Source organism: Herpailurus yagouaroundi, unplaced genomic scaffold, assembly GCF_014898765.1.
Source record: "Herpailurus yagouaroundi ecotype Mexico unplaced genomic scaffold, PumYag 180, whole genome shotgun sequence".
NCBI lineage: Eukaryota > Metazoa > Chordata > Mammalia > Carnivora > Felidae > Herpailurus > Herpailurus yagouaroundi.
The window spans coordinates 23,004,101-23,148,279 of NW_024412411.1; the positions used below are offsets into that span (position 1 = coordinate 23,004,101).

The 144,179-nt window shown below is 41.2% G+C and overlaps 1 protein-coding gene and 3 long non-coding RNA genes across 8 annotated transcripts; 2 read left to right on the plus strand and 2 right to left on the minus strand.

Annotated features, from left to right (window-relative positions):
• Positions 1–3,916: 3,916 nt before the first annotated feature.
• Positions 3,917–77,207, minus strand: SESN3 (sestrin 3). The gene is made up of 10 exons (XM_040489677.1): positions 76,867–77,207; positions 32,975–33,040; positions 29,947–30,144; positions 28,311–28,493; positions 24,183–24,419; positions 23,517–23,691; positions 16,938–17,056; positions 15,918–16,108; positions 13,125–13,269; positions 3,917–11,789 (listed from the first exon to the last, which is right to left on the minus strand). The coding sequence occupies exons 1-10, from the start codon at positions 76,942–76,944 to the stop codon at positions 11,703–11,705; spliced, it is 1,479 nt and encodes a 492-aa protein (XP_040345611.1). The 5' UTR covers positions 76,945–77,207; the 3' UTR covers positions 3,917–11,702.
• LOC121039447 (uncharacterized) lies at positions 50,054–61,140 on the plus strand. The gene is made up of 3 exons (XR_005794801.1): positions 50,054–50,064; positions 50,657–50,662; positions 60,997–61,140. It is a non-coding gene; the product is annotated as an uncharacterized LOC121039447 (long non-coding RNA).
• A 140-nt stretch (positions 77,208–77,347) lies between the features above and the next one.
• LOC121039449 (uncharacterized) lies at positions 77,348–95,246 on the plus strand. Of its 5 annotated transcripts, none has more exons than XR_005794804.1 (3): positions 77,348–77,678; positions 80,071–80,208; positions 95,045–95,246. It is a non-coding gene; the product is annotated as an uncharacterized LOC121039449 (long non-coding RNA). The 5 variants fall into 5 exon arrangements; XR_005794806.1 differs by lacking the exon at positions 77,348–77,678 and adding an exon at positions 77,695–78,289 and having other exon boundaries at positions 80,067–80,208; XR_005794802.1 differs by lacking the exon at positions 77,348–77,678 and adding an exon at positions 77,697–78,289.
• Positions 78,087–78,624, minus strand: LOC121039450 (uncharacterized). Its single transcript, XR_005794807.1, has 2 exons — positions 78,504–78,624; positions 78,087–78,316 (listed from the first exon to the last, which is right to left on the minus strand). It is a non-coding gene; the product is annotated as an uncharacterized LOC121039450 (long non-coding RNA).
• Positions 95,247–144,179: the final 48,933 nt, after the last annotated feature.

Here is a 144,179-nt window from a genome sequence, read left to right on the forward strand (position 1 = left end):
CCACGAGGCCCCGAAATTCTAGTCAGGCTCTGGTTGTCAAGGAGATGCTGCGGTTGGTTCCAAAGCGGGACATGTCCATTCCTGCGCTCAAGACCTATTGAAAATGGCTTTCATCCATTTTCATCCATGAATAAGTACACGTATTTTAGCCTAACCCTTAAGACCCTGCACAGTCTGAGCAAATTACACTTTCCAAATTCATCTTTTTTTTTTTTTTCAACGTTTATTTATTTTTGGGACAGAGACAGAGCATGAATGGGGGAGGAGCAGAGAGAGAGGGAGACACAGAATCGGAAACAGGCTCCAGGCTCTGAGCCATCAGCCCAGAGCCCGACGCGGGGCTCGAACTCACGGAGCGCGAGATCGTGACCTGGCTGAAGTCGGACGCTTAACCGACTGCGCCACCCAGGCGCCCCTCCAAATTCATCTTCTAATGCAAAGTGCCACACCCATGGCCCGAGGATGGCGCTCGGGGGCTTGCTCCCTCTGGCTTCTCTACCTAAATGTGCCCTTCTGCAGTCTGCAAATCCAAATTGTAGCAATTCTACAAGCGCCCGTTAGACCTTCACTCAGAACACCAAGCAGGATGTGATACTTTCCTCTTTATTTGGCGTAGAAGAAACAGAAGAGGAACTCAAGCTAGACAAACCTGAGGGTGGTTCTACCATCCACCTGTTTGACCTTAGACAAGTCACTTCATTTTGCTCAGCCTATTTTTTTTAAAAAACTCTTTAAACTGGAGGAAATACCCACTTGCAGATTATAATAAAATGTCTTCAAAGTTCCTAACACTGAGAGAAGGTTCTTGGTAAATGATAGCTATTTTTATGACCCCGGGCTACAAACGATTACTTTATTCTTTTCTATGTTGTTTGATGTCGCTATATTACCTTATTCCTACCCATACTTCCCTTTTTTTTTTTTTTCAACATTTATTTATTTTTGGGACAGAGACAGAGCATGAACGGGGGAGGGGCAGAGAGAGAGGGAGACACAGAATCCGAAACAGGCTCCAGGCTCTGAGCCATCAGCCCAGAGCCCGACGCGGGGCTCGAACTCACGGACCGCGAGATCGTGACCTGGCTGAAGTCGGACGCTTAACCGACTGCGCCACCCAGGCGCCCCATACTTCCCCTTTCTTAAGGACAGGGGCTATGTCCTTCTTAATACAGTGATCTGCAGTTTCCAGTTGAGGAAACAGAGAAACCACAGCATTAAGTTACTTGTTCAAGGCCAGATAGCTAGCAATGGTGGCACTGAGATTTGAATTTATTCTAGGATGTGTTTTCTAAACTCCTATCTCGCACTGCCTTGTCAATGTGCTGGTCAGTACTGGTTATACATGCCTCGTGCAAAGGTGATTGGCTCTGGCATCCTGCCACGAGCACTCACTAGGAGCATCCCCAGGGCCAGAAGCCAGAAGGCAGCTGTCCACGGCCCATCGAACATTCTCCCCCATCGAACCTGGCCAGTGCCTCCAACCTGGCCAGAGGCCTACAACTGGCCTCAGCAGCAAGGCGGGAGGGAGTTAGCAAGAAGCCACTGTGACTGTGCAATGGTGTACAAGAGATGTGCACTAATGCATCTGACCAAGTGAAGGAGAGAATTAATGGGTGGTGGAAAGTTGTGTGACCAGGGCCGTTTTCCGAAATTCCCCCTTGAAACGAAGATGACGGATTTGTTAATGTTTTTTTTAGGAGCAGGCTGATGCCAAACAGGGAGCATGAAGAAGTCTAGCCTCAACTTCCTTTGAAAGAGTTCTATGGAAAGGTTTGGCTCACCTGTGTTTTGACACAGGTCAAGGATGTGAGATTAGGGAGAAGAGACATTTTCTGCCACTGACTTCTCTTCTCCATCCATAGTGAGAAAGTTAGGTGCATTAGAAACTATGACTTTGAATTGGTAACTTCCACCAAATAGTAGAGTGCTCCTAAGAATAAAAATGCAATACATTAAAAAAAATTTTTTTAATTTATTTATTTAGAGAGAGTGAGCAGGGGAGGGGCAGAGAGAGAGGGGGAGAAAGAACCCCAAGCAGGCTCCACACTGTCAGCGTGAAACCTGATGTGGGGCTTGAACTCATGAACCGTGATATCATGACCTGAGCCGAAACCAAGAGTCTGGACGCTTGACCAGCTGAGCCGCCCAGGCACCCCGGAAATGCAATACATTCTTAAATTTTCCTGAGTCTTCTTTAGGATCAGGCTTGTTCTCTTGGGAAAAATTTGTAGCTTTTAAATTTACAGCTACTGATTTGATATAATTGGTCTGGGAACCTTTCCCCTGGGGACTGTCTTTTAAATAGAAGTGCCCCTACAGGACTGGAAGAAAAAACAAACAAAAAAACCCCTATTTTTTAAAACTCAAAAAAGTTACAAGTTGCCCAGAGAGGAAAATTCTCTAACTTCTTGTTTGGAGCATGGACTAGCCTTTCATTTTTTAGTAAAATATCATGCTGATGGTACTTACATCATCAAGTAAGAAGCATAGGCTGAATAAAGGTGGGGAAGTTTAGTATAAAAAGTGATATTAGAAAGACGACTTCAGGTCCTCAGTGTGACTCTTCTAGGTGCCAACTCTTAGGCAGACAAAGCTCTCTAAGGCTCAACTTCCTCGTCTGCACAATGGACACAGTGGCTCTTTTCAAAGTTACCATGAGACATAAATGAGATCGTGTATGTGACACGACCAAGCATACACGTCAACATCGACTTCTATTTCACTTTAAAAAATGGTTCAGGGTTGTTAACAAATTCTCAGGGAACCAGTGTTCAAAAGGGGGATTTTGAGTTGAGGGAGGCCGTGGGGAAGGGCCAGGCTGCTGGCTGAGTTGGCCGGATGTGCCCTCCCCTAATTCTCCCCCGGACGTTGCATATTATTGAAAGAGACAGACTCTCATCAGCAAGGAGGTGGTTTCTGCCGATCCTCCCTTACAGCTGGACAGGCGGCACGAAGGGAAAGCTCTCGCCTTTGATAGGAATTCTTATGTAATCAGCATAAATCAAAATTAGGACTTGGCTTAGAAAACCCTACATGAAAGACTTTACACATCCTCTGTAGCTTTCCGAAAGCCTAGCTTACATTTCTACTTGGGACTTTACCATCACTTCCCATTACACATTATAACCTCCCTTTCCCCATCTGTTCTTACCTGTTTCAATTAGCCACAACACTGCTTTCAGGCTTTCTCATTTAGCTGCTCAAACTCACCACTGTATGTATATTTCCAATACATGGCTACATTTTACCTAATTCTCAAATAACCACGTCAAGGAGGTATTACTCCCCTCAGACTGTGGTGTGGAAATCATGGATCACAGAGATTAAATTACTTCTAGGGTCACAAAGCTTAACACTGGAATACAAAGAGAAAGTTTCGAAGCCAGGCTCTGACCCCAGGTTCAATGCTCCATTCCCATTCTACATTACTGTTTTGGCTCACAAGAGACAATGGTGAAATTAATTTGCCTCTTGCTGTGATCACAACTGACATTTTATGCTTTTGGGGGGGCGGGCACAGAGGGGAGGGCAGAGGATCTGAAGCGGGCTCCGCACTGACAGCAATGAGCATGACGGGGCTTGAACTCATGAACCGGGAGATCATGAGCTGAGCGGAAATCAGACGCTCAACTGAATGAGCCACCCAGGTGCCCCTCACAAATGACATTTAAGAAGGTAACAGGATTTATATATTTTGCACAACTTAACACTATTGCAATATTCCACTAATACAATATATAGTGATAATTTAATAAGAACTGTCACCAGAAATCTTTGGGTCAGGAATTCTGGGAAAAAATGACTTACTGTGGTGATGTCTTTCCGAATGCATGTCTCAATAATTGAGCAGAAACGAACCTACGTAAGAATGCTACTCCAGTAAAAATGTAAATACATAAAAGCAAATAATCAGGGATCAGTTTTGCCAATTTTATTGAACCAATAAAATTCCTACTAATAACAATGAAATAAATTTCTGCAAGTATAAATGTGATACAGTTTAACAAAACCCATTGTTCTGTACCTATAAATAGATTTTCAAAATGTCATAAAAAGTGCAGTTATGAATTGTTAACATGTTAATACACAGTTCCTTTATTTCAAATGTGTTTGTCTTGACTCACTAACAGTTCCTTCTGCATCTGTTCAAATAATATTACCCATCCCTCCAAAAAAAAAAAAAAAAGCCATTAAAGCACTAGAATATTACACATAAACTGATCCATTCAGGTCAGCTTTAGTCAGAATTGTAAAATCAGCAACATAGGAAAAATAAAACCTACTTATACATACAAAAAAACTTTCATGGGTTCTACAATCTCCTTAACTGCTGACTCTGTGGAGGGCATAATAGTTGAAAAGGCTTATATGGTTAACTACCTTAGACTACTACATCTAGAGCAGGGTCTGGTTTGCCAGAACAAGTTTAAAGTGGCTGTTTATCAAGTTTGCTATCTTCAGAATTGAAACTATAAATATAAGACCGCCATTGGACGCTGAAAACTGCGTGAATCCTAAATTGCATCAATGATCTATTTGATAAAAGCTTATTCTAATTGAAAACCTTATATAGTAAGAGACTGATATATATAGCAGTCTTAAAGATCACGTCATCTGCCTCACATTAGTCCCAAGTCACGTGCTTCGTAAAAAAAAAAAAAAATTACAGTAACAAAGCACAGGACTACAAAGGCAAAACATCACAGCTTCTGATTACACTGAATAAAAAGTACCAAGGAACGCAAAAGATAATTCTGTATTAATACTGATGAATTAAAGAACTATAATAGACGTTTCACAGCATGCTACATATATCGCTCACAACTTAAGGATAAAATGATGTCTAAAATTGAAAGTCAAGAAGTTGGCAATCTGATTTCATGTGCAATTCAGCTACAAAGTCTTAATATATACATTCATTATGTAGCTGCCCTGCAGAATCAGGATTTAAAAAAAAAAAAAAGATTTCAAGTTCAAATCCTATTTCATAAGCTAAAGGATACATCCAGTTCTTCCATGACCAGGAAAGTTATTTTCAGGTTCGAAGGAGCTAATCCAAGAAGCAAGGCCATGTTCCGAGTTGACCTGACAAGGTTCTTTTTTACCTTGCTCAAACTGTGCATGTGGATGGGACTATTCTATTAGCATGGAGATGATGCCGAACTGGCTTGATTTGCTTCCTGTGTCTGTCTTATTTTGAGTTGAAAAGAGTACATATGAAGAGAAAGAGGAAGGGAAAAATCGTATTTTCTTTCCAGAGAAGATATGCGGATGCAAAGGAAATATGTGCACGAGATAGAGAGTTTGGATCGCTTGCCTTGATGAACACGGGTACCGGTGAACTCTTACCTTTCATTTTAGAGAACCAGTGAAATTCAGAAAGGAGAAAATAGTCTCTCAATGTTACAAAGGAAACGACTTGGCTACCCAACTGATAGGTTTCCTTCATCCTACCTTTGGGTCCTTCCTTCTAAGATTTGGAAGTCGGTGGAAAATGTGTAAAGACTGCTTAAGAAAGATATCTGCTAAATGTCATGGTGCATACACTTAGCTAATCAGAATTCATGAACAATACTTTAGCATTACATACCAGAGATTCTGTCCCTTTGATAATCTTTCTGTGGAAATTATACATTCATTTCTAAGAGGTTAAGCTGAGGGGTGCAAGAAAATAGACTGTTTTAGCAAAATTTATACACCAAAAATTATATTTATCGTACTTAGCCTCACTAATGTTTGATGTTGTCCTATAAGCTAGAGGTAAAACGGGGTGTTTGTTCTAAAGGCTATTTTATAGTATGCATATCGTTACCTCAAAGATTTCCACAAGCACTGAAAAAAATCAGATATTCCTTCTTCCCCCACCCCTGTATTTTTCCTTTGTTAGTTCTGTACTTCATGGTGGTGCAGCCAGAATTAATTTAAGCTAGAATGACCCCCTCACGACATACGATTTTGCGAGAACCATCCCTTCGGTCTCCATTATTAAGTGTCACTTCTCAATGAGGCATCGATTCACTCCTGGGAACCTTAAAGGCATCTACGAGACTCTGCCGTCAGGTTGGGTTGTTCACGAATGGAACGTAAAGCATTCAAATGCCACCACAGATTGTATTAATCTACACTTCCAAACAGGGTGCTTCACCACCGGGTCAGCCAGCCATCTGTAGATGAACATGCCCCGTGTTAGAAACCGGACAGAGTCGTCAGCCATGAACAGGGTGCACACTGGCTGGAGAGGAAGAACTGTGTTGTTGCTTCTTCTGTGCATTGTTCCTTAAGGACAGTCTGGATACACCCGAACTGCAGCCAGCCAGGGGAATAAAGACTACAAAGTCAGTGCATTCCCTTCTCACCCCATAGTACTTTTCTCCCCCGTGGAGAACACAAGGTAGGAATGGGGGCTAGAAGCCTAGTCTAATCCAGGAAAGCTTGTTCAAGAACCCTCATGTACCCAATTGTGTGGTATTTTATCTATGTTATATATCAAATGGGCTTCTGCGATCCAATGGGACCACCTCAACACTCTTTATCATACGTCCTTCTCTTAGAAGCGTGTTTCAAGGCCCAAGTAACGACACCCATGGATATGCCAGAAATTGCCTGTTTCCCCGAGGGGTTACACATCAGTCTGGATTGCTAGAGAATTGTTCATTTACATTCAAATAACTTGGACTAACACCAGTATTTATTACCTAATATAGATCCAGGTTAGGGTGGTAACTCAATCAATCACTTTACAGTCCTGCTAAATGCTAAATTCTGCATGGTAGAAATAGTTCCATTTCTGTATCGTGTATAAATATAAAGACTTCTACTTTGATAGAAGGCAAAAATCTTCTAAGATTTATTAAAATATGGAAGTAGCATTACTGAACAACAGAGAGTGAATCCATGAAAAGGTTGGATACTCTGAATTTATAGGCTCTTTGGGGATGAGGTAGAGGCAGCCGGGAAAGGGTATTCGAGTATGGGATGGACAGGATTACACTCGGTGCTGCATAATATCTGCTAGGGTGTCTATGGAGAAGGTTAGCCGACATGTCGCTGGATGACTGGGGGGATGTAGAGGAGCGGGGACAAAGTCCTATTCTTAACGAGTGGAGAAAAAGGAACTCAGAAAAGTAAATGCTGGTGACTATCAGCAGGTGGCTGGTGATGTTTGGTTTGGATTGTGAAGAGGCCTTCAGACCAAGATGGGCTGAGGGAAGGGGAAGATGGCGAGCATGTAGAGGTTGAGGCACTTGGGGGAAGAAAGCAGGCAGGAAAGGGGGGACTGAATGCAGATAGGAACTCCCACGTGGGAATGTTCCTTAATATCAGGCGCACGATGCTGAGGATGGCCACACTCGAACGTGCCACGCGTTCACTGAAAACCTTCTCCTTCCTCACAGGGCTCTGCCTCCACCTCTAGGATCCGTTTCACCCCAGCGATGTTTGTTCTACTTCTCACCTGAGCAGACACTACTAACTAAGCCAAATCAGCGTGGACGTAGGCTCCACACACAGGGGGGCGTTGCAGTTCTGTGGACTGAGAGGGATACATTCATGTTACAGTACTGCTCTGAGGAAAGACGACGCCATTTGATTCTCTGTCTCCGGAGGGATACGATAGGGAAACAGATTAAAATGACGGCCACCGAGAATAGGTTCTGATTATACAAATTAGGTGACTTAACACTCGATCCGAACTGTGGGGCCCCGTGTCTTTCAGGGTGCTGTTGCATTATACTACTAAGAAAATTTCATATACTATTTATACAACGTTACTGTTGCATACTTTTTACTCCATGCAAGACCGTCTATTTGCATAAAAGAAGAAAAAGTCCATTAGGTAAAGAGAAGAGTTTAAGGTCTTGCTTTCCAGAGGGATGATTTAGAATTGTCTTCAAAACACAACACAAAACGAAAACCTCATTTTACTATCACAGTGCAAATCATTCTTATAACATGCACTGAAATTAATTTTTGTCCCCGATGAACCGGATTTACGAGTTTAAAAGAATCTTACCTTCACACATGCATGCACTCTGCACTAAAGTGGTGAACTACTTTTAAGTATAGATCTTTGATTGTTTGCTGATCATTTTATTTTGCTGCGGCCTAAGAATCTAGGATTTTGGATTAAAAAAAAAACAAAACTCTGTAAGGTGGAAAAGGAAAAAGCTGCTGTAGAATAATGTGATTTAGTTTTTAGAAGAATTTAAAATCCTTAGGGGACTTCCTAACAATTAAAATAGGGGCTCTGGTTCAAATATGATTTTAATATAAAGCTTCCACTGAGTTTTCTGTTTGAAAACAGCCCTGTGTTGCTCTGCCATTGTTTGGGTTTAAAGCCATAACTAAAGGCCAAGGCCACGGCCCAGATTCCACATTAGCCATCTTTTATTGTAAAAGTACCCCGGATGGGACAAAGATTCTTCCTGAGACTGAGACAGCATACTTGGTTCAAAAAGGTAAAGAAGGTAATGAGTGGTCTCATCTCAGCAAGCCTCATTTCCTCTGATTATCAAGGATCCATCTGAGGAGACGGAAGCTGAAGGATCCAGGGGGCCAGCTGCCTGGCCAACCCCACAGTCAAGGGATCGGTTTACAGATCAGATTGACGTTCAGGTGGGAGAGTCTTTATTTAGGTATTTCCTAAGGTGATCTGAGAAATTAAGAATTACAAGGGAAGCCGGGAAGTAAATAGACATCAACCAGGCAGATTATCAGTGGCTTGTTAGACTAATTTCAACGTAATAAGCAACGAAGTTAGAGAATTCACAGTCACATGTGCTGTTTTTCCAAGTACACTTGCACATTTAAGTTTGGCACAATGTGAGCCCCAAGGTGGAGGTTAGCGTATCGTATAATCATATCGTTACACTAATTGAACCAGATATCTCTTTGAAAAATATCACATTTTAATATAAAAAGCTATACTATAAATTACTACATAGTAAATTCAATACTCTGAAAAAATACCACCCTGGAAAACCGCATCAGAATTTCAAGTCTGCTTTAGAGAAAGTTCACAGCAACCTTGCTGTAAAATGGTACTCATGTTGTGCGTGCTGCGTCTCGGTAGGTGCGCCAGCACCTTCGGAAGTCAATTTTTCTAGGCTGGTTCACTGAGGTTCATAAATACATTGTTTTGTTTTTGTTTATAGTTCCAAGTCAATTTACGTTCCTGATTACTGATGAGTAGAGCAATGCTGAGCTAAAAAGAAACTCTGCTAGAAAAGAGATCTAGTAAAGGCACTAATATTTCCAAAACCCAAACTCCAACTACTTCCATTTCTGGGGTAAAAAAAAAAAAAAAAAAAAAAAAAAAAGACAAAAACTAAGTGGCCATTTTCGTTACTTACACCTTGTTTCCCCTTTTGGTCTAAAGCTCATAATGGTTTTTCTGTGACAATTTCTCCTTCTTTTCCATTTTATAAAGATCCTTTTTTATCCTGTAATACAGGTCACCTGCACAATGATACAGGGTTATTAACTGAAAGGATCGTAGTTAAAAAACAAAACAAAATAAAAAACCGTCAAGAATAAAAGATATCCTCAACTCGAAAGTTCTAAGGTTAGGGAAGTCAAATATGCATTGATGTTATCATCCGTGTTTTATCATCTTCCTAAATACTTTCCTTGCAGGTAACAGACATTTCTACATGATGTGATGCCGAATGAAGTCAACATATGGCATATGCAATAAACAGAAGAGATCTGGCATGAATTCTCTGAATGATATCTTTAAATAAACCACCCTGTCTTAAAAAATATTAGTAATTTTTTCCTCACGTGGAAGATTTCAAATGAGATCCCGGAATCTAAAAATGCAGAACCACCTGGCGTTAGTAGGTTTACAGTCATCCTTCTATTTTCTTATCTGGGACAAACTCTAAAAGAAAGCAACCTAATGTATTGTACCAGAAAAGGATAGTGAACGGAAGGGGAAAATGACTTAACAAAACCCAAGATTCTTTCATGAGAGAAAAAGTCCTATACAACAAATAAGTCAGTCTTCGATGAAATCTTTGTGGGAACTCTAATGGAGAATTTTGACTCTATTATTTACCATGAGAAAACGGAGTTGTTTTTAAAAAATTAGCAGATTTGTGAAAATTCAAGTCACCCTTAGTTAACCAAAAAGCATTTAAGCAGTGTGGTCGTGTCCTACTGGATAGTTGTAAGCATCTCTTAGGCACTTCACTGGTTCATTAACACAATACAAATTAAAGCTAGAAACACATAATGTTGTGCTCTGTAAGGATAGTCTAATCAGGCAACACAAACCGATGCAAAAATGTGACTTTTTGGATGCTTCTTCCTCCCCTAAGACTCGATAGCTTTTTTAAACCAGTTGTCCAAAGAGATTTTTTTTTTTTTCTGGGGAAGGGGGTGCTTTGGCATTAGGAAAACAATATTGTTCAACCCCAGTAAGGCAAAAGCCTTGTGCAATAAAGAAATTTGAACAAAATTTCTTTACGGCTCTGTTTACAAGGACACTTCTGCAATGACATAATGGGGGGAAAGTTCAGCTGAGTATTTTTTTCCCGACATATTGCACTTTTTTTTGTTGTTGTTGTTGCTGTTCAATCACATTAATGCATAGAAACACAATTGTCACCTCTGAATATTCAACTCCTCAGCCTATTAGAAGAAAAATCATGGGAAAGAAGTTCTAAAAGCTACCAGGAAAAAATACAAGTATATTAACCTTCCTCTGCTTACTGCGATATAGAAAACGCTATGAGAAAAGAAAAACGTGCAAAGAAACTTTTTTGGTCAGTCTTGTGTGGGTACAGGCTTGCGTGTGCCAACTGAATGAGTGGTGAGCAGCTCTGTGAGCGCTGATGACTTACATGACTGAGGAGGACTGTTAGTGATAGAAAGGATTGTGCATAATTCTGCTTTTAATATATACATCTGATATGGAAAACGGAAAGTTCTGTTTCAGAAGAGAAAGAAAAGAGCTGAATTTGGCATTTCAGTAGCATGCTATAGAATTCATCATGATTAATTTCACATTAAATTATGGACAATGGCTGTATCACATTTCACGTTATCGCCAATAGCAGTAAAAAAAAAAAAAAAAAAAAACCCAAAAAACAAAAACAAACAAACAAACAAAAACCACAAACAGTGCCTGACAAATAATCTCCTGGGGACACAGATATGTGTCCTGTGAGCAGCTTAGTTCAACAGCGCATGCTTCTCCTCCACCAGATTTAGGACACAACGTTAAAAGTTTAGAATGGCCAGAAGAGGTCATTCTTTGCTGAATTCTAGTATCTGAAAAACAATCACTTGAGCAGATTGTAAGCGCTTTTCCTTATTCCAAAAAAAAAAAAAAAAAAATAATAATAATAAAAAAAAAAGAAAGAAGGAAATAAAAGGATACACATACATACAAACCCAAAAGCGCTGAAGTTAAGCATTAATAAACCAGGTTCGTGATTTATGATCAGTATCCAAAACTCCAACTATAAAACAATGCAAAGTAGTGCTCCTCAGTATTATTTTTGCAATTGTTAGTAATGTTAAGCATCAAGAAAAATAAAACACATCATTGCACATTACAGCCGCCAAAGAGAACGGCTAAACTTTGACACTAGAGAATTGAATAACTTTTGATGCCCATCACAAACAGCTTCTGATGTATGTTCTTGTGTGAAAAGGTCTTTACACACATACGACGTTTTTGCTGGGTGATGCTTCATTCAGGTCAAATGCCGAGTTATGGCACGAAGGGCATAAAGAAGTTCAGCTTGCATCCGTGCTTCCATTAAGAGCAAATTTACGTGAACCTAGAAACGACAACGTTAGCAACTTAGTGACCATTACAAACAACTGGAAAAACGTCCTTTTTTTTTTTTTTTTTTTTTTTAACAGACATTCACAAGGGTTTGTCCTGTGTACACAGACCCACGTACAAACACACATGCCTCGGCATATCTACGCGTGTAAATGATGGAACGCTCGTAACAAAACTGTGTCTATAAAAGACAAAGGGATCTTGTGAGTGGCAAAAATGACCCCTAAAAGTCTTGAAAGTACCAAGCATTATGTCAGAATGTACACAATGTGTATAAAGCCAATCAATCTTTTGGATTACGAAATCACATTATTTTTCAATTTTTCAATAAATTACAACTTTCTCTTCTTCCAGTTGTATGTGGCTAAAAATCAGCTCTACATTTCTCAGAGCCTATGTTCAGTCCTCGGAAAGCTTTTAAGAACATTTCTTCCTGTATACTTGGGAAGGTACGGAAGTGAAAACCTGAAGCTTACGGCAGTTTGCAATTACTGTCTGGTCCTTGTTAGATATGTGTACCTTCGCTGGAGTCTTTCGGATACAAGCCCCTAAGTGTTGGGGGAGACACACATTAGCTGATAGATTAAAATTAATACCAATGCATTTTTCAAAACAGACTACAAAGAAATGTGTTTTGATATTGCATTTATTTTGATAATGTTCTACGGGTTAGGGATAGTCTCTTGACGAATAAAGGGAATTTCTAGATACAACCCAGTAAAGTAATGCAAACATATAAATAGGGCATAAAGATCTGTCAAGAAGAGATGTAGGCAGTAAAATGGGTTATTTATCGTATGTGTGACTGGCCCAAAGACTTCATAAAATCCGTCAGGTATGGAGGCCATAACATTTTCTGTCAAGGCCACAGAGTTAATTAGTGAATATTAGGACCCTAAATGGATTTTCTTACTCTCAAAAGCTGGGAACCTGTGGTGTAAATGGAAGATTCTTGGACTTACAGGTCAAAACGATCTAGGATTTAAGGCCAGTTCTTCTACTACAATGTTGGTAAAGATCCTTAACATTTATTAGATCTTACATAATGATTCCTATGTATTTCATCCAAAGAAATATTCTTTTTTTTTTTTAATTTTTTTTTTTAACGCTTATTTATTATTGAGAGACAGGGCACGAGCATGGGAGGGGCAGAGAGAGAGGGAGACACAGAATCTGAAGCAGGTTCCAGGCTCTGAGCTGGAGCACAGAGAGTCTAACATGGGGCTCGAACTTGTATTAACACTTTCACGTGCAATTTTTCACAGTCCTTCCTAATGATAGTGGACACGTGTCTAAGGCACACAGAACGTGCAGTCATGCAACGCACCTTTTCTGAGTGCTTGAACTGACGCCAGTAACTATCATACATGCGCTTGGTAGTTCTCTCAGGATAGCAGGTCACTGTCTTAATGTAAACCTTCAGGCTTCGTTCAAGTAGTTGATTAACTTCTCCGTAATCATAGTCATCATACCTACGAGCAGGAGGACAACAGTTTTATAATGACAAAATCAAACTTCTGGTTTCTCGATTTGCCTCAAGAGAGGTTTATGGTCTAGCAGTTAAATGCCAACAGCTCATCAACTAACTGTTCTAACAGATATTCACTGAGTGCCTCTTATGTGCCGTGCGCTTTGCGTGTCCTCTTCTAGGTACTGGTGATACACTGATGAACAGACTGAACAAAAAAATCCTTGGTCTCATGGAACTGAAATCCTGTTGGAGAGAAAAGAGGGGAAAAAAAAAAAGACAAGCACATAATATGTCAGGTGGTGCTAACCGCTTCGGAGAGAAAAGGAAATTGGAGCCTGTGGTAGGAGGAGCTGCTGATTTTAGGTAGGGTGGCTGACATCTGAGCAAAGGCTAGGAGGAACAGGGCACATGTAAAGCCCCAAGGCAGGAGCCGGGGTTCCAAGGCGGAGGGAGTTAATCCACTGTGTCAGATGCCGCCGGCTGATCGGATCAGATAGGAGCTGAGCACCGAGCACTGGGAGCAGCCAAGGAGAAGTAGGATGAAGAAAGGATTTTGGTTTTAAAGATCAGAGAAGGAACAGCATTGTTTACATACTAACGGGAACGATCCAATAAACAGGGTAAAGTTGATTTTGCAGGAGAGAGAAGGAAGAATTTTTACTTTTTTTTTTTGTTTTAATGTTTATTTGTTTCTGAGACAGAGAGACAGAGTGTGAGCAGGGGAGCAGAGAGAGAGGGAGACACAGAATCCGAAGCAGGCTCCAGGCTCTGAGCTGTCAGCATAGAGCCCAACATAGGGCTTGAACCCACGAACTGCGAGATCATGACCTGAGCTGAAGTCAGACGTTCAACTGTCTGAGCCACCCAGGCACCCCGAAGTTTTACTTTTAATTACAGTTGACAACCAACTGTATTGGTTATAGGTGTATGACACAGTGATTCAACATTAATGTATTTTACAAAATGCTCACCACAAATGTAGTTACCACCTGCTACCATACAAAGTTATTACCATCTTACTGACTGGATTCCTTGTGCTGAACATTACATCATCATGACTTACTTATTTTATAACTTTAAGTTTTACCTCTTGATTCCCTTCACCAGTTCTGGCCTTCCCTACACACACACACACACACACACACACACACACACACTCGCCCCCCTCCCACCATCAGTTTGTTCTCTTTAACTGTCCGTTTCTGTTTCTTTGCTTTGTTTTTTAGATTCCACATATAAGTGAAATCATATGGTATTTGTCTCTCTCTGACTTATTTCACTTACCATCATACCCTCTAAGTCTATCCCTGTGGTCACAAATGGCAAGATCTGATTATTTTTTATGGCTGAGTAATATTCCATTGTATGTATATACCACATCTCCTTTATCCTAGAATAGGGATCCTAAATGAGAGGAGATGAGATTTTGTGCCCAAGTGCACAGGGGGACAGTTCATCCATAATACGAGGGAGGAGAGAGACAGCAGAGTAAAGGGACACAGAGGCAGACAGGAGGGTAAAGGCAATAGTGGGAGGTTGTGGGATTTCTCTTCTATGTTTTCAGTTCATTTTTAACCTCAAAATATGCTTAGTTAAACATATGTATTCAAAGATTTTTATCTGAGCTTTTTTGGGTAGTATCCAACAGGTAAATATAATCACCATAACATATGTTATTTAGTGTCTTGAATACAGTTTATCATAATTGAATTAAATTGTTAGTATTTATTTTTCTTAATTAGGTAGATATAATGTGTGTGTTTCAAAATGTGATGGTTCTGTGAAAATTTATTGTCTGGACTGGTAAATGAGCAAAGAGCACAGTTATTATTTACCATCACAATAGTGTCTTCTAGGTGGAATGCTTTACTCTTAGATGTTTCAGGAAAATTTCTGTAAATTAAAACTACAGAAGATACTTTGCTCAACAAATTGCAGTCTAATTCCATTCCATAAAGGTTTTCTGATACTATATCAGAAAGGATACAGTAGAGTCAAGTTGAATGTATTCATGACGGCGAATCTTCTCTTTTTGCAAATCTATCTCCATAAACGCCTTCAAAACCCAGCTCAAAAAGGCACATTCTCCCAAAAAAGCTTTCCTGATTAGACCATTCAATCTCATTCGCTCATGTACTCACTGTTCTCTCAATGCCATTTTCTAAAGTTAGAGGCCATTAATTTATATTGACTGATGGTTTCACTTCAGTGTTCTCCTATGATCTTTATGAGGACACAATCTATCCTACTTTTATTTAGACCCTAATTACTATTCTTTTAAAAATAAACAAACAAACCAACATTTATGACAGTGAGCTAAAGGGACATAATAGATGGTTTTTTAACTCCCTGATTCTTACAGGAAGGATTCTTAAAATGAGTCTGAGCCCATCCTATCCCCCGATGATTACTGATTTTTTTCCCTCCTCAATAAATTCTTATTATTGTATTTACAGGTACATGCTAAGATTCCCCACAGTTAAACAAAGAAAAATGTTCTTCTCTAAAATGGAAGGAATTTTTAAAAATCAGAAGTCCACAGGTAATATTCTCTCCCTAGTACTATATAGTGTTGAAGAAGACAGAAGCGAGGCTCAGGCCAGAATTTTCATTTAGAAATGTTCCAAACTGTCTTGACAACGAACATACCTGATTCCAAACATACAGTGAACATAGTTGAATAAAGCTCTGCGCAGCATGGTGGTATCAACGTCCTCGTGGGTGGCCATAGTGTTATAGGTGAGATTGTAGACCATGCGAAACTTCTCATCAAGAAGGTGTCCAATGTCAGAATAAAGTCTGTTCACCAGGGAGAACCCATGATTTTCCCAGGTATAGTCCTAAAAGGAGAAGTTGTATCCAGTTGCAAAATGGTCACTCTCCATTTACACTGTGTATTTTTATTAAATATAATTACTGAAGCAAGTACGTGAACGTATTTCAACTCTAATTCTAAGCTGATAGCTCTACGAAGAACCTTTCACATCGGTCTGTAGATGAGAGTGCCTCCTCAGTGGGGACCACGGTTTGACATGTTGGGATGAACTCTGGCCACCTCCTGTAGTCAGGTAGGATGCAAACGACACCCTTATCTGGAAGAACACCTTCCAGAATGCTGGAATATTCCTACGTGACCAAAGCTGCTCAGTGACACAATCAGCAGATCACGTGGACAAGTGCCAAGGAGTCTGTCTTAATTCAAACTTACACTCTTGTTAGGAGCCATATCGCTATGGTGGCTCCGTTTTGTAGGGGTGGGAGTAGGGTGGTGCTTGAGCCCAGAGCTACCGGTGGGTGGGTGATCTTATTACAAAATGCCATTTTATTATAAATGGAACTTTAATCGCTTGATTTCCTCCCTGCTCCTCTCCAAGAAAAAAAAAAATGGTATGAACATTATACAATTACCATGTAATAATGCAAGTAACTGAACAAGACAGATTCCTTTTGCTTTCTTAGAGGGGGAAACATAGAAATAATAAAATAATAAGCTGTCTACTGGGAGATCAAATTAGACTAGGCTAAAAACAAGGTTACGTAAAAGGATTTACGGACTCTATCAAAATGACCATTAATTTCTTTAGAAGTCAATGGATTTACATTTCAACATTTCACACTTAGAGGACAGTATTTATTCTCTAGTTCCTCTGAACGAAAGGCATCTTCTACCTGAGCTCGGAATGTTGGCAAATGCTCTTCTCCTCGTCTGGCAAAGTCCTCATACCCAAAACCAGGGTCTTCGATGTATCGGGAGACATCAGATGTTATAACCATGTCATCTTCAAAATCTAAGGGCAACAATGAACATTCTAGTATAAAGGAAACTATACAGATCAATGCAACTGTTCCATTTCCCTCCACTTTTTAGCTTTTCCACGGATTTCGGAAGTGACAATATTGACTTTACGGCTTAAGTTTTGAATACAATTTCATTACCAAAACAGAGGCAATCAGCATGCCAGTGTAGTTGTCTGGGCGAAAAAATGACTACACTGAAATATCTAAGCAGCAGTGGCAAAGGATCAATACACTAGTTTTACTAGCGCACATAAATGGAGTATAAAGCTTAAACGTTATTTGAACTCAACGCGGGATGAAGAGGGAAAGAGAGGAGGTGAAGGGAAAAGACCACTTCAGTGGAGCTTAAAGTTAAGGTAGATTTTGTTAAAATTTGATGGTGTTTCATCTGGATGTGTGCGTGGTAAAAATTAGTGCAGTGTAGTTCATGAGTAGCTCACCAGCCGGCATTTATGGAGAGGGCCTCGGAAGAGAACTCAGCAGGGAGGAATGTGGCCTTTTTGGGTACCACTGTTACAATTCTTAGTTGACTTGGGTGCTAAAATAGGAAGATTCAGTTTGGGAAAATTCACTGAGTTTTACACCTAACCTATGTGTGCTTTCCCGTGCATGCGGAGATCAAAAAAAAAGCTTGCATGCATCATAGGAAGTAAACAATGTGTTGATGAGATTGTGATTAAAATATTATAAACGTGGCATTCAGGAAGACAGACTACAAGAATCTTTAAGACAGCTGGCTTCTGCATACTTGATAAGAGTAAAAATTTACCACTGAAAAATTTTATTTCATTTTTTAAAGTTTATTTATTTTGAGACAGAGAGACAGAGAGAGAGAGAGAGAGAAAGAAGCAAGAGAGAATCCCAAGCAAGCTCCACACCATGAGCATGGAGCCTGATGTGGGGCTCGAACTCACAAACCAGGAGATCATGACCTGAGCCGAAGTCAAGAGTTAGATGCCCAACCAACCGAGTGCTACCCAGGAGCCCACCACTGAAAAATTTTAAATGCTCAGTGCATGTTCATTTGGTGTAAAAACAATTCTCTTCTAACTCACTTTTTTTTTAGGTTAGTCTGTCTTCATACTTTTTTCCGATTTCAACCGCTGAGCTACCTTTATTTACTACCTTCTACTCTAGAAAGTGAACATGCTCTTTTCAAAATAAGAGAAAAAATACTCCCTCCATGCAAAGACCAATGTTTTCTTATTAAGTTATTTTAATCAGTATCAAATAAATCTAATACTTAATAAGTAACTAATAAACAAATATTAAATAGCTCCTAAAACAATTTGATGGCATAAAAAAACTAATTCTTAACCAGACAGTCTTGAGAAGCTTAAATAAACAAGGGCAATTATAGTAATGCATCCAGAAGATGTGGTCAATTAGTACTGCCTTCATTATCTTTAATCTCTGTTCTTTTGTGAAAATCCTAGCAATAATTATTCTTTCCTTACAAGCTTTAACCTTTCCTTAGGTCACTGCCATGGCCTAATGGGTGCTTGATAATGTCAGGAGAGATCAAGCATCCAGGCTACCCAACTTTGGAAATATTAAAATTCTTACCTAACTTCTTTATTATACCAAATGAGAAGAGACTGGCATTTGTTGAGGACTTACTATATACAAGGTACTATGCCATGTACTTAGTATCTATTTTTTTTGTTTGTTTGTTTCATTAATGCAAAAAGAAGTACCTCCTTAAGAAAAAAGTAAACTGTCAGTTACACCACTGTCAGTAAGAAATACCATGCGGACGGATTCATTTAGGAGGATGTGGAAAACTTGGAAACCCTGGACTACGTAATCTGATCTGAAGCTTTCAAGTGACTTTCCGTTTTCTAAAACAAAATCTCAGACTTATCCCTCGCCCAACCCACAACCACTGCACTATCTCCTCCTGTTGCACAACTCTCTTCGGGTAAATGGAAACACTTTGAAAATGGCATTTTCGATCCTTTATCTCTTAACATTTACGATTGACGTTAGGCTTTCCTTAAGTCAGTCCATCACAGACTAATCAATAGAAACGAGGCAAAAAATTAAAAATTTGCAGCGATCACTGCAGTGCTAGGAAAACGAGAAGTTTTGTGGGTTGTGAAGTAAAATCAAACCAAGAACAGTGAGTGATAACTAAAGTGTGTAAAACAGTTTCTCTCCTGACGTGATCCTTCCACCCACACTGCACAACCAGTTGGGTTTCATTTGGCAAATACCGATACCAGAGTTGACCATTACACAACTGGTTCATTTGATGGTGATGTTAGTTTTTGTTTTGCTCATACGCATTTTCAAAGTTGTCGTATGCCTTTCAACGTTTTTAAATAAACAATGAGTAACTAAACAAATAAGATAGAATTTATCCTATGAATAATATCCCTTTATTCATTTTAAAATTAGGAGTTAGGATGCCAGGGTGGCTCAGTCAGTTAAGCATCTGACTCTTGACTTCAGCTCAGGTCATGATCTCACGGTTGGTGGGTTCAAGCCCTGCATCAGGCTCTGCATTGACAGTGCGAAGCCCGCTTGGAGTTCTCTCTCTCTCTCTGCATCTCTCCCTCTCTGCCCTTCCCCTACTTGCTCTCTCTCTTTCTCTCTCACTCTCACTCTCAAAATAAATAAACTTAAAACAATAAAAAATTTAAAAAAATAAATACAATTAAGAGTCAATCAAAACCTGTTTGCCGATTTCATCCACGGAAAGAAATGTACAAAGGTCTCTCAAACTACAAATGCTTTTTCTCTAAATTTATTTCGAGAAGTTAAAATTAGTACTCTGATCAACAAATCTAAAACTCCAATTTTAACTCTATCTAAAACAAATATTTCAGTCTAGACTCAAGGGAAACAGTATGTTGCACACAGGCTGGATTCATCTGCCCCTAACAGAACACAGAAAACACTCTATTACAGTAGTGGGATGGCTTTCTAACTTGAGAAACAAAAAAAGAATAAAAGCTAGTTAACTCGGTTACCAAGCTATAGAATACCACCTCTGTAGAACATTTTAAACATTTTCTTCAAAAGGCTTGAAAAGCTATTCTTAGAATCTCCACATGGAATCTGGAATGCTTTATCACACTGGTCAAACCAAGAAATTCATTACAGAAAAAATATAAATTTCTATTTCCATTTTACAACATGGTTAAGGTTATAAAAATGACTCCATAAGCCATTGTACAGAGTCCTTTTGCTGTTACCTTTGTGGGACTAGCAAATGTGGTATTGGGAATGGTTAAGAGTAAACAACAAAATGATTTCTTTCCCTGAATGATTTACAAATGATACAGCCTCTCTTGTCAAAATTAGAACATAATTTCTGGCTAGGATTTAAGACTTGCTAGTAAAAATTCACTGCAGAAGGCAGAAGTCCCTGCTCAAGGGTCCAAGAAGGCAGAGGCTGGGGTCCAGAATGTATCTTCAATATTAAAAACAAACCCGACGAAAAGAAATAAAATATTTTTATCCTTCAAGCTCTAGTGATGTTAGAGAGGCTCTTAAAAGTTAATGTCTAGGGGCGCCTGGGTGGCGCAGTCGGTTAAGCGTCCGACTTCAGCCAGGTCACGATCTCGCGGTCTGGGAGTTCGAGCCCCGCGTCAGGCTCTGGGCTGATGGCTCAGAGCCTGGAGCCTGTTTCTGATTCTGTGTCTCCCTCTCTCTCTGCCCCTCCCCCGTTCATGCTCTATCTCTCTCTGTCCCAAAAATAAATAAACGTTGAAAAAAAAAAAATTTAAAAGTTAATGTCTGGGGGCCCATGGGTGGCTCAGTTGGCTAGGCAACCGACTTCGGCTCAGGTCATGATCTCACAGTTCGTGAGTTTGAGCCCCGCATCGGGCTCTGTGCTGACAGCTCAGAGCCTGGAGCCTACTTCAGATTCTGTGGCTCCCCTCTCTCTACCCCTCCCCTGCTCACGCTCTGTATCTCCCTGTCTCTCAAGAATAAATAAACGTTAAAAAATTTTAAAAAAAGTTAATGTCTGAAAGCAAATAGATATTACTAACCTTAATAAAAATGTTTACATTTTAAAATATTGGTTTACCTAGAAGGTTCACCCTAAGTTTATAATTTTCCTTTGTCCCATGTATTCTCTCTGGATGGTTTTTATAAATAACTCTTTTGATTTTAACTCCCAATTACATGCCTATAACTTCCAAAATTTCATCCTAAGTTTAAAACCCTCTCCTGGGGGCACCTGGGTGGCTCAGTCGGTTAAGCATCTGACTCTTGATTTCTGCTCAGGTCATGATCTCATGGTTTGTGGGTTCAAGCCCTGCCTTGGGCTCTGTGCTGACAGTGGGAGCCTGCTTGGGATTCTCTCTCTATCTCTCCCCCACTTGTGTGCACGCACACGCTCTATCAAAATAAATAAACTTAAAAAATTAAAAAAACAAACACACAAATCAAACCCTTTCCTGACCCTCAGACTATCTGTGAGCCCCTTCCTTCTCAGGTGTGGTTTGCAGACTGGCAGCACTGACATGACTTGGGGGAATTTTAGAAATGTGGCCTCTCAGGTCCTAGCCCAGACTCACTGAATCAAAATCGGCATTTCAACAAGATTCCCCCAGGGACTCACATGCAGTGAAAGTCTGAGAAGCAGTGTACTAGACATCTCCAGACCCCTTAGCTCAAAATGTCCCAAATATGGCAGACTGCATGCTCCTGAAGGTTAGAAAGGTCATCACCGTAAGGCCTCTGTTTACCTACCCGGCTTATGTGATGACATTACCTACATCATCACCTCTGCCCTAACAACACAGAACCACTTGTTCCTGTGCCCGGCATCCTGTTTCCTTACCATCATGCCTTGGCTCAGTTGACTGCCACCAACCCCCTTGCACTCAAGTCTCTTAGAGCCAAATGGCTGGAGGAAGTCTTGTAGGGCCCCTTCTGTGCACGTTCCTCTCCCACCAACAGTGGATTCAGGGCCCTCTTCTAGGCTCCTATACTGTTCACATTCTGCTACACATTGAAATTGTTTCTCTCCCATCAGCACTGGGAGCTCCCAAAGGGTAGGAGTTGTGTCCTATTTAGCCTGAAAGCCTTAGCTCCCACTACAGTGCCAAGACCATCTAGGGAACTCAAGGCATGTTTGTAGAATGGATATTAAGCTAATACCTAAAACACCATGTTTCTTTACTTGGGATTTCCTGCCGCTTAGAAGCTCTGAGAAACTAGAACTTAACATACTCAATTTGGTGGATAAAATCTATCATAAAAAAGATCGTCAGGGGAGATGATAAAAGGGGTTTTTGTTCTTTCTGGCAAAACTTCTGAGAACTACTGGTCAGTGCTATGTTTAACAAGCAAGTTATGTTTAACAAACAAGTTATGGCCAAATCAGTTACCCTTGGAATTTATGAGACTGGGCTTAAGACTAAAAATTTTTTAAATCAATGGAACTCTTATTTTTAAAATGTGATGTAGATTGATGACTTTGAAGGGTTTCGGCTTTCTACCAAGTCGAGGCTATTTTAATAACATTTACTATGTGGTATTCAACATCTTTTTTAGTCCTAACTGAAAAGTCTCCTAATTCAATGTCTCTGAGAGTATTAGAAAAAAAAAGTACATTTTTAAGACTAGAGCAAAGAAGCCTAGCTTTTATTTTTTTTATTTATTTATTTTTTTTTAATTTTTTTTTCAACGTTTATTTATTTTTGGGACAGAGAGAGACAGAGCATGAACGGGGGAGGGGCAGAGAGAGAGGGAGACACAGAACCGGAAACAGGCTCCAGGCTCTGAGCCATCAGCCCAGAGCCCGACGCGGGGCTCGAACTCCCGGACCGCGAGATCGTGACCTGGCTGAAGTCGGACGCTTAACCGACTGCGCCACCCAGGCGCCCCAAGCCTAGCTTTTAATACAGAATGAATTCCTCCTTTTAAAAGAGAATGAATTCCTCCAAATCCCATATAAGAAAATGACCTAAATAATACATTTTTATTAAATTCTGAAGATTTCTCCAAAGAAATCTTGCAAACGCAAGTACAATGTAATTTTAGAACTAATGTGGAAAAGTAACAGTGCGCGAACAATCCTCCCACATGCTCCCCACGCGCACACAAAAAAGGCAGAGATGTATTATAAGAATGTTATCTATTGAAACAGGATTTCACTTATCACTTGAAAACATCACAAAAGTAGAATGAATCAGGTATCTCTTAACTTTCTAAGCAACTGTTCGGCTTTTAATAACATTTTCTGCAGGACAGAGCGCGTCCTGCAAAGCTGCAAGTTCCTGTCAGCTGGACCTGGGGTGCATTGAAAGACGCACGAACCTAACGGGAGAGCACCAGCATTCGGGCAAGGTGGAGGAGGAGGCCTACCTAAGAGGAACATGGTGGTCGCAGAGTCACTTCTACATGTCTATATGAAAAATACCGAAGGTGGTCTGTCAGGGATACAGGAGGTCAAGGGCAAAGACAGTGGGGGCTTGGGCAGAAGCACACCTGAATGAGGAAATGAATGAAAAGTATCTCCAGAGACCACAAAAAGACTTTCTTTCTTCTCCTTCTCAAAGCGAGTGGTCATTTCTTCCTGAGATGCCTCTTCGTCTTCCCTTTCTTCATGAAGCCTTTTCATTCTTTCCATTAAGGCCTCTAGCTCGCTTAGAGAATCTACAATCTGGAGCCAGGAAAGATCAGGTTGGGTGTTATTAAGAATTATTCTAGTACATGTCTCTGTCTCCCAATGTCACCTTATTATGTACAGTGGCACGGGCACAGTTTGGGCGGGTTTTAACTCCAAAGGGAATCAAATGACAGATTTCAGACATTTTCAGAAGTATGATGTTTCTGCTTCAGTTGCAAACACAGAAAATTGATAAGTATAGATGTATTTAATCTAGAATTCTAGCATTTGGTATATATTATAGTTTATTTTAAAAAATGAGGCAGCCTTATGATTTGTAATAATATCTATTTGCTTTAAAAGCCTCTTAAGACAATTCAGAACTTCGTGTACAGGTTGCATTTTTACAGTAAGAAAAACTGTACAAAAATATTTCAAGTATATGATATCCTGTAGAGTCTGACCATGATTTCTTTCTAGATATTTTTAACATTGGGAAATTTAAAGGCAAAATAGTAAAGAAAAACAAAGTTCAGAAAACTGACCCCAAAGTTGCTGCCTGTAAGGGATGCGTTCTCTATGCTGTTGTCATTAGCGAGATCGCAAACACAGAAATTGTTGACTGATATTAGCCTGAATCCGTTGGAGATTTCTGGATCTCTCTCTGGATTGATGCCACTACCAAAAACAAAGCTTGCCAAAGCATGATAATGTGCCAGTAGGACCACAGCATGTACCAGTTCGGGCAGAGACCAATTATTTTCTCCAGTTTTGACAAGTTTCTGAAACGAGAAAAGCAAATCAGAGTAAAAATGAAAATCACAGAATGCTACAAAGCAATTTTGGAAAGCATGAAAAATCCGCCAGTTTTATGTCCATTTATAGTAATCAAACATAAAACTCCCTTTTGAAAATGTTTCACATAATAAAGATATGGTTTTGGCCAAACAATATTGCATTAAACTGTCAAACCTAACAATATAATTCTGTGGCAGATTCTTCTAAATCCCTTATACGCTCAATGGAACTTCTGCTTCCAAAGCACTTTTACATGTTATGTGGTTTTCATAAGATATTTCAGAGAATCAAAGAACACGGAAGCTAGAAGGGACTTTAGAGATGATCTTGCAAAAACCATTCATTTTAAGGTTTTTAGGTAAAGACTTTTACCTTAAAAGTCACACACAAAAATCCAATTCAGTAAGGCAACTTTGTTAGTCGTCTTTTAGATATCTTTCCTGATGGAGAAAGAGCCTATGGCAGATGATAGAAACCATACCTCACCTTTGAATAAGAACTTCAAAAGTTTCAGAGCACTGTTTCGTATGTTATTTTACTTCATCCTCCAGCTGAATGATGGAATCACAAGTGAAGCCATTAAAAACAGTGATGCTTCCATTCCCATTTTCTCCGAGAGCCAGTTCCATCTGGCAATCCACTGGGGATTCTTTCCCATCAGTGTTCGTGCTCTCTTGCTTGGGGTACATGTCTGTGTCCTGCTGCTCCCCACGAACCTAAACTTTTATTTAATTTTGCTCACTTCACAGCCAACCCCCCACCAAAACCTCTTTTGCTTTACTCTCCATTAACCACACACACACACACACACACACTCACACACACATGTTCACTCACACACACACTCACACACATGAAATTTAATATATTACCAAAGGCTCAGGAAAAAGGAAAAATTAATCACAATCTACCATTCTAATATAGTTTTTATGTATTTTATTTTATTTTTATAAGCATAATTATGTCATCAGAGGATACCTCTATTTTGGGGGGCCTCACATTTTGACATGTTCAATTTTCACGAGGCTCCACGGTCTTACTTAACGTTAAGCGTGGGCCATCTATCGCATGGCAGTGGAAATATGGAACTACTTCTCCATCTTCGAATACCCTGTCAGATCCTCAAATTGCTTCTATTTTTTTGTGTACCTGTTATTATAAGTAGCATCTTCATGCTACAGCTGTGTTCATATTCTAGAAACAACTCCTAATAGGATTTTTAGGGCAATTATGATGTGAAGACTTTTGCTACTGCTGCCAAAGAGACTTCCAAAAGGATTGGTAGAATTTACAATGCCTTTGTCAGTCTTCTCCAAGAGTATTAAACCTGAGAGGACAGACAGCCAACACTCATCACCTCGAAATTCGCATCTCACATTCATTTCTGTATCTTTAGTTCATTAGAACCTGCTTTTTGAAGCAAGCTCCAGAAGCTACTTTCACTAAGGGCACATATGACCTCCAACAGGGCAGATCTATTTCTTTTTTAGCACGTGTCCTATTTGGTCTCTGTAGAATTTATGTTTTCCTTAATTCCTCCCTTGAAATTAACCTCCCTTGCCTTCAGCACTTTCACTAATTTGTTCTGCACCCTGTCTACCCTGTGATGCATGTCTCCCCATCTCCCTCCCAGCCCCCTTCTTCTTCTGCTTGCCTCTGAAATGCTCTCTTCTACCCATGATCTCCTTTCCTTGTGCAGTATCTCCCCGGAAGGATCAGCCATTCATTCAACTTGATCTTCGCTTATCTGTAAATAACTGTCTGATTTTATTTCTAATCTATCCTTTATCTTGAGTCACAGACCTGTGTTTCCTCCGGTAACTGGACATCACTAAACGGATGTCACAATCTTCCATTCTCCGGGCTGCGTGTATGCCGTCCTGCTCATGGCACTGCCTCTTGCCCGGTCAGGAAGGTAGAAACCTTACTGATTCTCCTGTCTCACCCAGCCCCTCCACCCTCACATTCTATGAGTCAGCAAGCCCTGCTTTTTCTCATGCAGACTGCTTACATACAGTCTGATCGCTCCTCTTTATCTCTCCAGGGCTTAAAAAAAGTCATCTCTCAAGTGGACTGCGGCAATGGCTTTATGACTGGCTCCCCTGTGTCTAGCCTGTACCATTTGTGATTTGTCTTCTGCACCACCACATACACTCATATTACAACTCAGCTCAAGAACCTTTAATGGTTCATCATTCTTTATCCTAGGGATTCCCTAGGATCAACATCTTTTGATCACATATACCTCTGACAGTGCCAGTTGGAGGGGCCCAACCCCTGAGAGCACGTACATTTACGTATAAATTAAGACATACTAAAAAAAAATACTCATAAAGTACATTTTATATAGTTATAAAAATATACTGTACTACTAATATCGTAAAATATACAAGTAGAGAAACTGATTAAGGAGAGAATACATGTGCACACATGCGTGCATATACATGATTTGCTAACATTTTGAAGAACTGCCTTGTGTACCCCTGAGGTGACATAACATGACTTTGGAGAACACAGCTTTCTAAGGATAGGACATAAATTCTTTAGTACAGTATCTGCCGTGTCATAACAACATGCTCTCAATTCTTCCCATCTCTTACCCCCACCTCACATAACCTGCCCTTGATTCAGTCACCCAAAGCTATTGGCTACTTTCCCAACATAAAATGTTTCCATTGTCTGTCTGGAATACCTTCTGCTACCTGAAAATTCCCACTTACTCTTCAAGACCTCTCTCAAATGTTACCTCTTTCATGCAACTTCCTGGTCCCATTCTTTTTATTCATACCTTCATATACTACGGTGCGGTGATCATCGTCATTACCTCTCTTTCTTTCTTCCCCTAGATTCCAAGCATGGGTAAGGGCAGGGTCTCCCTTTTTAGACCCACCAAACCACAGAGCACCAAGTTATTAACATATGGCATAAAAATAATGATTACTTCTTCTATCTAAGTTACACATTATCAAATCAGAACATAAACTTCAGGACAGCATTATGTTTTCACGTGTTCCCAGAAAGATATTCAAAAGCTACGAGTATAAAGAATAACCAAAGCTCCGCTTGGTTTAACTGGGGAAATAATTAACAAAAATGTAGTCTAATAAGAGTATCAAAAAAACCAAGAACATTTATATACGTTAGAAGCAGAGATTTTAAATACCTAAGACTTCTCTGATAGTAATTTCGATGACAGCTGCTAGGTACTGAAGAGTTACCAAATGTCAAGCACAGTGCCGGGACATTGCATAATGGCCTCACTGAAGCTCTTTTCTGCTACCAAGTGCTCTAGTCAATTGCAACTCTGTTTCTGTTTCTCCTTTAAGCTGGCGGGTCCACGGAGCATTTCAGTGTTCACACCACTTGGCAAATCACTTTGTATTTGCAAAACTGTATCTTGCAAATCTCAAAATTATGAAATGTTAAGAACCAGAAAAGGGTTTAGAACTCATTTAATCCAGGCCCCTCATTTTACAGATGGGGGAACTGAGGCCCACAGAAGTGAATTCACTAAAGGTCACAAACATGTGAGAACCCAGGTATCCTAAACTGCCAGTTTATTTTCTTTGTTCCATCTCCTGCCTGAAAACAGAAATCAACTTTTCTCTTGGCCACTCACTAAAGTACCCATAGAGCTAATTACTGATTACCTAAGGAGGCATATTCATCTGCACCTAAATTACAGACTTTCTACATTTATCTCTTCTACATGCTGATATACTATGTTTAAATTTCTAATATGCAAGTATTTAAAACTAAGTCTTAAGCAAAAACAAAAACAAAAAAACCAACACCAAACAAACAAAAAAACCCAAAACAAAAAAGCTCTTAGTTAGAATCATTAGTAAACCTTCTTACAACCCAGCACTTGGTACCTGAATGTGCTCTTTCGTGATGAGCCAGGGTCGGTGTGCTAGCAGCTTATTTATTTCATTAAGATTCTTCAGTCTTTGTGGTACGTATTCCAAGCCATTCAACCACTCAGCAATCCCTCCTGTCTTTAAAAATTCATCCACATGCATGTTTATTAAGTAAGAACACTGATGTCTAGCTGCAGCCTAAAAGACAAAAAGAGTTCGGTGACAGAACCATCATGGTAAAAGTCTTAGTCTGCTATTTCTAAACAAATCATTTATTTGGCATTTAATAATTTTAACACCAGTAAATTCTTTTCTTACAGATTCCTCTTCCTTCTGAAACTTCTATCACAATACCGCCATAGATTCCTGACTCAATACACGTGGCTGGTATCTGTATAAGCAAACACTTGTCACATGAAGGCAATTCCTTCCTCATCCAGAAGCTGGCACAGATCAACCTAGAATCCACTTTCTAGCTGTGTCAAGAAAATACATGTCCGTTTCATTATGGTAAGTGATATAAACTATATTCTACCTGAGACACAGTAAAAGCTCACTAACTTGTATTCTCCCCACTCAAGAAGGCAGGCTAATTTGGCCGTCTCTCTTACCCCGGCAAGATAACTGTGATTTCAGAATTATCTGTGCACATCAGCCCTACTGAGATAAGACTAAAGCCGGCGGACACTGTTCCTTCCTATGCAGTCAAAACCGCCAACCTGGGAAATCCATGCAAAGCAGACTTTTCACAGCTCTCTTCCCCAGGACTGCCTCTCAGCGAAATATCACTGTTTGCTCGTTCTGTTTTCTGTATCTTGTTTATCTCTTAGTTTGTGATCATTCTAAGTCTGCCTTCGGCCTGACTGTCGGCAACACTGGAAGCTGGAATTACGGTCTCGGGCGTGTTCATCAGTCGACAGAACACAGAACGCTGCCCTTCTCTTGTTTAAAACCGCAGGGAGTGCATAAACAGGATCATCACGTTAAACTAGCCTGCTAACTCCCCAGCTGTTCTCCTACACTCTCAACACATGGCACTTGGGCCATGTCCCTCCTCTTTTTCTCCACTAACAGTCCAACTGTAACACTGTTTCTTTCTATCCTTCTCGCTCCTGCTGCCTACCATCCCGATTTATAGTTCTCTCCCCACCCCCAGCGAAACATTAACTAGTTTGTACCAAGTACGATACTTGGCAGTGTTATCATCCATTTAAGAATTCTCTCATCCAGAGTCTCCACTGGTGCTGATACTTTCCTCTTCTTTGGCCAAATTAGTGATGCACTTCACGTATTAAACGGCTAAACAAGAGGTCACAACCAACCTGTTTCATATTCATAATAAAAACAAGGTGCCAGTAGCAACCCCCAAACTTGTGGGATATTAGGGCTATCGCTTTGGACCCTAGACGCATCATTAACAAGAGTAGAGACTGACACACTTAGATGAGAAATATTCAGTGCCTTAAGGAATTTGAAAGCAGTCAAAATGTATCCGAGAGACGGTGTCCGAAAAGCCACAGGCTTCTTCAATTCTTAGTTCTACAAAATGATACGCAGCTCTACACACACGAACACACACACACTAGAAGGGCGGAGAAGGAGCGCGCGAGGACGACGTCCCGCGAATCAGGAGATGGGGAACGCAGCGCACCATTATTGCGATGTAGTGCCGGTGCGGCAGAGGAAGGGGGCCGTCCATGCGCAGCATGTAGAACTGGCTCCGCAGGAAAGACTCCAGGTACTGAGCGTGCAAACTCATGACCTGTGTGATGTTGTCCAGGCGACCGGATGTAGAGTATTCTTCCACGAGAAAGTTAGTACGTTCATCCACTGTGTTTGCTTGGACAACCTAAACAGTCAAGAAACGCACAAAATGATTACCGAGAACTAACGTATCTTTCGTTGACCGAAATTATGCCACCATCGAAGCAAATGAATGTTCTTTTCATATGAACAGACACTGAAATTACGCAGTTGCTCAGGCTAGAAACAGAAAAAAAAAAAAAAAAGCACCACTCTTTCTTGGCTCTGGGACCACCATTTATTAGACAACAAATGTCGAGTTATCAAACACTATACACACAGCTACGAGTCTGGAGAAAAGAAGCTTCCATCTGTTGCACCAGGCACATAAGGCAAAATTTTCAGGGCCCACTTGCCTGGCCGTTATTACACCAATCCGTGGTGAGGCGAAAGCAGTGGCGTTTGGTTCATGTATTTACAATTTTATCGCAACGGCCCACGAAGATACTTAATCACATAATCTTAAGGCAAATATTTTCGGTCTGATCTTTTGCTTGTTTTCGTTCAACATTAAATAAAAAGCTTTCTGAAGTTCTTTTAGGGACAAAGGAAAATATGATAATTTGTAGAAAGTGTTCACTGAAAAAATTAGTAAGGACACTAGAATACGGTCATTCCTATTTTCAGCCTATTGTTATTAATGACTACAAACAAGGTTAGTTATTAAAATGGACGTCCTCCATCCCAGGGAATCAAAAGAGCTTTCTCAAGAATAGATGAGTCCATATAGCTTTATACACAATGACAGCTTGGGCATCACACCAAGAATTGGCTCTGAAGGTGCTAAGAGCTTATCAGCACCTTGTAGAAGAGAGCTGGCTCTGTGGGAATTAATGGACATGAGATGAATATTTCTCTGATTGGTTCATTACTTACTGATACTTTAGAATTAGAATTCCAGACTTAAGAATACATTCCCCACTTTAGATTCAGAATGCAATTCGAGCTCATGCATCGAGTTAACAGCACAGCCTGGTCTAGAATCCAGATTTTCTGAAGTCCAGGCTAATGGTCTTTCTAAAGACCCATACTGCTATCAGAAACTCTGTTTACTCTTTAGGGCTGGCTTCACAGTCTCTTCTGAAAAAATAAGTACAAATTACACAAAGGCACTATTGACTGAGGAAAATGTAATCCCAAAGGAAATACAATGTTTGAAAAGTGTGAACTGTGAGGAAATGTTAATTACAACGGTGTAAAAAAGCAATTGCAGTTCAGCTAGTTAAAAAGCCACATACACTTACATTTGCCCATTTCCCCACATTTTGTCAACTACAGGGACCAAGTGATGTGAACAGCAGTAAGATCTGGGTCAACCACGTGTCATTAAAAAGAGATTTGTTGGTTTGGTTTTGTTTTCCCCAGCAGTTTCTTTTGTTTAACTGATGCGGAAGACATTAATAGATGCAAGAGGTCCCGAAAACAGTGGTGGCTTCTGCAAACCAGATGACCTTCAGATACACAGCGTGAACACAGCTGTTTCTGGAAGTCTTTATGTATATGAGGCAATCACTCCGCCAAGAGCGGCCCCTACCCTGTCTGAGGAAAATGGGCATCGGCACAGCTGTCTTTCTAATGACTGGTCACTACCAAGATCAGCTAGAGATGCCGAGTTCTCCAAACATTACTGTTAACTTTCCTTTAACCTTTCCATTCAAACGGTAAGGTCACTAAAAAAGCAAAACGAAGATGAAGAAAAACTGACACTGGCCATGACCTGGTAGACATTCTTCAAATTCTATTCTTCCCTTCTGTTCAGAAAATGCCCCGCAGATAAGAGCTGCTCTGTAAACCATCTTTTTTGAGTACTTTAAGAGCAGTATAGGAGTAACGCTGATGCTCTAAGATGAATGTCTTTGCAGTAAATAGTCAATCAGCATATACAGTCATATTCAGTAAGTTAATAACTCCTTCAAGCAGAGAAAAACTCCTCAATCAGGGGTTCTTAAACTTTTCTTAGCTCAAGTTTCTATCTGAGAGGCACCTAGGAATCTAGGAAGTCCTGCACATTGCTATGATCTTTCATAGAGATGTATATCCACAAAACAGGCACAAATCTTCTATTGGTTATAATTTCCTTTGCATTATGTTTTACAACCTCTCTTTCTTGCATTTACCATCTTGACTCCCCACCTTCACCAAAGGTACAGATTATACAGATTATATTGACATTCCGCCCGGAGACTTAGAACCAAAACAACAGAGTAATTGCTAATGATGTAACAGCATGTTTTGTTTAATAGGTTTAGTTGGGAAACTCATATTTTCATTTCAAAATATTTATTTTCTTAACATTTATATAGCCTATATTCACCATGAAATGGTGGCTATTTAAAAACCCCAAAACCTTCCAGTTAATATTAAACTAAATTAAAAAAAAAACTTCATTACTGTTAGCAGCTTTGTTCAGAAAAGTTATATTTGAAATCAAATAGGGTAAAATTTAATTTTTCTAACCGCATAGGACAACTAACTCTAAAATAAAAAGGCAGATTCTTATACACATAAACTTGTAAGTGACATTCAAAAGAAAATATCTCTGTGGTTCTCTGACATATAAATAAGAAACAAGAGCAAAACACAGGTTTACTTCCATATTAAAAATGGAGAGGGGAGCCTGGGTGGCTCATTCGGTTGAGCGTCCGCCTCTTAATCTTGGCTCAGGTCATGATCTCACAGTTAGTGAGATCGAGCCTCATGTCGGGCTCTGTGCTGACAGTGTGGAGCCTGCTTAGGATTCTCTCTATCTGCCCCTCCCCTCCCTGCAAAATAAATAAACTTAAAAAAATATTTTAAAAAATGGAAATATTCTTTGATATAATGAAGTTGCTTTTTTGTGAGTCACACTTAATGTATTTTAACACAGATAAACTTACTTCCTTCTCTGGAATAAAGGCACTTGGTCCTCTTGTCAAGGGTTGAGACACTCTGATTCTTTTATCCTGTTTTTAAAAGAAAAGTTTTATGTATTAATGATGACTTTCTAAGGAAAGTTAAGTTGGTACAGATTTATTGCTGAGGTACTCAACCAAATTGAATAAATAAATAGAATTATATAAAATCAAAATAAAGTTTAAATCTCAGATCCCAGAAAATCCAGCAACCGCACTACTGGGTATTTACCCAGAGAATACAAGAACACGAATTCAAAGGGATGCACGCATCCCTATGTTTATAGCACCATTACTTACAATAGCCAAGATATGGAAGCAGCCCCAGTGTCCATCCATTGATGGATGGACAAAAAAGAAGTGAGATATTTCACTGTGTGTATGTATATATGTGTATACATACACACAGTGGAATATCATTCAGCCATAAAAAAGAACGAAGTCTTGGGGCACCAGGGTGGCTCAGTCGGTTGAGTGTCCGACTTCGGCTCAGGTCATGATCTCGCGGTTAGTGAGTTTGAGCCCCGCGTCGGGCTCTGTGCTGACAGCTCAGAGCCTGGAGCCTGCTTCGGATTCTGTGCCTCCCTCTCTCTCTGCCCCACCCCTGCTTGTGCTCTGTGTCTCTCTGTCTTTCAAAAAATGAATAAACATTAAAAAAAAAATTTTAAAAAAAGAACGAAGTCTTGCCATTTGCAACAACATGAATGTACCTAGAGAGTATAAATAAATCAGTTAGAGAAAGACAAATAGCATAAGATTTCACTCATATGTGGAATTTAAGAAACAAAACAAACATACAAGGGGGAAAAAATAAGAGAGAGACAAAACAAGAAACACTCTTAACTGCAGAGGACAAACCGATGGTTGCCAGAGGGGAGGGAGGAGGGCGATGGGTGAAACAGGTGATGGGGATTAAGGAGTGCACTTGAGACAAGCTCCGGGTGATGTAAGGGAAGTGCTGAATCGCTACAGTGTCTATCCCTGAAGCTAATAGGAAAACTGTATTTAACTAACTGGAATCAAAATAAAACTTAAAAACAAAAACAGATAATGGGGCAAGCTCCTATCCCAGCGCGGGATACACAGTAGGCTTCTGAAATTTCATTTCCCTTGGTCATATTCTGTAGCACCAGAGATTTTTAGCCCGTTTTTGACATGACTGAAAACGGTCGGTCTCCCTAATAAAATCGTATCTGATATTATACTAGCGGACTGTTACACCTCAATCTGAGCTACAACGAAAGGTGGAATTCAGAGGATTGCTTGCGACTCCTCAGAGCAATGACCTGACCTGTGGGGGTTTTTCCTGAATAAGGCAGGAATAAACATGCCCAAGATAAAGTTGTGAAGCTTTAAGAAAAAATGTGAAACATGGAGAAGTGGAGGTTCACTTAATCCAAGAAACGGAGAGCACAGTGATGCTTAGTGCAACTCTTGCTACACTGAGAAGGAACTGGTAGACCGCCAATGGCGTGTCTGAGGGTTAGAGTTTTTCAAGTTAAAAAATTTTTGTTAAAAAATTTTTAATTAAAAATATATTTGGTATCCCTATTTAAGTGTGATATCCACAAAGCCAGAAATATTTCAATCAGGTAATTATAACTTCTCTGCAGGCATGTTGAAGAGCAGAAATGGTCAGAGGGAGGCTCTCAAGTCTTTGAAGTCCTTCTTAGCCAGAAGGAGAGAGAGGAGAGCCACTTAATTTTCTATAATAAAAGCAATATTCTGAAGTTCTAAAAAAGAAGCCCTATGAAACCGCAACACAAAAATAGGGACTATGCTTACCCCCCACACAAAAATTGTCTCAATATGGATTAAAGACTTGAATGGAGGGGTACCCACTCTTGATTTTGACTCAGGTCATGATCCCAGGGTCGGGGGATCGAGCTCAGCGTTGGGCTCCCTCTTTCTCTGCCCCTCCCCCACCTGCATGAGCGTTCTCGCTCTCTCAAAAATGAATAATAAACTTAAAAAAATTAAAAATAGAACTACCATATGATCTAGCCATCCTACTGCTAGGAACTTATCTGAAGAAAATGAAAACACTAATTTGGAAAGATATAAATACACCTCTATGTTTATTACAGCATTATTTACAATAATCAAGATGTGGAAATAATCTAAGTATTCATGAATGGATGAATGGATAAAGATGTAGTATACTGTATATGACAATGGAATACCTTTCAGCCATAAAAAAGAAAGGAATCTTTCCATCTGTGACAACATGAATAGACCTTGAGGACATTATGCCAAATGACGGAAGTTAGACAAAGGTAAATACTGTGTGATTTCACTACATGTGGAATCTAAATGATAAAACAAATGAACACACAAAACCAAACCAAATTCCTAGACACAGAAAACCGATGGCTGACTCCCAGAGGGGAGAAGGGTGGAGAGGTGGGCAAAGTGGTGAGGAGGACAAAGAGGCACCAACTTCCAGTTATAAAACGAGTAAGTCACGGGGATCGATGTGCAGCACGGCGACTACGGTCAATAATATTGCATAGCAAATTTGAAAGTTGCTAAGAAAGTAATTCTTAAAAAGTTCTCATCACAAGACCAAAAAATGTGGAACTCTGCATGGTGACAGACGGTAACTCGACTTTTGCAATGTAGGTGAGCGTCGGATCATTATGTTGTACACCTGAAACTAACACAATGTATGTCAATGTCACGGTTGACAAAGATTATAAAGACTGCGTGGGAAATCAAACATGAGAACAGAGGTCTACTGGAAAAGAGTGTACTAAGTTTCAGATGCCACTAAGTCCTCCTCGGGAAACCTGTAAACTGAGGAAGCCACTCTAAACGGTTCCTTATGCAAGGATGGCAGTATCTAGTTCACGTGACCTCGTCTCCTGGCCACAGCAGACTAGACCAATCAACACAGAGGCTCATCTGCAGCCTACAGGTGCCTTGATGCAAAAGTTCTGCCCAAACAGAATTGAGGGTACTCAGCTGGACCACTAAGCTCTAGAGTTGCTAGACTCGTATGAAAGGAATGCATTGTGACAGAGAGAAGAGCAACAAAATAGCACTCAGAAGCAGAGCAGAGAACACAAGAAGGAAGCATTAGAGGAGGCAACAGTAGTACCTGCTTCCAAGGAGAACAGCACTAGAGTTTCTATGGAGTCACTAGAGGAAGTCAAGTCTAACCGTGGGCTCTCCTGTGTCTTTTTCTCCCTTCCTCCTGCCCCTTTCTCCCTCTGTGAGGTAGCCAGAATCTTTTTTATTCTTTACAATCAGAAAGCCTACCAAACACAAAATAGCTAATCAAATCCCTTACTTCAATCGCAGTTACAAAACAAACTGACAAAAGTAGGCGGCCAGGCATTCAATGAGTTTTTGAGAACCTAATCAGATACTGCGTCAGACTCGGGGGCATACAGAGGAAGTGAAACAGAAAGGGTCCCTGCCCTCATGACCCTGGCACACGATCCCCATCAATTTTCGGAATCGTATCAGGATAAATACATTGAGTAATGATCACCTAAACCTGCTCAAGTTTCAGAAAGGCATCTAGGCTGTATTTATCAAGTAATGATAAGCATATCGCAGCCTACTGGTCAAATACACTAGAGGTCTCCATGTAAAAAGGAGTGATTTAGAATTTCTAATATTGGTATTTCCGGTCTACATCAACCACAATCTAGTTTTACCCAGAAAAATAATTTAAAAGAAAATAACAGCTTTCTTCCCTCTGCTAGCCTCTGTAAGTTATAGCAAACAAAATTTCAAATATTCTCTTTATAGTACAGCCTAATGCAGTCATACATGAAAAGTAATTTCCTTGATGACTAATCATTTCAAATGAAAAAAGCAGTTAAGAGACTGTGAGGACCAATCACAGGTGTGAGGAGGAAAATGCCAATGGGGACATGAGTGGAAGTTTTTATGTCCTTTAGAAATAATAAATAAAATTCAAAGAAAATATAGGGAAGGAAAAATAAACTAAAAGTGTACAAAGGGACTGTGGGAGACAAAGAATGATTTACTACTAATATGACTGGTTTCTAAAAATCACTATGTAATTCAGTTAATAAATCAGGTCATGATTTCAGGGTTCGTAGGACTGTGCCCCACAACTGGCTCTGCGCTCACAAGGCAGAGCCTGCTTGGGATTCTCTCCCCCCACTCTGCCCCTCCCCTGCTCACGCTCTCCCTCTTTGTGTGTCAGAAATAAAGAAACTTTATATAACAACAACAACAAGCATCCAGGACTGATTTCCTACCTCGTTCATACCCTGATTAACTTTTCTGAAGTCCCTAGACCTGTGTTGCCTTGTAAGGTAGCCATCAGCCACATGTGACTACATCTAGATTAATTAAAGCTAAATAAAGTTAAAAGTACAGTTCCTCAGTCACACTAGTCACACTTCACACACTCACCAGCCACATGCGCCCATGGCTACTGCAAAGGACAGTGCAGACATTCCCGTGTGCCAAGGCAGAAGGTTCTGCCAGACAGCACCGCTCTAGACTCTTCATTTACTTTTTTAAAATCACATCTTAGGCATTTTTAATGCCTTTTTGACACGAGAAATGATTTCTCCGCTGAGCTATCAGTTTGATGATCACACCTCCTCAATCCCATAACCAAGCATTTTAACGTAATTGCAGAAATGCTCTCAAATTAAGAGTGAATCCGGAGAAGGACAATTCAGGAAAAACACACAAAATCGGCCAGTTCCAAGAATTGTTATCTCCGTTTCTGTTTGTGTTACAGATCGTCTCCAGAAAAATAAAAACTGTTTCTCCCTTTCAAAAAATTATGCTAAGAAACACATAAGACCTACCCTCGGGACAAGTCAGGTAGTACGGTACAGTATTGTTAACTGTTAAGTACAATGTTATACAACAGATGTCTAGGACTTTTTCTCTTGCATAACTGAAATTTTATACCCACTGAACAACAACTCTGCTTTTCCCTCACCCCCCTCCCCAGCCCTTGGCAACCAACTACTTTTGTGGTTTTCACACAAGCATGCTCTTCAGATCCCAGCTGAGATGCTCCTTACACAATGGCCAGTTTTCTGGCCTCCTTGCATGATTCAGATGTGTCTCCTGTGCAATTCTACCCCTGGTTGCTTCCATAACGCCGGACCACCTGATCTACCTAGTCTTTGACCATTTTTACACTTTTCCTAGACATCCTCTGCCTTTGTTTCATGAACAGTCGTTCTCTCAAGTGAGTATTTTCTTCCAGGGCTTCCATCTTCCTTACATGAAACCACATTTACTGAATGGTGCGACAGTCACTGTCCTGGGGAGAGGAGGGCGGAGAGAAAAGGGCAGGTGAATGACAATGAGCAAGCCATGCAATGGACTCCTTGTATCTGGCTCTTCTCTGCCCTTCAGTCTGGCTTTGGGGCGTTTTGATTGGCCTGTGACATCACCTGTTTGTACTCTTTGCACCTTAAAACCAAGCTTAAAACTAACCTTCTATCCCAGAGCCACTGTCCCGTCTCACCTTCCTGTCTGAGTTATGAAATCACTGCAACGCACCAGTAGCCCTGGTTCCGATTCAGAGTTCTCTTTGACTCTGCATCCTACGAGTCTGCGTTCAAACGCTCGACAAATCCTGTAACTGCCTTTTCCCAGCTAAAGCTTTAAGTCATCCTCTCCACAGATCCTCCCCAGCCACAGGAGTTGAGAAATATTTTCGTCTCACAAATAAGAATAATTTTCACTTGGAGGTCTTAGCTTTCCCTCTTTTCGGGAGGCTTTGAGAACATAACACACGCAAAAATGCAAAGCACCTGGGGGGCTCAGCCGGTTAAGCATCTGACTCTTGATTTCAGGTCAGGTCATGATCTCACAGTTCATGAGTTCGGGCCCCGCGTCCAGCCCCAGGTCCAGCCTGGCGTCGAGCCCCACACTGATATTACCAGCATGGAGCCTGCTTGGGATCTTCTCTCTCAAAAATAAACATTTAAAAAAAAATGCAAAGCACAATACAAAATAAGGTCTTAGTTTTATTTTTCTTCTGCCAATTTTCCCTAATGCAAAACAAAACAAAACACCCAAACTAGAAGAGCTATATTTTCTCAACAGATGCTGCTCTAATTCAAGAATTCAAGGGTTGTTCTAGAAGTGAAAGTCACCTGCAGCTGCATTAGTTTTGAGAAGAATAGTGCCATATTTTCCTCTTTCTAAGTATAAAACTAATATCTTATTCTGCAGAAACAAATGGTTTTGTTCGTACTAGCGACTCTCGCACAATGGCCTTGTTTTATTCCTACAAACATCTAAAATCCCAGGGCGCCGGTCTGGCTCAGTTGGTAGAGCATGTGACTCTTGATCTTTGGGGTTGTGGGTTCAAGCCCCACGTTGGGTTTAGAAAAATAAAAAAATGTAAAGACATCTAAAATCCCAAAATTAGCCCTTAAGGTTTTTGAAGCTACACTGTCCATTACAGTAGCCACTAGTCACAATGTGGCAATTGAAATTTAAGTTAACATTAAATAAAGTTAAAAATTTGGTGCCTTAATTACACTTGTCATGTCTGACGGTGTGCAATAGTCACATGTTGCTAATGAGTGTCATGCTGTATACAATGCCAATCTAGACTTTTCGAATCATCGCCAAAGGGTCTATGGTACAGCATTGCTCCATAACATCAATCAGTCCTGACTTTAGCAACTGGGATGTTTGCAAAAATACAGAATGGCTAAAATTTCAGGGATGAATATAAGCATAATAAACATGTATCACGTATTACAGTCACTTTATGGAAATCAAATCAAAGTTAATTTGCATATTAAAACTGGAAAACCAACAAATTAACTGTAATGGCAGAAAAGCCAGAAGATCCCATTCTTTGGAGTCTTAATTTGATGACAGTGTTCAAATTACTAACGAAAAAGAAGAAAGTCTCTAAAATGTTGACTTTAGTGTTAAAAAATCAAAGGGTATAGAAAATTTCAAGAAACTTTAGACAACAGTAAATGTAATTGTGCTTTGTTTTCAAATGTCTTCGCAGTCACAGGATTTGTTTACATTTTTTTCCCACAAAACTCTGTAATTTCAATCAAGAAAAAAAAAATAGTTATAGGAACTGATATTCTGTCAGTTCTATGTGTTTTAAGATTGTTTTACGGGGCGCCTGGGTGGCACAGTCGGTTAAGCCTCCGACTTCAGCCAGGTCACGATCTCGCGGTCCGGGAGTTCGAGCCCCGCGTCGGGCTCTGGGCTGATGGCTCGGAGCCTGGAGCCTGTTTCCGATTCTGTGTCTCCCTCTCTCTCTGCCCCTCCCCCGTTCATGCTCTGTCTCTCTCTGTCCCAAAAATAAATAAACGTTGAAAAAAAAATTAAAAAAAAAAAAAAGATTGTTTTACAAGGGTTTTAAGGTCAAGAATGCTACCATAAGGAAAGTTTCTTTTTTTCAGATATGTCATTATAGCTGAAAGAAATTGTGCTTGAAATTCATCAGCAGCGATTATGCTTATTAAGTAATAATCTGCTAGAAAACACTGAAAGGATGAAGATTAATTATATTTAGAAAGTTGCTTCTTTTGACAGGCAACAGCCAAGCAGTTTTCCAGATAACTTTATATAAATTAATCCCAATAGGAAATTAAGATACTTGGAAGTTAGGAATTCTTAAAATTATGAGTTTTTAGAGGTAATCAACAAATTACTTGGCTCTAAAAAGCTGACTGCTCAGCGGAATTAATTTCTGCACTTCCTGCTCCTAAATACTTTTAATTAAATTTAATTTTTACCCATCTCACCAGTTTACAATGGAAAAGCAAAACACATACACATTCTATTTATTAAAATGTAAAAACCGCTTATGAATTTATCTCTATAGGACAGAAAAATACTGAGTAATATGTACAATTAATTTTTTACATAGAGACACTTACAAGAAGAGGTTTTTTTTTTTTTTTCTTTTTATATCTTCAACATATAAAAGTTATGGCAAGAACACCTGGGTGGTTCAGTCGATTAAGCGACTGACTCTTGATCTTGGCTCAGGTCATGATCTCCCAGTCTGTGAGATCGAGCCCCACATCAGGCTCACACTGACAGCCAGAGTCTGCTAGGGATTCTGTCTCCCTCTCTCTGCCCTCCCTTGTTCTCTCTCTCTCTCTCTCTCTCAAAATAAATAAATAAACTTAATAAAAACTTTTAAAAATGATGGCAAAACAGAGATTTGACTCTACGGAGCATACTAATCCCACAGTTTTAAAAGATATCCTGAGAAGACAGTTTTATAGCTTCAACGTTCTTTTTTTTTTTTTTTTAACACATGACAGTGACAAAACATCTGACATATGAAACACATGCCCCAAACAGAGTTTTTACGTGGGACTATAAGAAAGCCAACTGCAATTATCAACACGAATAGTACATTTCGGTTGTTGAATCTCCTTTTTTTACAGACGTTTCACTTTGGCACAAACCACTGCAAAAAGGGCAGAGATGGACAGGTGGCTCTATGCTATGAAATAATGCTGATGCCATTTTTTCATTCCTTGGCAGACAATTTCAGGAATAATGGCTGGCTTTATAAAAGTTGATGACATTACATATTTCAGAGGAAACGGGCAAACGGAGAGGAACAGAGATATAAACTCTCTCTATCCATACCTTAATGAGAAAAGAACAGGCTTCACGATGAACTACAACAGAGGTAATTTTACGGTAAATTCACATTTAAATTTCTGTAATGACCTGGAATATACCTATTGTTCCCACCACCCCAAAATGGCCTAAAAGACAATTTAACAAAATTGTGACTTCTCCTACACTAGATTATAATACGTATTAGCCTGCCTGATATTATAATAATGGAGATCTAAGGTTATTTTGCGAGAAAAGATATGGGAGCAGAAAATGGCAATTGTACCCAGGGGGAACTCTCACCAACATCTCTCCTATTCCTTAGAGTGAAGGGTGGTGCAAAGAACCACTGGGCCTCAGAAGCCGAGCCAGGCATCGGAGGGTGTGGCAGAAATGCACTAACACTCCAAAGAACACTTCAAATTCCCCTTCACAGGTAGGGGATCCTGCCTCATTCTCAGGGCCTGGGCCCAGGAGTGGACTCCTTTGAACTGATCTAGTAAAAGAAAGCCTATCGAGTCCTTCCTACGACAGTAGCTCCAACCCTGGGTAGAATCACCGGAAGAACAATGCAAAGACCTTGTTGACTGTGAACTTCAGCATTAACAACACACACTGATGAACATTTTAACTTGCAATCTCATAACACTTCCACCAAAAGCAATGCACCCATCAAGTGTATTTGTTTCAGTGATGTCTGTACCTCCTCATTCCCTTACTAGGCTGCCCAGTCCAGGTGGGCTCAGAAAGTGCTTTGTTCATCTTTGAGGATTTCATCTTAATACAGTATACAGTGTGAGGGAAACGTCTCGTCCATTTCTGGAAGTTTTATGTAATCGTCATTTAAATAATAGTATTTATCGGTTTCATTTCTCAAAAAAGGAGCTCCAAGAAATAACGAGACATCATGATTAAGCAACTCTCATTAAAAAAATTAAAAACCTTGGTGTGCCAAAGTAGTAGGAACCATCTGGGAAATTTGTTTTACCAACTGTGGGCCTAAAGATAGACAAACTCACCTATGCAGAAGTATTATTTGTCACTAGCAGGAATCAGTAATCACAGTTGTTGCAGTAGGTGTATTTAAGTATGCAAAGATGAATACGTCTCATCCCACCAATAATTAAACTTAAGTCCATGTATTTAAGTATGCAAAGGTGAATACGTCTCATCCCACCAATAATTAAACATGTATATCCATAGAGCAAAGGCTAGCTACTGAGTTAAATTTGCACTGCAGAATAGCTGAATTTCTAAATGAAAAAATTTCTAAATGACTTTCTAAATGTTGGCTAGTGCAAAATCTCTTAAATTTTACTCATTAGAACACACGGTGAACACCTGTGCAAAGTGCAGGCAAGTGCTTCCATTTTCATACTGACTACGGGATAGCAAACTTGCAAAAACGAAAGGACCACTAGCACCCTGTACAGCCACAGAGTGGCACAAATTTACAAAGGTGGAAACATTAAAAACAAATCGGAAGCCAGGATAGTCTTTAAACAGCACAAGTAATATCATACTGCTAGCTAGGTAACCCTTCAGACTGGAGTCAATCTAAAATCGTGTTCATGTCCAAGGTCACCCGAGAGGCGAGCAGCAAAGAACACACCTCCCTTTCTACGTTCCATGTAATGCCACAGAGTAGCATGAATCCATCAAGTTAGATTCACCTATAAATTGAAAGTTGGTAGTTCTAATACGGCAGTCTTTTCTGTATTCTGTGGAATTCAGATATATTTGAACCGGCATTCCCCAAGACTCTGTCTTCCCTTTTTTATGTCTATTGGAATTCTCCCCATTCCTTGAGGTGCTAAGATCCAGCTCCAATACTGTCTCTTTTGGGCTCCCCTCCCCCCATTCCTGCCAATTCCCAAGCTCTGCTATGAATTTAAAGCTATTCTTCTTAAGAGTCACAATTTTGTTTCTCTTATAGCTATTAATGTGTATCATTATCTTATTACTCCTCTCAAACAATAAATAAGCACCTTAAAGAGCATGATCGATTTCTGATGCAGTATCTGTAGTATTGCGTAACACGAAATAGCTAACGGAGTAGTAGCTAACATGAAAATAATAGCTACTCGTATATTTGTTGCACTGAACTTAGGAGACAGGAGTCTGGTACAGGCTCTTTCATCCTTTTACTCTTCTTTCAGCACGGCAAGAGCATCCTATGGACTTGAGGTCATTCTCTGTATTCTTATTGAGAAACAAGAAGTTAAACTAATAAACACAGTCCTGGATACCAATCCATTACCTTCCTCGTACCCTCTGAGTTCCCTATGTGACACTTTTTCCCACTTATTTATTTTTTTATCTCGATAAAACAAGCAATATCTGCAATTTCCTATAATCTGTAGTATTTTCTAGAAATCAGTAATAATGTTATAACATGCTGTGACACTAATCTTGAGCCACAACGGCTCCTATATAAGTTTTTCAGCATTGAGCACTTTTTTTTAAGAGATGCAGAAGTACAAAATATATGTGCTGACTATGCTATTAAAATTTTGGGCTAAAGCCCAAGAAAATGAGGAGAGAGAGGCGCCTGGGTGGCTCAATCAGTTGAGCGTCCAACTCTTGATTTAGGCTCAGGTCATGATCCCAGAGTCATGGGATTGAGCTCTGTGTGGAGCCTGCTTGAGATCCTCTCTCTCTCAAAAAAAAAAAAAAGAAGAGAGAACTATTACTCTTTGTATCTGAGATAACGCAAATCTGTAATAACTACCTAACTCAATACTTCCCTATTAACATAGACAATGTACTTTTCTACCACCAATTATAGGATCTCTCCCCAAGTTCCCCAAAAGTGTTAACAAGAGCCTTACATCCCTATAAACAGTTTTTAAAGTTTTGTATTCTGTAATAATAAAAACTCTCCTTGATTTTACAAAGATTTACTGTTAAAATTATGTACTCGTTAGATTCAAAGAAATTAAAATTGTGAGTTTTAGAAAGTAAGACTCCTATTAGAGACAAATACAGTTACATAATATTCTGATGATAATCAGTATATGATCGATAGTACAAGTCTTTTGGAGAAACAAAAAAAGTGCTGTGAATGTAGTTCCCTTGGTATATAGGGAAACATAGTCTTTTTCTTTTTAAATGTTCACTTACTGATTTGAGAGAGAGAGGTAGCAAGCAAGCAAGCAGGGGAGGGGCAGAGAGAGAAGAAGAGAGAATCCCGAGCGGGCTCTATGCTGTCAGCACCGAGTCGAACTCTGGGCTCAATCCCACAAACCATGAGATCATGACCTGAGTTGAAACTAAGAGTCAGATGCTTAATCCACTGAGCCGCCGAGGTGCCCCAATGGAAACACAGTTTTAAATCAAACTTCTATAATTCAGCATCTACTGACTAGGTTGTAAGAAAATCAAAAGGCCTTTATGTCACCCTACTGGAACACAAAACGCCAGGCCAGTTTCCAGATCTTTCAAGTCACAGCGATTAACAAAATACAGATCGCTTGCTTAGCTTAGAGGACGCAAAGGAAGAAAACATTAAATACAGTTGATTTCTAGAGATTCGCAAAATGTAAGCATTTTCACCACTTGAAAACCAATACTTCTTTACACACTGAGTATTCAAAAATAACAAGAACTCATGCTCTTCTTTGAATGGAGAAAATACCTTTCACACAGACTTCCAGGAACACAACGGCCTGAGCCAATTAAAGTATGCTTGATTTTACGATGAATTATACTCAACCTCAGTTTTTGTGAAATTTAAAAAAAACAATCGAAGTTTTTGCGTAGTTTTGAAAAGAACCGTTGTGTTTTAATTTTTGCCCGGAATAGAAAAATCTGATCTGTAAATTCTCATTAACTTCATTTCTGTTCTAAGTTGTCGAAGTCTATAAACAGAGGACTCCAAATTGTGCTTTAATATTCACAAGGGAAGCTTAGCACCTATTGTAATTACAATGAAAACCATTAATGGTTATGCTCATTTAAATGGATGGTTCACAAACTTCCTGATGTCAGGACATCTTTATGTTAAAATTATTGACCCCAGATGTAAGTAACATCTCTCAATAATCACCGTTTAAGGAATTAAACCAACGAACATTTCAAAAATTTGTTTACATTTAAAAGTAAAAAAACCCATTACATGTTAACACAAATGAGTTTTTTGGAAACTATAAACAACAACAACAAATTACCGAGAAGAGAAGCATTATTTTACATTTGTGCAAATATCTGTCTTAATTAAAAAGAACTGGAGTCTTGCGGCACCTGGGTGGCTCAGTCGGTTGGGCGTCCGACTTCGGCCCAGGTCATGATCTCACAGTCTGTGAGTTCGAGCCCCGCATCGGGCTCTGTGCTGACAGCTCGGAGCCTGGAGCCTGCTTTGGATTCTGTGTCTCCCTCTCTCTCTGCACCTCCCTCGTTCATGCTGACTCTCTCTCACAAATAAATAAGTGTTAAAAAATTTAAAAAAAAAGAAAAAAGAAAAAGAGCTGGAGTCTTATATTTCCTTCTTCATTCAAAATGTTGTTATCTGGTGCAGTGATTATACACCATGAGTAAAATCTGGCCTCACAAAGGTGTAGCTGTGAAAATCAGGCATGTTTTAATAGCCTTTTCACATAATTTTGCACATCCTTTGGTACTACACTAAAACCGGACAAACGGTAGTTTTTAAAAGTTTGTTGCACTGTGGCATCTGAAGCCTTATCAATAAACTCTTTACTCCGTCACATTAAAAGCCATTGGCTTATCTTGTACTTTGAATCGATCATTTACCCACTTGTGCTTCTGTAATGTTAACCACTGGTCATTTAGAAAGTATTGGTTCCCTGAGCTTTGCGGGTTTTTTAAATATTGACACATTTAACATAAAATTAAAAATAAGATTTGTTACTACCACCACTGATCACATCAGAAACAGCCGCAAGTACTGAGAAGTGCCATAAAATGAACAGTTTGACTCACAACTCAACACACTTGCTTTGCCTTGAGACAACCACCATGTTTGGCGAGCAGAAGAGCTTTGCCCATATTCTCTATTCTGAAACAGACTCAAAAAGGTAAGTATTCAATGGTCGAGATGTAATAAAATGTATAATCTCTACTGTCTCATCAACATCAAGATTATTCTTGAGTGAAATTGACTTGTTTACTGTGAATACAGGGCGGTGAGGAAAACAGGGGTTACCATTACCGTGTGATGCCTCTGCTCTGACTTGAGTCACTAAGGTCTAGAGATCCACAGACTGCACTTTGGGAACCACTGACTGAAATAAATGTTTCCAATACGCTCTTGTCCCTCTTTTAATTATGTATCCTTATAAATGGTTTCAGTCATCCGCAAAAGGATTGCTACATTTAACCTTCATATTGAGACAAAGTATTAAGAAACTCTTAAGAACAATTATGATGGTTTGTTTTTCTCATTACTACATGGTCACAGAACTTCTATGGAAGCGCTCATTTTCTTATTTGTAAAATAAACATTCAATTACAAATGACCAAGCAAACCCTGTGGAAGAAGCACAATTTGGGAGTGGGGGGCTACCTGTTCCATATAGTAAAATATATTTCTAGAAGTAAGAGTTGTGTTGACATATGAACACATGCACAAACCGATGAACTTTCTTAATTATGACTCGAAATCCAGAAACAATAAAAAAAAAAAAACAAAAAACCCTGGTAATTCAACCACACATGCACACACACATATGCATGTGTGCATACACACACATACACAATTTGCACGCTACAAAAATACCGTAAACAAAATCAGATGGTAAATACTTGCAACTTAACACAGATAATAGTTAAGTCTCTAATTTTATAGTGAGCTCCTAAAAATCAAGAGGAAAAAACCAAAACCAAATCAAAAAACTAGATAAAGAATGGGCATTAAGAGAAGAAATTACTCATAAAAGAGAAGAGCAAATATATTTCTTATATCAGATTGGCAAAAATCCAAGTTAGGCAACATATTATTTATTGACAACACTGTAAGGGAACAGACACTCTCAAAACTTGTGGGAATGCCAAAATCAAAGAACTCTCATGGACAGGAATTTGACAACTCCTGGAAAAATTACATATGCATTTATCCTTTGACCCAGCAAGGTCACTTCTAAGAATCTATCCCATTGATACAGCCATAAAAAAGGATTAGGAAAATGTCTATGTACAAAAAGTAACTTGAACCTGAATCCTATCAAGCTTTGAGTCCAAACTTCAAGTTAACAGGAAACAGAGGGTTAGAGGCACACTTAAAAGACAACACGAGGAAACGCAGAAAAATATCCAGATGATGAAATATTCTGTAGGACAACTAGCCAACTGTTTAAAGCCCTGAGAAACAACAGCAGCAAAACAGGAGACACTACTCTTAAGTGAGACTTCCAAGACGTAGCTTTGGTGGACCTAATTCAGAAAAGGTCAACCCGAAAGACAGAAGCAATGGGAGGAAATTGAGTACGGTGAAATATTACATGGTATTAAGCAATTACTGCAAATTTTGTTAGGTGTGGTGTTTACCACTGTAGTTATACAGGAATGTATTCGCGTATTTTAGAAATGCATACTAACGAAGCAAGGGTAAAAGAAAACGGGTTTACGGGGCGCCTGGGTGGCTCAGTTGGTTAAGCGGCCGACTTCGGCTCAGGTCATGATCTCGCGGTCCGTGAGTTCGAGCCCCGCGTCGGGCTCAGTGCGGACAGCTCGGAGCCTGGAGCCTGTTTCAGATTCTGTGTCTCCCTCTCTCTGACCCTCCCCCGTTCATGCTCTGTCTCTCCTTGTCTCAAAAATAAATGTTAAAAAAAAAATTAAAAAAAAGAAAATGGGTTTTGAGATCGAATTTAAATTACTTCAGCAACAATGACAATACCAGATCGAAGAAGTAAAAGTGGCAAAGTCTTAACCAATACTGAATTTGGCGATGGCTTTTGGAGGTTCAGTGTGCTATGTTTTCTGCTTTTGTACAGCTAGACATGTTTATGGTAATTTTTTTAATGGTGCCTATCAGTGCACCTGCCACATAAAAGGCACTTATTACATGGCAATTATTAAAATAAAGTTGTGGTAACTTATAATACAACTAGAAGATGAAAAAATGTGTTACGTGTGTTTAAACGTTACTAAGATTAAAGTGAAACACTGGGACTTTTATAAAGAACTATTAATTTGTTCAACAGATGTTTTGTTTTTAAAAGGCTGTTTTTTGGAAGGGCTTGGGCTGAGTACTGGGAGTATGAAGATAAAGCGTAAGTGCTGACCTCCAGGCAACATCAGGTAAATAAAAATGGATGTACAATTACAATAGACGTTAGGAGCTATAGCAGAGATGACCAAAGGAGGAATACTTAGCTCTGCCTGCAAGGCAGATCAAAAAAGCTTTCCCAACGGGATACATCTCTAGGAAGGGACAGAAGTGTTTCAGGCCACCTAGAAAATAGATGGGTATATGTGGGTACAACATCCCAGGTAAAAGGAATAGAAAATGTAAAGCTGTGGCACAGCTGGGGAACTACATGCTGTTCTACATTATCCCTGAGGGATTCTCTGAGGGAATAAGGCTAGAGACACAATAAGGCAAGAGTCATACCCTGAATGCCATACCAAAGAGTTTAGGACTTCATATAAATAACAGACAATATTAAACAGATTCTATTTATCTTTTAAGAAAACATTTCTGACATCGACTAGAAAATGGACTGCTGTGGGGGAGGCTGGAGAACAGAACACGTGTTAGAGGGCTACTATGATTTCTAGGAGAGAAGGCTTGTTAACTAGGCGTAAGGATTAAGAAAAGGCATTTTGGGGAGAGCTACTTAGGAGACAGAATAAATGGAATGGACTGGCTGACTGGACACGAGAGGAGGTAGTGAGAGAAGTCTAGGCTGCCTCACAGAATGCTGAATTGGAAGCGTGGATAGATGGATAATGGTGACACCAACGGATAAAAAAGAAATAAGAGAAGGAGGCATCTCGGATTTAGGTGGACTCTCACGATCCTGAGATAGAAGTTTACAAGGTAGGTATACAGAAGGATATGCATTTCATGGAGATGAGACTGCTGGCAAGAGTGAAGTGTTTGATTATTTTCATCCACATTTAAAGACCCACACTTCCAGGGTGCCTGGGTGGCACAGTCGGCTGAGCATCTGACACTTGATCTGGGTTCAGGTCATGATCCCAGGGTCTTGAGATCAAGCCCCAGATCAGCTCTGTGGTGAGGGTGGAGTCTGCTTAAGATTCTCTCTCCCTCTGCCCCTCTCCCCCTGCTCATGTGCCCTCTCTCTCTAAAATAAAAAAAAATTAAAAACAAAACAAAACAAAACTTTGAAGGCATGCACTTCCTACCATTCAGGACACTCTTAACATTTAATAGCAACCTCACACTAGGTTATCTTACTACCAGCTCACAAAGTCTCTTTTCGGGATGAATATGTGTTCCATTTCCACCACCACTATCCCATTTTAATACATCATTATATCCCCAGCTATGGGGGTGCGGTGGGGGGAGGAAGGGGACAGTAGAAAGAAGAAGGTAAAGTTTTCAACCTTCTGCCCCTTGCATAGCTTTCCAGTATGTGTTTTCCAAGTGTTCTGACACGAGCACTTCATGTCAGCTACCCTGGTGTGCTGACTCCCAAAAACTCTTTGGCATATTTCTTTCTGTTTTAAAAATTTTTTTTTTAATTTAAAAATTTATTCATTTTTGAGAGACAGAACATGAGTGGGGGAGGGACAGAGAGAGAAGGAGACACAGAATCCGAGGCAGACTCCAGGCTCTGAGCTGTCAGCACAGAGCCCGACACGGGGCTCGAACTCACAGACTGCAAGATCATGGCCCCTGAACTGAAGTCGGATGCTCAACCGACTGAGCCACCCAGGTGCCCCTGCATATTCCTGTGCCTTTTGTTCCTTTGTCCTTGAACGTCTAGGTGGAATGCCACATTCCTTCTTCATATTAAAAATTCTTTTAAGGTTTATTTATTTTTGAGAGAGAGAGAGAAAGAGCATAAGTGGGGGAGGAAAAGAGAGAGAAGGGAACAGAGGATCCCAAGCTGGCTCGGTGCTGACAGTAGACAGCCCAATGCAGGGCCCGAACTCACGAACCATGAGATCATGGTCTGAGCTGAAGTCAGATGCCTAACCAACTGAGCCACCCAGGTGCCCCTTCATATTTTTTAAAAGTTCATTTATGTATTTTGAGAGACAGAGAAAGTACAAACAGGTAAAGGCCAGAGAGAGAGAAAGAATCCCAAGCAGGCTCTGCACTGTCAGTGGGGGATGATCCCATGAACTGTGAGATCACGACCCGAGCCGAAACCAAGAGTTGACGCTTAACTGACTGAGCCACAGAGGTGCCCCTCTTCTTCGTATTTATTAAAGTGTTGCCAACTCCTCTCACAAGACCTCACTCAGTTCCTACATTCTCTACATTGAGTCATTCAAACCGATCCTCTTCTGGGTTCTCACTTAAATGACACCTGATCATACCTTTAAATGGATTTTCCCTCTGTTTCACTAACACAATTCTAAAAGAAGTGTTCTAGGGGTGCCCAGGTGGCTCAGTTGGTTAAACGTCTGACTACTGACTTCAGCTCAGGTCATGATCTCACATTTGTGGGATTGAGCCCCATGTTGGGCTCTGCACTGACAGTGCAGAAGGATTCTCTCTCTCTCTCTCTCTGCCCTCCACTTGTGTGCTCTTTCTCTCTCAAAATAAATAAAATAAACTTAAAAAAAACTAAAAAAATAAAAGAAGGGTTCCATCTTACTTCATAATAAATTTAAACGTTTTGCTCAATAAATGTTGACTGGTCATATAACATCTCTATACATTACTAAGACTGTTATACATTTAATGATATTAAGTAGCTACTTTTGGACAACAACCATCTTAAGCAATTATTATCATCACAGACTCATGCTACTTCTAACACATACACACAACACACACACACACACACACACACACACACACACACAACGCTGAATAGAATTATTCCACATCCAAATATTTTGAATTTGTTTTGGCAACAAAATTCTCAGTGTAGTTTTGATTGAAAGAGCTGTAATTATGTTACAATTAAATTCTCTGAAAGTTATCTTCTAATTATCAAAAAGACTTTCTCCAATTTGTTATTCTTCTGATATCTCCTCCCATTTTCCAGATTAGCTTGTATACAGACGCTATTCATGCACCCTTCTCTTCTTTATCCTTCTATGTAACTAATTTCACTTAAAAACTAAGGACAGCCTCTTCTTAAGGCTTGAGTGTTAGTAGACTAAATCCCTAGTATTTTAGTTAACTCAAAATAAAGATGATTCATATGATCTAAGCCTTACTAATTTTTAAGCACTAAAAAGACATAGACTAGGAACCAGAGTATTGCACTGGACATTCCAAGTTAAAAACACACATTCAAATCAACCAACCAATCAATCAGTATGCACTACCTGAATTCTTCACTGTTCAATAGCTTACATAATTGCTCTTTCAAGACTATAAAAAGTAGAAAAGCTACCTAAAGGAATTTACAACTAGTTGGTGCGATTAGATATAGGTACCTCAAACAATAATAAACAGAATACTATGTAACTAAATGCTACAGGCAAAATGATATAATGAAAAAGGTACCAACAACCTGAGTTCTCTTCCCTTCTTAAGCACTGAGAGACCTTGATCAGTTTCTAGGGCATCAATTTTCTCATTTGAAAAATGAAAGAGATGATCTCTAACGGCCTTTTTGTATTCATATTCTCTGGTTTTACAGAATGCTGTGAGCAACCCTAAATGCCGAAACAGAGTTTTCAGAAGCAAAATAACCAAAATGCTTTCAAATTACCTTCTCATTGTCTTTATTAGTTTAAAACAAACATTATATTTTAGATAGCCATTTTACTTAATCTATTAATAAGCTGATAAACTCAGATTTTGAATTTTTGGTAAAACGTTATAAAACATTTTATAGAAATATAAATAGAAAATAACCCATTATAGATATACTATATAATTTACATATTTTTATAACGGAATGACTTTCACTTTAAACATATCTAAAAACCTTTTTAGTGTTCTACACTCTATGTCCTGTATAAATGATCCAGTTAAGAAAACATATTATACTCTAAAAAAAAACTTAAAATAAAACAAAATCTATTTCTTATAAAGATCCATGCTGCTTTATAAGATTAAAAATGTTTATAATCTAGTATTGTAAATGATCTTTCAAAGTTCTCACAATGATGTATGGTCTTGTTCTCAGATATTTCTATTTAAAAAATGTATTGTAGGGGCGCCTGGGTGGCTCAGAAAGTTCAGCACCCAACTTTGGCTCAGGTCATGATGTCACGGTTCGTGAGTTCAAGTCTTGCATCAGGCCCTCTGCCGTCAGCACACTGCCTACTTCATATCCTCTGTCCCCCTCTCTCTCTGCCCCTCCCTCATGCACATGCACACACACACACACACACACACACACACACACTCTCTCTCTCTCTCATACACACACACATACACACACACACACACACAAATAAGCATTTCAAAAAATAAATAATGTAGAATTTTAGCTTCACCATTAAGGATGACTCAGTGAGTCCATTTTCCATAACTTATTTTTTAGGGAATTCACATCTTAACCAGTCTTCAAATTCAGCTATTTCTTCACTAGAATGCAATTTCCCCAAATACATTTTCTTCTCTTCTAAAAGAAGAGTCATATGATCATCAGTATGTCAAACAGATACACAACTATCAGAGTGTGTAGGTTGGCTACTAGGTCAAGGTGCCTCCCTCAAATGGCTGGCAGGTGCTAGCTACTGGCTGGGGTGTCATGCTTCTCCTCCACATGGGCTGCTTTGGCCTCCTTCCAGTATGGCAGCTGGGTTCCAAACAGCAGCGTCCAAATGGCAAAGGCTGAAGCTATAGATCTTCCCCATGAGTTTTTATTTGATAGCCCTTCAAAGCCTAGTTTTACTTTCTAAAGCAAAGACTTTTAGTCTTCTTAGTTGCACCCCAGACTATCTTCGCTCCAAGATCGGTGTATTAGAGTGGGAACAATTCAGTTCCTTCAGCACAAGTGGTACCAAGACCTAAAGACTAAGTTCACAAAGTACATTTCTAAGCCAATAGAACTAGTCCAGTGATAATTTTTAGAGGATTTAAAGACTAATCAAACGCTGGGGCACCCGGCTGGCTCAGTAGGTTAAGTGTCCAACTTCAGCTCAGGTCATGATCTTGCGGCTCATGGCTCATGAGTTCAAGCCCTGTGTCAGGCTCCGTGCTGACAGCTCAGGGCCTGAAGCTTGCTTTGGATTCTCTCTCTCCCTCTCTCTCTGCCCTTCCCCCTGCTTGTGCTCTGTCTCTCTCTCCCTCCCTCTCTCTCTCTCTCTCTCTCTGTCTCTCTCAAAAATAAACATTTAAAACTAAAGATGAATCAAATAGTGATTTTAAATTATGATCAAGAGCAGAAGTGAACTTAGCCAAAGTTAAATAACTCTTGCCCATAATGTGACTAAAATTATTTTTAATAACAGTCTGATTAGACCTGATTATTTAACCAACAAGATTTAGTTGTAAATATTTTTACATACTTTAACACACTAAACAGGCTCTTGCATTTCAGATAGCCAATAATTTCTTTTGTATTTTGTTAATGTTATTACTTGATCTTAGAGAAAAGCATGGAAGTTTCAAATAAGAATGTTACATGGAACTGAGGGCATGGTTTAAGTTCCTTCAGAAGTACCGAAGTCACATTTATTTCTATGGTGGCAAAACACAAAATACAGATTCTTCAGTCTTGAATGGTAATATTCTACAACATTATAAGGCTTTGGTGTCCTTCTCCACAAAAGCTAACAAACTCTTTTCCCCAGAAAATGTGTTTTGTCTAATTTGGAGAACGATAGTGCTTTGCTTATTACAAAAAGATAAACCAGTGTTTCAAAAAATACACATTTCTCCAGAGAAAAAGAAAAGTAATACATTATAACGGTAACACGGTAGCATCCAAGCAGCAGGTAAATATTTAATCTCTTCAAGGCTCAATTTATTCTTCATAAAGTGAGGATGGTATCTCAACTTTGTGAGATTGTTATGAAAATGGAATGAGATAAGGTATGAAGAAAAAGCCCAGTACTGGGTCAGGAATATAGTGGGCATAAAATGAAAAGCAGCCCTATATTCAAATTGTAGATAGAATTTCTGATACGATTTACTAATTTCCCTTCATTCTGGATTATGTTTTCCTAAGACCTTCCTGCATTAAGAAATGCATTAGCTTGGGGCGCCTGGGTGGCGCAGTCGGTTAAGCGTCCGACTTCAGCCAGGTCACGATCTCGCGGTCCGTGAGTTCGAGCCCCGCGTCGGGCTCTGGGCTGATGGCTCAGAGCCTGGAGCCTGTTTCCGATTCTGTGTCTCCCTCTCTCTCTGCCCCTCCCCCGTTCATGCTCTGTCTCTCTCTCTCCCAAAAATAAATAAACGTTGGAAAAAAAATTAAAAAAAAAAAAAGAAATGCATTAGCTTATTGTTAGTACTATATCCTCCCACCCCATTTTTGAGTTACAAAGAAGTGGAAAGAGGATGATGGGAAATCGGATGGAAAGCTCTAACACCAGATGAGTATGGGAGGAACTCATAACACTGGTTATGAGCACTGAGGAAAAGGGCAGATGTTCGAGGTGCGTGTGTTTCCAGTATTCCTAGGTAGGTCAGATCAGATGGGTGTACTTTTCTGAATTTACCTCGTGTTTCTCACAGATGAAACTGCACAAAGCAAATACAAAATTCACCGTTATGCTCAAATCCTTCCCTAACCCATCAACTGGAACAGATTTGCAGAAGTGTTCTAGAAGAACTGACAGCATGTTGCATTCCAACACTGTATCACTTAAACACAAGTCTTTTTTTTTAATTTTTTTTTCAACGTTTATTTATTTTGGGGACAGAGAGAGACAGAGCATGAACGGGGGAGGGGCAGAGAGAGAGGGAGACACAGAATCGGAAACAGGCTCCAGGCTCCGAGCCATCAGCCCAGAGCCTGACGCGGGGCTCGAACTCCCGGACCGCGAGATCGTGACCTGGCTGAAGTCGGACGCTTAACCGACTGCGCCACCCAGGCGCCCCTAAACACAAGTCTTATTGGGGCGCTTGGGTAGCTCAGTCAGTTAAGCGGCTGACTGTTGGTTTTAGTTCAGGTCATGATCTCACAGTTCCTCAGTTCAAGCCCCGCAAGGGATTCTCTCTTCCTCTCCCTCTGCCCCTTCCCCCCCTACCCACACCCCCCTCTCAAAAGTAAACTTAAAAAAAACAAAAACAAAAACAAGGAAGACTAAAGAAATTTATTATCATCATCCCACTATCCCAGACTCAAGACTCTTTAACACATCGAAGTTAAATTGTTTCATGTAAAAAAAAGTTAACTTGACAAAGTTCACAGGCAAGATGAAGGGAATGAGAGGAACTCAAATGTGGAAAATTTGCCTTTAAATATGTCATATAGTTTATTATAAATAATACTCTATAAAAATACTTATCTTCCTTACATCAAAGATTTGGTCCTATTTTTTTTAAGAACAAAAACAGTTAATTTAGGCAATTTATAATTAGATTTGCATTATTTGAAAACCAAACTCACAGGAAAAGATGACCAATTGTATCAAGAATATTGAGATGCCCTGACACCAGTAGGGTAAAAAAATACGATATATATCTCAGATAATAACCAATTACTTCTTGGCGTATAATAAAGTATGTTTATAAAACAACAGGGACAATCAAGTGACAAATCAAGTCTGTAAATTCTAAGGTTGTAATCAAGCAAACCAGCAAAATTTCTATCAACCAAAAGGTATCTTACCTATTTATCAAAAATATAACTTACTCATAGAAATACTAGCCTTTAGAAATGAAGACCAGTAGACCATTCCCTCTATGCTAGATAAAATAAAATCTAAATTATCTTACTATTTTTCTGCTTTCAAAGGCTCTCTGAAGAAGAAACCAAAACTATCACCTCTCTTCATAAGACCTACGTGTAGCAATTCTCAATCAAGAAATGCAAATACTGAAGTATACTAGAGTTTATAGACTTGTGAAAAGAAATGAAATAAAATCATCAGGGCACTTAGATGAAAACTCGTTGACAATTAGTAATAAAAATGCCAAGTTAGTTCATTTCTATACGCTTTTCTTTTCGGATACTGAGAATTTCCATCTAGGTTGAGGGAAAGCAAACGTACAAGAAAATAGTTGAGGGCATGGTTGTCATAGTTTTAAGCAAGTTACCTGGTGTACCTGGTAACTTCATCCCATGAAATGGGGCTATTTTAATAGTACCTACCTGAAAGGGTAGTATGGCGTGAACTCTAAAATTAAGGCTCAACATCATGTGCTGCCTTGACATCTAATAAAACGAGGAGGATCTCAAATAGCCGAACTACAAAGCCCTATCCTTACACTGTTCACCATGGATAAGGTCCCCAGGCCAAACAACTCTCCTCACCAATGGACCAGGTACAATTCCTGCTTATTCCCGAGTAGAAGGTTTCAGTTCCCTATCAGCCAATGGAATTATTCAAATAAGCCAATCACAGATTCCCACAGGAGCCAGGGGGTGAGAAAAATTATATGAGTGAATGAATGAATACCTGTAAACTGCTTAAAACAGTGCCATATTACCAACTACATATTTGCTGTTATTGGAATTAGGCAACACTGAGTTCTCAGAGCACCATGTAACTAGTCAAAATGGTTCAACATTATCAAACAAGTTAAAGGAGAGATTTATAGCATAGACTGGATTTACAAAACTATTAATTGGCTCACAGTAGTCCTTTAACTCAATATTTTGCTCAACAAATGACCCAGACAATTAAGAATGGAAAACGGAATTGGAAAATACGGCCACTTAAGTGAGAAACCCTCATTAACAAAATAATTGGTTATAGATACTCCTTACTGAGTGATGATCATTTTCAAAAATTAAAATTTAGATTAAAAAAATCATTAAAAATAGTCACCAAGATCACATCACTCTGCCTTGAAAATTTTTAAAAAGTATTTAATATTTAACTATCCTTTTCCACACATTGTATTTAGATGATCGACATTTTATTCACGCCTTCGCAATTGCTAAAGGCAAGTAATAATTGATGAATATCTATAAAACGCCAAAATAATATGTTTTACATTTTTACCTTCTTTCATAGTTATCTAGAAAATATATTTCTCTCCAACCACACAGTAAGCTCTCTGAAACCTAGGTTATACTATGCATACCCTCTTATTCTTCAAAAATGCTGGAATATAATTATTAATTAACTAAATTATTTCATAAAGTAACCACCTATTCCTATCTTCAGGTCCTAATAAGTAACACCTCTAGATTAATAGATGGTGTTCAAATTAAAAACTGATGAATTCCTGGAATTTATACAGTAAGTCTTATCTACCACATGGTATAAAGGTAAAACAATACAACTATAGCTATCTTTTGAAATAAAAATTAAAGAGAAAAACTAATTTTCTGTTAAAATATTAGTAAGGACATCAGGTTCCTCAAGAGAAATCCTGGAATAACTAATATGATAACGGAGAGCTACAATACCTTCATTCCTTTCCAGATTATGTACATCTATGCCTACATATCTGAGTCCTTATTAACCACCTACACACACATTATTATTCCCTTGGCAATTTTACCCACAGCTACTATGGATATCTATTAAATCTATGAGCTTTTGTTTTGTCTCAATGGGCCTTTAATTTACCATCTCATTTGGATTTACTCTCGGCACTATCCTTCCATTAAATTATTTGTTCAACTTATTATTTCAAAAGAGTAATAGCTCTTAAAATTTTGTGAAATACGTGTTTACTGTTAAAACAAACAAAAGACAATGAAGGGAAATAAAAGATAAAAAAAGAATTTCCAGTAATCCCATCACAGAGGAATTGATACTATTAATTTTGGAGTCTAACTCTTCTGTATCTCTTTACCTTTTTGAAAATGAAAATGAAAAATAAATAAATAAATATGAAAAACTTCACATCCTGGAAAAAAAAAAAAGAGCCTTTTCCACTCAACAACCTGTTATAGACATCAGTTCACTTCAATACATAGATCTAATCCTAAGAGCTGCCCAGTATTCCACTGCATTTATGTCGCATGTTTGTTTCATGAATTCCCTTGTTAAAAGTAACCTTAGACTATTAAGCATTTAATGATGATACTTTAAAGGTAAGACATGATTCAACTGGAAATTAACCCTATACTGAGATAAGGCTTAGTCAAGAAGGAAATATAGAAAAGACGAAAGATTACAAATGATAATGTGGTCTCATTCTTTAGCCCCTAGGATACAGTACGCTCACTGACCTTTACTGAAAGCTCGGTGGGCCAACCAAAGTTTTGCCTCTTAAGTGGGTATAGATGCGAGAAGGAACAAGGAAGGCAGGCAGGTTGCCCGGACAGTCTTTTAAACAGAACTGATCCAGAGACTCATAATTATAGGAAGCAGTTAGGGGGGAAACATAAGCATAAAGTGTTGATTTGTAATCTTGTCATTGCTTCCAGTGTTCCCCAGAGAACCCTATTTCAATATAATGAAGAACGACCCATAAACTCAGTATTTTTATTCTTCATGAGAATAAAATTACAACTAAAGCTAGGCAACCCCCCCCTTTCTTTTTTCACAGACAGGGGTCCCGATCCTAAACATACATCTGAGCTTCTCAAGTTTTCCATTAATCTGAAGATAATGATTATCACTCATTAATTAAGAGAAGGAATTGTGTAGCATTTTGAAATGCTCAGATAAAAAGTGCTATGTAAAAAAAAAGAGATATGCTAGCTTAATCAGACATGCAATAACTGACAGGAAATATTCTCATACCTCACTTTCGCTGCACTGCTATTTTAGACCATGAAAATGCCTCTCTAAATTTCCTTTTTTATGAGTCTCAAAGTCAAAAGCTGACTGCCCATTGCCATGGAGACAGTTCTATTTAAGGTACTATATTAGTCCTTTCCTCACAGAAGGATAGAAAAGTGGTCAATACAAACGCATCACTCTCCATGGGTTAGAATCAAGTAATTACATATGCTTCTGGGGCAGCTAACACATAAGGGAATTTGGGAGTGGGGGGCAATTTAGTACAATCCATTATTTTTCCTCAGTTAGATCAACACAGGTTAGATTTTCCTACTCAGCGAGAGACAATAAGAGAAAAATTCCCATGACCTCGAAATTATATGCAACCAAATAAGAAAATAAAATTATTCATATTCACTATCCTGGACAGAACTGCAACTAGCCAAAACACTGTTTCCTTTCAACGAGCAATTTTTTATCCTTTTGATTTATATAGAGCCCACATATAATAGATAGTGCTTAAGTCTCCTTTGTGTTACTTTTCAGACTTCCTGATTCAGCTTTCTGACACCCTGTTCCGTGTAACTGAACAGTAAGCTATCAGCTTACAGGTAAAAAAGAATATCCGTAGTTTACATGCATATTTAAATTTGCCTAAAAGACTCAAAACAATACACAAACAAGTAAACAAACAAAAAAACCCCATCTTTCGATCCTAAACCTGTCTTCAGGACAAAAAGTGTCACTTCTCCTTCTGTTTAAGAAAAACAAAATGTCCAGTATAATCTTCTCCACAAAAGCTTAAAACATCAATCTTCTGTGAAATAAAAATAATCTAAGATGGTGAGGCCCAGCAAAGTCTATCAATGCTGGTGCTAAAACACTTATTTCTATGTAAACAAGCAATTCCAAAAGATATTTTCATTTGATTTCAGTCATAAAATAGCTTCCAAAACCCAACTCTCTTTTTTTCCTGAAGCTAAACTTCAGAATCCAGCAACAATAGAATATGACATTAGATTTCTTCAGGTGAGAGCATATTGTACCAGATGGTCTCAAATCTGCAACTATATTTTTTAAACAGGCAAAGGAATCCTTCTGATTCTGGAGCTGGTCCTACTTTTACTACCTATAAAGGGTAGGGATTTAGTATTGATTTAATCTGAAACAATCTCCTCTTTTCACCGTATTTCTCAATTAATAATACATACTGAAAATAAAAGGGACACACACAATTCTGATTTGTATAAGCATTAGGTTAATGACCATAGACCAGAGGTTCGCAATCCTTAAGAGTACATCAGGATCACCTGGAGGGATTGCTAAACCACGGATGGACAGACCTCACCTCCAACGTTCCTGATTCAGCAGCTCTGGAGTGGGTTCCAAAATAGTGCATTTCTAGCAATCTCCCAGATGATGCTGATGCTGCTGGTTCCAGGACCACACTTCAAGAACCATTGTCCTAGACATTAAACAAGCTTACCAACTTACAGACTTGTTATTCTGTTAATAAATGACCTCAACCCAAGTGAACCATTTTAAATAAAACAATAGCTTCAGTCTGGGGGTGGAAGGGGAGAATCAATCCTAGCAATTTGGAAAGGATATTACTTCAATCAAAACCAAATTAATTCCTAAAACTTGCTATCCAGTGGTTAGGTCACTGCTGGGGTTGCAATGACATTCAGGAAAACACACCCTTGCCCATCAGAAAATGGCTTGTGTCTCCCGTGAATCAACTAACTGGTCTTGAAAAGCAACTATCTGCTATAAACTTGTGCAAAGGTACTTAGTATTTGAATGTAAATTTCTTTTAGCAACAACTGTAAACCAATTATGCATTACATATGTTCCAGAAAAGGTATGTAGCAAGTTTCTGTGAGTCCAGTCTAGCCTTCCCACGGACTTCCATTTTCATTTTAGAAATCCTTTACCTTGAATTGACCGATCTACAACTGGCAGCACACTGCATTTTGGTTTTCAAGTGTTCCACGGCTCTGTAAAATAGTTAATCATCCAGAAACACTAAAAGGCATTAAAATGACTATAACGATCGAATAAAAAGAAACGGACTTTTACAGTCACAATATCCTCCTCTACTATTTTATGGTCATGAAATGCATACCTGTTACTGACCAAGTGAGGGACAAGCCAGAAGTATGGGAGGACAAACTACTTCATTTTTTTCACATCAGAGTACCTTTCATAAATGGGAACACAGTGGTTTATTAAAAGCTACAATTGTTGAATGAAGTCACGACAGGTTCAAATTTTAGTGGCCCTCGGCAACAAAAGATGCAACACCTGCCAGCGCTTTGATGGCAGGATTCTGAGTTTCTTACTCAGTTTTTAAAAAATTCAACTGCTGCTATAAATATCTGCAGTGAAATGGAGTTATCATCAAGGTACTTGTTAGTTATCAATTCTTTCCATTTGCCGTTGTGACAAATATGTTCTCTGCAATAGCTTTAATAAAGGCCATTCGTAAAGGAAACAAAAGAAAAAGGCACTGATGTACTTACCTTTAAAAGCTTACCATCAATTAAAAATAAAATATTTTCCATTAATGGCTGCTTTTACATCACAGGATTAGTTTTTTACTTTTATATTAAAAAATTTTTTTTTAATGTTTTTATTTATTCTTGAAGGAGAGAGACAGACAGAGCATGAGTGGGGGAGGAGCAGAGAGAGAGGGAGACACAGAATTCGAAGCAGGCTCCAGGCTCTAGGCTATCAGCACAGAGCCCGATGCAGGGCTCGAACACACAAACTGAGATCATGACCTGAGCCGAAGCTGGACGCTCAACCGACTGAGCCACCCAGGAGCCCTAGACAGGATTTGTTTTTTAAAAAAAACAAGTGCATCAGTCCTAAAATGTATATGGAACCACAAAAGATTCCAAACAGCCAAAGCTATCTTGAGAAAAAAAGCAAAGATCATACTCCCTGACATCATACATTACAAAGCTATAGTAATCAAAATAGTACAGTACTGGCAAACAAACAAACAAAAAAACCCAGATACATAGGTCAACAGAACAGAATAGAGGACCCAGAAATAAAGCCAAGCATATATGGTCAATTAATTTAAGACAAAGGAGGCAAGAACATTCAACAGGGAAGGGCAATCTCTTCAATAATTTGTTGGGAAAATTGGACGGTCACATACAAAAGAATGAAACTGATCACTATCTTAACCCATATACAAAAGTTGGCTCAAAATTAAGACTTGAATGTAAAATGAGAAACATGTAATTCCTAGAAGAAAACAAGGGTGGTAAGCTCCTGGACATCATTCTTGGTGTTTTTGTGTTTGTTTGTTTGTTTATCTGACTCCAAAGGCAAAGGGAACAAGAGCAAAAATGGTACTACATCAAACTAAAAGGCGTCTGCACAGCAAGGAAACCATCAATAAAATAAAAAAGCAACTACCAAATGGGAGAAAATATTTGCAAATCATATATCTGAGAAGGAGTTAATATTGAAAACATATAAAGAACTCATACGATGACAAAACAAAAATCCAAATTAAAAAATGGGCAGAGGATCTAAATAGACATTTTTCCAAAGACATCCAGATGGCCAATACGCACATGAAAAGATGCTAAACATCACTAATCATCAGGGAAATGCAAATCAAAACCGCAATGAGATATCTCACACCTGTCAGAATGGCTATTATCAAAAGGACAAGGAATAACACGTGTCAGTGAGGATGTGAAGAAAAGGGAGGCTTTGTATCCTACTGGTGGGAATGTAAAGTGGTAACAGCCACTATGGATGAAAAAGTATGGAGGCTCCTCAATTAAAAATGGAACTACCATACGATTCAGCAATTCCACTTCTGGGTATTTATCATAAGAGAACAGAAAGACTAATCTAAAAAGATATATACACCTCTATGTTCACTGCAGCATTATTTACAACAGCCAAGATACGGAAACAACCTAAATGCCCATCAACGGATGAATGGACAAAGATGTGATATATACACACAATGGAATACCATTCAGCCATGGGGAAAAAAAAAAAAAGAAATCTTGTCATTTACAACAACGATAGACCTTGATGGTATTATGCTATGTGAAATAAGTCAGACAGGGAAAGACAAAAACTGTATGGTTTCACTTACCTGTGAAAATCTAAAAAAATTAAGGAATGCACAGGACAAAATCAAACTCATCGATACCAAGAATGGATTGGTGGAAAGGGGAGATACAGAGGGAAGGAAAGATATAGAGGGGTGGGCAAAACTGGTGAAGGGGATCAAGAGGCACAAATTTCCAGGTATAAAATAAATAAGTAGTGAGGATGTAATATACAGCATGGTGACTACAGTCAACAACGTTGTATAGCAAAATTGAAAGTTTCAAAGAAAGTAAATCTTAAAGGTTCTCATCACAAGAGAAAAACTTTGAAACTCCGTATGGTGCCGGGTGGTAACTAGACATATTGTGGTCATCATTTTGCAATGCATATAAACATCTAATCATTATGCTGTATACCTGAAACTAACATAATGTATGTCAATTATACTTAAAACCAACTGCATCAGATTAGTGGTTACTTGATAACATAAAATAGTCAACCATATCAATACTTGGGTTATGCACATTTATTTCTCCCATGTATAACCATAACAATATGCAATCATAACAAGAGTTGGTCAAAAGAACTCCCTATCAGATCTCGTTTGAAGCACACAATATTAACATGCATAGCTGTCGATCTTCATTTCAATGAAAATTCTGGACTGAACAGGGTCTAAATCTTGTACTTTGTACCAAATGTGTCATTGCTTTGGATATCATTAGATCTCAACCACGGAAAAACATCATATACTCATGCTTTTACGAATGTTCAACCCTGATAAACGGTGCCACATTTTACTCACTGACTAAATGCTCAGTGTGAAATTTTTAAAGCTCACTGTCCTAAAAAGTATTCTGGATAATTAATGGTTTTCTGTTTTGATAAAGTATTGACAGCCATCACGTCTGCTCGCCGGAGGTGGGGTTTGTCTCCACTGCATCACCCTCCCCTCACACACACTGCCCACATCAACGCTCATACATCTCTGCATTCAGGTACTACCCCTGTCGGCTCTGGAGTGTGTGTTTTTTTCCTTTACCAGATGACACATTTCTTGACTGCCACTGTGATAATGTTGGTGGAGGAAGGTAGTTAGGGAATTAGGACTTTAATGGAATAAGACAATGAGTTCAACAGTTTAAAACTTACTACAGAAAAAGTACTAAGCTTCTTGCCTTGCCTAGCTGCAGTCCTAAGAAATATCTATGGAACTATCATATGCCCGCTCCACCCAAGACCTCAAAGACAATATGGATGACACAGCTCTGCAGTCCTAACTGGGGACTCTGACCAGCACAAAATACATTCGGACTCTTAAGAAACTAGTTTTGCACTATGGCCTATCAATCCAAACCAGTCGTATAAATTAGGTTTTGCAAAACTCTCAAAAAAGTAACCATAGGGGCGCCTGGGTAGCGCAGTCGGTTAAGCGTCCGACTTCAGCCAGGTCACGATCTCGCGGTCCGGGAGTTCGAGCCCCGCGTCGGGCTCTGGGCTGATGGCTCAGAGCCTGGAGCCTGTTTCTGATTCTGTGTCTCCCTCTCTCTCTGCCCCTCCCCTGTTCATGCTCTGTCTCTCTCTGTCCCAAAAATAAATAAACGTTGAAAAAAAAAATTAAAAAAAAAAAAAAAGTAACCATAATTACAATGTAAAGCTCTGTAATACATACCGGTTCTGCTACTGAAAATCAAACAAGGTGTGAAAAGGTGTTACTTCCAAAGAGGTGAAAAAGCACTCTGTGTTTATAAGTGCTCAATGGCCTGACACGTGGGCTTTCTAGGGTGTTTAGTAACTACAGATTTTTAGAAGTTTTACTTTGGATCCGTCCTAACTTATCCAGGTACTAAATAGACAGGTCATTCCAATTAGATGTTTTTGGGACAGTGAGAGACAGAGCATGAACGGGGGAGGGGCAGAGAGAGAGGGAGACACAGAATCGGAAACAGGCTCCAGGCTCTGAGCCATCAGCCCAGAGCCCGACACGGGGCTCGAACTCACGGACCGCGAGATCGTGACCTGGCTGAAGTCGGACGCTTAACCGACTGCGCCACCCAGGCGCCCCGTCAATTAGATGTTTTTATAAATGCAGTGTTTATTACAGAGTGGCATTTGATTAGTTTTATACAGTTAGAATGACACATTTTTTTTAAATAGGTACTATTACCTATTACATATTACCTATGTTAGTATGAGCTGGCACACCTCAGATGATGCCAAATTCCTTGCGCCGTCTTTTACACCTGGAGGTCAGCAAGCTAGCCTGCAGGCTAAACCCAGCCCGCTGTCTCTTTTTGTACTGCCTGGGTTTTACATTTTTAAATAATTGAAAAAAAAAAACCCACAAAAGAATATTCATGACATGTGAAAATAATATAAAGTTAAAACTGCAGTGTCCATAAACAAAGTTTTATTGGTACAAAACCATCCATTCTGTAATGGGTTATCTACTGCTCTCGCAACACCGGGACAGAGCTGAGTAGCTTGTCACACAGACAACTACTTTAGGCCTTACTTTAGGCTCGCAAACCTAAACTGTTTGCTAGCTAGTCCTTTACAGAAAAAAACAATCTGCCAAACACTGTTCTATACCATCTGTCAAATGAGGAGCATAATCTTGAAGTTCTCTTTATGAGATCCAGATGTATGCTGCAACTCATGACACTGCTTAGGCAAGAGCCCTGATGTCCTTGCCGTCGGTGCGTTCAGTACCTAAGAGGTAGGAGCTGAATTAATAAATATAACAGACATTCATATAGTATGCAAGTGGTTTATAAATGCTAACAGCCTTTACATTCCTTGACTGCTTAAGAGTATGAAGGCCATGAAGGGGTAATAACATTGAGATGTAGAATAAGCATAAAAGGGCAATGTATATACTTTTGCCAAAAGAGAGAATTGTTTCTACATTCTTATTTACCTAAACATGTACTGTCCCTCACTCTAAGGGCACCAAATACTAAGTAGTTCTCTTGCATAAAAGAACACTTGCAAATTCATGCTAATCTTGGGTGTTCAAGCATGCACTTTGCCTCAAGAATATTAAAACCTAGACCTTGTAGTTATCTTAATAGTTACATAACACAAAACAATATCTTAGAAGATTATTAACTATATAGGTCATACTGTATTTCAAAAACTAAGACTACAACAAATATTCTTTACCCCACCTGAGAATTCACTAATTTCAACTAATACACAAAAATGTTTATGTCAAATAAAAGAATTTGAATATTACTTGGGGTTTAGTGCTAAGGTACCATTAGCTTAGGTGATTTTTGTTTTAATTCTCTTTTGGTGAAGTAAATTGGCTGGGTTTGTGTTCTTTATCGTTTTATACCCCCCAAAATAAGATATGCAAGTTAAATTCCTAACTTCATATAAAAAGGAAACTCGCTGAGGAATTAAGATTGATTTTCTTGGGGCACCTGGGTTGTTCAGTTGGTTAAGTGCCCAACTCTTGGTTTTGGCTCAGGTCATGATCTCACCGTTTGTGGGTTTGAGACCCACGTCTGGCTCTGTGCTGACAGTGCGGAGCCTGCTTGGGATTCTCTCTCTCCCTCTCTCTACCTCTCCCCTGCTCATGCTCTCTCTCTCAAAATAAATAAACTTTAAAAAAATAATAAAAATAAAATAAAATTGATTTTCATTTATATTACCTTAAAGACAAAATGGGTAGTAAAAAATATGCCACCCAGCTTAAAATGCACCAAGCTGGGGCAGAGCCTTAGTAAACACAAAGCACCCAAGGATAAGCCAGCCTGATGCTGGGCCTTTGGTTATCCCAACACCTGATTATCACCCAATTTTTATCCCCTTCTTTTCAACCGTTACGTGAATATTGGATAGAGCTGCATTAACAGAATTTTCTGTTGGATAGAGATGCATTAACAGAATTAGGCACAATAACCAAACATATTCCCAGAATGAACATACTAAAAACTATTTTTTTGTCAAAATCGCTTACCCTTTTTTTAGTGTTAAGCATACCAAAGTTAGGGAAGCCTCCAGTGAAGCAGTTACTTAGATTTTGGAGTGTATTTTCCCTTGGGAACAATGTTCCACCTAGTGGCTAGGTTTCCAAGATAATCAGTAAATGCCTATTGAGTATACCTGTAATATTCATAGTGCTTAACTAGGAATCTTTTTGTGTTGCTATGGAAAACTCTCAAGAGTTCTAATTTACGAATAGCAGAGCTGCCATCTTCCCGCAAACTCTTCTCCCTAACACACACCTTTGGTAAGACTGGAAACTCTTCTGTTAAGTCTTCTGTGGATGTAGAACACAGAATGCAGGTGAGGAAGCCAGTGGAAGGACAGCAGTCCCAGGGGCTCTCTGTTTCCTTTTACCATCATTTTTGCCTTACCACAGAAAGCCAAAATGAATGGTGGAAATGAGCATTCACATGATCTCTTATCTTCATAAATAACTCTTTTTTACCCAAAGAGATTACCGAAAGCTGAGAACATTTCTTAGGGGTCCTATTCAAAAGACAAAACACTTAAAATATTTTTAGACAGTGTCCCTTGTCAGATATTTCAACAGTACTGAGTGAATCGATGTTACCGAACTAATGAATGACTGATTGGCTAAAGAAATAGGTCACAGTTTGCTGGAAAATTAGGAAAAATGTATCCTGGGATTAGGAAGACTGGTAAGATAATTAACAACAGATTTATAGAGAGAAGAGAGCTAACTAGATGGGGCAAAACTGTCAATGAGAACTTCAATTTATTTCTCAATCAATTTAATCTTTTAGAGAAATTTGCATTTCTAATGTAAAAATAAACTAGTAGAAAATATCTGAATTTGAAATCACTCTTATTAATCTCTTAAGTAATCAAGTCCTGTTAAGTTTCATTAATTTTATGTCTTGTACGAGTCGTTCACATAAAGAAAACGTGGAATGTAAGGAAATACAGTGCTTATACATGTATGATGAGCCAGGCTTTGGAGTTAGACCTGTTTTGGTACTATGATCTTAATCGAGTAACTAAAGCTCTCTGAGCCCTAATCTCTTCATCCATAAAATGTGAGTAATAATTCTTTATAGGTTCATTGTGATTATTAAATAGGATACATATGCAGGGTTTCAATATTTAGCACAGTCTAAGGCACATAGGCGGTATTCAAAAGAAGCTAGTATCGTTATTGATTTTATAAAATGCATTTCAAAACTAAGAGTTACAATCTCAGATAATTACAATGATCTTCCACAAAATCCAGCTCTAGTTAGCCATGAGGTTAATTTCAGTCTTCTCAATATTCAGCCTCTAGCTACTAGAAAGAGAGATTTCATTTCTTCAGGTGACTAGTTTCATCTTTGCGATAAGGGAGAGGTAAAAATAAAATGTTATCTAGAAATGAGAACATATGCCTCCATTACAAGTTGCTATTAATTAGGAAAAAAAGTAAGTCTTACTCAAATATGTATTTTATACCTTAAGAAATCTCTGATGCAAGATAGAATATGGCCCTAAATCAGCCATTTTTATACTTGGTCATACTTATGTATATTTGGTATGTTCAATATATTCTTCATGAAATGTAAGGTAGAATGCCTGTTACTCCTTATTAGAAGCTTTGAGCAACAAAATGTAGACCCACCATTAAATATCCGATAATATTGAGGTGCCCCTCAGAAGGCAGTCAATAACCTGGCCCACGGACCAGCAAGTGACTCACTTTTGGGTGGATCTGAAAAGTGAAGGCTAACTAAGGGGCAGTCCAGGCCTAGGACCAATTCTCTGGTTCAGTTACCAAGGGAGTGCGTGCTGGCCAAGAAGATCACAGCTGGCTTGGGAGATTTCCAAAATAGAGGACTTGGGGGAAGTAGAAGAGGAAAAGCCTCAGCCAGAATAATATGTGGAAAGAACCTTAGGAGGTGGCCTACAAAGAATCTTGTAAGTTTGAAGGTATGTCCTAAGTACTCCAAAACTGCCATCCCTTACAAAACACTAGCACATTCCAGGAGACAGAACAGGTGTCCATATGAAAGCAATGGACATTTTATGTTTCTCAGAAGGACCAATAGCTAACATCAGTGTCCTACGTGTGTGCTCCCTATCAGAACTCCCTACAGGGGCGCCTGGGTGGCTCAGTCGGTTAAGTGTCCAACTTGAGCTCAGGTCGTGATCTCACACTGCGTGAGTTCGAGCCCCGCGTCGGGCTCTGTGCTGGCGGCTCAGAGCCTGGAGCCTGCTGCTGGAGCCTGCTTCAGATTCTGTGTCTCCCTCTCTCTCTCTCTCTCTGCCCCTCCCCTGCTCATGCTCTCTCTCTGTCTCAAAAATAAAAACATTAAAAAAAAAAAAAAGAAAAAAAAGAACCTTTTACAAAAAGTAGATACTTCATTGAAACATTTCTGTGGTTGCAAAGATGATTTTATCACTAAAATCATCTTTGTTCTGAACTTCTCAATGTGTTCCTCATAAATAGAACAAAATATGACCACAAAGAACAGATATATCAGACAAATATCAAACATCTCTTGGAAAAAGAGCAAAGTCTTCATTTTATCAGGTTGTATGTATCCAATATAGGTACACTGCCAGTAGTTATAAGAATAATAGATCTTTAAATCAAAATTCTACTTTGCTAAAAATAAACTTTCTATTAACCAGATCCCAAAGAACAGGCAACCTAGTAGCAGAAAGATCTATGTAAATTGTTCATCATAATTTAACGTGTGAAGTGTGATAAATGGACAGCATGGCAGTCTTGAGATAGAAGGAAAACGGTTCAAAGATTAGGAAACGCTTTTGAGACGTCCTAAGAGTTTTGAAGAAGAATTTCCAGAGACAAGCAGGAATTCTACATGTTAACTATAGATTTTGAGGGTATGGGATATGTATTTTTAAACAGTTTATACCACATCTACTTCTTTGTTTAATGTAACTGTGGGACACAGGACTAAACATTTTGGCTTTGCTGTGTATTTACTATATATGGTGAATCCCACCTCCGCCCCCAGGGGCGCCCGGGGGCCCCCCCCAGTGATATCTAAGGACAGTTCAGATACTGGTAGTCATTTATAGGTGTCATCAGATCTAATCAGATAAATAGATCCTTATGCGGGTGCCTTGGGGACCACATTGAACAGATTGTCTGCCATAGCTTGTGTGGACAGGGTAACTGCACCCCCTACACACAAAATAGAAAATGTGCTGTATCCTTGGGGATTTAGGAACTCCTACATTCAGGGTCGTCCTATCTTCTGTCTACAGTGGTGGTTTTCATTTCTTTATTCTACCCATGCTTGTTATCAGCAGCCTGCACTGATACCTTTCTGATTCTTTCTTGTCTCTTCTTTGGTTGCTTCTCCCACATGTCTCAGCTTTCAAGAAAAAAAGGCTAACCCGGCTACTCAGAGCCTTTCTTTCCTTTTCAGCCCCAAACAAACCAAGTAGAGCACAATGGACATAATCTTTGGATCTGACCATTCTTCAGTCAGTGTAGAACTTAGGAGAATATTCCTTCAGAGCCAGAGATGTGTGTTTCCCCCCTCCCTGGTTTCTACCAGATGCTGACAAAAAGTAAAGATCACTTCTAGTCAGCCTCAGTCTCACTATGGTAGTAGAGAAGCTTTTAGGATGTCACTGAAAAGGTGCCAGGCAGCATATGTAAGTCATCCCCACACAACATAGAGGTGATGAGATGGCCTTATCCACATTTTCTGTCAGTGGTATTAGCCTCTTATTTTCCCCCACAGACTCCTGAGAATTACATTTATATGTACCATACATTTATATGAACTCTGACTCAGCAGTTCTCAAATGTTTTGGTCTCAGAATTCCTTCACTCTTAAAAATTACTGAGAATGCCGAACAGCTTTTGTTGATGTGTGGGTTATAACTGTCAATATTTACTGTATTAGAAGTTAAAACTGAGAAAATGTTAAATGTTAGTTCCCTTAAAATAATAAAACCATTACATGTTAACATAAGGCACGTATTTTTACGAAAATAACTTTATTTTCCAAAACAAAAAAACAGCGAGCAGAGTGACATTTACGTTTGTGCAAATCTCTTTAGTGTCTGTTTAATATAAGACAGCTGAATTTCATGGCTGATTCTGCATGCAATCTGTTGCGATGTTTTGGCTGAAGTATGTGAGGAAAATCTGGCCTGACACAGATAAGAAGTTGAGAAATGAAAGAGTTAACGGTGAGTCGTCTTCTTTGATAGCACACCAAAACTCCACAAGCAGAGCTCCTTGTTAGTTACAATGTGGGATCTGAAACCCTATCAGTAAACTTAACTTTCTATACCCTCATATAGGAAAATCCATTCGTCTAGCTTGCACTTTTAATGGCTCTATTACCCAGGCATGATGTTGATAAATATTTGCTCCAAAATACGAAAAGCGATCCTGAAAATTCAGGAACACCTGACAACATTCATTGCTAGGAATAAAAAGAATGGTCAGACAGAGAGTTTGTGGGGACCTACAGGCACTCACAGAGGCGGAGGCTGGAAGTGAGGACACTCCCTGGCAGCTTCAATACTGCAGGGGACAATTAGAATACAGCTTTATTATAGAAGCAGTTCTAAGAATTAAATGGACTTTTTATGACAGAGGTCATGGCACTTAAATTTTCTGTTTGTGAGAAACAGCTGACATCATGTGAAAGCACTCTAAAAACTGTGAAAGTCTAGGCAAACTGAAGTTACAACCCAATAGTTTCAAAAGGGAAAAAAAGGGAGAAGGGAGAAGATGAAAAGACTAAGACACCTTTACTCCCGTAACTCTTCTCCTAAATTAGAATTATTAAACATTCTTTGCTTAACCCAGCTGGATTTTCCCCAGCTTGTTTTAAATCTGATCATCTCTGACTCGCAGTCTTTTCAAACTAAATGCTAATTCCCCTCATCTGCTGAAGTGCCCAAAAGCCAATTTCATTTTATTTAATTATTGGAAAAAATGAAAGCAGCGCTCACCGGCTCGCTCTGTTTAAGAGGGGGTGGGGTAGGTACAAATAGAAATATGCAAATCAAAAATCAGTATGTTGCAGAGTATCTTTACTTCTCATTTATAGACCATAATTAAAAAGGACTGAAAAGTGAAGACTAACCAAATCACTCAGTATGTATTGAAATAGATTGCCACGACTCACAAAGAACTACAGTCTTCTGGGAACATAAATAGGCTCATGTTTTTCTTAGATTTATAGTTGTACTTTATGGTTTACCCAGTACTCGAACGCACATTACCTCTCCTGAGCTACGCAGCAACCCCTAAGTCAAGTAGAGATTATCTACATTTTGCAGAGGAAGCTAGCCTTCCAGGAATTTAATTTGCCCCACATTACAAGACCTACCTATGAGTACATCTTGTGGCTTCCAGCATCACTACTTTAGCAGTTATGTTTTGGCAGTTTACTTATTGGGTGGTGGGGAGGTGGGAGAAAGCAGCAGAATCCCTTTGACAAATGAACTTTCAATTGAAACTGAACTATGAAAGGTATAAACATACAAAACAATGGATTTTAATATGCTTCAGCTATAAAGTAACAACTACTGATAACAATACCTTTGCGTTCTCACAAGTAAAAGTATGAACAGATATGTGCAGGGAGGATTTTTTTTTTTTTTTTGAAGGCCAAAGCCTTCATAATCAATGACAATCTTTCCTATCAATACCATATTAACAAAAAAGTTCAAATACGTGCACAAAGGTAGCGGAACAAGTTTTAATTCGAGGCCTGCACAAGAATAATCCTGTAACAAAAGATAACTTTGATAACAACTTGTTAAAATTTGGGAAGACATATTTTTGGGTAGCTGTATTTTTAAGTTCTAACTTAAAAATAATTTTAAAGGTACGGAAAAATGTAATCCAACTCATGCATTTATGAACACTGACGCCTCTTAGGGCTCCCTGAAAACCACTGCATAATGGTTTGCGGTCATAAATTCACTGCTTAATCTCCACCTAGTTCAGTTAAGATAAAATACTGTTATTTTTTTATCAAAAATATATATGCAAGAAACCAGATTAACCGAGGTAGACTATAGCTACTAAATCAGTCAAAGCAATTATATTCTATTGGTTGGACCTGAAAAAATTGCTATTAATTGACAATTTTAATTATAAAAGTGGTTCATATGGTTCCATCTAATAGTCCCCATTTTATTTTCAGTCTTCTCGCTTAAAAACCCACCAAAAGCTGTCAAAATAAGTGGTTATATAAACAAAGCAGAAAAATGTAATAACCAATAAAGATCTATCACTAGAACTACCTAAACACATGAAGAATTTTCAAATGTTAAATCTTCCAACTTACATGCAGTTCTACTCACCTCAGTAGCACTAGCTGCTCAATACTCAAAAAAACATTGTCATATGCCCCCTTTTATTCATCAGAAAATGAGTGGACTGACAGTTACCTACCTTAATGCAGTTTGGTACTTCGCTTTAAAATTTATCTAGGCGTCACTGGAATTTCTTCAAGTAAAGTGTATGACACTTCAAAACTCATTAACTTTCCCAAAGTAAGTAGAAGCAATTCCTCTTTTATTAGAAGCTTTATTGAATTGTTTCACTGATAACAGAGCAAGTTCAACTTTATATAGAGTTATAGATGGGAGGATAGTTTTTTGTTTGCTCATTTGTTCTCCCATCTGGGAAATATATTGTTGTTCCTGACCTAAGATACCAAATTAGGTATATTCAATATTTTAAAAAGTGTTTCTACTTTTGATGGCCCTGAATCCAAATTGTAAAGGCACTTCTAATTATAAATGTTGACTCTCATATAATATACAGCTCAATTTTCAGACATCGGGTTAAATAAACCAAGTTATTCCATTTGAAGAATCCAGTTCCTTTTGAAGTTCCCCCCCCAAACTCAACACATTGCAACAGATTAAGCTACATAAAGATACAGCTTCATGCCACATAAAAGGTGACTCTTTCCCCATCATTAATGAGGATTATAACAGCAAAGAGTAATATACCCGAGCTTCATTCCTCATTATGGACTACGCTGAACTAAAATTCAGTATGCTGTGACTCACTTGGTTAGTACTGAACACTTTATTAAGTAGAAAACACAAGATCAATTCAAAGAATCGCATTTTGAGAGTTACAGATGAATTTTAAAGTCATACACTTTCTAGCAAAAAGAAAATCATCTCTTTATTAGAAATAAACTCTTCCCTGCTATTTTTAGAATGACAAAGAATTTAAAATGCTGAGCACTTGATCTCTTTTAAGAGCACTGAAGAATAGCACTCTTTAAAAGCTACAAATGTTGCCAAGTCATGTCATAACTGGCTCAAACAATCCCATTTCCATCTAAAGTTATTTCATGCTACTGCATGAATCAATATTAAATACCTTGGAGTTACTAAAAACTGGAATACTGGCAGAGGTACATAGCAATTATAAAATATGAAAATGGTGAATATCCATTTTCCATATACCTCTTTCTTTTAATAATGACTAGAAATGAGGATGTTCTTTCCTAGGTAAATAGAAATAGTTTCTCAAAAGCTAAGAGGAAAACATAAAGAATGCTAGCAAAGTGTGATGGATCCATAACCATGGTTCTCCTAAAAGAAAAACTAGATTTTGAAGCCTAATATCACCTCCAAACAAATTTATTAGCGTACCAAATTGCCAGAGGCATTAAAAAAAGTCAAAGTCAAGATAGTTCCTTATTCAGTCAAAAAAAAAAATGACTAACTGTTATTTTAGCCAGGCTTGTGTTTAAGCAAATGTGTCTCAACAATGTGTTTTGTGTTAAAAACATAACTAACCACTTTTGAAGTTAGCAAATAATAATTTTTTTTTAAAGCTAGGTTCCAATGACATCTAACCCTGAAGTGAAAGAGTTAACATTCAACTAAGCTGATCTGCACTTCTGATCCATTACATTTCTCACAAGCTGCCCTACAATGAGCTGAGCAAGTATCAACTGTAATTCGATCCCAGAGTTTATGGAAAAAAAATAACTGCACATACTCAACATGCACATTTAATAAAAATCTGTTTCAAGAGAAACATATCCAATAAACACAATTTAAGGCATATTTAACTGTTCGATTAACTTCAAATCTAAAATCTCTTTGCTTTCTTCATGATCTCAAATAAAATAGTGGGGGGGGGGGGGAAGCAGCAGCCCTACTGCAGGGAAAAGAGGCTTGAAAAACAACTTTGATTGGCACTTGGCCTGACCCACAGAGGAAGAAAAACAGTTTTTGGACAAAGAGCGCAAATATTTGAGCTTGCTTACTTATATGCTTTCTTTATATTTTTAATATATAAATAACAATCCCAACTGAACTGTATTTGGGGAAATTGACTAAAAACGGTGCCGTATTCATCCTAGTCTTTCAGTCCCGATGTATTTGCACAGCTCAGCAATTTTAATTCATTTGTACTGGACAAACAGAAGCACCCCAACCAACGTTTCCACTTGATGAAATGTAATAATAGAGTTTGGAGAAAAATAAACTGATCATAATATTACCCAGTGGAGGCTGTTAAAGTCTGATTAAAAGCTTTTCTCGTTCTAAAGCGACATCTTTTCACTCCCCTCCCCCACCCCTCAACGGAGTGATTAAGCCAAGTAAACTAAACAATTCTGGAGTAAACTTTCTATCAGTCACTCTGGAGCAATAAACTGATTGTACTTCTGATTTTTCTGGACCTACAAGGGGCGGCGGGGGGGGGGGGTTGGGTGCTGCTAAGGAGTGATAACCTACGTCCACCTCCGTCTCCTCCTCCCCCAACCCCAAAGGAACTGTAAGGTCGAACAGCATTTCCCATGGGCATAAAGTTCAAGCTGCTTTACCAGTTCTTTTCAACACTGAACTACAGACACAAGACTACCGTCAAAAGAATGTAAAAAGGGGGGGGGTATTAAGGGAGAGCAGGCAAGGAAGGCAGAAGCGACCGAATAAACAAAAACAACCCCCGCCGAGAGTTAGCCACAGCAAAGACGCAGCCAGGTTCCTCAAGCCCAGACCAGGCGGTTCAGATTTCACACCGACCTCCATCAACAGCACCGGGAGGAGGATCGAACCGCTCCCCCCCTCCCTCCGCCCGCGGAGCAGGCCGGAGGTGGCAAGGCAGGGAGGTGAGCCGAAAAAGACTACCGGCAGCAAAAAGAAAATCGGAAGAAAAAAAAAATCCCCAACCCCTCGGGACTAGCATCTGTCCCGGCGGAGATAAAAAGCAGCAGTGCAAACCTCCACCCTCAACCCACGCCCCCTTCTTCGGTCTCGGCGTGGGGAAGGTGCCCCGGGATGGCTTTGAGCCTCGCCCCAACAGTGCGCCCCCGGGCCGAGCTGCCCGAGCCCCGCCGGCAGGAAGCGCCCCTCTCGGGCTGGACCCCAGGCCGAGCCCGTACCTTCCGCAGCACTTTCCGGCAGTTGGTACAGAGCAGGTAGTTGGCGGCGGCCGACGGGCTGCTGCCGCCCCGGTTCATCTTGGCTGCGGGCGCCGAGGGCGAAGACGGACGGCGGGCCGGGGCTGGGTATCACTGCGGCCGCCCGCGCCGCTGCGGGGCCGGGGCCGGACCGTCCCCCTGCCGCCGGCCGCGCTTCAGCCTCAGCCTCCCCCGGGCGAGATGTCGGGATGGCAGGCGCCGGCCCGAGAGTGAACGGCGCTGACCGAGGCGACCACCGCGGCGGCTGCCGAAGCGCCGGCGGAGACGGCGGCGGCTGCTCCTCACCGGCCCGTTGTTCCTCCCGCCCCCATCCTCCAGACCCCCGCCCCCGCCAGGCTAGGACGAGCAGCCGCCACCGCTGCCGCCGCCTCCGCCGCCGCCGCAGCGCCTCAGTGCGGCCCCGCCCCCGCCTCCCCACCACCTTCACCACCTCCACGCTCCGGTACCGCCCCCTCCCGCCATTCGGACAGCCCCGGCCACGCCCCTGGGCCGCTAGCCCGCAGCCAATGAGCAACTAGAGCCCGGTTGGGAGCTGCGCCGGCCAATCACAGACGCCGAGGACGCCTTGAATCTCCGGGCAAGTTAAGTTTATCTCCGAGGCTTGGAACTGGAGAGAGATGGCGGGTTAGTTAGGTAGTGGGGTGGGTGGGAATACAGCTTGTGCGGTCCGCCAATAGGAGGAAGAGGGTGTGTCGGATGCAAATTATCCCTGGAGGCCCGGCCCCTCCCCCGAAGACTGGCCACGCCCCCTTCTCTAGGTCCCTGCAAAAATGGTAAGGAGAGTGAGATAAATAGCTGGGAGCTAGAGCCTCACTAGAGGGTCTAAAACTGAGCTAAATATTTCCTGGTTTCTTGAGAGATGTTGGGGACGGGAGAGGGGCGGTCGCTAAAACGTTCACATTGTCAGGACAGTTAGTAGGCTTTCTCCCAGCCAAAATCTTAGCTTAGCTGTGAAGAAGACTGCAGTCACGTAGCACTTGGCACCCAGGGATCTCAAAGAACTTTATGCATCATTTATCTTGAGCCTTGTTTTGCAAAAGACCAATTACCTAAGGCTTGGGCTGGAGGTAGAGGTAGATGTTTGAGCCAGATTTACACCATTAATCGAGGTAGGGGGAGAAAGACACAAAGCCTCCGGTTTAGCGGTTTCCTCCTCCCTCTGAAGCACCTTCTCGCAGTCCTCTCAGCAATGAAAGTTCCTTTATTCGTCCAGCACGAAAAGGCCAAAGAAACAGGGTTATCCTTTCACCTAACAGCCCTTTCTGGGGCAGTTGCTCAGAAACATGCAGAGCATAGAGCCTTGGCTTGGAAGGAAGGTTTGGAAGGAAGAACAAATCGTCTGTAAACTATTGGGCTGGACTTGCCTCTTCCAAAGCTAAAAATGGTGAGTCAGGATTTTGGCGTCCACGCTCTAGGGAGAGAAGCCACATGTAAATGGGGAAAGCTCTGGCTGGCAGAGCGAGGGGGAACAGGCGAAGGGGGAGCCAGGTCTCTTGAGGAGGCCAGCAACGCGCGTGCGGGTCGAATGCGGGTTCCCGACGCAAGACGCCCGGAAACCTGCTCCCCAGTGAGAACAAAGGCAGGCGCCAAGCGAGAACCTGATTGGTGCCGGGTCCTCACGGGTGTCCTCTGGGCCCCGGAGACAACTTGCTTCACCCACTGGCGCGGAGCTCCGTGCTCACTGGAGCCCAGGCTCCCCACCCGGCCTTGGCCGTGACCACACAGGACTGTGCGTTATGACATCACCTGTTTTCGCTCTTTAGAACATGATCTGTAGTCTCAGCTTCTCCTTTTTTAGAGGTCTCTAGTGTACCGGGATTTGGGAAGGCCTGCAGTCCGCAGAATGAATCTGGAGATGATGTAAAAGAACGGTTTCACTGGTTTGCATTTCTTTCTTTTCTTCCTTTTCTTTTTAATTAAAAAACACACGGACACACACACACACACACACACACACACACACAGCCTGGTTTCCTTAGGGATTCAGAGTGGTGTTGTAATGCAAAATCAGAAAGGTACACTTGGAGGAGCTAGCAAGTTTAGCATATCAAAGCTATTAGACCAAATTGTGTGGTTAAAACTGTCAATCTTATTTTTTCAACAGCTGCCTCCTCTGCCCCTTTTAGAGACCAACACACATAAACCAAGTCTACACAAGGAACAAAGGAAGTGGAAATCTGCCAGTGTCAGGTTGAAATACATGAAAATTGACTGGAAAACCCCTGAAGGGCCTGAGTTATGCGGTTGGGTAAATGTGTTGATCCACTTAACTAGTAATAGCTAAAGGTCACTTGATGCTGTTGTAGACATGTATAGCCTAGAATAGCAATGGTGTGGGGAAGGTGCTTGACAATCAGAAAAAACTGTAAAAGCAAGAACATTAAGGAGAGAAATTACCATAGGCTCGTCAATGCAGAGAACCAAGAAATCCAGGGAGAAAGTTAGCAAGGCACAGTTTTCCTAGGAACTGAAACACATATGTGTCCCTGTTTAGTGGTAAATTTCTTGGGCTATATTCCTGGCTGGTTCTCCCTTGTAAAGCAGATTTTATGTGAATGCATTTTAAAGGATAGGAGATATTGAAGGCTGAAGTGAATTTTTGTGCAGAGATTGAATTTTCTCAAATAGTACTTTAGATTCAAATTGTTTTCCATCGTATTCTTATAACCGTTCCTTTTACTTAGTAGTTAAAGTCCTTTCACAATGGTTCTTTAAGCTCTTCAGTAACTAAATTCCCCAGAAAAGATGGCCAAGGAGTGGAGCCTACACAATTACACCCTCTGACAAAGATTGCTAAAGGGAGGTTTTAAAGGAATAGCTTGACCGATACATAGATTCATGTATGTGACCAAATAATGGTGGTCTCCACCAAACTCCTCCAAACTTTTATAACATTAATTGTCCATAGGGCCATTTATTTGGCATTTAACCATGTACTGCATTGGGACATTTCTTACATGGAACCCTTACGTATGAGTCTATGTTTCACCCCTGAAATCTTCAATCCGGCAACTCCTCAGCACACAACCCCCACCCTTTCTTCTAGTCCTCACCTCCCACACTCTCATCATACTTGTTCTTTTCTGTTCTCATGTTAACATTCGACTTCTGGATCCTTCCTTGCTCTTCCATTCCTTACGTGGTCTCCCTTCCTTTTCTAGTCAGCCTGGTTATTATAAAGAGAATGCGACTCAGAGGCTAATTGACTTGTGAATCCTGGATCACACTTTTAAGAGGGAAGAAAACAAAAGTCACTTCTTCAGATTTCGCACAGAACAAGGAGAAACTCCCTTTTGTTGTGTGGTATGTATGGAATAAAAGAAAAACCTCAGAAAAGTTAAGATATTGGTGAAAATTACCAACACTGGGAAGTACTTTTCAACTTTTTATTATAAAATTAGGATAATACTTTATTAAATGTTTTACATTGTTCTTTCTTTCTTTCTTTTTTTTTTTTTTTTTTTTAGTTTATTTATTTATTTTGAGAGAGTGCACAGGATGGGGAGGGAGAGAGAGAGAGAGAGAGAGCGAGAATCCCAGGCAGGCTCTGCACCATCAGCACAGAGCTGGAACCCAGAAACCACAAGATCATGACCTGAGCCGAAACCAAGAGTCGGACGCGTAACCCCCTGAGCCACCCAGGCACCCTTGTTTTACATTGTTTTTTGAAATAACTTTTGCCTGTTTTGAAATACTCTTTTAAGATGTGATTTTTTTTTTCCACTTAGTGCTTAAAATCACATGGTTTGAATGTTCCATAACTTATTTAACCATTAGTCCGTTATTGAACATGGAGGCTGTTTCCAGTTTTTCATGGTTATAAATAATGCTGTGATAAGCTTCCTCATACATACGTTTCTGGCAGTCCCTCTGATTCCTGGAAATGGAATTTCTAACTGAAGGGATGTGAATATGTTTTAAGGGTCCTGTTAACGATTTGCTAAAATATTTTGTGGGAAGGTTCAACCAATTTGCACTCCTCTTATAGTGAATGAGAACACAGGGGAAAGAACATTTGAAAAGCACGAATCTGAACCGTCATTCTCCAACATAAGGCCCATAAATAGTCCACTTACCTCTGTCTCTAATGCTTTCCACGCCCTTCTGCCTGGCGATTTTCACCGCCTGTTGAAAGATCTCCTGGTAGAGTCAAGCACTTGTCAAAGTGTCCACGCGCTCACCCTCATATCTCTTCCTTAGCACCCATCTCTGCATTGAGATGTTTGGCTTAAATTTTATTTTCTCATTAGACTGTGAACACCTTCAGGGTAAGGATGAAGTTACGTTTACTTTATTCTCAATTCCTAGCTCAACCCAAAGAGAAGTGCTTCAAAACTCTTGGGCAAAAATAATGAGTTTTCACTGTTAGTTTCCTAAATACACCAGACACTCTTCCAGGGCACCTTGTGAATCTCTAATAACAGCTTAGCATTTTATAAAAGGGCCTCCATAAATCGCTGTGAATTGAACGGTTCACAAAATTATTGCTATGGAACAGATAGACCAGATCCATGTCCTGAACTGTCACCAATTCCTTCTCTGACATTGAACATAATGGTTGTTATGGCCAGGGCTTGCTATCTCTTTTTATAAATTGGAAGTTCTAGCCACAAACCAAGAGCATAGGAAGAGTTGGGGGCAACTTTTTATGTTCAGAAATTTTGAAACAAGTTACCCTGTAAATAACATGCTGTGACTTTTGGATGTGAAATTGTTTACTTCTCTAGATATTCTCCTACTGACCTAAGAACTGGGCCCCTTTATAGTTCCTAAATAAGGATTCAATTGAAAAAAATCAATTACTAAAGATGTTTTTAAAATTCCATTTCGTGAGACAATAGGTCATTTTCTAACATTTTGCCTCCTCAGACTTCTGTTTCCTTCTCCCTGGGGGCATCCAAAGCATTTGGATAGCCGAAAGTGCTGCATTATTTACAAATTTGCAAATACTGTAATTTGTTTCCTGCACAAAGGAATTTGCACTTCACACAATTGTAAATTGATTGCTCCCTTTGAGCTGTTAATTAGATTTCTGCTATTTTTTCCTTGGGCCCAAGACCAATACTACACCAGAGGAGAAATTAAGAGGATCTGATCCAAAAAGTCCACTGCTTTAGTGCCCGTATCCTTCCCACACCCTGAAACACCCACCTCCACCAAGAGAATTCTTACCAAAGCTCATTTTTCAAAAAACAAATATTCCACCAAGATCCAAATTTCTGTCAGTCCTCTCTGGTCATTTCCCATTTCGGAGTTTCCTGCATTTAACCCCCTTTGGAGCAGACTGCCAGGGAGAGGCCTACTGATGTGGGGTTTGTTGTTGTGTGTTTGGCCTGCACAATGTTAGCGAGCACAGTGCTTTAAAAACAAAAAAAAAATTTTTTTTGAATTAGTTTAAAATTTTTACAGTTTAGGAGATTTTACACCAAAAATCTAGATTTCTAGTTTCTCTTGAAGAATGGTCAGATATGGTCACACTAGGCTTATATTGCCACATGGCAACCGTTTACTGGAGGCTGGTATCTGCTATTCGAGTTTGGACATGTGCTCTCTACTTTATTTACCAAGGTCTCTGTCACTCCCTAGGGATTACATTTGCCACTTAATTTACATTATCTTATTGACATTTGTAGGGACTTGCCACCTCGATAAACCTTCTGCAGCATCTAAATCACTGATCCGCTGGTTGTCATTCTTAACTTTATCACAGGATATAAGTCACAAATAAAGTGGCCATCTCTAAGGGACAGCAAAAGTTGAGGGCAGGATCCGATGCAGGGAGTATTATGATGTACGGCCTTGACTCTCTCTCTCTCTCTCTCTCTCTCTCTCTCTCTCTCTCTCACACACACACACACTTAATCACCCATCACCACCAAGATAATTCTTTTCAAAGCTCATTTTTCAAAGAACAAATATTCCACTAAGATCCAAACGTGTGTGTGTGTGTGTGTACCGTGAGATTATATATAAATCTCACAAGGTGGAGAACAGTCGTCAAAGAAGGGGTTACTATATCCTTTAGGCTGCTAACCCCACTCCTTATTCTAATTCTGCCCACATACCCATTCTAATTGTAACTTTAGGGGAAAGGAACCACAGGAATTGTGGCAATGGTAGGTCATTGAAGGTATTTCCTTGATGGGCAGTATCATGCAGAAACTCAAAGCCCTGACCCTGGAGCCAAGCTTGGATTTGAGTCCTGGCTTTGCCCCTCACCAGACATATGACCTTGGGCACAAATTGTTTAATTTCTCTGTACTTCAGTTTCTCAAGCATAAGATGAAGTAATAATGCTACTTATCTTAACAGGTGATTTTAAAGATTGAACGAGATAATGCACTAACTATAGTGCTTAACAAAGTGCCTAGAACATCGTAAGCCCTTAAAAAATGTTTGCTGCTGGATCCACAGTACAAAGGATGTTATATTCTCTGCAAACTGTGACCTTACTTTAGTTACGTAACCATTCTTTGTACAAATTTTTGTTCTGAAAATGAGGGTATCAATATTAGCTTAATCATAGAGTTGTTTTAAGGATTAAATGAGCTATATGTGAAACACTTTAAAACAATGCCTAACATATAAGAAATGCTATGTAAGGGTTTACTATTATTACATACTGTGGTCAGGAGATTTTTTTTTTTTTTTACTTGATTCTTTTTTTTTTTTTTTTTTTAGTAGAGATATTTAATTTTTTAGGTACTTCTCAAAAGTAAGATGATGTGGGTAAAGATAACAATAGACAAAAAGTCAGGAGACCTAGGGTTTAGTTCAGTACTGCTTGGAACTATGTGGTATGGTTAGGCCTCAGTTTCCCCATCTGTTAAATGTGGAGAGGTGATTAAGTAGGGCCGGGGCCAAATCCAGGTGAGGAGACTGAAGCTTATATAATAAGAATCTTTTTTATGAAAAGAATATAAAATTATAGATCCAAAATTAGCTATGAAAGTGAACAGCTACTTAAAATCAGTAACAAAAATTACAACAAATTTTTAGGGTGAAATACCATAAATATCACAAAATCCAATAACTGTTTATCAATTAACGATCTGATACCACCCTTTCTTACTTTTTTTCCTACATTTTGGGGGCTGATTTCCTCTTCATATGACAATGGTTTTTGCAATATTATCTTCTCAGGGAGGATAGAAAGATAATTTATCTTTTCCCTAGCTTACATTGCCAGTGCTGAATGCCCTAAGACAGATATGCATCAGGAAACAGCCTCTAATCCTACATCTTTGTGACATGATGCCAGTTAATTAGTCCTCTGGGCACTGGAACTATTCCTAGAATCCATCCTTACACTGGAACAACTCAAAAGAACAACCACCCCCTGAAACAACTGTGATCCACATATAGTGGATATAACCCAGTATACCCAGGCTAAGGGTATCTCCATCTCAACTGCTCCTTAGCCAGATCAACAAAAATACCCATGGCTGCCCCAGTTCCTCCAGCACAAGGGGGAAGTTTGAGGGAAGTAAATCAGACTGCAGAGACTATAATCTTTACCAATAATGGTTAAAATAGCTTACTTTGGGGGCACCTGGATGGCTCAGTCCGCTGAATGTCTGACTCTTGATTTTGGCTCAGGTCATGATCTCATGGTTCGTGAGATCAAGCCCCACTTAGGGCTCTGCACTGACAGTGTGGAGCCTGCTTGGGATTCTCTTCCTCTACCTCTTTCTCTCCCTCTTTCTGCCCCTTCCCTGCTTGCGCTCTCTCTTTCTCTCAAAATAAATAAATAAACTTAAAAAACCCTTATTTTTGATATTTAATTAGAAATATAACAATGTGCACACATTGCTTGGACCTCTCCCAGGGCCTTGGACCCTAAGGCATAAACTTTATTTTATTCGTGGTTAATTCATGTTGGAGTACAGAGACCTTTACAAGCTCTAAAATTCTGTGGATCTGCTTTATCTTAGGATTTCCATGAGAATCTAGTGTAAGAAGGATAGAGGAGAAGCAGGAGAAGTTCTTCAAGTAGGCAGAGAGAAAGTAAAAGTTCTATTCTTAAAAATTGCCAGAGTTGTGCTGGTTTATACTTTGTTCACTCAGGGATTATTTCTCCATGTTAACCTGTTTGTCTCCTTGATATTCCAAAATCGTGGTCCCAAATTCTCAATGTCCTTCTTTCAGAGATGAGAAAACTCAGACAGAGGAATATTTTATATATTTTAAAGCAAGATGATTGTAAAATATGCTGTCTAAAAGGGAAAGTAGATGGATAAAACAGAAAAATCTACATGACAGTAAGGAAGTTTGGGAGTAGGATCTAATTCATAGAGAGGAAGTATGATCTATAGACTCAGAAGTCTTAAATGCCATGGTAGTCTGTTGTGAGGGATTTGTAGGAGTCAACATGCAGGACAGAGGTGAGACCGAAGGGGCCCTTAGAAAGGAATAGTCTACACTTCAACTTTCAGGCCCTCTGAAGGTGGCTATGATACATAAAGACTTGGAGCATCTTTAGGGGCCAGTCTTATTGATCTGAGTAATTCAAGTGCTTGGAACCTAAGAGGTGTTCAAAAAAGCTTGTTGGATGAACTGATGGGATGTATTAGAGTTCGCTAACTAGGAAGCAACTGAGCATGTTACTTTTACCAACAAAAGTTCTCAAGTTATCTTAAAATTGTAAAAATATTTTCATGCAACGGTAAAATGTTCCTTGTTAACAAGAGAAGAAACATTCAACATTTGTGTGAATGGTAACAACAAAGACAGGAATTTCAACCCAAAATGTTGGCTTGAGGTGATGCATTCCTGCCTGATCCATAAGCCTGAAATCACAACAGCAATGTGTGAGGTTCTAGAAGTCTGCAAGTTTGGATAGTGTGCTCTGAAATATGTACTGTCCAGATATTCCCTTAGTCACTTACTTATTTACAGGGACTTTACCAAGTGGTAAGTCCTGGTGAGAAAAATAACAAAAGACATGTTTATACCGTAATAGTGAGACAGAGGTATAATTTCTGCATTGGTATAAAAAGAATAGAAAATGGAGACTAGAGGGTAAAAAGGACTATTAGCAGAGAGCTCAGAAAGACCTTTGACCATTTATGCCTGTAACTGGATATCTCATAGTGGTGGAGACATATGATGCAGAATTTTTGCTGTGTCTCAACGCAATTTATAATGTCAACAGGAAGGTAGGACTAATCCTTATAAATATTAGAGAACAATGCAGACAAGTATATGATGCAATCACCTCTGAATTCCATGTTCATTACTTAATTCATTCTTGCATTCATGCGTTCATTCACTCAGCATGTTTGTGGAATACCTACCACGTGCCAGGAACTTGGCCAGTTGCGGAAACAAGGCGATAAACGGAGAGTCAGGGTCAAACAGAGCTTATAAGCAGAAGATAGACCTCAAACAAGTAATACCACTGTGTAGTGAGTATTTTAGTAGGGAAAACACAGGAAGAGAATATACAGCAGGGGACACTGACCCGGGAGGTTTAAGCCTCCCCAGGGAAGTGAAATGTACACCCAAGCAGTGGGCTGTCCCTAGTTTCTGACAATGACTTCCATGTCTTCCATCCAGTAGGTCCTTTCCATTTGCAATGCTCAATGCTCTAATTCCCCCTTTTAATAGGGTTCAGGTTCCAGTTATGAAACTCCTAGGCATCCTGTTACATTACAGCAGATACACTTTCACACTGGGAGCTATCTCCCCTTTCTTTTTGCAGAGGCATTATCCCTATTAAAAATTCACCAGAATTTGAACCTCCTTTTCCCGATTAAAGACTATCGCTTAACATTGTTTCACACATAACATTTCCCACTTAGTCCACCATTTTTCTGAGTCCCGCTTGTGTATGTGCAAATTCTATGCATGCCCACTTCTAATAAGTACGTCTGTGTCATCTCTCCTAAGGTGTCTCGTTTTTGAAGATAATCCTCACATCTCTCATCCACATTCTGCAATCCCCATAACACCCATGTGAATGATAATAGTGAGAGCAATAGAAACCATTACTATCACCTACAGAGTGCTTATTATGTGCCAGGCATGTTGCAATAACCTATGCAGGTTTATCTTGCCTAAATTATCTTGCCTAAATATTTATTTATCTTAAATAATATTATAAAGATTATCTTGCCTAGATATTTACAAAACCCCTGTGAAGTGGTTCTTATTACATCCACTTAACAAGTGATTCACAGGGACTGGCAATTTTGTCAAAGTCACACAGATATTGCAAGACAGAGCTGTGATTTGAATCCATATTTGCTTGATGCCAGAGTTTAATAGTCAATGCAATCATGTCTTGGCATTGTACAATCGGTCATTATTGCGAATATTCTTTGAAACAATTCTCTGTATTAGGTTACCAAATGGTGAGGTCAGCTGACTTAGATCTCCCAACCCTCACCAAATATAGTTTGGGCGCTTCTGTTGATTGAATTCCTATTGCAATAAATGCCATGGGAGTGGGCCAAGGGGTATCTCTGATCCCTATTCTAATATTTTATTGTCTACCAGCATGATACTCTAAAATAAAACAATTGAGTGACCCTGGAAAATGAGAAATACTTTTGTTGGCGCTCTAAGTTGAAATTCCGAATACTTTGATACAGAAGTCTGCAGATTCCTCGGCATTTGGTCAGTTATGGCGATAGAGTGGTAGATGTAATAGAGATAAAGGTGATAAAGTTGAGGGCAAGGGAGAGGAAAGAAGATGGCGCTGTCATGCCCCCATGCCACTCCGAAAATAGTCCAGGTCTGCTGTGATTAGTTAAGATTAGCTCCACTCAGAAGGAAGATGGATAAACTGGTTTCCCGTAATCTGCCAGCAAACTAGAGATACTTTTCTCAGCCTGTCCCATCCATATCTTTCTCTTTCCACTGGGGCCTCATTCTAAATAGTCATGCTCTTATGCCATGCCTTTGCCCCTCTTCTCAGATGAGTGGACCAAAGGGTAGACACTTGGTTTGAAGGCAACCGTTCTGTAACCCAGCCAGCCATCTGTATAGACTAGCTTAAAATGATAACCAGGGCCAATCAGATGCCTCTCTTGGAGATTTGGCAATGGGAAGCTAAGATGTTAAGCCAGTTGGCAGCAGTCAGATTGTAAGAGGATGCCATGAACCATATGCAAGCTCAAACTTTGAAGGATCAGAACAGATAGAGAGTGAGTGTTGAGGCAGCCATAGTAACACACGGAAAGAAAGCAAAGGCACTAAGACACTCGTAGTCAGAGATGCCTTCAGTGCTGATGTGTTTCCTGTTCAGTCCTTGCTGCATATTCTTGTAATAATTCCCTTCCCCCATCTAATCTCCTCCCGCCACCAATTTTATGGAGTAACTTGAATGCACCTTTGTTTCTTTCAAGCAAAAAAGACGGACTGAAACAGTCTTCCTTCGTTTCCATGTCAAGCACTTACAAATATGACATATTACTTTTAGTTCTCATTAGTAAATGGATGTGAAAGTCAGACAGCCCAGAAGAAAGAACTAGAACTCACTGGGCCAGAAAACCCCAGGTTAGTTTTTGCACATAAAAAATTCTTACAGCCCACGTTTCATGAAGAAAGTCTGCTCTGCACGAACCTCAAACTTTTTAGAAACTTTTTGTGTTCCTAGTTGCACAATGGATATCAGTAATCTATTACCCAAACTGCTTTTCCCCTTCAGGTTAAATGCCAAAGTGATTCCAAAGTGCCCATGCCAGCAACTGCCTGTGAAGAAAACTTTGGGCGACAAAAGGTTTTCTCCCTGCTCACTCTTTCTTCTTCATTCAGACCTAATGCCTGCTGGCCCGGTTTAATGATTTTCTAGGGTTTTTGAACCAAAAAGATTTTTTAAAAAAGTAAAACCCAACAGAAATCAAAGTTCAATTTCCTCAAATGTCCTTAGATCCAAGAACTAAGTAGTCGAGAAAACGATAAAGTGAGTGAGCGTGACTTTGTGTCAGCCTGCAGGTTAAAGATCACTTTGGTGGTCTTCATGGGGTACAAAGGGGACCAGGCATATACGAGGAGGTCATTTTGGTTTGGAAATATAAGCACATAGAAGTGTTTTAATTTGGGGGCGCCTGGGTGGCGCAGTCGGTTAAGCGTCCGACTTCAGCCAGGTCACGATCTCGCGGTCCGTGAGTTCGAGCCCCGCGTCGGGCTCTGGGCTGATGGCTCAGAGCCTGGAGCCTGTTTCTGATTCTGTGTCTCCCTCTCTCTCTGCCCCTCCCCCGTTCATGCTCTGTCTCTCTCTGTCCCCAAAAAATAAAATAAACGTTAAAAAAAAAAAAAAAAGAAGTGTTTTAATTTGATTCAACTTGCCAGATGTGGAATGTTCCTAACTAACTGAGCTGTTTGTGTAGAGCCAATCACTAGCCTTAGTAGATGTGGGCTTTTCTTGGTTTCCATTCCTGTGCCTCATATGCCTTGCCTGTGCGGGAGACACTGCTCCTTTCTCTTTCTAAGGTCTCTCTCTTTCTCTCTCTTGCCACTACTCCTTTGTGTTTCTAAGGCCTCTCGCTCTGTCTCTTTTACATTGGGCTCGTTCTGAGCTCAGCAAGCCTTGAACTGTTCTCTATCTCCTAGGTAAATAGTTCTTAGGCTAGGCTAAGCCCTTGGAAAATGAGGAAGGTACTTCACCTCATCAATGAGGATCATCATTGCAGGTGTGCCTTGCCACACCTTTGAAAACTTTATGGATGGGGAAGAGAAGGAAATGGCTCTTCCCCTGGGCCATAAGGGAAGGGTTGTGGTTGTGTTGGACTTGCTATTGATGACATCACTCTGCCGTTATTTCCGTGTGTCTGAGACTTGTCACTTTGCATTTCCTATGTCTCTGAGAAAGCCTGAACCTCCAGAGATTCACACATCTATGGGGAGCTAGAATGTCGAGGAATGGAAGCAAATGAAAAACCTTCATATAATTCTATACATATACATCTTTATAGATGTAAATATAAAGATACAAATTTAGCAGTGACCTGAAATATGTTGCCTAAGAGCTCTGTAAGGGCAACGCATGAAAAAATGCTCAACATCTCTCATCATCAGGCAAATACAAATCAAAACCACAATGAGATACCACTCACACCAGTCAGGATGATTAAAAATAACAACTCAGACAACAACAGATGTTGGCGAGGATGCGGAGGAAGAGGAACTTTTTGCACTGCTGGGGAGAGTGCAAACTGGTGCAGCCACTCTGGAAAACAGTATGGAGGTTCCTCAAAAAATTAAAAATAGAACTACCCTATGACCCAGCAATTACACTAGTAGGTATTTGTCCAAGGGATACAGGTGTGCTGTTTTGAAGGGGCACATGCATCCCAGTGTTTATAGCAGCGCTATCGACAATAGCCAACATGGAAGGAGCCCAAATGTCCATCAACTGATGAATGGATAAAGAAGATGTGGTATATATATGTACAATGGAATATTCCTCGGCAATCAAAAAGAATGAAATCTTGCCATTTGCAACAACGTGGATGGAGCTAGAGGGTATTATGCTAAGTGAAATAAGTCAGGCGGAGAAAGACAAATATATGACTTCACTCATATGTGGAATTTAAGATACAGAACAGATGAACAGAACGGAAGGGAAGCAAAAATAATGTAAAAAAGGGAGGGGGACAGAACGTGAAAGACTCTTAAATACAGAGAATAAATGGTTACTGGAGCGGTTGTAGCTGGAGGGATGGGTTAAATAGGCAAGGAACATTCAGGAGAACACTTGTTGGAATCAACACTGGGTGTTGTATGTAGGGGATGAATCACTGGATTCTACTCCTGAAGTCATTATTGCACTACATGCTAACTAACTTGGATGCAAATTTAAAAAATTACAAAATTTAAAAAAAGAGCTCTGTAAGGGCAAAATTGAAAACTTTTTGTTCTATCGCGATATTGTGTATTCTAGTCACTGTTCATGTTTCTTCAAATTTCATTTTTAAGTATTGAACTTTAGAGGGTGTTTGAGGGTTAAATAAAAAATATATGCCAAGTGCATAGAACAGTGTTCCTCCTATCATGAGCACTTGACAGATGTTCGCTGTTGTTATTTTTAAAGGTTTCATACAACAATCGTACTTTTTTCCAAGAGGCATTGAAGTTTACTTCAATTTTAATGTTCTGGGTTCCCTCATACCATTTGCCACGGTTTGTTTTGATTTAAAAGGGCCTCAAGTGCTTGATGGCATGCAAGGTTTATCATTAAGCATCTTTATTGCACTCGTGTTTGCAAAGAACATTTTTGCTTTCCATTAGCCTATCCAATCGCATTCCAAGATAGAGAACTCCCTGTCAGAGATAACGTCGAATAATGAAGAACATAAGTGCTTGGAGAAATGAGGTGACGACAATGTATTCCTCATTCTAACCTCTCTCTGGGTGCAGAAGGATGATCTTCTCTGGAACTTGGGCTTGTACATGTACACACGTGAGTGTGCGCGCACACACACGTATGTGTATGTACCTTTATGTGTCTTGTGCTCGATGCATTATTTTTGCTAAACTAGAGATAGCCAGTCAGGATTATTACTTAAGGTTTTAACTGAAGGACGGCAGTTTGCCAGCTCAGGAAAAGGAAATATTATATCCATTTAAAAGCTAGAATTCTGAGATAGAGTGGCTTGGAATACTTTAAGAGTTTTGCCTACTAGCCAATAGCTGAGGATCCCCAGTTTTAGTCTGCGGGAGGCAATTACCTTTTGTGACATGAACAAAATCATGAAAGATAATATACCTGATGGATTCTGTATGACTCAAGCAAGGGCTTAACCATATTCATAGGTCTGTTTTTTTTTTTTTTTTTTTAAACATAGGTCTGGGCTGTGAGGGTACTCTGAGTGGTGTAATGGGCAAGATAAATATAAAGCATGGACCAAACCATCGGTTTTGTCTTTGCCTTTTACAATTGCCCTCTGTTTATAGGAGCCTATTTGTGAGTCTGCCTTGGTCATCAGGCAAAATATCTTATTTCCTGGCTGTTTACAAAACCAAGGACCCAGGCTACAGGATATTTATACTGTCGTCTATCAAAGCGTTCACTGGGAGAGGAGATAAGAAAGTCTTTTGCCAAAAATACTGTGGCTTGCACATTACGGGTGCACGTAAGAAAGGTCACTGCATTACCAGGTCAAAAGCAAATGATTTTGTTCTCTTGAGCAAACGACACAACTCACTTAATTTCACCTTCTTCGGATGTGACGAACATGATTTTTGCTTTTTCGCTATGGTTCTTAGGCTATTGCGCAGTCACGTCTCAGGTTAAAAAGGGCTGAAGTGAAGGCTGAGTTAGATCCTCCTGATAATGTCAAGAAGAGTGTTTCCCCTTTTCCGGAGAACTGTGGAGTATATTTAGCCAGACAAGGATGAGGCTGTTGGGTGTGGAGGGCAGCAAAAATGGATGAGATTGTTCTAGGTAGGAAAGCGAAGAAGGGAAGGAGATGCCTGGGTGTGTTGGTGCGATAGTTTCTGTAGACCCGGTGTTACCCAAAGTAGCTTCAGGATGAAAGCCAGTCGTCCGTTCCACTAGACAGGACAGGAAGCTGAGGTCAGTGGGGGCTCTAGCCCCAACTGTCAGCTCCTGAGCCAGGTCAGCACCACCTCGACTCTGTTGTCTCTGCCCTGTGTCTTCAGGGCTACAGCAACATCATTCTACCTGTATTCTGAGTGAGATCAGGTGAATTGCCCAGAGCCCATGGATCCCAGTGACGTGTTAGCTACACTGACTTTGTGTCATTACTGCTTCTGGGGCTCCCGGAGTAGATTGAACAAGATTCCATGATTTCAAAGCCTTTAGTGTCTCTTGCCTTTGGCCCAGTCCCTTATCTGACCTACTTCCAATTTTTCACGTTCCAGTCTCCTGTTCCTTATATGAATCAGCGTCTTCTCCACATTGGCAGCCATATTCCCTGCTCCATTCTAACTATAAACAGCTAAGAGGCCTTTGCTCTCCTGTTCACATTTTCCTCAAAAGTCACCCAAAACATCCTGGAAGCAAAGTAGAAGTGTTTAAAAGCATTTTGCAATGAAAAACCAAGGGATGACTTATCTAAACATGGCCTATTTACCCCTTGATATATAGTTCTTGCTCCTGCCAGAGGGAAATTATGGGTGGGATTATGCCCAGACACACTTTGGCTTTTCTGTGTTTAGTGTTGTCCATGCTGTCAACTATTGTTTAAGCAAATGAAGACATGTGTCCTTGGGGAATGGTAATGGAGGCTTTGGTGACATTCACTTGACTGGAAACTTGCAGGTTACCTCTGTTCCTGTCCACGTATAGAATCTCAACCCTAGCCATGTTTGTCCAAAAGAAAAGATCGTTTTCACTGTGAGCTCCATGGGGAGAAAACATCTCTGTCTATTCATCCATGTATCCTAGGAGGAGAGAATGGAGTCTGTCCCAGTCTCGGTGCTCAATAACTCTGTTCATACAAATTCCTACTGGATGAAGTTATACTCCAGCAACATAGTTCAACAAATAGCGCAATATCAAATGGGTACAGCAGATGTGCCTATCAAAATACACAGAATTAATGGTCATTGTGTGCCTCGTGGGGCTTTGAATGGACATGAGCTGAGCACTGTAAATGTGTCTCAGAGTACAGAGTTAGGAACAGAGTGGACATACAATAGATCTTAAGGAATATCTCAAAATGAAGAGTAGTTGATAAAAGGAAAATTTATCTTTTAAATTATGTAAAGGTGAAATTGATAGAGTTCCCTGACACCAAGTGTTTTCTTAGGATCTTAATATTTTGTTATTCCAAACAAAGGGGAGGGGATTTAGACTAGGTAAAATCCCTTCCTAATCTAAAAAGTTATGGAATTCTGATCATAAATGATCAAAACTTATACAAAATAAAACTGAGGACTTTTCTCTCTTTTTGGAATGGACTTAGCCCTAGAACAAAGACTCTTAACCTTGCTGTACAGCCTTGTGTCTTTGAACTCCCTAAAACTGTGTGCAAACATTTTGTATGTGTGCATTTTTTCCCCCTGAGGAACGAGGACCAATAGTTTTCAGTAGGTTTCCAGAAAGGCTTGAGACCCCAAAAGCCTTATAAGCCGCTGGAGTCATATAATGTTTTAGATCGTCTGCTTATGAGCCTTGTCAGAACGCTTTCCAGCGGTCAGGCACTATGCTAAACATTGTGTATGTATTACCTAATTTGACCCTAACTTCGCAATACGGTTGCTCTTCTGAGAAGAAGTTCACTTTCTCAGAGTCTGACAGCCAACAAGTGGGGAAGCTGGGGTACCAACCCAGGCTGAACCAGGATGCGCTTTGGTTTATCGCATAGAGCTACCTTTGCTTTCAATAGACAGAACAGTTACCAAAAGGCAGAGCCCTTTCGTCCTTAACCATCACTTCCCCTTTAAATCATCTTTTATATCTGGATAGCAACTGCTTTCTAAGCATCTACAAGCTTCTCCACATGTGAGCAGCATACCTCTATGGAACCTTCTGAAGTCTTCTAAACACAGAGGCAACCCTCTCCAGACTGCTCCCTTGTTTTTTTTTTTTCCATTGTACAGCAAGGCTGCAGTAAACATCATTTTGTCTTAATTGTCTACTCTAGACTCAAGTCTGGCCACATGGCACAAATGGACAACCCATACATTTGGAGTGACTCCAAGGAATCCATCCCAAGCACTGAATGGTCCTGGCACTGTTCCAAAGTTTTACTAGCCTTTCCACAAATTGTGATTCCAGACACGTTTATACCTTGGTCCCCAGGATAATGGAAGCCACAAAAGAAACAAATTAAAATGTCAGCCCAGCTGGGCCCACAGTGTGGGCCAGCAATGACAATGGAACCCCTTGCCTCTTAGATCACCTAAGTGTAGCACATCTGTGCTTCCTGTAAAAGGGGATAACAAAATAATCCCGAGTCTTTCCTAGATGTTCCTTAACTCAGGATAAGTACAGCGTGCTACTTAAGAGCAGCTAGGATTTCAATAGGCAACAGGAAACATTTTTTTAAACCAGGTGAAAAGCAGAGAACAGAATTCTGGTAAGCGTTGTAAATTCAGCCACCACTGCTATCATGCGGGACCCAACGAACTTGAAATATATGATCAAGGCTAGAGAGACAAGTAAAATAGCATTGTTACTCTCTGCCTGAGGTTTGTTATTCTCAAACCTTCTCACTTACGGCAGGTTCTGAAGGACGCGGAGCAGGCCATGTTACTACAGACGAAGAAAAGAATGTCTACAGCGAAGGGGACACCTGAGAGGTCGCACGCTTAGTGGGATCATGGTAGAAGTTCAAAACATCAACGTGAGAAAAATCAGTGAAACTGAGGACTAAAGTCGGAAGTATGGGTGACGCAAGGAATTAAAGGGTTTGCGAATCAAGACATTGCTTATCTCCTCCCTTTCTCCTTTTTTATTCTTTATAGACACAGTGGCTGATAGGAGCTGCTCATCTCATTGAAAGTAAGCTGTTGTTTTCTGTGCTCTGAAGGTGGGGGATTGCAATATCCGCGATGTGACGTCCGTGAGTCTTTGCTAGGTTTGGAACTGATGGCCCCAAGCCAGGGGGTAGCGTTTCTTCTTCCCATACGCCAGGGAAACACTGAGATTCCTTCAGCAAAAATAACTTTTCTGCCAATCTGTATCACCGCTCAGAGAGGCAGCTGGTCACGTTAACCAAGAAAACTGATATTTAGTGGTGAAGAAGCTTGATTAAGCTTTCGCTTTATCTTTTTAGATTTTGATGTGATAATATGGGTATAGGTGATTTCCTCATGCTACTGGGCACCTGCTTGGCAATTGTTTTTGTTCCCGTTTGCCTGCTCCATGAGATTATTGGCTTCATGAGGACAGTTCTCCTCATCATTATATCCTCAATATTATAAACATTTTTTGAAGAGGTGAATAAAGAAAGTCAATGTTACAGGGGCGCCTGAGAGGCTCAGTCGGTTAAGCGTCGGACTCTTGGTTTCCTCTCAGGTCACAATCTCATGGTTTCATGAGTTCGAGCTCTGCGTCTGGCTCTGGGCTGACAACTGAGAGCCTGCTTGAGATTCTCTCTCTCCCCCTCTCTCTCTGCCCCTCCCCCACTCACGCTGTTGCTGTCTCTCTCAAAATAAATAAATAAACTTTAAAATAAATAAATTAAAAAAAAAAGTCAATATACAAAAGTCCTCTGGTCTAGTGAATTCTCACCAGGTGAGTAACATGTGCGTTGAATTGCTTGGGAGTTTTTAATAACCAGTGGTGGTCAACCAAATGTATATTATGTGCACATCAACTATTGAACGCAATTACACATTTTATGGTAGGAACAAAGAAAGATTTGGGCCGTGGTGGCTAACTGTGGTTTTTGTCTCCCTGCTCTTATTTTTCTGTTGGGTAACTCTTTTTTTTATTTTTTAAAAAAACATTTTTTTTTTTTTTTAATGTTTATTTCTGAGACAGAGAGCATGAGTGGGGGAGGGGCAGAGAGTGAGGGAGACACAGAATCCGAAGCAGGCTCCAGGCTCCGAGCTGTCAGCGCAGAGCCGGATGCGGGGCTCGAACTCACAAACCACGAGATCGTGACCTGAGCCGAAGTCAGTTGCTCAACTGACTGAGCCACCCAGGTGCCCCTCTGTTGGGTAACTCTTATGCTGTCTTGGTCTGAGAAATCGTCCTCTCCTTCACTCTCAGCCCTGTCCCCGTCCTTCTCCCTCAACTGCCCTGGGCCCAACATTGGCAGGTGATACTCTGTTCCACCAGAGAACTGCCTTCCTGGGGCCATGGGTTTTGTTCAGCCACCATCCCAGCTGGACCTGTCACAGGAGTGTGGAGCAGGAGGATGTCCCTCCCGTGCGTTGGGACAAGTGAGCTGGAGCTGTGGGGGACTTTGCACTGAAGCCAGCACAGGGGCAGTGGTCGTGGGAGGAAAAGAGGGGCGCCAGTGACACCGTCGGAGGCAATAAATCACCCACGACTTAATTTTTTTCTGTCATTTGTCACAAACATAACTCTTACTGGTCCAGAGACTTAGTCGCGTCACTTAAAAGAAAGAGATGGCTTAGATGGCTCCTAGAGTAGAGAGAGAGCAATTTGGTACCTCTTGGTCTTGTTAGGAAATTCATCATTTTATTGGACTGAGATCTGTGCCTTTGGTATAATGTTCAAGCTCCTGGAACGACAGATGACTCAGAACGCAGGTAATCTCTCTTCTAGTTGAGAGCTCCAGATGGAGAGAGATATTCTGACTCATTTGTTCATTCAATAAATATTTATTGAGCACCTACTAAACGCAGGCACATCTTCTCTCCACGCTTTCTGTTTAGGCCATTTCTTGAACTGTTTCTCATATCATGTGGGTTTTGGACCAATGCTGGTGTTCCTTTCTTAGGAGGGCTCCACTGTGGCAAAGGATCCCCCTTAAAATACGGCATTTGGAGCAGAGAATAGTAACACCCATTCATTCGTGTTCCACATTCTTTAAGTGCCAGCCATGTGCCAGACATAAATGGAACAGGGATAAATGAGACACAATTCTGTGCTCAGAGGACTCACTGACAGGAAGGAGACAGCTGTCCTGCAAATAATCTAGAATAGCACAAGGAGCTGCAGCAGAGCCCAAACGAGGCAGAGGCCAGTTCTCCTTGAGAGGGGAATCCTGGAAATGTTCCTCACACAGCATAAGAGTGTGGATTTCTTTCTTCCTTTCTTTCTTTCTCTTTCTTTCTTTCTTCCTTTCTTTCTTTCTTTCTTTCTTTCAAGTTTATTTATTGAGACAGCATGAGCGGGGGAGGGGCAGAGAGAGAGGAGGACAGAGGATCCGAAGCAGGCTCTGCACAGAGCCCGATGCCGGGCTCAAACCCAGGAAACCAGGAGATCATGACCTGAGCCAAAGTCAGGCACTCAACTGATTGAGCCACCCAAGAGTGTGGCTTTCTGACAGGCAGATGGAGCTGGAGACGGTATTCCAAGGGAAGTCAGTGGCCTGAGCAAAGGTACAGAGGGGTCAAATAGCCTAGTGATCTGCAAGGGCTTCGAGAGGGCAGGAGTCTGGGATGTAAGATGGTGATGCAGAAGAGGTAGGGCCCGAAAAGTAGGCAGGGTTAAGCCTTGAATGCCATACCCAGAAGCTTGTTTTGTCTGTTTGTTTGTTTTTCCTACAAGGTGGCAGGGAGTCTCTCAAGTTTTGAAAAGAAGGGGGGAAGCATGATTGGGTTCGCACTGCATAAAGACACTTTGAAGGTGTGCGGCCTAGGGGCTGGACCGCTAGGAACCCGAGGCGGGAAGACCCGGCTCGGTGGGACTAGATCATCTGAGTGATCTGGGAAGAAGAGGGTGTTGCATAGGCTGTGCTGCGGAACTTGCCTTCTCAAAGTGGATCAGAAGACCAGTAATGTCAGCATCGTCTGGAAGAAATGCAGGGTCTCGGGCCCCACCCCAGACCTCCTGAATCAGAATCTGCAGGTTAACAGGATCCCTGAGGCCATTCACAGGCACTAAAGTTTAAGAAACACTGGCCTGGGTACGTGGGATCCAGTGGCGAAGACACAGGACGGCCAATGCCCCTGCCCTCATGGAGTGCACACTGTAGCAGGGGAGGCAGATTTTCAACAATAATTCCCTGGCTAACGTTGAAAGAGGCCTGGAGAAAGTGCTAGCAAGGGGACGCATTGGGAGCTGGAAGAATGTACAATAGAGGGGTGGGGCCTGGGCTGCGGTTCAGGGACGGTTCCCTGAGCAAGTTCAAGCAATGTGCCATAGTGAACCGGGAGAAGCAGGTGGAAAACCTGTGGGTGAGGTGGGGCGAGGGTGGGGTGGGGAGGAGTCTCCTGTGCAGAGCCCAGCACTTTTTCTTGGCTTCGGAGGAACCGAAAAAGCTGGAACAGTGTGTGAACAAAAAGAACCCTGTCAAGTGGGACTGGAGGTGAGGCGGGCATCGAGTCAGACTTCTAAGTCTTGCAAAGGATTCTGATTTTGGTTATCAGCTTAAGAAACAGGAGGAGAAAGCCCAGGGCAGTATCAGGAAAGTTGTACGTAAGAGAAGAGTTTATAGCTTTCCCCGGTGGTTCTGACCACAACCCATTGTTTAGTGGAGCTTATTACTTGAGGCTTTTTCGCTTCTGACCCCGCTTAAGAAAGTCCTACAGAGCTCATACTCTGTGTTGGGCTCTATGGTAGGCAAAGGAGGGATATTAAAAATATTTAAGGTGTGATCCCTGCCCTTAAGGTTATTACGGTTTAATAATGACATTTTGTTTCGTTAAAGAAGCTTGTTAGTCAAACCAAGAAGAACTTCCAGTTCATCGTTCCCTATGTCTTCTCACATAGGCTGCTTCTGAGCCAGTTCTCTCTCCTCCTGTTTTTATGTATTTGGTTTTTTAATACAAATTTTTACATTTTTCTTGGTTTCAGGCCATCCTCCCAGGCTGCTAGATCTTTTCGAATCTTGCTTTTTAAGTCGTCAATTTACTAGCGCTCTCTCCCAACTTTATGCCATATGCAGATCTGATAAACATGTCTTCTTTTTGCTAATTTGAGATCCTACTTTTAAAATTGGGTGACAGGTCTCAGAGGGACCTTAAGCCCCCTAGCATGGCAGTATTTAGAGGTTCCGTTCTGGGTGATTATTGATTGATTAATCAATGCACGTTGGAGACCATATGGTACTGTTATCCTGGGAAGTGTCTCCCTGTCTTGTAGCCTGAGATAAGTGCAGTACTGATGGGAACCCAGGGTCCCTGTGAATCCCCACGTCACAGTACTTGTGACATTGTATTTTGCGTTTGCTGCCTACCTGACTGTCTGTATGGGGCGGCTGTTTTTCTCATTAGGGGATTCCGCACGCTGAGCACAGGTGCATTACATGTGGTGGACACTCAGTACACATTTGTTCAGGAACTTAGCCTGCGTGATTTTTCATAGGCTTGAAGAAATTGTACAGAACATCCCGGATATTTGAGACATTTCCAGGACAGAAATGTAAAGTTTAGTCCTTCAGACGTTTCCCAGGTCTCCATGATGATTGAGTAACGCGGGCTCACGTTCATTCCCCAGAGTTGGCGCCACAGCCTCATGCGCTTTGCTCTCCAGAGACGTTTTCTGATATTTTGTGAAAGTTGTTGGTCTCTGGAGTTTCTTCTACAGAGCCTGCAAGTGATGCAGTGAGACCAGGAGAAAAGAAATGCGCAACTCCTTCTATGTATCACCGATCCCCAGTTTCATCCACAGAGTACATCAAAAGGGCTGGATTTTGCCCCCAGGACTCTAATTAACAAACATACCAAATGTAATAAAAGCCCCGGTTTTATTTGGCAAAGCTCAGGAACAACAGCAAAAGTCCTTCTTTTTGATGTTAAGCTTCTAGATGTATTTGTAGTTTTTCGTCTTATCCCCGCATATTTCACATGTTTTTTTTTTCTTTAATGAGACTGTGGGTACCACAGGCACTCATTCTTGAAATCTGCTTTCCTGAATCCCTCATCGCCTTGGTTTGTTTCCTTATTGCATCTGAATTTTTGTCCGTTTGGCAAAAATACGCAGGGACGTTTTTTGGGACTTTTTTACACCCTACATCCCAGGTCTGCGATATGGACTTCATGGGCCTCGTGCTCTTTAATCCTCATCTATGAGAAGTACATCCATGACTGTCCTTGACTGATAAAAAGAAGAAGAAAAAAGAAACAGATGGGGGAGGTTAAATTATCCGCACGTTTACATTGGTTTCTGTCCCTCCTCTCAGTCTGCTGATGTGTTGTAGAGCTGAGGTTTGAATGAGGCCTGATTCCGGGGCCTGAATTCTCAACCTAGCCCACGTGATTTTGCATAAGGCCGGAAGACCTAGGATGCCATGCAGAAGTGTCCTTTGAGGTCATCTAGCTCAGAGCATGATGTATGTTCCGCGATCTGGTTTGCTCTGTCACCTTCTAGGCAAAATGAATCTTCCAAGAGAGAGTGGGAGTCAGTGAGGGGAAGTTGATGGATTAAGAGGAAGGGGTGATCCAGCTCCGGGGATCCCAGGAGAGAGCTGTCATGCCTGGGGTTTTGGAACAAGATGGATTCCGTACACATTTCTTAACCTACGTGAATGTGTTTCTTCCTTAAAAAAATATTTGTTTAAGTGAGGTCAGGATCTAATTTTAATCTCAAGTGCCACCAACTAGCTATGTGGCCGTAGGATTTTTTTTTTTTTTCTTGAACATTTACTGAGAGCTAACTGTGCTTTTTGTAAGATACACATTTCCGGCAAGGGATGGTAGGAGCAAAGGTATAGTGTGTTCACTCAACAGAGAGGAGAGGATTGGCTGTGAAGACTGCCTGGGGTCCCTCTGGAGAGTTCATGAGACCAAGATTCTGGCTTTCAATGTGAAAAATGATTTGTTGGCTTGAAATAACACAGAAAGACAAGAATCAGTATGTTGTACTTCCACAGGCAGTGAAAACACGGACATCTGAGCAGTGTCAGCAGTTTCAGACAGAGCGTTTTGCTGCAATTGAGAGTGACCTGTGAATACGTCAGTCGCACACAGGAGTCATGAAACATGAGGACCGAGAGGAACACGCAGCCCCACAATGTCCCCAAAGGGGGAAAAGGTAACTATTGAGAGAACGACAGAAACATGTAAAGTACCTGAGATCAGCTACGTAAATTGTGATGTGTAAGTCACAGTACTATGTTTTGGGGCTGCAGTCACAAAGGTCAAGACGGAAAATAAACACCTACAATTCCATGAGGCATCGGTGCCCCTCACTCCCTCATTCCCTCCTCCAACATTTTAGCCTCCAAAGTCGTTGCGGAGGGATTTTTGTCCCATTTTAAAATGAAGCTGAGTGAGGGCATATTGTTTTCGTCTAAGCAAACCAGATGTGGTGGGCTCCAAGGAGTAACTCCTTGGGTTTTGCTCTGCGTATGTACAAATTACTTAGGGAGGCTGAAATATTCCAAATGTATCTTAAAAGTTGAAGAGCAACTTAGAAGTTTGGAGCAACGAACAAGATGAAAGCCAAGCAAATGGTGGTTCATCAGCCCAGCCGGAGATCAACAAGAGAAATCCAGGGTCTCCTCAGGGACGAGGAAGAGCCCGGCTTTCCATGGCAGAAATGCCTCTGCCATCTAAGTTACTGAGCTGGGTAAGGAGCCTGCGATTTCTGCTCTGTCAAAGTCATTCCATTGGAACTTAAAATAAGCCTGCAACTAGAGAATCCTACCTCTTATAGAAACCTTATGTAACGTATGCAAATGTGCATCTGAATTATTAGCCTTCTATTTTTTCCCCTGAAAGCTTCACTTAATAAGTAAAAGCTTGTGAAAGCCTAGAGATTTCTAAAATAAATGTGTATCTAAGAACATCCCTAAAGAAAACCTGAAGAATGCTGTCTTGAGAGCTCACAAGAGGTTTAGAAGAAAAGACCCTGTACTGAGAATGAGATGTGCTGGATCCTGGCACTGGGTTAGCCATTTACTTTGGACCGACCCTTGCAAGCCACTTAAGTCCCCCTGGGCTACAGATGCTGCGTCCAAATAAGAAACATTCAGAAAGGAGAGTCAGAAAGCCTGGGTGTGAATCCCAGCTCTGTCATTTTCGATTATGTGGCTGGCAAACAATGTAATATTGGGCCGGGGGGGGGGGGGGGGGACCTGTTTCCTCACCTATGACATGGAGGAAGTAATATACTCAGTTCATGGCATTGTCGTGAGGGGCAAATGAGAAGGAGCATAGAAAGTGCTTCGCAAACTGTAAAGGGCAATAAATAGCTCAGCTGGCCTTTGCCATTCACCTCCCCCGTTTATCAATGCCTCATAGAATACCGTGAGAATAAATGAGAGCTGGGAAGGCATTTATTGCAGAAAGTCCAAAGTGGTACTTCACAATTCACAGTAGCAAGTAAGAACATACTTCAATTCTGTTGATAAAGGCGAACATAAGCTAATCGGCAAGCCAGCCTCATCTGGGAGGTGTATAAAACATCTACCACCGACACTCAAAGAAGAAAGGTATTCTAGACGGGGTTGCGGTTGGGTGGCTTGGAGGAGAGTGCCACACAAAAGCTTTTGCCACATTATGGGGTGGGGGTGGGGGGAGGCACACAAAGAGGCGTAAAATGATTGAAACTATCACCCACAAAGGAGAGCATTCCATTTGAGCTACAATCTGATTTCGCTGTTGATTACAATGTCCCCTTCACAAGAATCTGAAGTCGGGATCCAGGGCTCCGCAGCAGTTTTCCACCCAGCAACAGGATGACGTCAGCGGCCAGGAGAGCGGCCAATCAGCAGGCAGAATGAATCAGAGCGTGCTGGGATTTTGCTCAACGGTTTCCTAGCAAAGCAAACTCAGCTCTGAAGTGCAGAGGCTATTTGCACTTCCTCTGCACTTGAAGCTGAGACTGAATGGCTCCTTAGCTGAAAGGGTACCAATGGGTGTGCAAGCAGTTAAGATTATTTGCATCCAAACAGTGGGTCCTGTGGGTAATAAGAGTCATATCTATGCAAGTGGTTTTTTTTTTTTTTTGCCTCAAAAATTGCAACGTTAATAAACACTTTAAATGCTTGATTTATATGTTGTGCCTTATAACTGTTGGAAACCTGTTTAGTTGCATGTACTATGTGCTGCTGGGCAGCTCTTGGCACATGAACTATATACAAAGTTCAATACTGTACCTTATAGAGTTTGAACTTGCATCTGAAGGTTCAAGCCTTCTCTCTAATGAGGAGCAGTCTGGAAGCCAACAGCTGTTTCATTTCTGGGTCAAAGGCTCCAGTTCTCTAATTTCACTGAAATGTGTTTTGTGTATGCTTTAAAAATAAGTCTAAGTGGGAAGGTTATGATGTGACTTGTAGATATCGCTTCACGGTGAGGGAGGGTAGACCTCTGTAGTTGTTCTAAGAACATGATGTTACCGCCTGCCATTTTGCCAGGTTTTCTGACCTTAGCAGACAGTGCCTGCAGTACCGGAAAAGGGCTCAAATGGTTAACACCACCTAACTGGCATCCCAGGCTATTACACTTCCCAGCAGGTTTCTCACCTATCTGGCCTGCACCCAGAGACCACAGGAAGTCTGTCTCTGCTGAGAGTGGGGAAAACACATCTTTCCAGAAGAGGAAAAGATGTAACAAAGAGGGAGTGATTTTCCATCGCGTCTTCCTGCAGAGTGGTTGGTAGAGCTGAGGAAGGCACACAGACCACCAGGTAGTAGCCCAGACCTGCCTCTCCCCGACCCCTTGCTTCGCAGCAGAATGCCCCATTTTCCTTGTGCCTGAAATGAAAACAGAGTTGCCGAAAGCCAGCAAATTTGGGCTTAGAGACAGGCCGTTCTGAAATACTGAGGAGACTGAATTTGGGAATATACTTTGGAAGGAAGCAGACTTAGTATGTTCAAAGGTTGATAACATGCTGGAGCAGGGCATTCGGGCTCCCCCGTTTTGCATCCGGCTTCGCAACCTACCTACTGCCTAGGCTCCCGGTGCCTTGGGCTAAACCTCCATTCCCCAGGTGCAACCCCGGGGGCACTGCTTAGCTCCGAGGATGGCTGTGAAGATAAAGATAAGCAACCTCTCCTCCCGCACAGGCAAAACACTGTGTAGCCGCTCAATAATTCATAGACCCTTCACTCCCTTTACCCTGGAAATAAACAACTTGTTGGCAAATAGAAATCCCAGAGGGACCGGCTTTCACAAACACCGAAGGGTTTGTAATTAACATGTAAAAGGATTGCTTCCAAGCCTTGAAAGCAGGCTGTCCTTTACAGGCTCTTAGGCGGACTCAAGAAGCCTTGTTTACACTCCTGCATTAATTTGCTCAGCAAATCCTTACTGCTAGGGCAAAATTAAATTTTGTTCACACTCTGTTTGAATGATCCCAAGCTCCAAATGAAGGTGCTTTAGTGTGATCTAAGTTTTACCTTTCTGGGGGAGCTTGGAGGGAATGCAGTGAGCCTTTGAATGCTTCTCTAAAGTCCTGGCACTCTTTACAAGAAAGGTGTAGCCGTGAGGTATCTGAAGCTATCCTGTTCTTAGTCTTCCCCTTCTTCGTCTGAACATCCTTCAAGGGGACGTGCTCCCTGGTGCCGGGAAGAGTTGAGAAAGGCTTTCTGCAGACTGGTCAGACTGGGAGTCCAAGGGGATGTGAAAGCCCCAGGGCAGGTTAGAGGTCAGAGCTGCTGCCCAGGGGAGGAAATAGGAGGAAGTGGGGGGAGAGCATTTCCTGGGCGAGACCAAATCAGCTATTTTAGACTCTGGTTTCTCATTAGTCAGCAGTCAAGAAAACTACAGAGTGGTAATATTCTATTATTTCCACCAGGCATTTCCTCTGAAAAATGCATTTGCTATGGAAGATGAAATGTTGTCGATTCTCTGTTCATCCAAGGCTTATTGTACCAGGGAGAAGGCATTGAGAAGCTGCTATCTTCCCACTTTACGACCAGATAAACTGATAGCTTGTGGGCAAGCTCGGGAACTGTGAAAGGCCACACCGGAGGCAAAATGCAGAGGCTGGCTGGGGAAACACTGCAGGAGGGTGAGATCCCCTCACACTGCCTCCCTTAATCCAATCACTTCAAATCCAAGTGGATTTACCTTGACTGGAGTCAAGATTGCCTGTTTTTGAGGACTTGACCTCCACATATAGGTCCTCACGGAACTTTACATGTATTTAAGGCAAAGGAAGCCAAAGTATTCCAAGAGAGGCACTTGTACCCCAATGTTTATAGCAGCACTTTCAACAATGGCCAAATTATGGAAAGAACCTAAATGTCCATCAACTGATGAATGGAGAAAGAAATTGTGGTTTATAGACACAATGGAATACTACGTGGCAATGAGAAAGAATGAAATCTGGCCTTTTGTAGCAACGTGGATAGAACTGGAGAGTGTTATGCTAAGTGAAATAAGTCGTACAGAGAAAGACAGACACCATATGTTTTCACTCTTATGTGGATCCTGAGAAACTTAGCAGAAGACCATGGAGGAGGGAAAGGGGAAAAAAAGTTAGAGAGGGAGAGAGCCAAGCCGCAAGAGACACTTAAAAACTGAAAGTAAACTGAGGGTTCATGGTGGGGGGGGTGGTGGGAGGGAGGGGAAAGTGGGTGATGGGCATTGAGGAGGGCACCTGTTGGGATGAGCACTGGGTGTTGTATGGAAACCAATTTGACGATAAATTTCATATTAAAAAAAAAAAGTATTTCAAGAGAATGCTGTTTTGTTTCAAGACAACTTGATACGGTGTCATGGGTTGAGTTGAATTTTGGCCTCCGCGCCCCAACCCTCCCCACTGAGAATAAAAAAAAAAAGAGAGAGATATTGAAGTCCTAAGTACCTCAGAATGTGAACTTCTTTGACAATAGATTTGCTGCAGATGTTATTAGTTAAGATGGAGTGGTACTGGTGTAGTGCGGGTCCCCCTCACCAAGTATAATTGGGGCCTTATTATTCTGTCACACAGAAGGTGACAGCGTGGAGACAGACACAAAGAAGGAGAATGCCATGTGAAGAGAATTGGAATGATGCAGCCACAGGCCAAGGAACACCAAAGACTGGCAGCAAACCACCGGAAGCTAGGAGGACGCGAGGAAGGTTTCCCCCAGAAGGCTCAGGGGAGACACGGTCCCGCTGGCACCTTGATTTCAGATGTTAGCCTCCAAGCCTGTGAGGGCCTACACTTCTGTTGTTTTAAGCAGCCACCTAATTTGTGGTGTTTTGTTACAAGCAGCCCGAGCTAACCAGTAGGTATGGCGATAACCACAATTACCAGTGTCGCTTCAGCCCCGGTGAGGTTGGCAATTGTGTGACCTTGGGCAGGTTACTTGACCTCTCTGGTAGGAAGTTCTCCTATCTGTGAAATAGGGGTAACGTAGGTGACTCCAAAGAGTCCAAAAATCCTTTCAGACTATCTCCCCATATTTCAGTTCTTCTTCCTCCCATCTAGCTCTTGAATCCTTCCCCATCTTTCCATCTGCTCTTGCCTTCGTGGTTCAGGGCCCAGTTATTTCTTGCCCGGGAAATGGCAAAACCGTTCTCCCCTTCAACTATGTATGATACAAAGGGCCCGAGGGATCTTGGGAGACACAGAACTGATAACATCAGCCCCCTATGTGCCCCATCTACCCCCTGATGCTGCCCACAGAATACTGTTGGAACTTTTCGGCCTGGCATGAGGTTTTTCGTGTCAGAACCAAGCCTCACCCTTCAGGCCTGCCTCCCACCACCCCCTGCCAAGTTCCCCTCATCCCCATGCTTTATGTATTGTAGCCACACTGCTGTCTCCTAACCAAGCCTTGAACTTCCCTCTTCCAAAATCCGATAGCCATCTATTCCCCCAGAGAATCCCCCCTACCCTTTTATTTCCCGTAAGACCATGAACAATTTGAAGGCAGGAACTGCGGGTTTTTCACTGTTATTTTTTTCTCCACCACATCACCTAGCACTTTCCTTAGTATAGGGTTTCAGAGCTTGATAAGTATGAATTGAAGCAAGGAATCTTTTATTCTTCCAAACTCATTTCGAAGTTTTTGTGGTTGTCGTTGGTGTTTTTACCTACGTGAAAACCTGAGTTAGGAGCTCCCTTGCAGTCTCCATTGCACAGCCACAAGGTTATTACAGCCGACCCCCTTCCCCCCAGTTTCTCTTTCCACAGTTTCAGTTATCTGTGGTCACACCGCCCTCTGGAAGCCGATGATCCTGCCGACCTATTGCCGACGGTAGCCTAATGCTATGTCACGGAGCCTACGTCACTCACTTCCACTCCTCACTAGGCATCTTATCATCTCTCATCATCTCAAAACATTCTATTTAATTATTAGTTATTGTTGTTCATCTCTTACTGCATCTAATTTATAAATTAAACTTTACGACAGGTATGTATGTACAGGAAAAAACATAGCGTATATAGGTTTTGTACCATCCGTGTTTCAGGCATCCACCGGGGGGGTCGCAGATCGCATCCTTTGCCCCTAAGGGGGGACTACTGTATATCAGTTCTCTATGAATCCTCTTGTACCATACATGGTGCTTTGCCCACAAATACTAAATAAATGACTGTGGAGTAAATGGACAGACAAGTAATGGACATATTATTTACTATGAGTGTTTGCGTGCATTTTTTATTTAGCGTGAAACCGTCTGCCGAAGTAGAAAAGTTTCAACCTCATTCGATGGACTTTTCTTATCTCGGCTGATTGTGACCCCAGCAGTTCAGTTCAGTTGGTCAGTACATGTGCAGATGGTTGGCTTCCTAAACAGTCCTGCCCTTATTTGGGGTTAGGCACAGTTAGCTCCCAAGCCCCAGAAGGCACCAGGGAAGTTCTGTGGGGCAGGGCCTCCCCCTCGGTTACGGGGGGGACAGAGTGAAAGAGTGCGAGGGCTTGGCACAAACTCACCATGAGAGCGGTTGGGGCTGGATGGTAACTAGAAATGAGCTGCTTGCAGTGCGTGCCTGACCTTTGGTACGCGTCTCTGCTTCGGTACCCCCCCTTTCCCTCTTCTCTATGGTTAAGTTTGGCCACACAAGGCCCGGGGTGGGTGTGGAGGGAGTGAAGCCTCCTGGGAAGTGACTCACACACTCTTCTCCAGGTTGGTCTTTATAGCCAAGGGGTCTCAGTGCACAGCGTCAGCTGCCAGGCTTCGTTGTACTCCCAGGTTAGGAGAGTCATCCTCTGAATTGTGATGATAGATAGATAGATAGATAGATAGATAGATATGAAATGAAATGAATATGTATGATATCTATCTATCCATCCATCTATGATTAAAATGAATTGTAATAACTCTGCAAGGTAGATATGATTATCCCCATTTCCCAGATGTGGACACTGAGGCAATATGTTCAGGTCACACAGCTAGCACGTGGCAAAGGCATAAATTCAAGTCAGGTCTGTTTGACTTGACAGACTTAGCTCTTTCCCTGTCCGTTGTAGTCTATCAGATCAATAAATTAATTAAGTAACTAAACAGTATTTATTTAACACCTACTGTATGCCAGTTCCAGTTGAGGTTCTAACGGTGATGTGGCAAACAAGATAAATCAAGTCCCTCACAAGACACGTAAAGGATAGAGCCCCTGAGACAGCCCCTAACGACCTTCACCTTCTGGTGTATACGTCCCGTGTGATCAGTTGAGTGGGAACGACCCAGTGACTCGCTTCTAACTAATAGAATATGGCAAAGGTGAACGGATGTCATTTCTGAGAATGACAAAATTACAAAAATACATTTTAAAGGGCTTTGAAGTATTTTATGCATATGGGATTCAGTGAGATGCACGTTACTTAAGTAACATTACTACATTAATTTACGTTAAGTTCTGTTAACTAGCAATTAGCCTTAGAGACAAAGCTTGGATTAAAAAAATATTTTGTAAAAAGAAGAACTCCAACTGTTGATACAGCATGTGTTTAACTTCCTTGAGCCAAAAGACCAACAGATTTTATACCTTCTGCCCAATTTTGTTTAATGTCCCTGTCCAGGTCATTCCAAGTCCTCAATTCATACAGTGGGCCCATTTTGATGTTCTCCAATAACCCAGACTCCTGAAAGCTGGATGTATTAAAAGCCTGACCTTGACTTTTATGGGTACTAAAAAGCAACATTAAGGCTTTCAGGGAGCATTTTTGCATTTTCTCAAGCTATAAAGAAATATGAGATGAGAAATTTCTTCAATTAGACCAGGCCGGAACAAGAGTTTAAAAATTAAACATTTATGAATAATAAATATACAAAAGAAGTATAACCTCACTAGAAATTAAAAAAAAAAAAGTACAAAGGCAATGATGAGATATAATTTTTCACCTTTCAAATTGGAAAATCTGATTCTTGGTCCATATGGGATTCAGTAAAATGCATTCTCAAGCAGCTTCTGTAGGATAAAATATTGGAACAGCCTTTCAAGTGAAACAGTTGCCCACATGTGTCAAGATTCTTTCCTTTTTAAAATTTTTTTGGAATATTTATTTATTTTTGAGAGAGAGTAAGAGAGAGACAGAGTGCGAACAGGGGAGGGGCAGAGAGAGAGAGGGAGACCCCAAATCCAAAGCAGGCTCCAGGCTCCGAGCTGTCAGCACAGATTCCGATGCGGGGCTGGATCTCACGGACTGTGAGGTCATGCCCCGAGTCGAAGTCAGACGCTTAACTGACTGAGCCACCCAGGTGCCCCCACGTGTCAAGGTTCTTAACCACATTCCATCCTTTTGACCCAGTAACACAGTAGTACGGTAGCCCCTCAGCTGCAGCTCGTACATCATACGTATTGAGTAAGTATTTGTGGAATTAACTAATTAATGAAGTCTGATACAATCCTAATAGAGCCTAAAAAGAAATACTGTTGAAAAAAAAATGTATAAAGATGTTTATGGAAGCATTAATTTTATTTATTTTATTTTATTTTATTTTATTTTATTTTATTTTATTTTTTACAGAGAGAGAGAGCATGCAGAGAAGAGGGCCAGAGGCAGAGAGAGAGAGAGAGAGAGAGAGAAAGAACCCTAAGTGGGTTCCATGCCCAGCACAGAGCCTGACGTGGAGATCGACCCCGTGACCCTGGGATCATGACCTGAGCTGAAATCAAGAGTCGGATGCTCAACCAACTGAGCCACCCAGCACCCCTGGAAGCATTTATTTCAGTGAGGGAAATGGTGACAACCCGAATGGCTAAAATAGTGATTTGATTAAATAAATTATAGAATACACATTTGGTGGCATGTATTTCTGCCCTTATGATGAGATTTTAGAAGAAATTTTTGTAAAAAAGTACAACACAGACAAAGATTGAGACACTGAACTGAATATACCATGATCCTCAATCTGCCTATCTAGAACGCAAATACATACCCTGGAAAGAATAATTGACATGAAATACTCCAAAATGCAAATAGTGGTTGTCTAAGTGACTTGTTTCTCTCTTTATGTGTTCTATATTTAACATTTTTTCTACAGTGACCTTGATTTACATTACAGTTAGGAAAATAACAATACAAATATTTTAACAATAATTTTTCAAATCTAAGCCTACAAAATTTGGACTGCTAAACTATGGCTATGCATCGAACCAAAAGTTTACAGTAAAACAAGCAAACTAACACTTTTGGCTTCCCCAAACGTTTAGAATCATGCTAGTTTTCCTCCTTTGGTTGCTTGTAACCAGGTAAATCAGTTTGGATAAGCATACCATGTGGAACAATGGTAATGAGCATATTCTGTAGAACTAGGCTTTGTTCGTTTATACCCAGGCTCTGACATCTGACAGCTGAGTGATCTTTGGCAAATTATTTAACCTCTTGAAGTCTGTTTCCTCATCTGTAAAAGGTAAATACTAATAGTATCAATCTCATAGGAAGGTTGCATGTATTGAATGAAAATAATATATAGAGAGCACCTAGGAGCGACCAGGTAGTTCAGTCGGTTAAGCGTCCGACTTCAGCTCAGGTCATGATCTCACGGTTTGTGGGTTCGAGCCCCGCATCAGGCTCTCTGCTGGCAGCACGGAACCTGCTTTGGATCCTCCATCTTCTTCTCTCTGCCTCTCTCAGTCGCTCTCTCTCAAAAATGAATACACATTAAAAAAATAGAAAATACGTATATATATATAAAGCACTTGGAACCACGCCTGGCACATGGTGAGTGGTACTCATGTTTACTATTGTCATATGATTTCTAACCAAGTGGAGTTCTTTTTGTTGTCAAAGATCTGGAATCTAAACTCTCTCCCTTCTCTCCACAAACCAAAAGGAGCATCTTGACAGTAAGACTTTGGCATTACTTGGATATCCATGTATTCATGATTTATAGAAGAAATGACAAAGATGATGAATCGAAAGAATTTAGATGAGCGGAACCTTAAATGTCGTGGCCTTTTAAAGCAAGCACTTGGGAAGGTACTTTATTACGGGCACTTGGAGTTCTCTTGCCTTTGAATTGTCCAAAATAGTATGAAGCTTTCCATTCACAGAGGAGTTCTCTCAACATTAATGGATAAACAGAAAAAGCTTGGGAGTTTCGGCCTCTGGGAGATAGAAGGATTTTTGAACACTGAGTGGACATTTGAGGTCTAGATCCTGTTCCTCAGGACGTCTCTCTTGGTTTGCTCAGCAAGACTAATTCCTCTGTCCATTAAAGTCCCTGAGCCCTTTTTCTAGAGCCCCTTGGTTCTATCTTACATCATGATTATTGTGTGTGTATCAACATAGATCTTAAATTTCATGTTTATTTTTCAGCTACACCTAGCATAGTAGAACCTCAAGTTTTTTTGAATAAATTAAATAATAAATCACACAGATACTTAGAGCTGGGACAAGACCTTAAGGATGCCACGTTAGGGCCAAAGACCAGGAGGTATGGAGGGAAGAACCATCATTTGTAGTCAAGGAGACCTCGGGTTTTAATCAAGCTTTAACACTCATAAGCTGTACGATCTTGGGAACTTTCTAACCTTTCTGCTCACCACTGTCCTTATTTGTAATCATGAGGATAATGATACCTATCTCACGGAACTGATGATCGGGTATAGAAATATAACTAACTTGTGAGTGGTTGTCACTCAGTAACACAAGTAAAAAATATTGCTCAAAGCCACGTAGCTTGGCAGCTGCTGAAGGCACTGCACTGTAGTCTCTGGTTTCTCTTTCTTTGATCGACTTTTAGGTTTGCCCAAATACTGTGGCTGTATTTGAGGATCTCTTACAGGAGGAGAGTGAGGAGAGGAAGTAAGATTTGTTGAGAGTCAGCTGTGTACTGGACAACACCACCCAGAGACTTACCTACAGCTTTTCTTTAAAAAAAAATTTTTTTTTCAACGTTTATTTATTTTTGGGACAGAGAGAGACAGAGCATGAACAGGGGAGGGGCAGAGAGAGAGAGGGAGACACAGAATCGGAAACAGGCTCCAGGCTCCGAGCCATCCGCCCAGAGCCCGACGCGGGGCTCGAAGTCACGGACCGCGAGATCGTGACCTGGCTGAAGTCGGACGCTTAACCGACTGCGCCCCCCAGGCGCCCCCCCTACAGCTTTTCAAGCCACTCTTGATGGCAGAGCCCATGGGTGGAAAAGCCAAGTGAGCCGACTTTCCATTCTTACGTTTCACGCACTCTTGAGCGTTTCTTGAAATCTTGCTCACTTTGTGCCCCTTTATTCAGACCCCAAGATATCTGGAGATAGCAGATCCGATCACGGGATGAAAAGCTCTAGGAAATGAGAGTAACATTCACCTGTGTGGGATGATTGGAACTCCTGGATACTTGAAACTCCCCCCATTATGAAGTTTTCAGAGATCAAGGGCTAAAATGGCTTATGGTCTTTCTGTGAATCCTGCACATGTTTCAAGGAGCACAATGACCTATAGTGCTAGATCATGTACCACCACCAACTTCCTGGAAAGTGGAGCAACTCAGCCCTATGACTGGCCCATCAGTAGCTTTTAAAAATTATGGACAACCGCCGCCTCCACAAAGCAAGAGTTTTCAAGCAAGAATAACGATGCATCCCCAGATGTAATCTAACTCTTTTGATCTCTTGTTTCACAAAAAAGTGTAACCCAACAAGTGGATTTTCTGTTTTGGATGAAAGAAACCTTAGTGGGGACCTACCATGTATCAACACTGTTCGGCGCTCCACCACGGTATCCTATTTTTTCTTCACAGAGTCAAACAAAGTAGCATCATTCCCATGATACCGCAACTATAGAGCAGTTGATTTACTAGCAAGAAGCCACACGCAATGCAGGTCTTAAGTAGGAAGGAATCAAACTTTTTTGTTATTGAAACCCGCAGGGTCAGTGTTCTTTTGGCGACACTGTACATCTCGTATTCAGTTATTTTCAGAGTGATTTAAAAAAAAATAAATTGTTTACTTGTTTATTTTATTCAACAGACATTTGTTGAACAAGGAGTCTGTTCAAGACATAGAGTAGTCAGTAGAGAGAGACACACATTTGAAAGACGGTCCTTTTTTTCCTCCGGGAGTTCACTCTACAGCACCTTATTTTAAGGACTGTCGGAATCCGTCTCTAAGGTCAACTGATTCCATTAGGATCTGGTTACAAAAAGGATGATATTGAATAAATCACACCAAATCTCCGTAGAAATATCTATGTTGAAATACTGAGAATTTTTAAAATGCAATTTATAAGCTAATCATTGACTCAGTGTGCAGAGAATGGAACCATTGTGAGTAGTTTGAAGTGTTAGGTATGTGGGGTGTGGCAATCTTGCCAAGAGGTTAAGCTGTCCCTGCAGGTGACATTGTGAACCCCGAGTTAACAATGGCTGCTCTTCTAATTACATGACCTTTGGAGAAAGGAACTGCCGGAATCATGTTTTTCTAAACGCAGCAATGGAACTTGTTGAAATTCGTGGAGAAAATGTTGGTAACGTCTATCGAAAGAGGCGTGCAAAGTTTTGGCCGGGAAGTCTGGTGTCAGGGATATTGTACCTAATAGAAGACCAGCAAAATGCAAACTGTGGGTTATGTGGTTTACTCTTGTTGGCCTTGAGATGCTTGCCCCAAAGCTCATGGTGGCCTAACACAGTGGTGGGTGGGAAAGTATGTTTTGGAGACATACCTATCTCTGGGTTCACATTCCAGCTTTCTCATTAATTTATCCTCTTGTGCTCATCTAGGTTATTTAGATCTCATGAGCCATGGTTTCCTCAAATGTAGTAATAGTCCTGACTTCCTAGCATTGTTGTGAGGATAAAATGAAGTGTTTTCTGGTAAACACTTAGCAGAGTTCCCAACAAAGAAGAAATAATAAATCGTAGTCATTTTAAATAAATATTAGTTATTAATGGGGAAAGTTGGTTTAGGAATAATCAAGAGTTGAAATATTTGCAATACTTTCTTGTCTTGTGCTAACAATGGATTAATATATATAATATATAATATGATATATATTATAAAAATTATGATATATATGTACATATATATATATCTCTCCTGAGTCTTTCCTTTTTAAAAATTATTTTATTTTGTTTATTTGAGAGAGAGAGAGAGAGAGAGAGAGAGAATTGCAAGCAGGCTCCATGCACAGTGTGGAGCCCAACACAGGGCTCAGTCCTATGACCCCAGGATCATGACCTGCACAGAAATCAAAACAGTAGGTTGCTCAACTGACTGAACCACCCAGGTGCCCCTGTGTCTTTCCTTTTTTTTTTTTTTTAATTTTTTTTTTAACATTTATTTATTTTTGAGACAGAGAGAGACACAGCATGAACGGGGGAGGGGCAGAGAGAGAGGGAGACACAGAATCGGAAGCAGGCTCCAGGCTCTGAGCAATCAGCCCAGAGCCTGACGCGGGGCTCGAACTCGCGGATCGCGAGATTGTGACCTGAGCTGAAGTCGGACGCTTAACCGACTGAGCCACCCAGGCGCCCCACCTGTGTCTTTCCTTTTAAACAATTCTGGAAATTATTCCTATAGAATGTGAGCTCCACGAGGACAAGGACTTTGTCTATGCACCTCTCTATCTCCTGTACCTAGAACTGTATCCGGCCCATAGCGAACAGTCGATAAATATTTGTTGAATGAATGAATTCGCTCAATCAGTCACTCATCCTGTAGGGTTTACTGTTAAGTTCTGTGAGCATTTGGAGAGACGCAAAGACGAGTAGCACAGGTTTCTCTCCCGAGTATATTGTACTGAACTAGGGGAGAGAAATGTATACACAGGAAGCAGCACTGCAAGTTGAATAAAGTGACTCTAAGCTTGGAAATGAGAGGAGGAAGAGGGATATGGGAGCATAAGAGAAATGCTGCCGGGGGGGGGGGGGAGCAGTATTTGAACTGAGCTTAAATCGATATGGGGCATTTTGAAAAACAGAGGTAATGGGCATGGGGAGGGAAAGTAGGGAATGGAGGTGGTATTTCTGGGAATGAAACATCACAGTCAAAGTCTCGGAGGCAGGAAAGCACCAGGTATGTTTGGGGACAAGGGGAAGTACAATTTTAGTAAAAAATAGACTTGAAGGGAACTTAAGGACAGGCGCCATGTTTCTGGAACACTTTGCACAGAGCCCAGAAGCCCATCCAAGGTTCAGTAAACAAGCTGTGAGTCACGGCAGTGGAGGGTGGGAAATGAGCGGCCAGAAGGCCCAGGGAGAAGATTTTTAGCCACAGGAAGGAGAAGACTCGGCTTTGGAATTCGCTACAGACAAGGATGAAGCATGGGATTGATTAGAGTGTTGTTTCCAAACCTACCCACCAGCACTGTCTGGGAGGATTTCACCAGATTCTAGGAAATTAGAAATTTGGAACCTTGCGTTTATTGGCTCGGGACTTTGACTCTAAATAAAGGATGTTGGTGTTTCCATTACATGAGTCCCTTTATTAGGAGGAGTGCACAGTCCTGAAGAACATGTGTGTGACACAGAGTGGCATCTGGCAGGTGGCGTTCAGCCCCATCCATACCTCCAAATTTTGGCTGTTGGAACTGATGGAAATCCTGTCTCACTTGTGCACACCAAAGAAGGCACAGCACTGAGCTGCAGCATACAAACTTCGGATCTCTTTCAGTGTCTGAAATTTCTTTTCTTTTTTTTTTTTTTTCAACGTTTATTTATTTTATTTTTGGGACAGAGAGAGACAGAGCATGAACGGGGGAGGGGCAGAGAGAGAGGGAGACACAGGATCGGAAACAGGCTCCAGGCTCCGAGCCGTCAGCCCAGAGCCCGACGCGGGGCTCGAACTCGGGGACCGCGAGATCGTGACCTGGCTGAAGTCGGACGCTTAACCGACTGCGCCACCCCAGGCGCCCCAGTGTCTGAAATTTCTACATGAGATCAACTTCCAGACGATCCCCTCCTGCCTGGATTAGGGGAGGGCAATAGTAACAGTTAATCTTTATTGACCACACACTGCATCATCTCATTTTTTTTTTTTAAAGGTTATATATTTTTAAGGAGTCTCCACGCCCAACGCGGGGCTTGAACTTACAACCCTGAGATCAAGAGTCGCACGCAAGCTACCCACTGAACCAGCCAGGCACCCCTGCATTATCTCACTTAATTGAATCTTCAAAACAACCCAATGAGGTGACTTTTATTACCCCCACCGTTATCTACTTGAGAAAATAAAGTTCTACGAGGTGTAGATTACTGAAGTAGTGAAACACAGAGCTTGGGCTCAAAGCCAGATCTGTTTGCTAAGTTAATTGCATTTCGATACAATCATAGAAAACTTTTTTTTTTTAAAGATCAAAGAAAACTTGGCTTGATAGGCACAAAGAATTGAGGGAAAATGCAAAACTTCCTAGAATTTAGGGAGAGTCTCAGAATGCATAGGGGGCAGAGATCCAAAGTTAGCAAGTGGCGTGGAGAGAATTACAAACCTGACCAGCTCCACAGTCAGGTGACCACAGCTCCCTCCCCCCCACAGTCCAGTGGAGGTGGTGGCTTTGGAGGTGGGAGCTTCATGGCCTCCCTGACGAAGGGCAAGTATTTTAAATAAAATCCACACCGTGCATCGGTCCCTTGTCCGTGGCCACAGGGGCAAGTGTGGTCAGGCCTTCCTGAGTCCAAGCAAGCAGTGCTAGAATCCTGGGCGGCCACCTTGCGCAGGACTCTGTTCTCATTCTAGTTAATCATTAAGCCTGGAGATTTGCAGTGACAGGAGCCTGAGCCCGGTGCAGGACACCGGAGCTTACACTTGCCACACCCAGCCTGGTACACTTCCCGCAGTCGGTTTTGCACACCAGCTCCGATCCGCAGGCACCTCTGGAGCTGAGGGGAGGGAAGCAAGCTGTTCCCGTGGATTCCGAGGCTCCCAGGCAACAGGAAACCCAGAAGGAAACTGAGAAGGCAAAATGGACTTCATTCCAAGATTTCCCCCTCTGGAATAAAGTCAGTATTGTTGAGTCGGGTGGAGGCAAAACCCTCCACTCTGACAAAGGGAAATACACCCATACCGTTCTGTGTTGTGAAGTGGAAATTCAAGCTGGCCTCCAAACTCTTCCTGAGGGTCCGGTGGTATCTGCTTCACAAACCCCGGGCTCTTCCTAATGTAAATTTCCCCCCAGAGACTGTGTCTCCATTTGGCCTGAGAATTGGAGCGCGTAGAAGCAGAAGGGGCCCCCAGACAGTGAAAGTGAAACGTGAGGGTGGAAGGGAAGTGGCTCAGCAGACCCTGCTCAGCCAACACTTGCATTTGGGGCAAAAGCAAAACAAAGTAAAACGGAAAGCGGATCTCGGACCAATCTGCCAGCTGAGCGATGCCTCACTAGGATAAACAATTGGATAAGCGCTCAGACTCCGAGGTGCATCCAGGAATGGCAATCTGTTCATCATTCCCCTGTCTAAAATGGCTTCCCTTTGCTCTTAGGAGGGAGATGAGTATCTCTGAAGTGCCTACAAGGCCCGCAATCTGGGCCTGTCCTCTCTGTCGTTGGGTTGTAGCCACGCTGGCTCTATCTCAGTTCCGGGAAGGTGCCAGCACCAAGCTCCATGCTACACCCAGCCTTAGTTTCGCGCGTGCCGTCCTCCCTTCCTGCACGGTTATTGTCTGCCCCATCCTGACCCCGCCCCACCAAAACAAAACAAAACAAAACAAAACAAAAAACACAACAAAACAAATCTCCCCTTCGCTCTGAAAGAGAATGTTAGCTCCTTGAGTGCAGGGACCGTGTCGTTCTTTTTTCACACTCCATCCCCATGCCTAGAATAGTGCCTGGCATGTAGTCAGTGCTCAATAAATATTTGAATGAATGAATGGAGCCAGATTGTGTCAAGTAGTCACAGTTTCATCGCGTAGTATTGTTCTGTTGGACAAACAGTATAAACACAAAGGCTGGTTATATAGCATACTTCCACAATATATTGCAAACTAGGTGCCAATCAATAAACAATTTGCACCTACAGGGTGCCAAGTGCCACGTTGAGTGCTTTCAACTTGACAGTTGAACAATTCTCTGAGTGCAGAAAAAGCTTCTGAGAACAGCCTTAATGGGGGGTGCTGGTGGGGAGGCGAATCTAAGGAAAGTGCCCGTATCTTCTCCGCACGTGAGAGAGGAATTGAAACGGTCCGTGTGACATTTTTAACTCAGGCACTGAACTAGCTCATGTACATAGAATACCTTTGAGTCGACATTCATTCAGTTAACTATTTGTTGGGAAATTATTAGATTCTCTTGTGACAGAGTAGTAAGTGAGACAAGTCTGGAGGAACTGAGAGTCTGATCGCCAGAACCATCGAAGCTCAGGCTGCAATAAAATAAACTCTGTGTTTCTGGCTTCCATGGGCCCCCAGTGCTGCTGGGCGGCCTGTCCCTTCTGGGGGCAGAGCATCCCCTTTCATTCGCCTCAGTGTCTTTCCCAAATCTTCACCCTTCTCGTTACGCCCTCTACCAGTGGAGGGTGTACCTCCACTCCCTGACTCCATCTTCCCCATCTCCCACCCACGGCCTCAGCTCCTACTTGAAGAAACGTGAGGCCGGAAGGCCTGAAATGCCTCAGCGACCTCTGTATCCCTACAGATTTATCCTCATTTTTTTTTTCCAATTTTACTTTCTTCTAATTTCGGAAGATTCAGAGACTGAAGTTTCGGAGACCGAAAGCAATTTCTCTCATTCCAGGGTCCTTTCCGACGTTAGGCCCTGATCAGTTAGTAGGGCATGAAATCAACTTGGTGGGCTGTGACCAGCAATGGTTCAAGAAATAAACCAGAGCAGAAGCGAGAATCTCAGGGTATGTAACATGCAGTAAGGACGTATATTGTCTCCTAAACTTTCTTTTACATCTATGATTGGGTGTATATCTTTGTGTGTGTACTGAGTCTTGAGTGAGATGCATTTTTTACAGTGTGTTGTGCTTAGTAAGAGCATTATCCTATTCAAGGCCATGGTCCCCACATTTTTATGTTTCCACGGCCCTCCCATTTCTTCCGCCATTTTCTATTTTTTCTACATAGCCAACCTCTTACTTTCTAGTGACTTATTTTTTTTAAGGATTTTATTTTTAATTGATCTCCACATCCAACATGGGGCTTGAACCCACAACCTGGGGATCGAGAGCCACAGGCTCCACCCACTGAGCCAGCCAGGTGCCCCACTTTCTTGTGATTCTTAACCTTTATCGTGTAATGCCTTCTAATTTCTCCAGCCTAAAATCGTGCCTTTCTTTGACCTAAAGTTCCTTTATCTTTCTCTTCTTGGTCAAGAAACACAACCTACACTCACTGCCTTTTCTTCCAAACCCCACACCATTGAAACTGCTTTTGAAGAGCTTTTAAATGCTCTTTACATTGCTAACAGAATGAATATTATTTTAGGCTGATACTAGTTGCATTTTTGTGTACTTGTCATTGCTGGCCATTGCCTTGAAACTGTCGACCTTGTAGCTTTCTTTCCTGCCATTCTGCTCCCTTTGAGAATTTTTCTCTTTCCTGCTCCTTAAGCTTGAGTGTTCCTCGGGGTGCCAACTCAACTTCTGATCTTTTCCCCTGATAATTTTTTCTGGCTACCTCTCCTTCCCTTCAGTTGATGACTCCCAAATCTATATGCCCTGTCTGTCACTCTCCTCTGAGATTTATTTGTTTGTTATCAAGGTGCCTGCTAGGTTTACTTCATTCTCCCACAACATATCCCACACTGAGCTCATCATTGCCTCTACGTCTGCCAGCTCCTACTTTTCTTTTGATCAGGCTGTCCCCTGTGTCTGAAATGCTCTTCCCTGCCTTATTCACCTGGCTAACCCTCCTGTGTCTTGGAAAGTCAGCTCAGGTGTCATCTCTTTGAAGAAGCCATGGTGCGCTGAAAGTTCTGTGTCACTGATACATTTCTACACATTTACTACACTGTGTCAATATGATTTGGGTGTCTGTCTTTCTCATTAGACCCTAAGTACTTTAAGGGCAGGGAAGTTTAAATCACTTTTGCATTCCTGGTACCTAACATTATGCATCTGGCACGTTATAAGTGTCCAATAACTACTGTCATAATGGGGAATCAGAAATTATCATGTGAATTCATACTGCAAACAGGTCCTCAGGTCATTTTCAATGAAGCAGGTAGAGTCTGATGTGCCCTATCCATTAACTTTGCCATATTGGCTATATAGTTGTTCTGTCTTTTTTCTTTTAATTAGTTTATCTTATTTTAGAGAGAGAGAGAGAGAGAGAGCAAGTGCATGCATATGCGGGGGTGGAGGGGCAGAGCGAGCGGGAGAGAGAGAATCTTAAGCAGGCTCCACACTCAGCGCAGAGTCCCAGTTGGGGCTTGATCCCACGACCATGAGATCATGACCTGAGCCCAAATCAAAAGTCAGATGCCTTCCAGATGGCTAACAGACACATGAAAAGACGCTCAACATCACTCATCATCAGGGAAACACAAATCAAAACCACAATGAGATGTCACCTCACACCAGTCAGAATGGCCAACATTAACAACTCAGGCAACAACAGATGTTGGTGAGGATGCGGAGAAAGAGGAACCTTCTTGCACTGCTGGTGGAGATGCCAACTGGTGCAGCCACTCTGGAAAACAGTATGGAAGTTCATCAAAAAGTTAAAAATAGAACTGCCCCACAATCCAACAATTGCACTATTAGGTATTTATCCAAAGGAGGCAGGTGTGCTGCTTCAAAGGGGCACATGCACCCCAATGTGTATAGCGGCACTATCAACAATAGCCAAAGCATGGAAGGAGCCCAAATGTCCATCAACTGATGAATGAATAAAGAAGATATACATATACAATGGAATATTACTCGGTGATCAAAAAGAATGAAATGTTGCCATTTGCAACAACAGTGGCTGGAACTAGAGTGTATTATGCTAAGCGAAGTTAATCAGGCAGAGAAAGACAAATATCATATGACATCACTCATATGTGGAATTTAAGATATAGAACAGACGAACAGAAGGGAAGGGAAGACGAGACATAAGAGACTTAAATACAGAGAACAAACTGGGGGTTGTCAGAGGGGTTGTGGGTGGAGGGATGGACTAAACGGGTGATGGGCATTAAGGAGGACACTTGCTGGGATGAGCACTGGGTGTTATAGGTAGGGGATGAATCACTGGATTCTACGCCTGAAGTCATTTTTGCGCTGCATGCTAACTTGGATGTAAATTAAAAAAAAAAAACAAAAAACAATCAGATGCTTAACTGACTGAGCCATCCAGAAACCCCGTATAACTGTTCTGCTTTTTAAATTGCTTTGTGATGTGTAAACCTGGAGATAGATGCAAAGAGGAAATTTGATATAAGAAACTAGGACTCCCTGGGATTTGATACAAGAGACTAAAACAAACGACTTAGAGAATTAGACATTACACACCTCGTCTAAGTTATTGAATATCCCAAGGAGAAGGAAGTCAAGATGTGGTCAAATGTGCTCAGAACTGAATTAGAGAAGCCCTTTAAAACTGTATCGCACCCATTATTGGATATAATCACGTTCCTAAATTGTGACCGAGCCGAGTTCATGCTATTTTTCACGGCAGCCTCGTAACAGAGCTATGTCACCTCTCATCCAAGCTTATAACCAAATTGCTGTCGTGTACTTGTGTTAACCTGAAAAGCCACTCAGCGTTAATACCTTTGCATCTTCGGTGTTCATCTGCCCCTCATTGTGAAAATCCAGGGAATTGAGAAAGTGGGGTGTTAGGGTGAGTTTGGGAACCAGGTTCAGCTATATTTCTTCTCTCAGCTTCTTAGAAGTAGGGTTTTGCTGGCAGTGGGGAGAATGCCGCTAAGATTCGTCTATGTGATTATTACTATAAACTGCTTCACAAATACTTGAATTGATGAGCGCACGCTCTACTGATTTCATTCGTTCTAATAATGCGCACAGTGAATAGTGATTCAATCTCTCCCACATGAGTTGATATGTGGGATCAGAAGGCCCTTGGTATATTGAAAATGCCATTGTGTCATGATTTGAATCTGTGGTGATTTAAACCTTTCATGTTTCCTCTGTAGCCTCATCATGGTTATATGTGGGCTCAAAAATAAGAGAAAGAAAACCCCTCTGTAGTCCAGTCCTGAAAAATATTAATATTTTTGCATTTCTGGCTAGCCCTGTGTAATGTACGAAGAGTCTTATACACACTATTTCATTTAATTTTCAAAACTACCCTATCGATTACTCTAGATTTATAAATGACCAAATTAAAACTCAGAGACGTTAGGGGTGTCTGGGTGGCTCACTCGATTAGGCATCTGACCCTTGATTTCAGCTCAGGTCATGAGCTCATGGTTCATGGGATTGAGCCTCGTGTTAGCTCTGTGCTGACTGCACGGGGCTTGGTTGAGATTCTTTCTCTCCTTCTTTCTCTGCCCCTTGCTCTCTGGCTTTCTCTCTCATAAAATAAATAAATGAGCTTAAAGAAAATAAATCTGTAAACAAAACAAAACAAAACAAAACAAAACAAAACCACCTCAGAGAGGTTAGAGTGACTTGTCCAAAGTCATGCAACCTATGTCAGAACCACAATCCTATTTGAAAGCAAGAGTTTTCAGCAAAGGGCTTTGGAAATTCCCTTCAAATCGAATCCAATCAAATGCTAGTTTTAGAGTAAAGTATTTTGAACTCCTAACTCTCCTGACAACTATTATCTAAGAATAGGTAGTTCTTTTCTTTCTGGGTTCTGGTTATCATAAAATATTTCTTGAAGTAGATTTCTCCTAATGCTTCAGTTATTTTCTGGCTTTCTCTGTAGATAACAATCATGTAGAAAGGTCCTCAGTTTTACCTTTTGGGGAGGTTGAAGTGAATTTGGTTGTGTTCACTTTGTCCCAACCCAATGATAAGAATTTCTAATCGTCTGTCTCTAAGTCTCCCATAGAGTCAAAAACTGTTAGAACTAGAAGATGCTAGAAACCCTACGATTCCAGCTATGGTAAGCTATATCATCTATCTCTTCTTACTCTAGTACATTTCAGGGCACTGTGTTCACAAGGATTGAGAGACTGTGCTGAGCTCAGTTGGAATGAGAGCCATAACTGATTTGCAATGCCAGCTATGAGCTCATAGTTGTACTGTGCTTATTCTTGATTTTTCTTTCTTTTGCCACTTATCTGTAATCTGTCAGAAAGTCCTATCGGTCAAGCCTCTGAACTGTATCCCAAAGCTGATTACATTTCACCATGTCTGCTGTTAGTACCTATATTGGTTAGGATGTGCTAAGTTATGCTGTGGTGACAAATAACTCCCCAGATCTCTGTGGCTTGAACAACAAACGTCTCCCTCTCACTTGGACACGTGTTCATTGCAGATCCGCAGGGAGACCTGCTCTGCTTCCTCCTCATTCCAGGCCCCACACTGAAAAGTATCCACAATCTAGAATGTTACCAGCCACAGTTACAGAGGCTAAGAGAGCACGGGAAGTTCTCACCCAGCAATCAACTCTCCCGCCTGGAAATGATACACACCATTGCAGCCCCAAATCCATTGGCCAGAACTAGTCACGTGGTGCCAGCCAACTGCAAAGGGGACAAGGAAGTAGAATTCTTCCACGTGTGTGGAAGGCGAAGAAAGTAGGTATAGGTGATCATTAGAATTTTAAGTCACTACCATCCTTCATTCGGATTCCTAAAAAATCACCCTAAATAGTTTCTTTGCTTCCATTCCTGCCCCCCTGAAGTACACTCTCCATAGGGCAACGAGAAGATTTATTTAAAACGTAAACGAGAGGGGCACCTGGGTGGCTCAGTCAGTTGAGCACTGGACTCTTGATTTCAGCTCAGGTTATGATCCCAGGGTCGTGGGTTTGAGCCCAACGTCGGGCTCTGTGCTGAGAGTGGAGCCTGCCTGGGATTCTTTCTCTTTCCCTCTGCCCCTTCTCCCCTACTCCTGCTCTCTCTCTCCCTATCTATAAATAAATAAATAAATAAATAAATAAATCCCCCTCCAATTAATTGATTGGTACAGAAGAATTCTCTTTTAGAAAAGCAACATCTATGATGTTCACAGCACCTTCTACGTTGCCATGTACTTCTTAGAACAACTGCTCTCTTAAGCCTTTCTTTTTGAATGAGGAATGGGTCAGGGCGTTTTCACACAGAGCCAGATGGAGATGGCAAGGGAGAGTCCTTATACAGGGTAGCCTTCTGCTCTACTCTGCTGGCATGTCTAAGAAGGCCCATGAAAGAAGCAAAGAGTCTGACAGCTACTGTGTGGCGCCTCAACAAGGGTGGGGATTGTGACCTTGCCTTCATGACCCAGATCACGTTCCCTGGTGTTAGGGCCACTGGCTCAGCTCTGCACGAGAGTGAAAGGGAAGTAGGGAGTGGCTTATTCTCCTTCCAAACAGGACCAGGACAAAATAAGTGTCTAAGACATATCGATTGCTTTCCCCTTTCTTATCACGTCTCTTACCTCCTGTATCTCTAAATCGACTTATTTTTTCTGATGCTCTTTGATAGAAAGCAATCCTTCAAAAATTTTGTCAGTATCTTACTGGAGGCGGTATCTTACTTCCTCAGTATACTTTTCACATTATTCTGACTACAATGAGCACCATAGGGACATAATTACCCATAGATATAAACAGCTTAGAGAGGAAATAAACTGTAAATAAATAAGCCCTAAAATCGGATCCCTCCTTGATGTTTTCTGTTTTTCAGTGCTATTAATATCCATTCTCTGATCTCAGACTCTGGACTCTGTCTACTCTGACCGACAGCCCTTACTCTACCCTTCCTGCCTTGGCTGATTGGTTTGGACCTGACATCCAACTTCTCTAGATTTATGTTGTCTGTGCAACCTTTTTAGTCTTGAGTACTTCTCCAGAGTCACCACCCAGATATTTGGTCTTGTATAATTCCTTTCATTATGTCCATCATATTTTCCTTTTTCACATATCTGGCCTCAACATGCTTTCAAGAACAATACCAATATATTTCATACGAGCAGACCTCAGCATGACATAGGTTTCTAGGGGAGAAAGTTCTGTTTTGTCAAATCACCACAGCCTAAAAAGAAATGTTCTGAGAAATAGAACCCACTTAATTTGGAAAAATTATTACAGAGGTTGTGACATCTTTCTCCAAAGTGCTTAAGCTAATTTCATACGTGTGAATTCACATAAAGATAGAGCTGGAAGATACTCTAGGGATTGTCTAGCTCGGTCCTCTCAAAATGCCATTGAAGAAACTGAAACCAAGAAAGATTAAGTAAGATGCCAAATATCACAAAATTAGTTTGTGTTGGGCTGGAAGCCAGGTCCCCCAGGCCCAGGGCACTGAGCCCTCCACTCTACAGCACCATCTTTGAGTATCACGTTATAATCATTCTTTGAGATATTGATAGCCAAATGTCCTTTACTGAAACAAAAATATGTGTTTGGGAATCTTTGTTTTGGGTGATACAACTTAAGAGAATGGAATTCCTTAAAATAAAGCAAAAAATCCACACCTATTAATAGGACATAGTTATAAATTTTATTTTTTATATGCCAGGATCACATTGTGTAATTCTCCTTTTTATACTAGTCCCACAACCCCGGGACTGAGAATCATATGCTCTGCCAATTAAACCAGCCAGGCACCCCTGTATTTTCTCTGTCTATTATATTCCCTGTCTATTGTTGCCTACTGCAAATCAAATCTATTTGCTTAATGTTTCATTTATTTATTTATTCTGAGAGAGAGAGAGAGAGCACTCACACATGTTGCATGCATGCACATGAGTGGGGTAAGGGGAGAGGGAGAGGGAGAGAGAATCTCAAGCAGTCTCTACACGGTCAGCACAGAGCCCACTGTGAGACTTGATCTCATGAACCGTGAAATCATGATGAGCCAAAATCGAGAGTCGGATGCTGAACCAATTGAGCCACCCAGGTGCCCCAAATGCAAATCAAATCTAGATAGGGTCTGAAAATCTATAGCATTGGTTTGATAGACACAAAAAATACCAGTGATAGAATACAGACATCCATGATTCAGCTTGTATTTCTTTTTATTAATTCCATTGAAAGGATCAGAAACATCTATGAGCCACAATTTCAATATAATTTCCCATTCTGTGGGCATTTTCTTTATGTTTTATCATTCTAACCCACAATTAGTCTGTAATATATCTACCTACTATTAACCCTTTCTTGCTCAGACTAGCAAAACATTGTTAAAAGTGTTTAGAAGTTCAAAGTCTCCTTTATGAAAATACAATACACCTCCAACGGAGATGTGCTCCAGAAGCAAAGTAGTCCAAGCATCTCAGGTAAAAATAAATGCCCAAATGGTCCATTTCTCCTAATTTTAAATACTTTAAAGATTGTAATTATGCATATTATCCACTCCAAATTCCATTTTAATCTGGTCTATAAGGCTGCAAACAAAGATGATCATTCCCTACATATACATATTTTTGTCCCATTCTTGACCAGTAGAATCAGACAAGAGTCAAAATAAGGTTTCTATCAGGGGTTCATCTCTCCCAGTAATGATGAAAACTGTGGATCCATGCAAGATAGCAATCTGAAAGTCTGAGGCATGGGTAAGGAATTTGAAATGCTTGGTTCTGATGAAAATGTATTATGTGGCCTTCATCAGCAGAAATCTGCTTTCCCAAGGTGTTAAGAATTTACTTGAAAGTCTGGTGCAATAAAATACACTGAAAGATTTTTTTAGTGTGTCAACTCCGAAGTCTGGCTCTCATCAGAATGTGAAGGAACAGCCAGCTTGGGAAAGGAGAGACTACCTGGTTATCTTGAACTTCAAGATTGGGCAACATATTAATTGCATATTTTGGTTAACTGAGGGTCAGCCACAAACTCTCACTTATTTCTTTTTTTGTCATCAAAAATGTTTCTGAAACATATGAATGAACTCCTGCACTAATGTAGTGTAATATGAGGCACAGAGATTCTGGACCCAGGTAGATGAGGGTTTAAATCCCACCTTAACCACATGGGATGTATGTAAGCAAATTATCTAGCCTCTATTAATTAGCTTGACTAATTTACAGATGATAATAACTGTCATGAAAATTGGTTGTGAGGGTACAATGAAATCAAATTAAATTTCAAGACGGGCACAGTGTCTCAAAAATAGTGTACGATATGTAGTAGATAATAAAAAAAATGCCTGTCTCAGGGTCTGCAGTAGTTCCTTTCATTAATTAATTAATTTTTAAAATTTAAATCCAAGTTAGTTTACATATAGTGTAATCGTGATTTCTGGAATACAATTTAGTGATTCATCACTTCCATATAACACCCAGTGCTCATCCCAACAAGCACCCTCCTTAATGCCCATCACCCACTTAGCTCATTTCCTACCCACCTCCCCTCCAGCAACCCTCAGTTTGTTCTCTGTATTTTAGAGTCTCTTAATGGTTCGTCTCCCTCTCTGTTTTTATCTTATTTTTGCTTCCCTTCCCCTGTGTTCATCTGTTTTGTTTCTTACATTCCACATATGAGTGAAATCATGATACTTGTCTTTCTCTGACTGATTTATTTCGCTTAGCATAATACTAGTTCCATCCACGTTGTTGCAGATAGCAAGAGTTCATTCTTTTTGATTGCTGAGTAATATTCCATTGTATGTATATGTATATGTATATGTATATGTATATGTATATGTATATGTATATGTATGTGTATGTGTCTATATATGTGCATATGTATATATATGTATATGTATATATATACATACAAACAAACCACATCTTCTTTATCCATTCATCAGTTGATGAACATTGGGCTCTTTCCATACTGTGGCTGTTCTGCATTTGTTCTTGAGATGCAGAGTCTGAGACGGGGATTTTTTGTGGCAGTGATTTATTGACGGAATGCTCTCAGGTAAAGGCTGTGAGGAGTGAGTGAGAGAAGCAGGATGAGCAAGAATGGATTAAGACATGTATTCAGCTGCAGGCTGGCTTTCGCTAGAGTTCCCAGGAGGAACTCTAGATGGTGAATGACACCACAGAGCTTTCCCCACACTGAAGCAAGGGAGATAGTTTTTGGATCCCTTTATTAGTCAGCCATTGGCTATAGGCCACCTCTGGAGTTAGTGTTCAGCCTCCTAGGGCTTTCTGGAGAGATGTCCTCATCCGCTAAGGGAAACTCTTAGGAGAAGGGGGCGGCTGCCAGCTGTTTACCTCACTTAAATGGCTGGGGGTAGGGGGCACTGGTTGACAAAGGAGATCTGGGCGGGGCATGAAGATGTCTTCTACACTAAAGACAAGCAGAGGTTCCATCTTATCTGTTTTTATATATCCTATTCATTCATCATTCAGTCATCCATTCAAGAATTACTTACTGTGTGGCCAAACAGTATTATAGGCACATGGGCTATACTAGTGAGTGAAATAAAGATCATTCCCTAATGCAGTGGGATTCCCGATTGCAGTGGGAGAGAGATAATGAGCAAACAGATATAAGAAATAATTAATTACATATCATGTCATATGATGATAAATACTATGCTGAATGGATAAGAAGATGGTCTCTCTGTCTCTCTTTCTTGCCAAGTAAAATTTAATTTTTGATCCCAGTATTTCTTAACTGGATTGTATTTTAGTCACTAAAAATGTATGGCATCTCAGCGCTGGATTCCTCACCTCAGGTCTCCCTGTGGAGTATTATAGGTGCATATAGTATAGAATCACATAGGCATAGATTATTTTGTAGTAAGAAACCTTAGAGATTACGTTCAAGATTTGAGTGAATTTGCAGTGCTCCCTGAAATACTATATGTTTGCTATAATCTAACTTACCTATTCGTCTTTTTTTTTCCCTCCAAAATTAGAGCCATGACACTTTTTTTAGCTGACTATGCCTTGGTAAATTTGACTTCATTCATTTATTCGCTAATTCTATAAACAGCATTTGAGTGCCAACTGTGTGCTACACCCTGATGAAGTGTGGGAAGGATAAGACTCTACCCCCAGAAGCTTACAATCCCTTAGGAAAGATAAGATGGGTGCACTAACAGCTCTACCCCAAGGAAGAGAGCACTGGGGCCAGGAAACTACATACAAGGCCCGCTGAAGGAGTGAGCGATCACTTGTAACCAGGAGGGTTCCAAGGAGCCGTATGGAGGAAATTTCCAGCTGGGGCTCAAAAGCTGGCTGGGATGTGGACACTTGGGCATGCAGGTGTTGAGAGTTCTGAGTGGAGAGAACCTATCAACCAAGGCGTAGAGGCAGCAAAAGGCTAAATGCATTTGTGGGATAATGAATAGCTCTGGTTGGGTCTGGTTCCTGAGGCAAAATGATAAGTTAAAAAGGTAAGTTTATGACTCATTAAAGAAGGATTTGGAGGTATCCTTCCTACCCAAGGGTCTTGTGGTAGGAAAAAACAGAAACCCACTCCAGCTAAAACACATGGGAGGATTTATTAGCCTAAAATAGGGACACTGCACAGAATTCAAGAAGGAAAGTTTCTCTGGGTCCCACTGGATTTCAAGGGCTCGACTTCTATCTCGCAGGAGCCGTGAGGTCCCGGCTCTAGTTTTCGTTGTTGGGCCACTAAGCTCTTCTGTTTCCCTTCCTGGTTTCCTCTATTTGCTCATTTTTCTCATGGCCCAGCCCAGCCTGGCCACTCGCCTCTCAAATCTGCTCATGAGCGAGGACAGTCATCCCCGGGTCTCGTCGTACAAAGGTTTGAGGGAGAGACTCTTAACGGCTGTCTGTAGGCTATGCGTCCACCCTAGTCAAGTCACCGGGGGCAGGAAGAGAGGCCTCACAACATGGCTGCCTGTGCAGCAAACTGTGCCGGTGTCCATGGAAGGGAATCCAGGGGCAGGCAGGGTGACGGTTTGTGGTGCAGATGGCCTGGCTGAGGAGCGAGCTCCGTTCTGCAGGAGGCAGTGGGGGAGCCTGAGAAACTTTCTGAGTAGGAAGTTACAGTTCACTGATTTTTTATTTTTTTTGTTTTTTTGCTATCGTTGCTCTGTTCCTCAGTTTCATGAACTGCTAACAACGTTGTCCTCTAAAATTGTGTTAACTGAGCGAACTTGAGCATTTGAAAACAATGAGCATGTGATCCCAAGGACTCCCAGAGCCTCAGTGGCAGTACAGGCCCCTCTGGTCTGGGACTGTGTTCTACAGCCCCGCGCTACGCTCCCTCCATTCTGTTGAAAGGGTTTGTCTCAGAGTCTCTCTCTCTGTGATACCATGGGTTCCTTTGAATGCTAGTACTCCTAGAGCCCAACATTTTGCCTGACATCTGGCACAAGTTCAGTAAATGCTTGTTTCTTATTTCTGAAACATGTATCTTTCCACATTTGCTTATCCTGTGTGTTGGATGCATGAATCTGTATATTAGAAATGAGGTGCTGACACTCGCATGGTGATAATTGGAAAATCGTCAACCAGCTATGCTCCTCGTGGGCTCTTTTCCTGAGAAAACAACAACCAAAAAAAAAAAAAATGGAACAGGCTCTAGGAAGTTTTTAGGGCTTCGGAATCAGCCGATTTGGGTTTGAATTCCAGTGTGCCACTTACTGGTTGTATGACCTGTGGTGAGTTACTTACTGAAAAAATCCCATCTCTGTTCTCTCATCAGTAGAGTGGGAATAATATGTATTATTAGTTACATACATGCACGTTCGTGTGAGCATTAAGTGAGATACTGCGTGTAAAGCTCCGAGTGTTGTGTCTGATACGCAAGGTTACGAACAACGAACAATCGCAGCCTTTAGCGTTACCCTTGTTGTTCTCAGGACCTGTTACTGTGGAAAAGCAATGATGCAGTTATCTTCTTATAAAACAGAATTCTGAGAAGATGACGGGGGAGAATGCTACTGATAGGCATTATCACATCATGATTAGGCATGATTAGGCAGTTTTTGTGCCTGGGTTCATGTCTGGAGCCAATTAGGCCTCAATTTTCTCATCTGTAAAATGGGGATAGTAATAGCCCCCGTGTCTGTAAGCTTTGAAGGCAATTAAATTAAAGAAGTCATGTAAAGTGCTTAGCACTGTGCCCAGTACATAGAAAGTTCTCAATAAATGGTAGCTGTTATTTATTAGAGCTGTTGCTATTATTAGTTTCTCTCTCTCTCTCTCTCTCTCTCTCTCTCTCCCTCTCTGTGTCTCTCTCATGTACACCACGACCACCACTACCAAATCTGTCAGGTGTTTTGTCCTTCCTCCAGCTGATCTTTATTCCATAGGGGCCAATACAGTTCTACACTCATCAATAAACATTACACGGAAGGGGGTGAGTGTGTGTGCGTGTGTGTGTGCACCCGTGCGCGTGCACGCAGCGTACTGTTTGCATATGCATATAGGGTGGTCACTTTTAAGGCTGTCTTAAGGTTTGAAAAATTGTTCCGGAGGCCCTGGGTAAAGACAGCAAGAAAACCACAGCAGCTAAATCGCCTCGCTCCCAAGCCAAGTGTTTACCTCCCCAGCAAAACAAAGCCACTGAAAGAGAATCACCAGAACAAAAGCAGAGACTTGGAAAGTAACTTTGAGAGATATTGGAGGGAATTGTAAAGAACCCGTCCCTTCTAATCCCAGGGCTGCTGAAACCACAGAAAAGCTGGTGGAAATTAACCATTTGTGTCACAGGCGACACACCATATGCTGCCTGCCTTCCTTCCCTGGAGAAAGAACAACCAGAAATAGCTTCCCACTCCCCGGCGAGCTGCTGAGCTCAGCCTGCACTCACTTGTGCTCTCAAATGAAATGCAATTCACCCAGCCAGGCCCCAGCATGCTTAACCTTTGGACCACGAATGCCAACGTTCCTCTGGAGAAAGAGTCAGTTGTGCTCCTCTTGGTGACAATGATGTAACCACTGGAGGGAAAAAAAAAAAGGCTTATAGCCACTCTGATTTTGCAATGGCTCCAACAAAAGGCTTAAAGGATTTCAGATGCATTTGGAAATTAAACTCTGCTGGCCCTCCTGAGCCAGCATCTCTTCTAAATACCAGAGGGACTCACAATGACAAAACCCAGACCTAATTGCTGATGCAGGCTTGATGGTATTTGGGTTGTCTAGTCATGACAAGGCATAAACAAATCCCTTTGCCACTGTTCGCATGTGAGAAAATGGCATCTCATCTGGCTACTTTCTACCCAGATCCATTGGCAGGTTGCCCCGATGCCCCCTCCCCCCAATTCCCAAGTGAACCTTTGGGAAACTGACCTTGAACACAGAACACGGAATTTTTTAAAGAGATAAATGCTCTCATTCCCTCCCTGCTTATATAGATATTTCCGGTCAAAGGCAAACTGACGGTAGGGATCCGGGACAGCTCAACAAGAGGTGAGTTCCCGTTGACATCCATGAACAAGACGCAGATCTCAGAGGTGGCCTCTGACATAGAGGGAAATGAAAAAGACGAGCTTGCTACAAAGACAGGAATTTTTATGCTCAAGTATGGTTCTCGGCATAGTACTTTCTTTTGGTGTGTGCGCAATGGACCATGAGAAAGGAACTGGGTGTCTGTAAGCTGGCTACGAGAGAGTAAGGGACGGGCTGCGGTGGGGGGCTGGGTTGGAGCAGTGGCGGAGTTTAGTCACTACGTGTAAGAGCGTGGAGATTTACACATGGAGAACACTGGCCTGTACTTTCATTTGTCTTACTCCGAGGTCTGGGGTATGGGTTCTCTGCATAACCAAAAAGGTCTGCGATTTTCCTTCGATGAGTCTGAGTAGGCAGCGTAAGGCGGTATTGCTCAATAAGCATTTGCCGCATGGTCGTGTTTCCACATTCATATTTTTGCCACTGTGACTTTACCACGTGACGCGGTGCCTCATCGCCGCACAACGTGCTAACAGACAACGTCTTACACTGCTGCAGCCCCCTTCCCCATTCCAATCAGTAGTGCACAGGCCTCTGATGCAGGGAGGTCCAGGGTGCCTCCACCTGCCACCGGCCTAGAGACCTCGTCCGTAGCCAGTGGGTACAGAAGCAAATCGACTCATGGTTGCCTTCCACAAGAACCTGGAGAGTAGTCTTTGGTAAATCCAAACAGTCAGAAGGTGCTAGCAAATCACCCCGCCAAATGATGGATTATCTTTACTCTTCCCTTCCCATCTTCCATAAAAATGTACTTCTTTGTTCTCTCTCTCTCTATGCTAATTTGGTTCCGTTAGAATTTTACTTCAGCAGATGAAAGTGGGTCATGGGACGTGAGTGAAAAAGAAAGACTTGTGGGGACAAAGGGAATAGAGTGAGGAGGAAGAGTGAGGTAAGAGCGACATAGAAATGAAAGAAGAGAGAAAACAGTCTTAAGGAAGCCAGAGCTACCGTGGAATCAGCTACTCACAAACCAGAGCCATGGGGCACCTGGGTGGCTCAGTCGGTTGGGCGTCTGGCTTCGGCAGGTCATGATCTCGCGGTTCATGGGTTTGAGCCCCGCATCGGGCTCTGTGCTGACAGCTCAGAGCGTGGAGCCTGCTTTGGAGTCTGTGTTTCCCTCTCTCTCTGCTCCTCCCCTGCTCACACTCTGTCCGTCTCTAACATAGACATTAAAAAAAAAATTAAAACAAAAAACAAAAAACAAAACAGAGCCAGACTCTGGCCATGTGAGAACGAACAGAGAATAAGAGGGTGTGTGCTTGTGTGTGCATGTTGGCAATGGACACAGTCACATTGGATGGCCCCAACATGTGCCAGCTCTGTCATCCATGATAGAAACTCCAGCCATTGTAGAATCTTCTCCTTCCCAGGAGCCCGATGTCGTGTGAGTTATCGGGTTCTGTGACTGCCTGCCTTGGCCTGGTTTCCATCAAAAACAAAACCTGAGACAAGGCCTGTCTGCAGTGGTTGATTTTGGGGGTGACCCAGGGAGCAGTGAGAGAGAGAGGGGAGTGACTAGGGAAGAGCGGGAGCCAACCCAAGTTTCTATTACTGGATTGGCCAGTGCCTTGAATCCCTGATGCTGCAAGATCTTTTGAGGAGCCTCATGAAACGCATCTCAGAACTTTCCTTTTGGGGGACTCCTGTCCACCATCATTCAAGCCAGGTTCATGGGCATTAATACCCTCACACTTCTGGGCTGTGCATGGAAGACTGCAGAGTGCATTCTTGGGGCGCTTCACCCAGCAACGTCAGAGAAGACTCTCGTTGGGGAGCAAGGGGTACATGGTCTTTGGCTGGGAGATACACTCTCAGTTTGCACGGCCCAGAGTTAGTTGAAGTCTGCCCAGTAATGGTGAGCAAATCAGTGGTCAGGGTAAAGGGTGGGGGAGGGCAGATGTGAAATAGTACACAAGACGTGACCTTTGCCCGCAGTCACTGCCTTAGTTTAGGGTGTCTCTTGCCTGAATAACACAGTAGCCTCCTAACTGTGCTCCCTGTCTGCAAATCTCTCTTCAAATTCACTATTCAGATATTGCCAGAATCATCTTTCTGAAACCCAGATCTGATTATATCACTCCCTTCCTTAGAAACCTTCTTTCCTTCACTCCTTTCTTCTTTTACATCTCTTGGCCCTCCTTTGAGTTTTTGGTATGGCATAAGAAGTAGTTTTCAAAATCTGCTTCCCTGGCCCCATTTCTCACTCCCCCACCCCCCAAACAAGTACCCTTCATGCTAACCCTGACGTTTCCAACTGGTGTACTCTGGGGTCCTATGGAATTATTTCAGAAGATCAGAAAAACCATATGTACATCAAGAAAGCTGTAGCCTGAATAAGTAATGTGCCTTAAGCATATGTTGTAGGTTCACAAAACTTAACTCACTCTTCTCTCTGGATTTGCAGAAAAAAATGGAGTTTCTTAATTTTGCCTACACTGAATCTGGTTTCTTGTGTGATCTCCCCTCTGTTTCCTTCCCCATCTGCTCGCAGCAGGTATACATACTAGCTTGTGGAGGAAGTGACTTTATTTCATGGTCATGTTGTGGTGGGGGGAAGGGTCGATCCCAGGAGACCCACTGAGGGGACATCAAGGAATTGTCCTGCCAATGACATGCTCTCAAGCTTGGAGCATTGGTCTTTCTGTTAACCCGCAAAGTGGCTCTGGTTCAGAGATCAAGCTTGTGTTTGAGTATCCCCATGTCAGTCTTCCCTAGAAATAAGCCTCCACAAACTTTGAGGGAGGGGCAAACATTTCTTTTACTCAAGATTTAATTAAGCATCCCTGAGTAGCATGGAGCCTGGTGGTTGGGGAGCTGGGGCTTTTCTGCTAACTCGTTCCAATGCACCATACTAAGGTGCCTCATTTTCTGGCTTCTCAGGGTAGCTCCCTCATCCTTTGACTTCATCTCCCTTATCTTGTGCTTTTACTGAAGCTCCCCTCTTTATTTCTATGTTTCATTTTGGGGGGGGGTAGGAGGGGCAGAGAGAAAGGAAGACAGAGAATCCCAAGCAGGCTCCTCAGTATCAGCACAGAGACCCATGTGGGGCTCGAACACACGAACCATGAGATCTTGACCTGAACTGAAATCAAGAGTCGCATGTTTCACCGAATGAATCCCCCAGGCGCCCCACTCCCCTCTTTAAACTCTTCACATCTCGTGGCCCACCCCACCCTCTCTTGGGAAGATCTCTTCTTGGGGTAGAATTGGGGGAGGGCAGTGGGTTCCAGTAGAATTTACCTAACAGTAAACACACCTCATCATTGTGACATATTTATTTTTTTCTGAAGATAATATAGTCTGTTTTCACCTGAGAAACACATTCTTCTCCGAATGTTGAAATGTGATGAAATGACATTTGACTCTTGTAAATCGCAAAGTAATAACCCTGGCACTATTGTGCTGAAGGGAAGAACGTAAGCTTTGTGAAGGCAAAAGTTTTTGTTGTTTATTCAGTGCTTATCTGGAGCCCCTGACACATAGCAGGCATTCATTTCATGCTTGTCGAATGACTGAATGAGTAAATAAATGGAATATGCTATTTTTTCTGGGGCTTCCTTTTGTTACAAAGGACCCCCAGATTGGCAGAGCATACGTTTCTTATTTAGCCAATGGGTTATCATTTTTAAGGACAGCGTTATGAAAAATATTAGATGCAATGTATCCCCATGTAGTAACTTTTTCTTTTTCCCAAGATAACAGGAGTCCACAAAAGGAACTCTTCTATCCCAGAAGCAGTTTCCTCAACCCAGTTTCATGTGCCAGAGGCAATTCTTGTTGACAGGCTGTGTTTTTGGTTCTACTGGTAACCATATGACCTTAAATCCTTTATATTTAAGACTTTCATTCTTGTTATTATCAGCTGAAGGGAATTAGTGACTCTGTGATGAAAGATCTTCGTTATGAAATGAACAACACATCACTGCCTCCTCATATTCCCCTTTCCCCTTGTCTTCTGTTTTTTCCCTCATTTTGCATATTACGGTTTTTTAAATATTTATTTTTGAGAGAAAGAGAGAGAGAGAGAGAGACAGACAGACAGAGACAGAGAGAGAGAGGGAGAGAGAATCCGAAGCAGGCTCCAGGCTCTGTGCTGACAGCTCAGCACATGTGGGACTCGAATCCACGAACTATGAGATCATGACCTGAGCTGCAGTCGGACGCTTGACCGACTGAAGCACCCAGGTGCCCCTCATTTTGCAAATTTTTGATTTTATTGATATAAATTTTGTGAACCCTCCTTGACTTCATTTTCTCAGTATCCAGTTTGCTTGTCTACTCTATTCAGTCTAGTATTTCAGGCCACTTACTGACTTTCTTGTCATTTTTTTAAGTTTATTTATTATTTATTTTGAGAGACAGAGAGCGGGAGAATGAGTGGGGGAGGGGCAGAGAGAGAGAGAGAGAGAGAGAGAGAGAGAATCCTAAGCAGGCCCTGCACTGTCAGCGCAGAGCCCAACTCAGGGCTTGATCCCATGAACTGTGAGATCATGCCCTAAGCTGAACCCAAGAGTCAGAAGCTTAACCGATTGAGCCACTCAGGTGCCCCCCTCCACCCCCCACCTTGGTCTTCTTAATTTCTAAGAACTATTTTCTGGTTTTGGCTGATTGTTCCTTTTTATATAGCATCCTGCTCTTGTTTAATTGATGCAAAACCTTAAATGTTTGAGGATTCTAATTAAAAAATTTTCTGTGTAAGAGCTCTTTTCTATTCCCTGGATTGCCTCTGTTTTCTCTGGGGTCAGTGGGTTTTCTTCCAATATCTGTGGATAATTCCCAGGTTGTCTTTGTGGGTGAGGGTTAGTTAGGCTGTTGGATATGTTTTTTATATTATTTTACTTTTAAAGTATAATTTACTGTCAAATTGGCTTCCATACAACACCCAGTGCTCATCCCAACAAGTGCCCTCCTCAATGCCCATCACCCCCTTTCCCCTCTCTCCCGCCTCCCATCAACCTTCAGTTTGTTCTCTGTGTTGAAGACTCACTTATTGTTTGCCTCCCTCCCTCTCTGATTGTAACTTTTTTCCCCCTTCCCCTCCCCCATGGTCTTCTGTTAAGTTTCTCAAGATCCTCATATGAGTGAACACATATGGTATCTGTCTTTCTCTGACTGACTTTTTCACTTAGTGTAATACCCTCGAGTTCCATCCACGTTGCTGCAAATGGCATGATTTTATTCTTTCTTATTGCCAAGTAGTATTCTATTGTATATATAAACCATATCTTCTTTATCCACTCATCAGTTAATGGACATTTAGGCTCTTTCCATAATTTGGCTATTGTTGAAAGTGCTGCTATAAACATTGGGGTGCATGTGCCCCTATGCATCAGCACTCCTGTGTCCTTTGGTTAAATTCCTAGTAGTGCTATTGCTGGGTCATAGGATAGTTCTATTTTTAATTTTTTGAGGAACCTCCACACTGTTTTCCAGAGCGGCTGCACCAGTTTGCATTCCCACCAACAGTGCAAGAGGGTTCCCATTTCTCCACACCCTCGCCAGCATCTATAGTCTCCTGATTTGTTCATTTTAGCCACTTAGACTGGTGTGAGGTAGTATCTCAGTGTGGCTTTGATTTGTATTTCCCTGATGAGGAGTGACATTCAGCATCTTTTCATGTGTCTGTTGGCCATCCAGATGTCTTCTGTGGAAAAGTGTCTATTCATGTCTTCTGCCCATCTCTTCACTGGATTATTTGTTTCTTGGGTGTGGAGTTTGGTGAGTTCTTTATAGATTTTGGAAACTAGCCCTTTATCTGATATGTCATTTGCAAATATCTTTTCCCATTCTGTTGGTCGCCTTTCAGTTTTGTTGATTATTTCCTTTGCAGTGCAGACGATTTTTATCTTGATGAGGTCCCAATAGTTCATTTTTGCTTTTAATTCCCTTGCCTTTAGAGACCTGTCGAGCAAGAAATCGCTACTGCTGAGGTCAAAGAGGTTGTTGCCTATTTTGTCCTGTAGGGTTTTGATGGCTTCCTGTCTCACATTTAGGTCTTTCATCCATTTTGAGTTTATTTTCATGTATGGTGTAAGAAAGTGGTCTAGTTTCATTCTTCTGCATGTTGCTGTCCAGTTCTCCCAGCACCATTTGCTGAAGACACTGTCTTTTTTCCATTGGATATTCTTTCCTGCTTTGTCAAAGATTAGTTGGCCATACATCTGTGGGTCCAATTCTGGAGTCTCTATTCTATTCCATTGGTCTATGTGTCTTTTTTTGTTCCCATACCATACTGTATTGATGATTACAGCTTTGTACTAGAGGCTGAAGTCTAGGATTGTGATGCATCTTGCTTTGGTTTTCTTTTTCAATATTACTTTGGCTATTTGGGGTCTTTTTTGGTTCCATACAAATTTTAGGATTGTTGTTCTAGCTTCTAGAAGAATGCTGATGCCATTTTGATTGGGATTGCATTGAATGTGTAGATAGGTCTGGGTAGTATTGACATTTTAACAATCTTTATTCTTGTTGGATATGTTTTTAATGAAGTTATAGAGTTCTCTGGATTAAAGGGCTGCTTGTGGGCTCTTTGTAAGTAGAATTTCCTCTTGAAGGCAGCTGAGGGACCCCGGTACTTGCAAGGGAGGATGGCTTTACTTTGGTGATAGAGAACTTGGGAAGACTATATCTCACTCCTGGGCAGAGTTGCCATTCCTTCTATACTTATCCCCCTCCTCCTGCCTCTCTGACCCCTTACCCCCCACCCCTGCACTACTGTGCATGTGCAGAGTTAAAGAGCCACCTAAAACTCTGGTCTTCTGTCTTCAGCTCTGAAAAATCCCACCGGGAGGCTTTTCTAGAAAGATCACATATTTTGCTCAGACAACAATCCTCCATCTTAGTTTCCCTTCTTAGATTAAAGAAAAGGTGGGTGTGAGCTTTAGGTCTGACATCACATGCCACTATTTTATGACTGGATACAGACGTTGTCGTGATTGGTAAAACACAGACTTGTTCAAGAGCTTTACTAAATGCGTAGTAGATTTTGCTGTGAGGTGCTTTCTCAATCAATGAACACTAAAGCTACAACTATTTTCATTAGGGGTGAATGAAACTCTTTGGTGTTAAAACTGTTGGAAGGCTGCCTTAGCCAAGCTGCCTGAATCGTGAACATGATGCATGCTCGATGCCTTCGTGCTTCTCTCTGCACTCTGGATGTGCACCTCACTTGTTTTATCTGCAAAATCCTACCATCTTGAAGGACAAGTTCCATGAAAATTTCTCAGTGGTATTTTCCTCTGTGCCCTGAGACAGAATTAGTTGCTCCACTCCACACTCTGTCCACCCCTCTAACGTCGCAATTACCATGTTGTGTGATAGCTGTTTACATTCTCTCTCACTACACACCAGTCTTATTCATCTTTTTGTTTTTATCTCAAATACTTGACACAGAATGAGCTATTGCTGGCTTATGTTAAATTGCAGATTTTGCTCTTAGGATCTGTAATGTTTGTCAAATGGTCGTATGTTATGGAAGGAAGGCCATAAACAGAAAGGATGGTTTCTAATTCTACCTCTGTGAAGCCTGCTGGTGTAGATCGGTCCTCCCCATTATCATTCTGGGTGTTTTCTAAAGCCGTTCCAAAGAAGATTCCTGGGGGCCCTGGGTGGCTCAGTTGGTTAAGTGCCTGACTCTTGACCTTGGCTCAGGTCATGAGATCAAGCCCGGCGTAGGGCTCCGTGCTGACAGCACAGAACCTTCTTGGGATTCTCTCTCTCTCCCTCTCTGCCCCTCCCCTGCTCGTTTTCTCTCTTTCTCTCTTTCTGTCTCTCTCAAAATAAATAAAAGAAGATTACTGTTTACAAGTCCCCTTCTACTGCCTACAAACTCCCTTTGGGCAGGACCTGTGTTCACTATTGCCTTTGTATTATTCATTCACACATCTACTCTACAAATATTTGAGTGCCTGTGATGTGTCACACATTGAATGAGGGCTTGGGAAAATGCTGAGCATGGTAGACAAGGTCCTTGTCCTTATGCAGCTTACAATCCCCTGGGCATTTCACCATGTTGCTAAATGATTCATATGGGAGTTACTGCAAGGTATGTCAATAGGCAATTAACTAATGGTATTTGTTTAGTATTTCTCTTTTTTTAATGTTTATTTATTTTTGAAAAAGAGGGAGAGCATGAGTGGGGAAGGGGTGGAGAGAGAGGGAGACAGAGGATCCAACACAGGCTCTATAGTGATAGCAGCAAGCCCAATGTGGGGCTCAAACTCACGAACCCTGAGATCATGACCTGAGCTGAACTCAGAGGCTTAACTGACTGAGCCACCCAGGCGCCCCTTTATTGGGTATTTCTTATATATTTACTGCAGTTCTAGGCTTTGGAGGCAGTTTAAAAGTAAGATAGACCTTGTCCATAAAGAATTTAGAATGTAAAATTATTAGGATTTTGTATAAAATGGCATAGTCAGCAAATTAGTTCCAGATACAAGGACATTAGCAGTTCAGAGACTTAGGGATCAGTTCATTCGGAAGTGCCATAGATGGGGATATTGGAGATCTTTGGATGATTCCTTAAAGCCCTCTTCCTCTTTTCCCTGTACTCCCAGGGGCCAGGTTATAGAGTTGGCTGAAGAAAGAGTTAAAAAATGTTTGCTGTAGTTGCAAATCTATGCAACCGTATGTAGATACAGGTCCACAGCCAAGTTTCACAAAAAGGGACAATTAACTTGAGACCTGAAGAATAAGGAATAAATAGTCCAGGGTAGAAGAAGATGCAAGGTAGAGTGAAAACATGTGTGAAGGTCCAGAAGAGGCAAAGAGTATGAATTTCAAGGCATTGATTGTGCTAGTATAGGCAGACCACAGAGAATACAGTGAAGGGGTTTTGAGAGGAGTCTAGAAAGATATCCAGGAACTAAATCATGCAGGATTTTGTTAACCATCTTACCATGATGGCATTATATAATGAGAAGTGGGCTGAAGGTCCTCTGTCTGAAATAATGCGCAGTCATGGTAGGACTCTCTGTGATGTGTTACAAAATCATTTTTGATTTTAGGTGTTGCTAACATACACATTTACACACACTCACAGAAATACACACATGGTTATATAAAAGAACACTTGACGTGATTACTTTTGTGTAGATCACGAAGGCTTCTAAAGGCAAAAGTTTGGCAATTCAGGAGTGGGTGGTTATTTTTCGTTTCAGCTTTGCAATGTTGACAAAAGGGCGAGGCAAACTGGTCTCAAGACAAAGTGAATCTGTTAAAGGAGAGGGCAGATGGTTAAGCATGGAGGCAAAGCTCAAGAAAAAATTATTATGGAAAATAGGAAACAGCACCTGGTATGAAAAATACCCTGACCCTTGGTGTGTGACTCAGCTCCAGGGTACGGTGAGTTCTATTCTTGCCTCTGTCACGGGAAGAATCTAGAACGAACTTCATCCTCCTCCTCTATTAAGTTTGCAAAAGAGAGACGAATGATCCTATTTCTGTTCTTGCAAAACACCAACTCTGCCTGGGAGATATATTAGCAGGCCAATTTCGGCTGCCTACTTAAATATACAGATAGCATTCAATTACTGGATTCGGGAGCAATGAGGATATCAAAAGACATCCAACAACAGATAATCCAAAAGTCATCGAATCTTGGCTTTTGAACAAATTGTGTTGTTTCCTTGCAGCAGATTTGCGTTCCTAATTATGCCTTGCTTAGGCTAATATTAAAATGAGTTTGCATTCCCAAAGAAAGCACACACCAGCTGGGCCAAGAACAGAGAGGACCCAAAAACTTGCTAAGTGGGATGGGGTAGGGGTGGTCGTAAAGGAAGTGGCCTAGGACCAAATGTTTGCTATAATAACCAAGAATAGCTCTCTGGGCTCCTCCCAACTTTCATAAGTCAGCTGTAGGGACACGACACACATAGGAAAATTTATTGTCACTAAATCAAGGAACCAAAAAAAAGCAGGTACAACTTTACATAGGGGGCCCCAAATAATTTCTTGTTTAGTATCATCATGTATTTCTTTTTTTTTTTTTTTAATATTTATTTACTTTTGAGAGTGGGGAGGGGTAGTGAGGGGGAGATAGAAAATCCCAAGCAGGCTTGGCGCTGTCCACACGGAGCACAACGCATGGGCTCCAACTCACGAGCCCGTGAGATCATGACCTGAGCTGAAATCAAGAGTCGGACGCTCAACTGATGGAGCCAATCAGGAGCCCCTAATATCATCCTGTATTTCAAAAGACAAATTACCTTTGTTACAACATGGGATGGGAGAGAGAGAAGATCCATTTAAAAGTTGCTTGACCTCAGTGGAATTTAAATTTTAATTATCACTTAACCCATGAAAGCTCTGCCAGTATTATAACAGCAAGTCAGAATCGTAATTAAATTTCTGCCTGTGGGTTATGTGGGTAAATCCTGTAAGAGGGAGGAATCAATTATGCAAACATTTAAGTGAGCTATAAAACACAGGAAGACAAGAGTTCCTAACTGTTATTGGAGAATTCTAGGATTATGCCAAAAGAATAATTTTACCACCTTACCCTAGAAATGACCAAGATTTATTATTGTGCCCGGGCAGGGAGGGTTCTGAGAAAGTGTACTCACAGTCGCAGAATTTATGCTGAATCATAGACTATTAAAGCTCAAAGAGGCCAAGAGGCAACAGCTAAGACTTGCTGAGCATTTACTGTGGGTTCTGTGTGGCTCTAAGTGTTTTACATGTGATAACTCATGAAGCACCTAGTCTAAGTCTCCCTTTAGAGGTGAGGTCTGTGGGGTAAAAGACAGCCACACCACATGACTGGGAATGGGCTGGACAGAACCAAATCCAAGACTTCTGACTCCCAATTCAGGGCTTTCCTTCTGTATCAGACTTCCTTTCTATCAGCTGAAAGGTCCTATCACTTGGTCATACCTGCAGGGTTTGTTGTTTACCTGTTTGTTTTTTTAATAAAAACAATGTGCTGGGGACACTGGAAAAAATGTGGACTTTAGAGCTGAACCTGGATTTAAACTCTTGCTTGCTACTCACCTCTAAAAGTTTGACCTTCTACATGAATGCCATGTCTCTCCTTGGATTTCATCCTCTGTGACTTCCTGGAATGAAGTCCAACATCCTTCCTTGGTCTGTGAGGCTGGCCCTGGTGGCCCTAGACCGTACTAATCTGGCCAGTTTCACCTTGTAGTAGTCTCCATTCCTTCC

Bases quoted from the DNA above. Each gene is read 5' to 3' on its own strand.
- SESN3 (XM_040489677.1), bottom strand. From the start codon at position 76,944: ATGAACCGGGGCGGCAGCAGCCCGTCGGCCGCCGCCAACTACCTGCTC. The intron at 30,145-32,974 runs GTAAGTTTATCT...TTGACTGTTTAG, and splicing joins CCTTTATTCCAGAGAAGGAA to GTTGTCCAAGCAAACACAGT. The intron at 13,270-15,917 runs GTATGTTCGTTG...TCCTGCTCGTAG, and splicing joins CACTGTATGTTTGGAATCAG to GTATGATGACTATGATTACG.